Here is a 114159-nt window from a genome sequence, read left to right on the forward strand (position 1 = left end):
AGCCAGACCTTCTGAGACTCAGGGGAGGCCTGGGAGACGAAAGCAAAAGCCTTTTACTTCAAAGGACAGGGACACAGGGGCTGGCATGCTGTTTCAGTCCCCCTTCTCTCTGATACCTCTCAGTCTTGAGAGGAACAGGTGTTGGACAAGAAAGGGAATCACGGTTTTTTTGTTTTTTCGTTTTGTTTTGGTTTTTTGGGCCACACTGCGCAGCACGTGGGATCTTAGCTCCCTGACCAGGGATCGAACCCATGCCCCCTGCAGTGGAAGCGCGGAGTCCTAACCACTGCACTGCCAGGGAAGTCCCTGGGAACCACGTTTTGAATAGAGAGGCTAATCACAAACTTGGCAGAGAAACTCGGTTTTAGGGGGACTTTGTTTCAGTGGTTCTCATTGAACCGTGTCCTCAGCCCCTGCCTCGCCCTCCCTGCCAGCTTCTCCTCAGGTGCTCCCTTCCCCCACCAGCCTAAGCTCGCCAGGTCTGTGCCCACAAGCCCAGACTGGCTCCCCTCTGTGCCCCCCACCTCTTCCCTGGGGAAAGCTTCTCTGCCCTGACTATCCAAACTTGACCCAACCTTTAAGACCCAACTTCCACCATTCACGTGTCTTTGAAAAAAAAAAAAAGTTACATTGAGATATAATTCACATATCATACAATTCATCCATTTAAAGTGTACAATTCTATAGTTTTTGGCACATTCGCAGTTATGCAGCCATCCCCACAGTTAATTTTAAAATATTTTTGTCACTTCAAAAAGAAACTATCTTCCTTTTGCCCCTCCCTCAGCCCTAAGCCTATTCTGAACATTTCATGTAAATGGAATCATATAATATGTGGCCTTTTGTGTCTGGCTTCTTTCACTGAGCATGTTTTTGAAGTTCTGATGTAGCATGTGTTAGCGCTTCATTCTTTCTGATGCCAAAATCCTAATCCATTGCCCAGAGGCAGCATATTTTGTTTATTCAGTCATCACTCGATGGACATTTGAGTGGTTTCCACCTTTTGCCCTGATGAATCCACCATTCACTTTTAAACTTTTTCCAAGCACCTGGTCTGTGCATTGTAATCTCCCCCTCCTCTGCACAAATCCTGCCACTACTAATATTAATTACCCTCTACCAAGCACCTACTATATGCCAGACTCCAAATTAGGCTCTTCTTATGTCAACAGACTGAATTCACACCATACCCCGAAGAATGTGGTATTATTTCCACTCTACGGATGAGAAAGCTCAAGCCCAGAGGAGTAAAGAGATTGGCCAACGTCATGGTGGAAATGGGACTTGAACCCAAGTCTGTCCTGCCACAAAATCCTCCTGTTGTGTTTATCTCATTTTTGGCATGTAACCTTTCTTTAATTGGTTTTGCGTATTTGGGGGGGTCTCCCTCAAATTGTAAGCCTCTTCAGGGTAAGGACCATGTCTCACAGTTCTTTAGTCTTAGACCCAGTACCTTGTTGGACAGTCCTTGCACGCGTATTTGTGGAGCTCCTGTTGGCTTGCAGTCTGGGGGGGATCTATGCTTCTCGTCTGTTTAGCATCCCTCCTCTCAGCCTCCTCCTGGCTACAGGATGGGCATGTGCCTCAGGCCTAACCAATCAAAGCCCTCAATCCCGCTGGCCACAGAGATTGGCTCAAGGACGGCCCTAGGATCCAAGCCTGGCCAATCAGAGCCTTCCTCAAGTATCTTGCCATAGTAACGGCTGAGGACACCTGCTTACTCTTTGGGACTGGGAGCTATAGGGACCATCAAGCCTGGCATTGCCATTGGCAACTTCATCCTGCCTTCTGGGCAGAGCCTACATCAGAATGCCATGCAGATGTTTAAAATAGTATTGCAGGAAAATATTTAAGCACATAGAAGGATGTTCATGATACCTTCCTGGGTTTAAAATAAGGCAGCCACAAAATAGAACATACAATATTACTTGCTACGTAAGTGTTCATATATACCTGCAAATAAAAAATGGGTAATAGATGCCAAAATACTAACATTGGTTCTCTCTGTATGAGTATTGATTATATATTTTTTCTTTGTTTAGTTGAACTTTCAAAACTCAGGCTGAATTCTGCACTTTTTAGAAGGTTTTTTTGTTTGTTTTCCTGTTTGTTTATTTTAGGCTAGAGCCCTTCAGTTCATCTCATTTGCCCTTTTAGAGCACACACTTTTCTAACAACCCCATCATCTGCCCTGGTCCTGGGCCTTCCCCACCCTTGGCCACTCTGCTCACCTGGGCCCCTCCTGGCCACCAAGGACCTGCCATCCCAGCTGTGCCTGAGTAATGCCATCCCCAGGTGTCTTCCTGATCCTCGGAGAAAGTCAGGCCTCCCTCCCCCACTCATCCTGCTGGGTGTTGCGTTTCCATTCTCAGCTCACGAGGAACCTGCAAAAAATATTTTCTCTGGCAGTCAGAGAGTAGCAGCCCCAGACATGCCTTCCAGGCGACGTCCGAGCCTGGAGCGGCTGCTGTCCTCCACCGCTGCCAGGAGACACGGTCAAAGACAAGGCCAGGGTTCTGACCTCATAGCCTTGAATAGGGCTCTTTGCGCCATCAAGGTGTGAGCAATAACAAGGCCTGGGAGGTGCAGCCCCACAGGAATCTTCTGCTGGACCCAACCTCTCCCAAGCCGATGGCACAGAGCCATCATCCTGGGCCCAGACCCTGACTGCCTTCTCCAAATGCTGAAGGGTTCAAAGGGTATGAGAGTCTCATGGGTGGGCAGTCAAGGGCCCAAGTGTCTACCCACCCGAGTGTCTCTCTGTGGGGGCCCTGCCCTCACTCCGGAGAGGTGTCCCTTCCTGTTCCCCTCCTGGCCCAGCCTGTCCTTCAGACCCCAGGCTCTGACTACCCAGTTGGTACCAGCGGCCATAGCCATTGAGCCAGGAGTGGGTCGTCACCTGACCCCGGCTGGCCCATTGGATCTGCGCTCATAAGAATGCTCTGGATAAAAAGGCAGCCAGGCTGGGCTGTGAAAACGCAGAGAAATTCGGGGAGAGAAAGGAGACAGAGAGACAGGCAAGTAGTTGAGATGAGCCATTCGGAGGACTGAAAAGAACAAGAGGGATAAAGTAGGCCTGAGTGTTCTCCAGATTCCAGACATTCAGAGGCTACATCCTTTGAAGAAAGCCCACTTTAGCCAACCTGTCTCATCTGGGTATTTATTCCTTACAACCCATAGATTCAGGGTTACACTGAGAGTACCTGTTCCCAGGTGGGAAGATCTGAGCCTACCTCCAGGTGGAGGGAGACGCCCTCTTCTCATCCCTCTCCCCTCCCATTGGCTGGGAGGCCCCATTTGCTGCTCATTCCCAAGGGCCTTGAGTTCTTGAAGAAACTGCTTTGCTGCTACTGCACATCTTCCCCCAACCCTGTTCCAAGGGGAAGGAGTTTCAGGGCAGAGGGATCTTCCAGATCATGACCAAAAGTCACTGGCAACCTTGGTTCAGTGGACCCTAAAAAGCATGCTGATTGGGCATGCCGACCATGCCTAAGGTATGAAAAAGTAACAGGTTTTGGAGTCTGGCAGATTAGGGTTTGAATCCTGGCCCCAGCAGCCTCCTGGCTGTGGGATCTGCTTTGTTTCTTGGCACCTTCATCACCAATATCATCCGGGACCTGCCATGTGCTGGATGCCTTCCTGAGAGCTCCTGTAGAGGATACTATCAGTGGGATCCCATTTTCCAAATGAGGAAGCAGAGACAGGAGAGGTTAAGCCATGGGGCATGAGTCACACAGCTGGTGATGGAGGATAAACCCTGGTTTATCTGATTCTGGGGAGCAGGTTTAGCCCAAAGAGAAGAAAAAATCTTGTGAGAAACCCTCATAAAATGAAGTTAGTGTGTTTCTCTACCCGGAAAAAGAGAAAGTAGACCTTCAACAAAAATGTTCTTCCAATATTTACAGAGGAACTACATACAACATCTGGGATTTGCTTCCAAATCGTCCATTGGGGCACGTGTTGATGGAAGAAAACTGGATGAGTTGATCATTTTCGAAGCTGGGCATTGGGACATGGGTGAACATTACACTGCTCTCTCTCCTTGTGAATATGTCTGGAAGTTCTCATAATAAAAAGGTTTTTTTTTAACGTATCGAGTAGGAACTCAGCCAGAGTTGAGGCGCGTTCGGCAAAGGATGTCAAGGTGCAGACGGTGGGCACCGACCACGAGGGAGCCCGGAGCCCCTCCCTGGCCCTGCCGACCACTCTCCCTCCCCACCAGTCTCCCTCTTGACTCCCATGTTGTCCAAGAACCCTCGGCTGTGAGTAATGAATGCGCCTCTCGGCGGGACATGTGTTTCCAATCATTCTGTGCAGCAGTGAGTCACCTCGGACAGCTGCTGCCTGTCTCCGACTCCCACCCCTCACGTCCAGATCCGCCCTGCCCCCACCCAACTCTGCGCTCAGCTGACAGGACCCTCCTGCAGCTCCTGCGTCCTCCCACCTCTGGGTCCTTCTACCTAGAACAGTGCTCCCACCTTATCTGAATCATTCTGACCAACCTCCAGGTCTCTACCCCAGGCCATCCAGACCTCGCTGGTGCCTTTGCTCCTCCGTCTGGCCCCCAACACACTTTGCCATCATCTCTATCTGTATTTCTACTAAAAGGTGGATCATGCTGTAGCAGGAAAGGGACTGTTTTTGTTCCATCCACATCCCCGGCACCTGCACATGCCTGACACACAGCTGGGGCCCAAAAACTTGTCGAATGAATGAATGAGTGAATGAATAAACAAATGAGCTATAACCTTAAGAAGTCGGGAGTCTTGGGGAAGGCAGACATGAAGACAAGTAACCCGTGTGAGAAAACGCAAGGGGTCTGAGAATTCCAGGTAAACGGGCCACAGAAGGGCAGTTTCCATCTCTACCCCTCCCTAGGGCGGCCCGCTCTCCACACGACCCCAGCCGGGCACCTCCCTGGGATGGAAATCAATCACGAGCCCCCTTTGGCTGGCTGGGCTGGCTCCTGGGTCATGGCGAGGAAGGCTCTGAGGTCACGTCCGGGCTCGGCGGGGAAGGAGCGCTGGAGGGCGATGTGCCTGGGGGGGGACAGGGGGCTACTTGCCAGCCAGGAGGCCACACCTGCGACATCCCTCTACCTGCCCTGACGAGTCAGACCACAGTCCAACTCGATGGGGAGCGCTGAGGGGGACCCAGGGCACCCTCTGTGTCTTCAGGAAGCCCAGCCTGCCTGGGTGCTGAGAGACGCAGCCCACCCAGCCCCTGTTGCCTTCCCTGTGGGCATCTAGGCGACCCGGCTCTGTGGTCAGATGACACCTGTCAGGGGAGGCTGTGCTAGAGAATGCAAGTCACCTCCAGCAGTGACTTGGTGTTGGCCTTGTTCCCGGGCCAGGGAACGCCTGGGCAGAACTGGGGCTGTGCAGGAGGAGGAGAGAAGCAGTGGGATTTGGGGCAGGACTGCACACGTGATCCCACTTCTACCAGGGGCTGGGCAGGCCCAGGGGACATGGGGTCCCAGAGGGCGAGCCACTGCCTTTTGGCCCCTCTCGCCTGTGGGGCTGGGCTGCTGTCTCGTAGCTGAGGAGAGAGTGGGAGTGCCAAAAACAGACAGTCAACGAGCCAGGCCCACAACTCCAGAGAGCAGCTGGAAATGGCGGTGAGGACCTGATGAATCACTTTTCAGGGAGCCAGGCCTCTCCTCGCCTTCCTCCTGGCTCCGTTCGTTGCCTTCTGATCTCTTTGTTGGGGACCAGAGCCACCCATGTCCTGCTCTCCATCTTCTCTGGCAGTTCAGCTCAAGATTGAACGAGGGCCTTTAGGCATTGTCCCCTCGCCCTCACCCCGGACTCCAGTGGATGACCTCTAGGGGCTGGGACCTCCTCCGTTTGCTCCAAAGCTCGTCACAGAGGGAGGGAGTGAGACAGGTTGGAATCTGAAGGTGACAAGAAACTGGACTGGGGATGGAAGGAGGTTGGATGCTGACCACAGGCTGACCTCGCGGAGAACCTGAGGCATCCCCGGAGAAGAGAGACCGGGGTGGGGCGGGGGCGGGGTGGGGCAAGGGGGAGAGAAGGCAAGGCAGCAGCACAGAAAGAAAAATAGGATTGGGGAGAGGAAGGAGAGAGAGAGGAAATTCTTGGGCATAGTCCTAATCATAGCCTTGAAATGAAATTTACTGCTGCACTCAGCATGGGAAGCCAGCCAGCGCCGCCAAACCAGCCCCCCTTCTGTTTGGATTAGGCGATGACATCATGGCCATGGGCCGTCACTCCCAACACCAAAGGAAGAGCAGGATGGTGGGTGGGAAACCTGAGCCCCCTGCCTCTGGCTTCCAGGGAGGCGAACCTGAAACCAGGAAAACTCAACCCCAACCATCCCCTGCTGAGCTGGGCAGCCAGTCCCCCAGCTGTCCCGCCCCTCGCTCCTGGCCAGTCCCTGGTCCCCAGAATGCCAGCTGTGGCTGCTTCCGGGAGAAAGCCAGGGATGGAGAAGCACTGGTCCCATCCCTGCTCGCTGACCCTGCTCCCTAACCCGCCCATGAGGGGAAGCACATGACCGCATGCCCAGGGCCAGAAGGAAATGGCCTGGGCACGAGAAAATGCAGAGCCGCCTCCCTGGAGGAAGTGTTTACGTGCTGCCGGTCTAGGCTGTCTGCTCCGGATACTTCAGATGCGGCAGTGTCTTCAAGCCAACAACTTACTTCATGGGCTTTCTGTTCACCCCCAGGACAGCCTCCCTCTCTCCCTCCCTCCTTTCTTTCTGGAGTCACTCTAGAATGGATCAGAGCAGCAGGGGTGGTGTGGGTACTGCTGCCGGGTTTGTGAAGGCTGTGCTCTGCATAGTGGGGAGCGGGGAATTAAGATACAGGCAGGTTTGCAAGGTGTGTGCCCTGGCTCAAGGCTGCCTTTGCCCAGAGGGGGACCTGCCTGGGAGGGGAGGAAGGGGGATTGACAGGTGCAGAGGCAGGGAGTGAAGGAGAGAGGCCAGGTCCCGCCTTCTTAAAGATGCTCTATGGGATGGCGTAAAGTATAGCCACAGGCGCAGCCAAAGAAACCCCAATGGGAGGCGTGAGCCAAAAGCAGTGTAGAGGACAGAGCGGGAGCATTGGAAAGTAAATGCCTAGAGGAGCTGCAGCCAGGGCAGGCTTTAGTAGTGATGTGCTGAAAATGTAGAAAAATAGCCATATTTCTGCCCCAAGTGCTGTCCATTTTAGGGTTGGACCATCATCTGAAAATTGCTTTCCCCACACGAGGAGCAGGATATGACATCTATCTCATCACCTAAGTCCCCGTCACCCGGAGATATGCAATGAACTTTTTGGTGAACACCTGTTCATACATCCGTCTGCATCCCTGCATATGTGTAATTTCCCATAAATGGACTATCACGCATGCTCTATGCTCATGGACACTTTATTATTATTATTATTATTATTATTATTATTATTATTATTATTTTGGCCGTGTGGCTTGTGGGATCTTAGTTCCCCGACCAGGGATGGAACCCAGGCCCTTGGCAGTAAGAACGTGGAGTCCTAACCACTGGACTTGCCAGGGAATTTCCATGGGCACTTTTTAAACAACAGTCTTTATACTATTTCTTGCCTTCCCTCTCTCCCCTGAGAACCAGTGTGGACAGAGCACCATCTCCCAGCCTGTTCTCTGGGTGACACGTGGGTACAGGGACCCTCCCTACGCATTACTATTTGCCCTACAGAAACAGAACCTTGTTGTTTATGTCTCTGCATTTGGTCTCAAGACCAGAGATTTTTATCAGTTTCCCTAGTTAGGGGTTATCAACTAGGGAGGTTTTGCCACCCGGGGGACATTAGGCAAAGTCTGAGGACTTCGGTTGTGACAACTTGGGGGGAAGATGCTATCGGCATCTAGAGGGTAGATATCAGGGTTATTGCTCAATACCCCCGCCACGCACAGGACAGCCCCGCTGTGCAGAGGACGGCCCCACCAGAGAAAGGTCTGGCCCCAAGGTCAGCGGGGCCGAGGCTGAGAAGCCGGCCCAGCGGAAGAGGGTTCATAATGAAATTAATGAAGTGAAACAAAAATCAAAATGTCCTTTAGAGTGTCCACAGCTAATCACGAAGATGCTCATGTTGACTGTGCAGTGACCCGTGGCCCATCTTCACGCCACACACGGCCCGGTCATTCCTACTCACCTTCCTGTCACCTTTGGGAGGTCCTATGGTAAACAGCCCCGCCAAGGAACTTTGGGGACAGATGTCTGGGCTGCGTGTGGCACCGCCACCTACTGTGGCCCCGAATCTGATGCCCGGTTGGTCGACCCGGGGGGGAGGGTGGGCATCGTGCCCCCAATGCCAGCTGCCCATTCCTCTCTGGGGGCCACACATCACAAACTGCCAGGCACAGGGACGCATCCCTCACCCTCACCAGCCACCAGCTCCCGCGCCCCCGGACCTGCCCGAGACACGCCCACTCTTTTGGGGCCAGATTCCTGAGCCTGTGGGGCCGATTTTCACACTATATACTGTAGAGCGTCTGGCTCTCTGGAACCTGCTGGAAGGGATGTGAGGCCTTCAGCTCTGCTCCAGCTGTCTCGAGGGAGAAAACACTCCAAGCTCAGGAGGAAATGGATCTTCGGTAAACTGGGAGAGCGAATCGAATGAGAAGAGGCGCCTCTGACGTCCATCCTTGTGCTGGCTGGGCAGGGCCTCCTCTCTGAGGCTGGTGAGGCCACTCTGACTCGGTTAACCTGAGAGGAGCAGGAAGGAGGCAGAGCTGGCATTTTCCTTCTGACCCTGGACAGCGTTTACGCTGCCAAGCCCAGCCCAGGATGTGTTTGCTAGGTGCGCTCCCACAGGGGTGGGACCGGCTGACAGCTCTGCTGGGCTCTGCCTTGAGAAAGTCTCTTTGGGAAGGAGGCAGGGGCAAAGTGGGCATTCCTGGTGGGAAGTAGTGGCCCCAGGGGGTGCGGGTGGTGATCTGAGGGTCCTAGAAGCCCCCCTCCCCGGCCGGCCTGGCAGGTGCTGCCCCCTCCTGTCTGTCCTGAGTCCTGCCGGGAGTCACAGATACAAACCGAGGTCCAGCAGGCTGTGGTCAGAATGCACATGGGGGCTGGGAGGGGGTCTCCCGTATGGTTCCCCTGTTAGCCTGGCCCCTAAGATCAAGGTCGGGGAAGCTAGTTAGGAGAGAAGCCCATGGAGAGAGCTATCAGTCTTCGGGTCCTCCTTCTTCCTGGGCGTGGGGCGCCCTGACCCTGACCTCCCTCCTTGGGCAGAGGTCAGAGCTGCGGCCCCTTCCCTACATTCATCCCCAGTTGCTGAGCCCTCTTGGCGGTGGAGCAGAGGGCGTGTGAAAGGGCATCTGTTGACACCGCAGCCAGATCCTAATCTACTTCTTGTCTTCAGTAGATTCCGCACCTGAGGCCTCAGTTCCCGTGGTTTTGAGATGGGCAGATTCTAACTAGGAGCACAGGCAGAGGATGACGAGGAGGAATGGAGAGGCCACGGCAATGAAGCAGGGCGCCTAGGAGCCAAGGCCGCCACAGGCACCGTAAAATGGCTGGGCCGGTCAGGGTGGGGTGAGCTTTCGGGAGCTGCTCTGTCCCTTCACCTGCTGTGCCCTCGTGAAAGTCATTTAACATTCAATGCCTCCTGATGGCAGCCACCGAAGGCACCGAATTTTAGCGCCTCTGCTCAGCCATGCTCAGAAATCCACTAGGAAGGGGACTGTATCATCATTTTGTGGATGGGGAGACAGAGGCTTGGTAAGGTCAAGGTGAGGAGGCTGGGCTGCTGCATCTCTGAGTCACAGGTAAACCCTCTGCCCCCACTCCTGCCGATCCTACCACAGAGCTCCATCCTTTCAGAGGGGTCCGCTTTGCCCCTCTGCTCCAAACCCTCCAGAAGCTCTGAATAAAACATGGTCCCCTCCCAGACCCTCTAAAATCTCCTCCATGGCTCCTCTCCCCTCACTTCTCTTCTCCTTCACCAGCTCAGGAGTCCTTCTACCCACTGGCCCAGGGACCATTGTCTGTTCTGTGGAGGCCTGAATGCCCAGCTCTCAGGACAGTGCCTACTGCAGATGCTCAGGTAAGCGTTGTTGATGGAAGGAAGGAAGGAAGGCCAGCCCAGGCCCCTCATTTCCTGCCCTGTGCCTGGCATGGACCCCGATCCCCTTCTGCACCACCATCAACCTACCTGTAATGTATTTCTCACCCTCAGGTATACTTGATCATTTATGTGTCTATCTTGCCTGAAAGGCTGAGAGCCCCTAAGATAGATATTTGTTTCTTTCATAAACTGACAAATTGATTTCAGCTTCTGTAAAGTTCAAGAGCATTTCGTTCCACTTGCAATAACAAAGAAAGAAAGAAATGAAAAGGCTACAGGCAGCCAACTTGCGATAATTTTCCAAATTAACTGTACTTAAAAAATTAGCATCAAACATCATTTCACAAATGACACGACTTTATTTTACAGAAACAAAAGCCGAAAAAGTGACTTTGGAATTGTTAGAGTACTAAAAATAACTGCCCTGCCTATTTAACTTTTCTTCAAGTTGTCTGTTTCAAAGCGCGCATAAACAGAAAGAAGCTGTTTTTCCATTGTTTCAGTATTTCCCAGTTTCACATCTCAAGTCAGCAACACAGTTTAGCGGGCAATTATTCTTTAATTGTGTCATTTTTCTCAGTTTACAACTCCTCGGCTAGATTACAAACATCCTGCTGGCAAGAACGAGGCTTTATGTGTAACAGTGCCCACCACAGAGAGGGCTCAGAGACAGGTAGACAGGGACCCCAGGGGCCACACTTTGGCCATCCACACCTCTAAGACCCTCTGCCCTTCCTTGGAACACAGAACTGTTTTGGGAAAAGTCCTTCAGCTCCCACATTTGTGGGCTAAGGGAGCAGAGCCCGGAAAATGCCTTCATCCAATCCTACTGTCTCCTGGGCTCCTGCCCCCACCCCCCGCCCCGCTGGCTGGTCAAAAATATGGCCAGTTTATATAAAATCCTGTTTTGTTCATAGTAACCACTCTCCCCTCCCCCTCCAACTCTACTGGCCAAGCGCACTTAAAATTCTAAGGCCTCCATTTGAAAAAGGAATCCTCGGTAAATTTCAGGAGGCCACCCAGCCAAAGGGGGCTGGGAGAGGGGCGGCAGGGAACGACCCCTGCTCCAAAGCGCACATCCTTTTCCTCAATCCCTGGCTAGAATCTCAGGGACCCCAGGGGTGGAAGGGAATCAGGCAGTGTACATCTCCCGTACCAAGCTGGAGGGGAAGGGGTGGTGGGTGGGCCGCCTGTGCCCTGGAGGGGTGGGCTGAGAGTCCCAAGTGCTGAGTCAGGGTCCACTGGGCGCTGTCCTCCTGCAGCAACCCCCTCCCCCCAAGCTCTGGAGATTTGGGAGGCTGCGGGGTACGGTACCGGGCGGTGGGAAGCCAGGTGCGCAGCGGCAAGCCCGGGCCTTGCCAGGCTGGATACAACAAAAGCCGGGCCTGGGGGAGGGCCGGGAGGCGCGGGAGGCGAGCGGGGAGGGGGCGGCTGGGAGCTCCCGGAGCCGGCATTGGCCGCCCGCCACCGGGGGGCGGAGCCCAACAATCCTCGGAGAGTAATAAAAGGCCGGCTCGGCCCGCGCCCGCGGCGCACACATCCATAGAAGGCAGTGGAGCGTCAGCGATCCGGCCCGCGGCGCGCTCGTTCGCTCGCTCGCTCGCTCGTTCACTCGCTGCCCCCCGCCCGCTCTCGTCTCCGCGCTGCCGGCCGCGCCCCGCGCCCCCTCATCGCCCCCGCGACCAAGAGCCGAGAAAGTTTGTGTGGCGAGTGCGGGCCGGAGCGGAGGGCGCGCCCGCGGAGCGCCGCCCACACCCGCGCGGCCCTGGCCGGCGAGAGGGGAGCGCCCCGAGCCCAGGCGGCGGCGGCGAGCCCGAGCCCGCGCCCCCGCCTCCCGCCCGCCATGGGCGCCGCGGCCCGCAGCCTGCGGCTTGTGCTCGGCCTCCTGCTGCTGGGGACGTTGCTCCGCCCGGCCGACGCCTGCAGCTGCTCCCCGGTGCACCCGCAACAGGCGTTTTGCAATGCAGACGTAGGTAAGGACGGCGACCCCGCCCCGGCGCCCACCGCCCCTACGGGGAGCGCTGGACCCGGAGGTTTCGCCGGCGCCCGCCCGCCCGCATCTTGCAGAGGGACCCAGCGCCCGCCTCCGGGGCCTCGGTGCCTTCTAGAATCCTGCAAGTTGATGCCAAAATCGTACTTTCTTTCCCCCCTTCCTTCTCTTCCTTTCTTTTCCTCTCTGCCGAGATGCTTCTCAACCTCAAAATTCCACCGAAATTCCGCTGCAGCTCCAGCCCCAGAAAAGGGAGCCAGGGAACGGATTGGATTTTGGCAGGCGGAGGGCCCCGGGATGCCAGCGCGGGGGGGTGGGGGTGGGGGTGGGGAGGGGGGGCGGAGCGGGGAGAGTGCGGGACACAGCCTGGGGGGTGGGGGGACTCTCGACCTCGGTGGGTTGAAGGACCTGGGCCCCCAGGAAGAAACTTTCACAGGTGAGATGGGAGTTGGGCTCCTCTGGGCTTGGAGCTGGGTGGGGAAGAGCTGCTCTGCCTGGGCCTCTCCCACCAGGCCGCCCGTGGGGCTCACCAGATTAGGCTGGGGCTGGATGGAAGCTTCCCTCCCCTGGTCAGGTTCCCCACGGGCTCAGTGGAGCAGCTGGAAAGACGGGCAGAGCCCCATGGCTGGCTCCTCCCACGTCCTGCCCAGGAGGCACTGCACACAGGGACAGGCAGGAGGGTCCTTGAGTGGTGACTGCTTTTTCAGGACATCCACACGAGCTGGGGACTTTGGTGACTGCAGGTTGCAGGTAGGGTTGTGTGGCTGCTTAGAGTCCCCAGCGAGTATCTGTTCCCCCCAGGACCCCTTGCTCCCCACACATGGGAGCGAGCGAGGCAAGGAGGAGAGCCCAGTTATTTGTTCTCATCCACAGAGGGGCAGGAGACAGAAGTGGGGAGAATGCAGCAGAAATGGGAGGAACCAGCTGGGCCCTGGAGGTTTCCATCCAGTTCTGACACTTGCAGGCCTCTACTGCCCTGGTGACAGTCAGCCAGGTTTTCCTGGGGCAGGTTCAGTTGAACCAAAAGGACGGATGCACAGCAGGTGGGCCTCTGCAGCTCACTCTCACTTCCTGACAGGTTTGTTTTCTGCTTCTAAGTCTCAGCCGCCAGCCACGCATCCTCTTGCCAGCGGTGGTGAGGCTGGGCTGCCCTTACCTGTGCTGCCCTCACCTGTGCAGACTCAAGGTCAGGGTGTCTGGGTTTCTCCTCTTGTCAGCCGTGCCCCGCTGATCTCCCCACACTCCCCACGGCTCCTGGCCACACCTCAGTTGGCCCTTGGAGCTGCCGCTGTTGCCCGGCGCGGGAGGTCTTCAGGTCATTCTACCTGTGCGCATCACGTAGCTCAGGCCACCTGCACTTGGGGCACGGTGTGTGCTTGCAGAGTGGTTTCCACAAAACCCGAATTGGGGGAAGTTCTCCAATTTGGCTTCGCTGCTCAGCAAGACCGGTGGGGGGGGAGGAGAGACTCCTCCCAGTGGCGGAGCCAGGATTGGCCTTGCATGCGGTGTCCCCTGGGAGTCCAGGCCTGCCCAGGCCCCTTGCAGAGAGAGAGGCTGTGCTTCTAGGGCAGAATCAGGCCCAGGCTCAGAAGGAATCCGTGGCTCAGGAAACTCTAGGGCTTGGTTCACAGGGGCTGAGCAGGAAGGGGTCGGGCCTTGGGACCACCTCACACCCCTCAGCTGCACGGAGAGAATGCCCAGCCAGCCACTCCCATCCTTGCCCAGTGTCAGCTGAGGCAGCGCTGGGGCCGTTTCTGCTTTGGGTTTGGATCAAGGGCAGCAAAGGTCAGGGTGCAGCAGTGTCCGAATGCCTCAAGGCCCCTTCTTGCTTTGCACGTTACCCTCTCTTCCACCTGCATCTCCAGGCATTTGTGTCCAAGTCATCACATCAAAATCATCGTAGAGCCAAAACTTGTAACCCCAGCCCAGCTCAGAGGTTCCACAGGGCCTAATGATGCCAGGGTCGCGCCACAAAGCCCATTACGTTAGGTTCCCATGGCTGCTGTAACAAGTGACCGCAAACTGAGGGACGTCAAACAGCAAGAATTGTTTCTCTCACAGTTTAGGGGGCCTAACATCCAAAATGAAGGTGTTAGCAGTGTAGGTTCCTTCTGGAGGCTCTGAGGGGAAATCTGTTCCACCCCTGGTGGCTCCAGCAATCTTCAGTGTCCCTTGGCTTGTAGACACGTCACTCCAATCTCTGCTCTGTCTTCTGGTGGCCTTCTTCTCTGTGCTTGTGTCTCTGTGCCCTCTCCTCTTATTCGAATACCAGTCATTGGATTCAGGGCCCTCCCTAGTCCGCTATGACGTCATCTCAACTTGATCATATCTGCAAAGACCCTATTTCCAAATAAGGTCACATTCACAGGTTCTGGGTGGACGTGAATTTGGGGTGGGTGCTGCCCAGTATTGTTCCATGGGCAGCCCTTCTGTGCTTAGTCAACTCGGGGTACGTCCCAGAGGCATCCCAGGGTGTAGGCCCCAGATGGCCATGGAGTAAACCCCACAGTGAAAGCTATAGCCTTTCCACATCTGCTTCTCCTTTAGGTGGTGCATGGCTTCCTTGGTGATGATTCCCCACTCTGGCCGAGAGCATAATTGCCTTGGGTCTGGATCTCTTTGCAGACATCAAAAGTCTGGCTCAGACCTTGGCTTTTGTAGTTTTAAAGCCCTACAGGTGACTGTGCCACCAGGGCAGTGGCCCGGGGGTCCAGGAAGGGTGATGGTCTGCTGTACTTGGGGTCCCTAAAGACTGACCTTTAATGCAGTGTGCTGGCTCCTTTAATTGTTGGCTGGATGCAGGCTTGTGAAATGGCTTGGTGTCTACAAGAGGCAGTTGGCTTAGGAAACAGTCATTTTTCTGTCTGCCTGTGTAAGGATTTCTGGGAGGCATCTCCTTAGCTCTTGCAGCCGGTAGGATTGGAACTGGGGTCGGCAAAAGAGTTTGTTATGAGGTTATGAGATTGAGGATGAAGGGGTGGGAAGAGGTGACCGGGGCTCCTCCTGGAAGGCCCCGCTCCCCGTCCTTTCCAGAAAAGTGAGGATGAGCTTCCTTTCCAGGAAGTCTTTTCACGTCTCAGAGCCCTGCTCGGATGCGCCGCCGGCCTCGTTCCCTCTCATCTAATGGGGTCCTTCGCCATCTCCTACAGGCCTGCACGGCTCCAGTAACCTGGCTGGAAACCAGCTTTGGGCTTGCTCTTCAGGTAGTGCCACAGTGCGGGAGCCTGGAGTCCCTTAGCCAGCTGAGTGGCTTGGCAGACCTGGGCCGCTTGGGCCGGTTTCTGGAGTCGAGGGTGAATCCAGGAGCTCTCTGGGCCCAGACGATAAAGTCTCCCCCGCGGCGTGGGTGGCGAGGCCCAGGGCCACTGTCTCCCAGGAGGGCTGGTCTCTAGCACCAGGTGGAGCAGGGCCCACAGCCAAGGGCACGTGCTGGTTGCCGGGGCAAACAGGCTGGCCTTGGGCACACGCTGATGGGGGCCGGATGGCGGCCACTCGGGGAGAAACGCAGTAGGCACTGAGAAACGGCAGCATCTTCACCAAACGCGTGCTCGGGAAAAGCAAGGCAGATGAGCTTCCTGTGAGCTGAGTGAGGCCTTGAGTGCACGGGGGCTGGGATGGGGGTGGTGCTGTGTAAAGATACTCCTTTCGCAAAGTGTATAATCAGTCTGTGTTTCGTAATCCCGATTTTCCTATCGGGCTCACCTGTGTTGCAACACGCAGTTACAGAGTGCCCAGCTCTGCCCCAGGGGACATAAGGGAGAAGCAAGGCATGATCCCTGCCCTCAGGAAGGAGCGCTAGGACACTGGTGCCAGGCAGTGTGGAAGCAGGTTTAAGACTGCGTGGGTCAGGGTGGGCAGAAGGCATGTAGACTCCCCCGACCCCGACCGACCGCCAGGGGCGTAGCTTAAAGTAAGTCAGCCTCCATGTGCTTCGGGCAAATAATGAACCAAGTAACTGTCACAAGGTGAAAAGCATTTGGGCATCTGAAGAGAGATAACGGGTTCCGATGAGAGGATGGGGAGGGGGCCATGGGGGGCCCTCGAGTTCCTGGGCTTGGTCTTGGACAGTGTTGCTGGAAGGATGTATTCTCCAGGGGAGTGACTGGAACCTGGGTTGGGAGATGGGAAGAGGTGTGTGCAGCGCTTGGAGGCTGTGCTGCGGGCATGGCACGTGGCTGGGAGGGAGCTCTGCCCACCCCACGTGTTCCTCCCTCTCTGATCTGAGGACATGGGGCCAGCCTGCAGCCTGGGGCCTGCTGGGTCCCCTGGAATCGGTGGTCCTGGCCGCTAGTCCTTGTGCTGCAGATGGGCTCGGGTCCTGCCGCTCTTCTTTGTCATCTCAGCTGGGTTGCCCAGAGCATCCCATTGCTGCGGGTTTAGACGACTCCCAGGCTTGGGGGTCGGGGGGTGGACGCAGCCACCATCGCCTGATGCAGAGCTGCTGAGCCAGTGCCCAAGGGGCTGTGGGAGCAGGTGAACCCCTTGGGTTCCAAAACGGCTAAGAGGTATGCTTGGAGGACCCCCAGAGGTCTGAAGGATGGGAAAAAACAGCAGGAAAAAACAAAAGCATGTGTATAACTGAATCACTTTGCTGTACACCTGAAACTGTCACAACGTTGTTAATCAACTGTGACTCCAATATAAAATAAAAAGTTAAAAAAAATCAAAATCAAAAAACAATAAAATAAATAAGTACTAAGGATGTAATGTACAAAGTGATGAGTTTAGCTAACACTGCTGTATGATGTATAAGAAAGTTAAGAGAGCAAATCCTGAGTTCTCATCACAAGGAAAACGTTTTTTTTGTTTTTCTTTTATATCTATGAGATGATGGATGTTAGTTGAACATATTGTGATAATCATTTCATAATACATCTAAGTCAGATCATTATGCTGTACACCTTAAACTTATACAGTGCTGTATGCCAATTATATCAATAAAACTGGGGGAAAAAAGCATGAAAGGAGATAAAGAGAAGGGAGACTAGGGGCAAGGGTGTAAGTGCCACCGATTCTTCTCCCCAGCCCTGGAGCTCGACTCAGGTGCCTGCCCTGGACACCCCTTCACCCTGCAGTGTGTGTGAGAGTACACACACACCACACACACACAAACAAGGGGCTGAGGGCAAGTGGTCTTGTGGCCAGGATGGTCTTTCTGGAAAGAGAAAGGCAGACTTAGGAAATTAAGGTTGAAAGTGTAAAGAACCCTAAATTAGAGGATGGAGCTGGGGGAACATGTACCAGGCATGGTTAAGTGCATCATTTCACAGTGCCAAGGACAGGGACAGGCTGCCTGGGAAAGGTGCGAGAGAGTCTGGGTGCAGAGCAGGCTCGGGGGCAGGAGGGCCCGAGTGGCAGAGTGGGATTGGACATCTGGTTTATCACATAGTTTGCATTCCATCCCGGGGGCCTGAGGAGAGGCATCGAGAGTGTGTACCTGTGGGTGATAGCGGGCATCACCCAGGGAGTTTGCTGAAAGGCAGGTGTCTGAATTAGCGTCCCATATTAGACTGTTGGGGCTCAGGGCGTGGGCATGGGTATTTCTCAGACTCTCCAGGTGATTCTGACACCCACCAAAGTTTGCACAGAGCAGTCGTTTCCAGAGCGGGTACCCAAGACAATTTGGGTGTGAGAAGAGAACTTTATAGATACCTTACTGTACGGATTGACAGATGCACTTGTGCATAGTTTTAAACGAACAGGTAGATTTTGAGTGCTTGGCTAGGCTTCTGTTTAGTTGCTACAGCGTCCATAGACTGCGAGGACCATAGGGTGTCAGGGTGGGGGGAGGGGTATGTGAGATGCCCCAGAATGCTGGGAGGAAAGGCAACCAAGGGAAGTGGGGAGGGAGGAGGGCTTCCAGACTGAGGGGCAGTCTGGGTACCAGCGTCTCAGGAAGGGCAGGAATGAAGCTGGCTCCCCCAGCCCAGGCGCAGGCTCTCCCAGGGCCCACCTCCAGGACCGCTGAGGGCTGGCTGGAATCCTGGAGCCTTTGGCGCCTCCATCACTGTGTGCATGTGCAGCCCCCGTGGGAAAGTGATAGAGACCCAGGGGAATCCCATTTTGTAGCTGACAAAATTGGGGTCAGCCTCGTCCAATTAGCATCCTAGGTTAAGCTTCTGGAGACCCCAGCAAGGCAGACTGGGCGAGTGTTTGCTGTAAAAATCAGATTGAGATGTAATCTCTATAAAGAAGGGTCCTAACCTGGGGGGCATGGACGTCTGTTCAGAGATGGGCCTGGTGGGGGGCGGTGTTGAACCCTGAAACTGTAAGCAAAGCTGTGTGTGTGTGTGTGTGTGTCCATATTTTTCTGTGGACAGGGGCCATGGCTTCCACCAGGTTCTCAAAGGGGTATGTGACCCCTAAAAGGTTAATCACTGCCTGTAAAAGACTTATTTATGGCCTGTTGGGAGGGGTGAGAGACATGGGAGGAAGGGGCTTTGAAACCAAAGGGTGGGCAGCCTTGGGCCGGGCCCAGCAGCAGAGCCTGAAGCCCCAGCAGTGGGAACCAGGGGGGGTCTTTGTTGTCGCCCCACCTCCCCGAGAGGTGTTAGACGTGGGAGGGAGGGGAAGGAAGCTGCAGGCAGGAGAGCAATGTTAAGGGCTGGTAGTCAGTCACTCAGGTGAGCGGAGCAGGCACCTGCACGAGGGAGGGACTCAGGAAATGAAAGGCAGGCAGGGGGGTGATGGGCTGGGATGGGGGCTGCCTCTGGGGTTTGACCTCAGGGCCAGGGCCAGGCATCCCCTAACGTGGTCAGGTGGTCAGTGGGGTTCCCTGCTGAGTTCTGCTGAGAGACAGAGACAGTGGGGTCTCCGGCTGTAGTAGCTACAGCAGATTACGGAAGTATGTGAGGGGCCTCGGAGGGAAGAGGGGGTGGGAGCAGAGGCGGTGGGAAGTGGGGACATAGGTTTGGAGCGGCATGGTGAGGGCAGCTGCTCTGCAGCCCCACGACTCAGTCCAGAGGAGAGATCTTGGGCGAGTGCCCTTGGTTTCTCCATCACCAAAGAGGAGATAATAATTTACCTGCCTTTTAAGGTTGTGGGCAAAGATCACAAGAAAGGGCAGAGGTGCAGTGCCTAGGATGGTGCCCATGGAGGCTCTCGGGGTTGGGGCGGGGGGACTGTCTCTTTCTGTGCCAGATGCTGTGCTGGACGTGTAATCCTCACCCAGCCCTGAGGTCTGGCCATGGTTATCACACAGGTAGGGGGGCGCAGAGACACACAAGCTGGGCTCTGGTGCCTCCAGGAGGGTGGCCAGGGAACTAGGAGGGAAACCGTGGTAGTTCTGTGAAGGAAAAGTGACTGTGACAAATAACAGTAACAGCAGCTGTCATCATCCATGCTAAGTGCTTGGAACTGTGTTCCACACGTTCCTCGTGTTAGCGCGTCTATTTCACAATTATCCCCATTTTACAGATGATCAGACTGAGGCACGGGCTGATTAACTTGCTTGGGTCACATGACTATCAAATAGCAGAGTAAGAAGACAGAGGGTTTTAAAATGAAAGGAGGCTTAACAGTGAGGAGGCTGAACGTGGCGATTCTGGTCCACCTTGGCTTGGAGGGGGTAGTCTCTGGGGGGCATGAAGGAGGGAAACTCCTGACCTTGTTCGTGAGATTTGCTCATCAATTGGAGATGAGCTAAATTAAATTAAGCTCTATCCTGACAGCAGAATATTAAGCAGTCATTTTAAACAGTATTATAGATTCACGTTTTTGACCTAGAAAAATGTTCAGAGTGCATTAAATTTAAAAGCCCAGATACAGTCAGTATGCTTTCACATTTCAAACACTGTCTAATAATTTTTAAGTGCACCATGCGTAACTGTACATTGTAACAAAAAGTTATCAAGCAAATACTCAAATTAAGAGACGAGTCATTGCCACCCTGAAACCTCAGTTAATCCCTCCTGTTCCCAACCCCCTCCTTTCCCTTAGATAACCACTGTCCTGGTTTGTATGGTGAAAATTCCCTGGCATACAGAAGTTTTATTGCTTCTGTATGTATCTCTATCCTTTTTTTTTTTTTATTGTGCATGTACAGAAAATTGGAAGGGTGACTGTCAAAATTCTAGGCAGTGGGTGAGATCAAGGGTGATTTTTATTTCGTTTTGCTTATCTGTATGTTCTAAATTTTCTGTGATTAACGTGTGTGAGTTGTATAATTATTTTAAAGTTAAAAGGCAATGGGGAGACAGGGGTGGAGGTTTCTTCAGGATGGGGGAGGCAGAGGAGAAGGCTGCGGGCAAGAGGGTGAGAGCCCTGAGCCCGGAGGGAGGGGGAGCGCATCCAGGGCTGCCCACCTTTGCCTTCGTCCTCCAAGAAGCAGATTAGGGAAGGGTTTATTGCTTCTTAAGAAGACTGTTATTGTTTTTCTGCCTCAGAGACTTATGCTTTATTGAGGTGTAATTCACATACTGTTCACCCATTTAAAGTGTACAATTCAGTGGTTTTTAGTGCAGTCACCAGAGCTGTGCAGCCATCACTACTATCTGATTTTGCAGCATCCCGAGGACCCCTGAGCTGAGTACATCTGAGGTTTCCAAGGTGAGACTCAGGCGGTGTGTTTCCACCTGGTGCTGCCCCAGCAAGGCTGTGCCCTACAACAGGACGCACAGGATGCAGTCGGCCTCCTAAAACTCTGCTGGCCTTTCAGGGCTTGGCAAACTACACCCCTGCCCCGCGACTGCCTTTCGTGGTAAATACAGTTTTACTGGGATGCGGCCACACTCATTCCTAATACAAAGTCTGCAGCCGCTTTTGAGCTACAAGGCAGCATTGAGTAGTAGCGACAGAGCTACGTTAGTTATTGTACCATCTGGCCCTTTATGAAAACTTTCCCCCACCCCTGAGTGTGAGCTTCCTGGGGCTGGCTCACCTCTCACCTGGTGGCCCGATCCCTGCTTTCCAGAAGAAATGATGCTTGTGGATATCATTCTCTGAACTGACCCCGAAGATGCAGCAAATCTTGAACCTGTGGGCCTAAGAGAGGGAGGGATGAGTTTAAAGGCCATAACCCCTCTGTGGTGGAACGTTCCGGGGTGGAGAGTTCCTGGGGACAGAGCCTGGCTTGGGATGAGTCTTCATGTGGCCCTTTCTGGTCTGTGGTCTGGAGATCTTGGTTGGGCTTCCAGGAGACCCCATAGGGTCAGGGTATCCTCGCCGAGTTGGCTCAGCACCCCGGCTCTGCACCAGGCGTGGCCGAGGCCCCTCTGATGACAGTCAAAGGCCCTAGTTAGGAGGCACTTCAACAGCTGATTCTTAACCAAGGACAGAATGAGGAAATGGACCGACATTTTAGAGGAAAAAAGACGAAGTGGAACGTATTGGGAGAAGAAGCCTGGGCCTTTGGAGCCTGTTAGAGCTGGTTCTGAGTCCTGACTCTGTGCCTCTGTGAGCCTCGGTTTCTTCTTCTGTAAAAGCAGTAATTAACTCCTCAGGGCCGGGCCATAGCAGATGCTGAGTGAATTTCTGATGAATGAGTAAAGTGTGCAAAAGCATGGGAGGGACTCAATAGATGTCAGCCCCACCCACTCCACCTAGAATCCTGAGACCCTGGACGATGCTTCTGTGAAACCTTGTGGCCTCTGTCCCCAGAGCTCCTCAAGAAGAAAGTCATGTGGGTGCAACAGGGAAATAAACCTCCTCTGACATTCCTGGCCCCCTCTGCTTTCTCTGTTCTTCCTACAGCGTGTAAAACTCAGCCTGGCCTCTCTCTCTGTGGCCCAGCTCACTCCTGCCGCCCTTCCTTTGGTCCAGATCAAGAGTTCAGGGCCGGTGGATGGGTTTTCAGCTCAGGCCACATGATGTGAGGGAGACGCGCTCACGCCGGCTCCCAGCACTATATGGAAACTGTACCCCTGATGGTCCTCTGCTCTGCCTTCTCCGTGCCACCACTCCCTGGTCACCCCAGTGAAAATTCACTGTGCAGAGTTGGTTGACCCGCCCCAGGCCGCCTTGTCCTCACCTGGGTCCCATGACACGTGAGGGTGTGGAGAACAAGGACGGGGTGGGAAGGATGCCAGGAACGTGTTAGATGTGGAGATGCGCAGAAATGATCTTATTGGGCCGCGTGTCTAGAACGTTTGCAGGCATGCGATGAAGTCTGAGCTCACGGTGACCCCGGGTGCCCCAGCCTCTGGAGTCCAGGGTGCTGTCAACAGACAGCACTCCGTGTAGCCGGGAGAAAAGGCCAGAGGTCACTCGTGGGCTTCAGGTTCGTGTGGATTGTTCTGCTCCGAGGGGAACATCCCTTTTCAGAAGGACTGTTGACCCTGTGACAGGGTGGTTTCGGGGGCAGACACAGTTCTCTTCTGGGGGCTTTTCTCTGCAGCCCTCCAGCATTTGATCTTCAATCCTCAGAAGCCCCGGGGAGAAATGGCCCAGCCCAGCTATGCCCAGGCAGAAACCAGGTATCTCGGGAGGAATGGCGTTGGAGCAGAGCCGTGATGAGCGCTGTCAGTCCCCAATTCTTGGTTGTGACATCCTGGCCCCTTGGCCCCGTTGGATCCAGGGCAGGGAACAAAGGAATAAATCGAAGGTGGTGTTTGTTTCTTGTGCGCCGGTTCTGCGGGGGTGGAAAACCACCGGCAAATAGTCACCAATCATAAGTCTCTTTGATAAAAAAACATCGACTGTCTAGGGATTTTCAGTGCAAAAGGACTTCATCTCTTCCATTTCACAAGGACTCATGAGGTAGGTGGTAGGTCAGGCAGGTGTCCTCCCCTGTCTGGATGGGGAGAGGTCCATGATTTACCCAAGGTCACGCAGCCAAGGGCGGCACCAAGAATCTAAGGAGCCGGATCCTGGCTCAAGTCTCTGGAAATAGATCAGACGTCACAGCTTTGGCCTTTCCGTTGCTCTGTTCTGTGTGGCCAAGAGACTTCTTGTCCTTGGAAGGGCTGACTCTAAGTAGGTGTGTTTGGTCCTAACCTGAGCAATTTAGAAGCTTGGAAGGGCATTTTGACAATGCTGATTGAGGACTTAAAGTCTCCCCTTGAATGTAAATTGGTGCAGCCACTATGGACAACAATATGGAGGTTCCTTAAACTAAAAGTAAGACTTACCGTATGATCCAGCCATCCCACTCCTGGGCATGTATCTGGAGAAAACTCTTAATTCGTAAAGGTGCATGCACCCCAATGTTCACAGCAGCACTGTTTACAATAACCAAGACATGGAAACAACCCAAATGTCCATTGACAGATGAATGGATAAAGAAGATGTGGTATATTTATACAATGGGATATTGCTCAGCCAGAAAAAAGAGTAAAATAATGCCATTTGCCGCAACATGGATGGACCTAGAGATTATCATACTAAGTGAAGTAAGTCATATAGAGAAAGACAAATGTCATATGATATCACTTATATGTGGAATCTAAGAAAATAATATCATGAACTTATTTACAAAACAGAAGAGACTCACAGACATAGAAAACAAACATGGTTACCAAAGGGGAAAGCTGGTGGGGGCAGGGGGGAGGGATAAATTAGGAGTTTGGGATTAGCAGATACAAACCACTATATATAAAACAGATAAACAACAAGGTCTTACTGTAGAGCACAGGGAACTATATTCAGTATCCTGTAATAAGCCATAATGGCAACGGATACAAAAAAGAATATATGTATGTATAATTGAATCTCTTTGCTGTACACCAGAAACGAACACAACATTGTAAATCAACTATACGTTAATCTAAAAAAAAGAAAGAAAAAGTCTCCCCTTTGGTCAAGCAACTCTAAAGCTAGGAATTTTTTTGCGGGAAATAATGAAGTACATGTGCTGGCATCTCGTGACGCGGATGCTCACCTCCATCTTGTTTATCTCAGTGTTAGAAACACTTAGATACAGCAGCAGGGCAGTGGTCAAATAAATCACAGCCTCGGGTGCTCTGTGGGACCAAAGGTGGTAGAATTTTTTACTGAAATGTAAAATGTTCAGATAAAGGAGGGGAAATTAGACTTTCTTTTGCAAGTGTGTGTTTTCTAATTTTTCTCTGTTGAACTTGAATGATATGTGTCGTTCTTAAAGTCAGAGTTTGCTGAAGTATGGGTCTGACTGTGCTCAGCAGTAGGTTGGGCCCGCACTATTAAAGCTGGGTTGGTCCTAGTTCATTGATGGGCCCCATGGAGCAGAGACCGCCGAGCAGAGCAGGTTCATCCAGAGGATGGGAGCTGCATCCTAGGAATCACTAAGATGGTGTCAGGAGAGCCTGGGCTTGGGAGAAATATCTTCAGTGCAGGAACAACCTGGAGAGCACGGCAGTGGTGGCCATTCCGGAATGCGTCAAAGGTCCCACGAGCTGAAGTTTTTGGCCACCATGTTATCTGCACTCTCCCCAAGCCCCGCCCCAAACTTGTCCCATGCTGAAGGTGGGTGTACGTGACCTTGCTGAGAAGAGGCTAAGGGATTAGGGGCTGGGTATGCTCTGGGGAAGGAGAAATGGACATAAGACTTTGTGTCTATGGGGCCAAGAAGAGGGGCCCAAAAAGTGGGTGGGGAGCTGTGGTTGAGAAGTTCAGGGGCAGACTTCCTGCCCCACGCCGGGTCGGGGACCACATGACCTCCCCAGGGCCCTTCCAGCCCCACACAAAGGCTTTCATCCCTGGATCAGCTCTGCCTCCAAGGTTCCAAGTCCCTGCTGTTGACTTTCGCAAGAAACCAAACCCTGAGATCAGTTGCTTTGACATCTTGGGGACAATGTTCCCCAAACTAAATTTCTCAATTGTCAAATTTGTGGAGGGTGCCCTTAGCCCTAGAAACGAGGTCAGGCATGTCCTATTTCTTATTTTGGGTGGATGGGTGGGTGGGTGGGTGACATGGGGTCCCCAGGCCAGCATTCCTTCCCCCCACCTCCAGTCGGCTCAGCTCAACAGTGGATCCTGGAGGGGCAAATGTCCCCAGCCTGAGTGGGACCAGACGCCCTCCCTGTGGGAAGAGGGGTGGCCAGCGTTGTCGGGAAGCCCTGACCTTGAGGTGCAACAGCTCAGAAGAGTGACACCCCGATGAGGAACGTCACCGTGCTGCCAGGCTGGGACAGGAGGGATTTTCTCCCTGCCAGACCATCTTTAAGCACCGAAAGCACACACACGTCAGGCATCTTCACGGTGCCCCCGAGGTGGCCCTCCCTCTGCTCATCACCCCAGCTGTTTGAGCCAAATCTTTGTGTTCGGTGGACCCACAACAGGTGTGCTGACAGGTGCTCGCCCTCTGGCTGGCTCGTCACCGTCCCTGACTTCACCCCCGCTCTGATGTCAGAGCACAACAGCTCTGTCGTTCCCGTGGCAGCGGCTGCCAGAGTTCACCAGCTGGGGCGGATGCTGGGCTGCTGGCGGAGGTGGGGAGCTGCGATTCCAGCCAACTTTGGTCGGTGGGCCCCGGAGACCCCATGCAGAGCACCCAGGGCCGAGGTTCTTGTTGTGTCCCCGCCCCCTTATCCATTGTGAAGGTGGAGTTCTTTCTGTGCCCAGTGGTTTGGTGAGGGCGCCTTGGGAAGTGGGCCAATAAGTGTCCAGGCCACATGTCCAAAAGGCTAATTTGAAAGTCCTTGCACCACGGGGCTCTGCATATACAGTTGGATCGGGGAGGATGGGCAGTGGAAGCTGGTGGGATGGGGTTGGGGGTGAATGTGGTGGGTTTTTTGAGGGGGGAGATCACCATACAACAACAGTTGTTAGCACTGGGGACCCCTGACCTAGGCGGGGTAGCTGCAGTAGTAAGGTTGGAGGGAAAGCAGTTGACATCGTCAAGAGACATTTAGTAAGGCGCCAGTTGGATCAGCCGTAAGCAGCCCCCCAGCTAGCCTGGTGTCTCCTGTGAGTTTGGAAGAGCCTGTGCCTCATGTCTGTCTTAATGAAGCTGGTCGGGGAGGTGACAGAGACAGGATGACAAGGGCTTGTTCTCCTAGAGGCTGGCTGCCCAGCCATCTCAGCCTTCTAGAACTGTCCTTATCCTGAGTGTACATCAGGGAGATGGTTAAACATACAGATTCGCAAACCCCACCCCAGGATTTGGGTGGAAAAACCTGTGGTAGGGCCTGGCCAGGACTCATAGTCTACCATGATCACCTCCCCACCAGGTGATTCTGATGCAGCTGGTCTAACACCCAGCTGGCTTTATGAACCACTACTCTGGAACTTAACTGAGGGAGAGTCAGGAAGTGAGCAAAAGTGGAAGCTCTGGGCAGCACACTGGGTGTCACAAAGTGTATTTCTAGCGGCTAGAACTCAGAGAAATGGAGTTTAAAATGTTTCTGATGTTTGTTTTATCTGGGCTTGGCTTGGATGCCTCCAGTGATGGGTGTCTCACTACCTACCAAGTCAGCCCAGTGATTTCAAGACAGCCCTGTAGAAAGTGCTTCTTTCCATCCGGGCCAATTTCTGCCTCCCTGTAATGTGTTCTTGGTGGTCTGGTCCAGGCATCTGGAGACACACACAGTAAGTACCACCCTCTTCCCCAAGCAGCTTGCCAAGCATGTGGGTGTTTCTGATGGTGATGAGCGCTAGCATCTGTGTAGATGATGCGTGTTGCTGTTATTATCCCCGTTTTACAGATGAACAGAGACTGAGGCACCCAGAGTTAAGAAACCTGTGCTAGGTCACACAGTCAATACTCTGAACCACCAGAGTACACTGTTCTAGACTCTTCTACCACCTGCAAGCCTCCCACCAAACATTCTTGGTTCCTTAGGACTTTCCTTCCTATGACCTGTTTTTGTTTGTTTTTTCATTCTCCTCCTGAACTCTGAGGCCCTTCTTCCCACCCTTAACCACTCCCTGCCTTTCTGAACCATATCTGGGAAGACATACCTCTCCCTTACTCAGATTTTCTCCTTATTTAGTAAAAGTGTAGTTCTCATTTAGTGTATATTTCTCATTAGGTGAATTCCTAATAATTTATTTTCTTTCTTTTTTTTTTTTGCCACACTGCGTGGCATGTGGGATCTTAGTTCCCCGACCAGGGATTGGAAGCGTGGAGTCTTAACCACTGGACCATCAGGGAAGTCCCCCTAAAAATTTCGATGGTTATATTTTGATTTTAAAACTTGCAGGCCATCCCGTTTGATCTTCACGCGTCCCGTGGCGGGGGGAACAGGGTGGGTGAGGTCTGACTTGCGCAGGGGCTGGGCTGGACCATTACCCTGCTTGTTTTAGGCGTTTCTAGCAACACAGGTAATGATCACATTGGCTCTTTTGGTGACCACGGTCTCTGCCGACTCTGAGCTCACAGCCGGCTCAGACCCTCTCGTCTCCAGCTTTGCTCCTTCAGAGCTACATTCTCCCACTTGGCACTTGCAGGGTCGGATGTGGGGACCCACGTGTGGGTTGTAGATGTTTTCCCAGTATGCTTGGCCTTGTTAGATTTGACCAGGTGTTCAAGTCTGTGAAAAATCTGAGCTGAAGGCTTGCATTCCGGCAGCACGGCTGGTTTTCCATCTCCCTGTGGGTGATTGAGTGCCGGGGACATCGCATCCAGAGCTAATGGCCATGGATTCAGACGCTCGTGTACTTGACTCATGGAAAGCCCACCAGGGCCCCAGCCTCTACTCTTCTTGCTTTAGACACACTTTTTTTTTTTTTAATATATTTATTTATTTATTTATTTATTTATTTGTTTATTTATTTATGGGTGTGTTGGGTCTTCGTTTCTGTGCGAGGGCTTTCTCTAGTTGCGGCAAGCAGGGGCCACTCTTCATCGCGGTGTGTGGGCCTCTCACTGTCGCGGCCTCTCTTGTTGCGGAGCACAGGCTCCAGATGTGCAGGCTCAGTAGTTGTGGCTCACAGGCCTAGTTGCTCTGCGGTATGTGGGATCTTCCCAGACCAGGGCTCGAACCCGTGTCCCCTGCATTGGCAGGCAGATTCTCAACCACTGCGCCACCAGGGAAGCCCTAGACACACTTTTAAGACACTGCTTTGTGTGGGTCCCAGTCCATAGCAGTTTAGAAGCCGTATGAGAAAAGGGGGATAGGGTGCTGTCAGACACACAGACAGAAAGTTAAAACTAGGGAGGAAGCTATAAGAAGTCCACTTAAAAACTCCAAATTATATTCTGGGGTCATTTAGTTTAGAGGAACTCTGTCATATATATATATATATACATGGTTTTTTTGGTGGGGGTCCTATATATCTTAAAAGCCCTTGAGGGATTCTCTGTATTATAGTCCTAAAGATAATCCAGAGTTCTAAGAAGGTCAAATTATATCTATTCTGTGTACTCTCAGGAGACGGAGAAATGTTTAACTTTACACACGAAAGAGTAAGCTTTACTTATATGGAAATGTTCTCTCTGGCCATGCCAGCTAATTGGGAGCCCTTTTATATCTATTTTTAAATGTTTCAAAGAAAATGTGCTAAACCGTGTCCCCGGGGCGTTGAATCTGTGGACCCCGGAGAAAAACAGGAGTATTTTCCTGTTGCTGCGGAAATCAGGGGCTGCCTTGTCAGGGAGGAGGAACCAGAACAGGGCTGGGGAGAGGTGGGTGGGTAGGATGAGGGGGTTTCTGTTTGAGGAAGAAGGACGGACATGAGCACAGTGAAGGTGTTGGACCTGGGTCAGGGGCATTTGGGATGCCCGGCTGGGGAAGGGGGACCAGATCCTGAGCTGCTGGAATGTTCCCAAGCCTGTAGGCCAGGGACTGCCCGACCGACTTTGGTGAGATGGTTAACTGAGCGCATTTCTGGGCCCCTCCCCACTGAGGCAGAGGTGGGATCGGTCTGGGGCGGGGCCCCAAAATCTGTGTCTTAACTAGCAGTTCAGGCAACCCGTGAGGCAGGTGGCCTCTGGCTGTGCTTGGGGACTTGCTAGTGCCGACAGCACAGGGCCGGTTGCTGCAGATGCTCAAGTGACACAGGTGGCCGAGTTAGAACAGTGGCTGTAGCCATAGTGCTGGGAAGGAGGCGTCGGGTGGGGTGGAACGGGGGTGGTGGCAGGGAGCCTGGTTAGGAGGCTCAGGTGAGACCCTTCGACTGGAGTCCGGTCCACCTGGCATTGGAGCCCCTGGTTTGGGCGCCACACAGCCGCCTTCGTGGTCACCTTTCTTCCTCATCGGCCTGGGGTACCCTGGAGTCTCCATTGAGGGATCAGAAGGCAGGAGGGCTGCTGTGGGCCTGGCCCTTCCTGGGGGCCTGGGAGGGGGTCTGCCTCGGCTGAAAAGTCATCTGAGCCGCTACCCAGGTGACCGCCGCGGGCTGGCTCCACGCACCGGGGACGCAGAGGGTGAGAGGAGAATGGGCCCAGTGTCCTTCCCATCTGCCGCTCTGAGTGGAGCTTCTGTAAGGACAGGGCTGCGGCTTCCCGAGGGGTTGAAGGCAGCCAGCACAGGCCAGCCCGTCCCACTTCGGGAAGCAAGATCAGACGGCCCGAGAGAACCCGGACACTCAGAACACTCTGGTCCCAAGTCAGTGAGCAAGGAAGGGCTTGGAGGTGAGGGCATGGGGCAGCTGGGGACATGGGCAGAGGGCAAGGGTGCATCTGCCGGTTGGTACAGGGTTTTCAGTTCCTGAACGAGGGAGCTGACTCTAATTTCTGGGCTTTATCCCTAAGATCACCATCCAGATGTTTCAGGTTTTCATCCATTTGCGTGTCTCCAGGAAAACCACCTGGGCAGCATTGGGGCGCCCACCCCAACGGGCCTGGCTCAGGGTATAATGGGTGACCGAGTGGGTGGGGGCCCTCCAGAGTGGGAGAGGCTCGTGCAGGGTTTGCTCATTGTCACCAGTTAACATGGGGCGTGAACCAGTGGCTCCAGGCCCAAAAATAGACCTTGGATCTCGGGGTGCAGTTTTCCCCATTCTCTACAGATGAAGAGACATTCACAGCTCTCTCCCTCTCCTCACCTGTTTGGACACCCCTGTGGCCATTCCCAGGGGTGGGAAAAGCTCAACCTCTGACATTTGGGAGCCAGATTCAAACCCAGCTCCTCCCTGTGAGCTGGGACAGTTACTCAGTTTCTGCACTTCTATTTCTTGGTGTGGGGAGATGCTTTCATTTCTCTTGGGCGTATACTTAGGAGTACAGTTGCTGGGTCATATGGTAGATCTACATTTACCATCTTATAAAACTGCCAAACAGTTTTCCAGAGCGGCTGCACCTTTTCGCATCCCCACCAGCAGCATGTGAGGGTTCCGATGTCCCCACATCCTCACCAAGTCTTGTCATTGCCTGTCTTTTTCATTGTAGCCATCCTAGTGGGTATGAAGTAGTATCTTCATTTTGCATTTCCCTGATGAGTGTTGGTGTTGAACATCTTTTTATGGGCTTTATTAGCCATACATAAATCTTCTTTGGTGATGTGTTTATTTCAACCTTTTGCCTATTTTTATAAATTTATTTATTCATTTATTTATTTTTGGCTGCATTGGGTCTTCGTTGCTGTGCATGGGCTTTTTCTAGATTCTGTTGAGCGGGGGCTACTCTTCATTGTGGTGCGCGGGCTTCTCATTGCGGTGGCTTCTCTTGCTGTGGAGCACGGGCTCTAGGCGCATGGGCTTCAGTAAATGCGGCATGAGGGCTCAGTAGTTGTGGCACACGGGCTTTGTTGCTCTGCAGCATGTGAGATCTTCCCAGACCAGGGCTCGAACCGGTGTCCCCTGCATTGGCAGGCGGATTCTTAACCACTGCGCCACCAGGGAAGTCCCTGCCCATTTTTAAGTTGGATTGTTTGTCTTCTTCTTATTGTAAGAGCTGTTTATACAAACTGATTCAAGTCTTTTGTTGGATATGTGGTTTGCAGGTATTTCCTTCCAGTCCTTATGTTTTCACTTATTAACGATGTCTTTTGAAGTGCAGAGGTTTTTAACACTGATGATGCCACACTTATCAATTTCTTGTATTGCTTGTGCTTTTGGTGTTGTATCTAAGAATCTTTGCCTAACCTGAAGTCATGAAGATACAGTTCTGTTTCCTTCCAAGCGTCTATAGCTTTAGACCTTACCTTAAGGTCTATGATCACTTTAATTTCTGTATATGGTATATAATTTTGTATATGATGAGATAACGGTGTAAATTAATCTTTTTTGCATGTGGATATCCAACTGTCCCAGGAACATTTGTTGAAAACGAACAAAAAAATGACTCTTTCCCCCATTGAATTGCTGTGGCACTTTTGTTGAAAATCTCAACCATTGTGTTTAATGCCCCAGCTTTCTCTTTCTCTCTCCTCTTACTCATCATGGTGGTTGGCAGACTGGTAGAATATGATGTTAACCGCATTTCCACGTGTATAACTGCACCATCATAGTTACCAAGAGCCAGCGGCTATGTGACCATTGGTCAAAGACAAGATGGTCTACCCGAGGGGCAGCTGCCACCTGCCAGCTGTGTGATTTGGGTCAAGTTTCTTAATTGCTCCCTGCCCCAGTTTCCCCACCCGTGAACCAGGGGTGCTAATAACTCCTTACCTCAATGGTTACTGTAAAAAAGATAAGCGGAGGGCAGCCCACACAGTTAACATTAGTTGTTCCGTTGATGCAGTGGTGTTTCTGATGACCAGCATTAATTTTGGCTAAAATTGCTCACCCTGGCTCCGCACATCCTAAAATAAAAAAAGGGATGGGATACCCACACAGTTGAGGGGCGCTCCGTACAGACTGCAGTGCCTAGGAAGCAGCTCCCATAGCCCACAAATAGGCCGTTTTTGACATCAGCTGCAAGTGATATTCTTTTTTGGGGTGAATGCACCTTCTTTAGGAAGGCCTGGTGGAGCATGTGTCCCTGACTAATGGCAAAGAGATGTGAAAAAAGAAATACCACTAGCTTAACCTCTTCTCTGGTTTGCACTGAATTCTAGTACAAACCTGCACGTCAGCACACTCACCCACACACACCTCCCCCTACACACACACACACACACACACACACACACACACACACACACACACACACACACACACACACACACCTTTCCTGGCAGGCTCCTCCTCCTTCACCGCTTCCTCCTTTCATTTGTAAGTAGCTCCCTCCAGAGGGCCAGACATTTGCATCACCCCCACCTGAACCCTAACTTGTCTCCTAAGGTGGGGTCTTAACCCCGGCACTGTTGACGTTTGGAGCCTGGTCCCTGTTTGTCGTGGGGCCGTCCTGTGCATCTCAGGATGTTTTGCAGCACCCCCCCCTCCTTCCAGTTGTGACAACCAAAACTGTCTCCAGACATGGCCACATGTCCCCCTGGGAAGCAAAACCACACCCCACTGAGAACAGCTGCCCTGCCGGGTCTCATTAAAGGCGTGTGAGACAGAGATCGGGAGCCGGAGAACAGGCCCTCGTGGGCGGGTGTCAGGAGAGTGATCCGGAGGGACACGTCCCCCAGCCTGTCCTGCACTCAGAGCCCCTTGTGCCTTGGCTCCAGGGCCTCACTGTCCTCGGAACGCTCCGGGCAACGCTGTGCATCTTCCTGCCCTGTGGGCTTGCCGTGAAACGGCCGTAGCACCTGTGACTCCTCGGCCCTGGTGCCCTTGAACCTCCACTCTTGGTTCACACCACCTTCTCTCCGAAGCCGTGTCTGCAAAGGCCCCCGACACGAAAGGAAACGCGGAGAGAGCCCCTCGGCGGAGCCCCAGTCCCGACGACGAAGCCTTGCTTTTGAGGCAGAAGCACAAATGGCTACACGTCCGAGAGAAAGGAGACATGCCCCTGCGGAGAAGACAGGCCCTCCGGCGGTGGAAGAGCTGGCTGCCCCGGCGCTTGGCCGAGGAGCTGGAGGCGGAGCAGCAGAAGGCCCCAGACCAGCGAGTCCGAGCCTGGAGAGGCTGTACTCAGCACATCTGTTGCGGGGGAGGCGGTGGCGGGCCGACTGGCCGAGGACCATGAACCTGACTCAGAGGGCTCGACCCAGCAAGGGGCCGCCAGGTCGCCCAGGGCCGAGGGGAAGCACACAATGGCCATGCGGCAAGAGAAAGGACACAGGGAAGAGCTGGTCCGACGGCAGCCCTGGTGCACCACGTCGCGGAGAATAGCGGTGACCCAGGAGAGGCAGGGAGCCTCCAGAACCACGGGCCTGAGTCCTCGCCCCCTGAGCCCAGCAGAGAGGAGTGAAGGAAAACACGCGCCTTCAGCGAAGACCGGCGGGGGCCACCGTCCCGTTGACCCTGGGCTGAGAAGAGGGACAGAACTTGGGAAAGCTCTTGGCTGCTGTAGGGGAGATCAAATGCCTGGAGGAACGGGAGACAGAAACAGCCCAGGACAGCAGGAGGCAGCTGGGGAAGCAAACGGCTTGTCTTCAAGGCCTGAAAAACCACTGTTTGGATCAGAGCCCCGAGGGCAAAGCCGACGACCTGGAACAGCTGTGGCCAGTCGGCTCGACCTGCAGAAGGGGGGCCTGACCGCCGGCAAAGCTCTGTGACAAGAGCAGGTGGCAGGGAGAGCTGGAGTTTGCCTCTGAAGGGTTGTTCGATACCAACCGGAAGCTGAAAAAAACACCTGAACTTGCACCTGGATCTCAAGCCCGGGATGGATGAGAGCCCCAGTGAAGAACAGGGCTTTGAGGAGACGCAGGCATGGAGAAGGGAGAGCCAGAGAAAGAGGAATGGAAGAGATGCAGAGATGGACATGGTGCCCACTGGGGAGCCCACGGGTCCAGCGGGGGTGGACGCCCGCCTGACGCCGTCCAGAACCAGCTTGAAAAAGTTACTAAGCAAGCTCAAGAACCAAAAATCCCATAGGATGGCCAAGTGCGTGGTTAAGGATGACAGTCAACCGTGGTCTCCCGAGGCAGGGACATCTGTCGATGAAGAGAACCTGCTCTCGTGCAGCCCCGAATCCAGACAGGAGCCGCCCCGGCCGGACGCGCTGGCGCAGGGCTCCCTTCAGCTTCACCCGCGAGAACAGGCAGACAGAGGTGGCTTGACGGCATCAAGGCAGAAGCAGAAAATGCAGGAGGAGCAGAGAAGACCAAAGCAGCTGGGCTCACTCAAGCAAGTCAGACACCCCAAGATGAGCTTGGAGGCCGACCTCCAGACGGAGCTGGAAGATGGGAGGAGGGCACAGAGGCCAGCTTCTCTGGCTCGTCGGAAGCCTGACTCCCCTCCAGACCAGGAGAAGAAAGGAGGGTATGACCGCAGCCCCACTTCCCCCTCGGCCAGCATCGTCGATGATGACAGGCACAGTCAGATGATCCGTGACCTTCAACAGCAAATTCTAGAGCAAAACAAGTTGCACAAGCAGTTTCTTGAAGAAACCAGGAAACGCTTGTGAGAGTTTCAGAAAATATGTTAAAAACGAGAGTCCCACCCCTGGTAAATACATCACTGGTAACTGAGCGTTCTGCCAGAACTGGCACCCAAGTCTGTGCGATTGTATTTGCGTCATCTGCTCAGAAACCTGTAGCCTCTTTAAAATGGGCCATCAGTCATCCTTCCATCCTTTGGAGCGAATTCCTCTGCAGGAATCGTACTTATTGCCAATCTTGCCTTTAAAACGAAGTCCAGTTCAGGAAGACTCCTTAGCACGAACGTGTGGGGCGCGCTAGGAGGGTCTGGCCATTGTAGCACGAAGGTGTGTCCCGGAGCTGAGGCTGTTTTCACGTGCCACAGCACAGGTGGAAACACCAGGTACATTTAAGTGCTTCAGATGTTTTGGCGAAATAAACAGTGGACTTTGAGGGGCATCCAAGGTCAGACGGGCACAGTTACAAAAGATACATCATTTGTTGCTTAGCCAGTGGCTGAGACGTTAATGGAGAGATTTAACAAAAATCTTTTAGTCTTTCAAACCAACATCATTTAATAGGACATCAGTAACATTCTTATAACTTTAATATTAGAAAGTAGGAGGGAGGGAGAAAGGAGGGGGAGAGGGAGGGAAAGAAGGGGGTGGAAGCAAGAGGAAGAAAGAGGAAAGAGAGAAAGAAAGGGGAAGTGGTTCCCAGCAACTCAGCCCTATAGACTCCTTCTGGGGCTGGCAGTGGTGGGGGAACCAGGGTGTCTGGTAGGTTCCCTACCCTCCAGCTTTACCTCTGACCCAAAAGCCTTGGCAGTCGTGGAGACCCTACACTGGGTGGGGTTTTATCTGCCTGTTGCATACTTAGGGGTTGGAATGGGGGTGGACAAACCTTTTCTGCAAAGAGCCGATAGTAAACATTTTAGGCTTTGCTGGCTATACGGTCTCTGGCAACCACTCTACGCCTGCCTTTGCAGCTGGAACGCAGCCACAGACAACACATAAATGAATGGGTGTGACGGAGTTCCAATAAGACTTTATTTACAAAAATAGGTGGTAGGCAGGCTTTGGCCCTTGGGCCAGAGCTAACTGACCCCTGGACTTAGCATATGAAGGAGAGGTTCCCTCCCTCCCTCCCTCCCTCCCAAGGACCTCAGATGCACTGGATGGGATAAATCCTCTTCATTCATGATATGTTGGCATCATTGGGCCACCAATGGCCTTTTTTATCTTTTGTATGTTTGGCAACATAGCCCAGCCATGTCAAAGTGACCAGCAGAGTTGAAGGCAGGGTCTGCCACGACCCCAGCCCGTCCACATATAGACAATATAATGAACAACTGTGAGCCCACCACCCAAACCCAAGATCTGGAATATTTGCTGAAAACCAGCTTTATCTGTGTGCTACTTCCCTCTTCTCTACGCTGTTCCTCCTTAGCTGTATCGTACACCCGCTGAACTTGGGAGTTGTCCCTTGCACTTCACTACAACCCGAACACAACCTGTAGTGTTTAGTTTTACTCCTGCTTGAACCCTATAAAAAGGATATTATATCATGTGTGGTCTTTTGGAAGCGTTTTTGGACCCAGCGTAGTTAGTTCATTCGTGTCACACGTAGGTGTCATTTTTGCCACAGCGTCATAGCATGTGACCCTCTGAGCCTTCTTTCCATAGCTGCTTCTGTTTTGTGCCAGTTCCCAAAAAGTGAACTACATCCCTAATGCATTTGGATCAAAAGGCCTGGCATCAAAAAGTGCTTTGGGAATGTTTGAACACCACAGCTGGAATGTAGGTGTGGGAAAGGTCCCATCCCTCCTTTTCTTCCCATTTTCACCTTTTTTTTTTTTTGTCCCTGGAAAATGTTGACCTGATATTATACTGTTTTTCCTTTGCAAGTACTGAGTGACAGACACTGCCCCACTTAACTGGAGCTGAACACTGAACAACACACACACAGGACATGTTCTAGTGGAGGATATAGGTAACAAGTGACCACAATGACAGATGGTGATAGAGGGATACTCAGAGAGGTGGGGTGACTGACCGGATATGTGTCTCTGAGCCTCCAGCCCACAACCCCTGAATGCGACCATTGTGTGGAGCAGTAATGGCATCCCACAAGGTGTGATTTGTTTGTTTGTTTGTTTGTTTTTCAGTTTTGTTTTAAAATCAATAGCTTGAGTGAGGAACCTTCCACCATCTCACGTCTCCATCACGTGAGTCTCCATTGTCTGTGGCTTTTCCATTTTAGGTGGAGAAAATGTTTGATCCCAGCCCGGTTTCTCTCACCTGCTTCTGGAATACCATGGGTCAGGGCTGCAGAGCTGCTCAACAATTTGGTCTGAGCCCAACGTGAATAAGAAAAAAGTCCTGGGGCCAAGAGAGCTTTGTCACTCCGAGGCCAAATGAGGATTCCCTGCGGGGAGGGGCGCTGGCCTTTAGTGGGTGCTCAGCTGGAACTCTCATCTGTCGCTATGGGATCATCTCGGTCTGAGGGTGGAGGGGTTGCCATGGGATCACTGGGTTTAAAGCCGTGGCCACGATGGGACCCAAACACTGAGTAATGAGATCCTCGTGACTCGGGCTGGAAGCCGCAGTCTAATGAAGGGGCAAGCCTGCCTTTAAGTGCCTTATTTTTGTTTCCACTTTCAAAGGTCATGTTTGTGGCCCGTGTGTTCTAGGTGAGGAATTGTCCCTTCTTGGCCACACTTGAGCTAAAAGTAGGTGTGGGGGATGGGCAGCGAGACATGGCGGAGGGTGACTCAACTCTGCCTGGACGGTCACTCCCACACTGTCCCCTGGCAGCTGGATGAGACACCCTGCCCTTTCCCACCTGTCCTACAGAAGGCTGAAGGGGGGCGGGCCAGGGTACCCCCTTCCCCAGGTCAGTGACATGGGTAATGAAACAGCCCTCCAGGACTGCCCCCGCCTGCCCGCCCGCAAAAAGAGCTGACCCTCCAGTGATTCCCGATGGAGATGTCACCAGTAACTTCCATCTCTCAGTGGTATCCAGTGGGTGGGCTGGGATCCCAGAAGACACTGCCTTCACTCCCTGTCGGTCACTTTGATATGACTGGACCCTGGTGCCCAGGGCCCTGGGACAGCGCCACCTGGAAGGGTTCTGCCCAGTACTGCCAGGGGCCACTGGGGACCCTGACACGGTGGCTCCTCCTAAAGGGTCCTCCCCCAGCAGCCTTCCCCACGCGTCCTCCCTCCCTCCCTCATGGGCTCTTCCTCTCTGAAACTGCATCTTCTAGAACTTTCCCCTGGTTTTGTGATTCCTCCCCCCACTTTCGGGGGCAGCTACCGTGTTCCTGTTTCACTCTGTGTTGTCAGGTCCCTTCCTTGCAGCCCAGCCAGTGAGTCCTCCCCAAACGGCAGCCGCTAGGGAAGGCCTCCGTGGCCGGCCTGCTGGTGGACAGGCCCTCCGTTTGCCCAAGGGATCCACAGGTGGAAGACGGCGCCGGTGGTGCCTGCTGCGAGGTCCGCTGTCCACAGGCAGGTGCTGGCCAGCAGTGACCGACAAGGACCAGGACACTTCGGAAGCAGGGACAGAAGTTCTCCCTCGACAATGTGACTGCTCCCGCCCTGGAGGGGCCGGTGGGCACCCTCGGCTTGGATGTGACCCCGCGTTCCACGTGTGCTGCTCTGAGGGTCCTTATGCCTGTCCCCTCCCCTGCCCAGCCAGGTGCGAGGTTGCAGTGTGTATGAGAACATCCAGAATCTCAGAAATGTAAAACAATGGGAAAATAGGTTTTTCAAGTTGGGGTGGAGGGCAGGGGACCCTCTTTCAGGCCATGAGATGCGGGCAGCTTCTTGCCTCCACGTGATGGAGACGTGATGGAGAGCTGATGGCGGAGCGCAGCCCACCCTCGTCCTGGCTGGAGACGGGAGGCTGGGTGGACTGCACACCCCACACCACCCGCTCCAAGGGGCAGCTGGGCTGCCACCTGGGCTCTTACTTGCTAAGCTAACGAGGACTAGCCGACGAGAGGGGGCATGAACCACCCAGCCTGCGCACCCAGCTTCCCTCCACACTGGCAGCTGGGAGGGTGGCTCTGGGATTCCAGCCTTTCCATCGCTGCTCCTGGCTCCTGGGAAATGCCGTGGATTGGAGTCGGCCCACAGACCACATGCCTCAACGTCCCACGCCAGGGCCACTGCTGCTGCTCTGTCCATGCGGATGGGGGCCTGAGCCACAGGCCCGGCACTCGAGTGTTCAGTCCCCAAAATGAGGCAGCCTGGAAGGGGAGACCTGCCCGAGGTCACGGCCCACCAGCAGCAACGTGAGGACAGGACCCTTGTCTGCTGCCCCTCGCTTCTTAGCTGTCCGTCCAGCCCCTTCCTAAGCCTGTGGGTGGGGAGGGGTCCTCTCAGCATCTCTCCCTGCACCGCCCCCCCCCCGCCCCCTGCCCCGCCTGGTCCTGCTCCTGCCCCCGCTCCGGGCTCCAGGCTTGGGCTTGCAGGACTGAGCTTGGCTCCTTCTCGGGGTCTTGGCGGAGAAAGTGCAGAGCAGCAGTTCCCTCCACAAAGCCGCACTGTTCTCAGCAAATCCTCCCAGGAGCGGGATGCATTTTTTTCAAATGATTCAGCAGCACGTGAATGGGAAGGGCCCGGGCCCAAGGCTTCGGAGACCGTGACCAAGGCCTCTGGCATGAGATCCTGCTGGGCCCGCAGGGAAAAGGGAGGAAAGGTGGCGGGGCTTGAGTCAGGGGTCCTATCTGGGTCCTGGGGGGTCGGGAGGGCAGCTTGGAAGCTGGGCGGTGAGTGCTGCAGCTTCTCTCTGCATCACCAGGGCGCTTTTAGAGATGTTTCCCTCCTGCTCCCAAGGGGAGCCAAAGCAAAGGGACAGGAAATGGAGATGGGAGAGCTGGTCTCCATGGAGACGGGGCATCCAGTGGACAACGGCTCACGTGTATGTACTAGAATCTTGAACAGCACTGGGCAGGCCTGGCAGATCCCCAGGTACTGGGCTCATGGGCAGCGTGGACCAGGGCTGGGGCTGTACTGCTGTTTCCTGTTGTCTGTCCTGCACCCGTCACTCTCCCTGCCCCACCCTCAACTCCTGAAAAAACACATCTGCTCTGAGCAGTTGTCATTCCAGGCGTTTTTGACCCTGGCCTGAGTCACGCTGGCCAAGTCTTGCCCTCACACTGGACACCACAGCCCTGCCGTGGACATCTGTTGGCTCCTGGGGTTGGGGAGGTTTGGGGGACCTGGGGGTGGGTCTGGTCTCTCACAGCTGCTACAGGGATGGAAGAAGCCCTTGGTTCCCTGCAGCATCACAGGGCTGTTTTTAATTACTTCATTTCCCTGAAAGCAGGGAATTTGGAGGAGGTCTGCTCCACCCCTGGCTGAACAGGGCCTGGCATTGAGGCCAGGGAAGGCAGAGCTGAGTGCTTGGGGAGAGCCCCCAGGGCCATGTCCACCATGGGGCAGCTGGAAAGGTGAGGGCTGGGTGCACACTGAGGTCAGAGGGGCAGGTGGGGCTGGATGCTCCCATGGCCTTCTGGGCACCAGGCCAGCACTGACGCCATGCATTCCTTGTGACATCTCCCAGGCTGCTCGGCCACATCCCGTTTCCACATGCCTGTTCTGTAGGGAGGGGCGTGGCCCCGAAACCTGGGGAGTCCAAGCGGTCTGCAGTCCATGTGAACACGACCCTCTTTCTAAATCATCATCCACCCGCCCCCCTGCCCCTGTAGCTGGTGCGGTCTGCCCCCCACCCCAAAGAAGCAGATGCAGCCCATTGCAAAGGCTCACAGTGTCTTTACCATGCTCCCCACAGCCCACTGAGATGGTTTAGTTACTTGTAAGCAGTTAGGGATCCCTCGGTAATCCAGAGCAGGGCTCTGAAAAATACAATCACTTCATTACAGCTTTCATGGGGCAGAGCAGCAGGCTGTGTGTCTGGGGTGTAGACGCAGGAAGCGGGGCACCCCTCATTTTCTGACTCTACCCTTAAGGGTTAGTGGTGGCTGGGATGGAGTTACCCCAGTCCACCCTCCACTGGGACTTGGGGCAAGTTCATCAAAATTCAAAGGTCAAGGGGCCTCTGCCAGGTCAACTGTGTCACTGTGTCCACCCTAAAGGGACAAGAGACCCTCTTCCCAAGAGGCAGCCTCGGGATGTAGCTGCAGGCATTAAGCGAGGACTTTGGTAGCTCTGCGATTTGAGGGTGTAGATGTCTACCCTCACGGCGCCCCTTCTCTGGAGAGTGTAGACAAGAGTGTGGAACCCTCTAGCCCTCCCCAAGTACCCCAGCAGTGCAGAGCACACCTGGAGAGCTGGGGGTCCGAAGCCTGGCCTGGAGTAAGTGGGGGCTGGATCTCGTCTGGGACAAAATCGTTGCTTTCTGAATTCCTCTGAAATGGTTGGCGTGTAGTTTTTCCCAGAGACAAGGAAACGGACCAAGTGACCCTCTAACTCTCAAACCAGGGCTCGCATTCCAGGCACAGCAGCAGAGGGGCCCCCACCCGCTCTTGATTGGGGCCAGTAGGGTCTTTGGCAAATGTGCCGGCCACTCGACAGCCCCTGACCTCTCCCGCACAGCGGATGGCTTTGAGACCGTGTGCCCCTCACCAGAGGGACCACTGGGCATTTTCCATGAGGCCGTGAGCAGGGCTGCGAGGTCCGTGTTAGTGCCTGTCTCGCTGGGCGCCCCTTCCAGATCGGAGCTGGAGGCTGCGGTAGGCGGGCGGGGAGGTGACGGTGGCCTCTGCTGATGCTGAGCCCCCCTCGCCACCCTGAGTCAGCGCATACACGTAAGGCTCAGACGGTTCAGGGTTTTGACCTTGTATTTAGACGGATGTTTTTCCGAATCCTGGAGATTCCCGCACTTGTTGCAGGCAGACCCGTGATTTTTCCCTGAGCCGGAAGCTCTGCCTGGGCAGGCTTTGGGATCTGGGGATTCTGGGGTGTTGAGTGTGTTGGTGCAAGGCCGTGAATGTCTAAAAGTCAGAGTCCTGACATCCCCAGTTTTACCGTGCTCTGGGGTCGGGAGCCCATGCCGAGCAGCGTAGCCCCGTTGGGAAAGGTCCTACAGGATACATTCGTACGTGTAGCATATGGCATTCCTCTGGAGAGAAGTTGGGCCCGTGGTAAGACAGTCAAGATAATTCAGTTTATTTCAGTGTGAAATAAATGAACTTGTGACAAGCAGTTCTCTTTCAGGGCCCGGCTCCCCCGTAGACTATGTCCTTGGCTTGTTGTTAATCTCCATGGCTTCCTCGATAAGGTCTGCAGACACATGAGGACTGAGATGTTGGTGGGGTGTGGGCGAGACCTGAATCGGCCTGGGCTGGTCGAGTGTGCTGCTTCTCTGGACTGGCCCTGGCCACAGGGTGTGCTGGGGACACCCAAGGTTTCCTGCCAGCCTCCTCCCCGTCCCCTCCCCCCAGGGCAGTGGCACAGTCTGGCCTCCATTGGTTTTGCCTGGGCTGTCGTCATCTCTCGGAGTCTGAACATAGCCTGTGTTCTTTGGATCGTCGTCCGCAACCTTGACTTTCCACCCACCCCGTTCTTTTCCATCCCAAATCTGGCTGGGCGGACTAGGGATTGTTTTTGCAGGCTCCTAGCGGGGGGAAGTGACGTCATGTGGTGTCCACAGCCCGAGGGGTGGGGGCGGGGACTCTGCGGTTGCTTGTGCTTTGAATTAAGTCCACGGCTGTGCATTCCAGTAGCCAACATCTGGCAGTGAATTCATCAGCCAGTGTATCACCCTTGATCTCAAACCCAGATGTTGTGTTAACGGCAGAAGAGAAGAAAAAATCCGAGCAGCCCAGGGAGAGGCCATCATTTTTGCGTCCAAAGCAGTTAGAACAGGAATCTTCATGAAGACTCTCCCTCCTACTGCTGCCTCTCGTTCCCCAGGGGCAGGATGGGGGAGCAGAGCTGCTCACTCACGGGGTGGGGACAGGACCTAGGCTGACCCCCACCCCAGGGCCAAACACCAGGCCCAGCATGCAGTAGGTGTTTGGTAAACATGAGTCCATCCCTCCATTTTAACTTCTTCCCAGATTCTTTGGGTCTCTTTGCTTCTCCCCAGCCCTGTCCTTTAAATGGCCTGGGACTCAGAGAGGCCCATCCCTCACTTGGAGTGGCCTCCAGTCTGGAGCTCAGGGTTATGCCCATTGCGCTAGGTGCAGGAAACACATTTCTGGAAAGCTCTTCTTGCCTCCTTCTCTGTCCGCCACTGGCAGTTGGAAAGAGTGTGCTTCTTGGTTTTCCTATCCATCATCTATCTTCCTGCCCGGGTTGGATCTCCTCGAAGGCAGGGACTGTTACTGAAGACCTTACCACACCTTACCCCTTTTGCCCTTTGGGCAGCAGGAGAGGGCCCATGCTTTTCGGATTTATACTTAAAAGGCAGTCCAACTCGGAACTCTGAGCTTGGCATGGAAGACAGTCCCCACTCTGGCTCATGCCGGGGGCAGAAAGCTGAGGGTCGGGATGTCCGCAGCCGAGTTGGCCGGGGTCCACTGTGCTGCTGCCCTGCCTGCCCTCCCTCCCTTGTGGGGCCCCTCCGGTCTCCTATCTGTAACTTGCCTGTGGGAGCCTCTGGCTGTGATCAATTCAGCTGCCAATGCTTTGCCTGTGTCCCCCCACCCCACCCCATGCAGAGTGGTACTGAGCCCAGATGGTACCTGCTGCCCTGAGCATCTCAGCGCCGTGGATCCCTCGCACCTACGCGGACGGGTGTGCGCCCAGCATCTCTCTTTCATGGTTGGAGGGTGTTGACACTTCGGGGAAGGTTTCCATAGAACTGGCCTTTCTTTTCTCTCTTGCTTCACTTTCTTTCCTTCCATTTCTCTCTCTCTTTTTTTTAAAATTTTTATTTGTTTATTCATTTGTTTTTGGCTGCGTTAGGTCTTCGTTGCTGCGCACGGGCTTCCTCTATTTACGGTGAGCAGGGGCTGCTCTTTGATGCGGTGCACGGGCTTACCATTGTGGTGGCTTCTCTTGTTGCGGAGCACGGGCTCTAGGCGTGTGGGCTTCAGCAGTTGTGGCACATGGGCTTAGTTGCTCTGCAGCATGTGGGATCTTCCCAGACAAGGGATCAAACCTGTGTCCCCTGCATTGGCAGGTGGATTCTTAACCACTGCGCCACCAGGGAAGTCCCCCCATTCTCTTTCATTTTGTAAAACGTTGAGATTCCCACCCAGAATTCAAAGACCCTGAAGAATCTGAATTCCTGTGCTGCGTGGACGAGCCCAGTTGGAGCTCCTCCCCACCCCACCCACCACCTCCCTGCAGGCAGCTGACAGCCCAGGGGCCAGTGAACATTCTAGTCTTAACTCTGGACCCTGGATTCAACCAATCTCTTCTTTTCTGACAAATTTTAAAAGGCAAGTGTGTGGTCTGTAACCCCAAAGCAGGTGCATCAGGAAGCTGCATCAGACCCAGACCCAGGATCCTCACTGCCCAGAGTGGGCTTCCCAGGCCTGAACGTGGCGCAGCTCTCCTTACCCCTCACCCCCCGAATGCAAGAATTCGCACCATTCTTCTCCGAGGTGCTGTTTTTGTTCTGTCCTGAGCTACACGTGCATCGTGTGTCAGGCACCGCGTCACGTGCCCCCCATCTCTTAGTCTTCCCACACCTTGATGGTGTGCAGATACTGGCAGCGGTGTCTCCGTTTCCAATGTGAGCAGCTGAGTCCCAGGGAGGCCAGGGAACTTCCCTGAGGCTACACAGCAGGGAGGGGCTACAGCAGGTTGGAGCCCCTCTGCTGCCCCCTTTCAATTAAGAACTCAGACTGCCTGGGAGCCTTAGGAGCTTTTATAAGAGAAAAATGCATGGACCTTGATGTGTGGAATGGAATGGAGTCTCTTGGCTGTTTGGGAGTAGTTTTTGCTTGTTTTCTTTTTTTTTTTTTTAATTTTATTGAAGTATAGTTGATTTACAATGTTGTTAATTTCTGCTGTACAGCAAAGTGATTCAGTTATACATATATATATATTCTTTTTCATATTCTTTTCCATTATGATTTATCACAGGATATGGAATATACTTCCCTGTGCTCTACAGTAGGACCTTGTTGTTTATCCATCCTGTATATAATAGTTTGCATCTGCTAATCCCAACCTCACAATCCCTCCCCACCTCCCCCTTGGCAACCGCAAGTCTGTTCTCTAAGTCTGTGAGTCTGTTTCTGTTTCATAGATAAGTTCATTTGTGTCATATTTTAGATTCCACATATAAGTGATATCATATGGTATTTGTCTTTCTCTTTCTGACTTACTTCGCTTAGTATGATCATCTCTAGGTCTATCCATGTTGCTGCCAATGGCATTACTTCATTCTTTTTTATGGCTGAATAGTACTCCGTTGTATATATGTACCACATCTTCTTTATCCATTCATCTGTCGATGGACATTCAGATTGTTTCCACGTCTTGGCTGTTGTGAATAGTGCTGCTATGAACATAAGGGTGCTTTTATCATTTTTTTTTTTTTTTTGGCTGCGTTGGGTCTTTGTTGCCACACGTGGCCTTTTCTCTAGTTGCAGCTAGTGGGGGCTTCTCTTCGTTGTGGTGCGTGGGCTTCTCATTGGGTGGCTTCTCTTGTTGCAGAGCATGGGCTCTAGGCACGCGGGCTTCAGTAGTTGTGGCACTCGGGCTCAGTAGTTGTGGCTTACGGGCTCTAGAGCACAGGCTCAGTAGTTGTGACACATGGGTTTAGTTGCTCCACGGCATGTGGGATCTTCCCAGACCAGGGCTCGAACCCGTGTCCCTTGCATTGACAGGCGGATTCTTAACCACTGTGCCACCAGGGAAGCCCAGGGGTGCTTGTATCTTTTTGAATTATAGTTTTCTCCAGATATATGCTCAGGAGTGGGATGGCTCGATCATATGGCAACTCTATTTTTAGTTTTGTTTTTTTTTTTTTAATATTTTATTTATTTATTTATTTATTTACGGCTGTGTTGGGTCTTCGTTTCTGTGCGAGGGCTTTCTCCAGTTGCGGCAAGTGGAGGCCACTCTTCATCGCGGCGCGCGGGCCTCTCACTTTCGCGGCCTCTCTTGTTGCGGAGCACAGGCTCCAGACGCGCAGGCTCAGTAATTGTGGCTCACGGGCCCAGTTGCTCCGCGGCATGTGGGATCTTCCCAGACCAGGGCTCGAACCCGTGTCCCCTGCATTGGCAGGCAGATTCTCAACCACTGCGCCACCAGGGAAGCCCTATTTTTAGTTTTTTGAGGAACCTCCATACTGTTTTCCATAGTGGCTGCACCAATTTACATTCCGACCAACAGTGTAGGGGCGTTCCCTTTTCTCCACACCCTCTCCAGCATTTGTTATTTGTAGACTTTTTTTTTTTAACATCTTTATTGAAGTATAATTGCTTTACAATGGTGTGTTAGTTTCTGCTTTATAACAAAGTGAATCAGTTATACATATACATATGTTCCCATATCTCTTCCCTCTTGCATCTCCCTCCCTCCTACCCTCCCTATTTGTAGACTTTTTAATGATGGCTGTTCTGACTGATGTGCAGTGGTACCTCATTGTTGTTTTGACTTTTTGCTTATTTTCTAATGGCCAGCAGTGTGTTTATTGAACACCTATAATGCAATAAGCATTGTGCAGGGTGCTGGACCTCTGAAAAGCAGTGCCAAAAAGTTCCAAAAAGCATGCAGAATTAGGTGTACCATAGTAAAATCTGGCAGCATTGCTCCTTTTAGAACTGTTATCTCCTTTGGATGTTCCTGGTTCATTTGATATCATGAGCTGAGGACGACGCTGCGGAAGAGCAGACTTATGACAGGACTAATCTGATGTTTACTGATTCGCATAAACACTTTTTTGTGCAGCACTGCAATAAGGTATAGATGAGGCAGGTCGTAAGAGGGACCAAGACAAACCTAACCTGTGCTGCCCTCCAAGTATCTCAGGGTCAGCTCAGCAAATAGTGAGCCCTAACTGTTCTGTGGTTAGAACGTAGCTTCTGTCTGTTAGAAGCTCCCAGGGCCCTGAGCAGACGGGTACAGATGTTTACAGCAGAGTGGATGAGAGATGTGGAATATACCAGGTGCTACGGGCGGACAGGATTTCCCAGAGGGAAGATGGGGAAGGGCTATTTCAGCTGGGTCTTGAAGGATGAATGGAAGTTCTCCAGGCAGAGAGAGAGGGAGATGGCATTCAAGGCAGAAGAAGCTTGCCTGTCTAGAGGTATGGACACCCCTGGGCAGGTTCAGATTCAGGGAGTATTATGGACTGGTGGGAGAGCAAGAGCGGGAGGCCACCACGGCAGCCGAAAGAGTCCCTGGCTGGCACCAGATTGCAAAGGGTCTTCTGTTTTAGATGAGGGCAGTGGGCGGCCGAAAAAGATGTTTGAACTGGACGGGACGTGACTGAGAAAAGATAACACGTGCTGGGGAGGGAGGATGGGTGGGGGTTGGGAGGAGACGCTGGGATCAGGTTGACCAGCTACCAAGGGCAAGGCCCTCTGTTCTACGGTGGCATTTCCTAGATGTGGCTTTGTAGGTTGGGGCCTGGCTCAGCCTGGGAAACAGGAACCTGTGGCCTCGGCCAGTCATGACTCAGCGCCGACAGAAGAAAAAATAAGGATGGGTTTGGGCCTGGGTGGGGCGCTGGGGCTGTGGCGTGGGGCTCTGGTGCCAGGCTGGGATCCAGAGAGCATTTCAGGGGTCCAGGGAGATGGGGCACAGATGGGGATCCGCGTGCCTGGGCCTCCCTGCTCTACGGGAGAAGACAGCCCTGCCTGGGGGCTCTGAGATTCCAGCCGCCCACTGGGGAGTGGAGGTGGGAGGCTCCTCTGAGCCTGTCTGCTCCTTGTTTCTTTATTTTGCTCACACCCACACTCACGTGACCCTCATCCAGCGTGACCCTGAACAGCCGAATCTTGGAGGACAAAGCTTTTAAAGCCATTAAAACAGGCCGTGCCACCAGCGGATAAGCCTCGAAATGAAAAAAGGGAGGGCTCTGCCCAAGCGACAGGGTGAACTGATCCGCGCCCCGTCAGGTTATGGGTTGGAGCAGAGTCCAATTGCTAGTAGGAAGCCCTGGGGTGCATGGCCCTCGAGCAGCCTCAGGCCCCAGGGAACATTCCGGAACCTTCCCAGCCTGACCTCTTCCCCTCTCCTTCATCTCGTGTCACGTTGCAGGATCATCCTTCTTTCTGTTCGGCCTTTGTCCTCGGCATCTGTCCCTCATGTCTGCTAGAGATGCTCCTGAATGTCTCCTTCCCCCATTCAACGGTTAAAATGTTCAACCTTCCTCTGCTGTGCCTCTGATAGAATATGTGTTATTACAGAGAATCATCCCTGCGACATCTCTCAGGGACACGTTGAGGACAGATTAGGAGGCTGACAAGATAGACCTTTTAGATGGAAGACCCCCAACCTAAATATGATGGGGCCCCTCGTAGGTAGGTAACGCCCCCTCTGCCTTCAGCCCAAGAGAGCCTGATTGCCAGTAGGCTATGGGGGGCGGGGACTCTCACCATCCTTCACTGTGTGATGAGGATTGCAGAGCAGTCAGCGTGCTTATCTGCTTCCCCAGCCACAGACACATACACGTGGGGGAGAAGGAAGAAAAGCCCCAGAGCACTCAAGCATGACATCAACAGCGAGCTGTTGTTCAAATCAGTGACGGCCCCAGCAGCCCCCTGTCGTGAGGGACGAGAGCTTCTGCTCTGGGGCCCTGTCGACCGAGGGCTCTAGCTTCACTCCTGGTCTTCCCCCTCGGGATGGAGTCCGATGCTGTACCCAGGGCTGGGATCATCTTGCCCCTCACCTCCCACCTCCCTGCTGCCCCTTGTCCCCTCCTTAGAGCCAGGACAGTCTTTCGGGGACTCTGCTCACCTCTCTGTCTTTGTTTTGCAGTGATCAGGGCCAAAGCCGTCAGTGAGAAGGAGGTGGACTCCGGGAATGACATCTACGGCAACCCCATCAAGCGGATTCAGTACGAGATCAAGCAAATAAAGGTAACGGCGACTGTCCCTGGGTTGCTCCATCGGGCAGAGCTGGGGGAGGTTTGGGAGCAGGGCCGGGGACCAGGCGGGACTGTCCCACCATCTCAGTGCACCACTGGGTCCCTAGAACTCGGTCCAGCCACCTGTGAGGCAGACAGCTAGGAGCAAGGGCATCAAGCCACAAGTGGATCTGATTTTCCTTAATCTGTAAATGCTGAGAAGTCGTGTGGGCATGGTATGTTCCCATCAGCTAGGTTATTTCAGAAATGTGTTATCTTCATTTTGATGAATAAAAATCAGTGGCAGAGCCTCAGCCTTAAGTTACCAAGTTCACAGCATCCGTGGAACGTTCTGTGAGTGCCTCTTCACCTCTCCATGGCGGGTTCAGAGGCAGCGGGAACTTGGCTGTTGCCTCTGGGAGCCCACGACCAATGTGAGAGCAGATGACCTAATTCCCCCAAACTGCGGGTGGACTCTAGTCTTGCCTGGTTAGCTTTATGTTCTAAGAGGAGGGGGGATTTGGAGAGAGGAGGACTCCTGTGGACAGGTGTGCTGGGACAGCTTCCTGAGAGAGGGGAGTTGAGGAAGAAACAGACATGGCAGCCTGGCCGGTGATGGAGAAGATGCTTTGCTGGGGGAAGGGAGGGACGGGAGGCACTGGGGGCTGCAGACTGAGAGGGCAGTGGCATTTGTTAGGTTTTCAGGATGGTGGTTGTGTTCAAGGTCATATGGCAAGGAGCCCGTATTTGGGAGGGAGGGAGGGAGGGGAGGACGTGGGGAGGAGGTTGGGAAGACAGGACCAGTGCTGATGGAAGGTTATTGTTGTTGACAATAACTAACTTGGTCTATAAGAGGGAGGAAGATTCTAGGCTCCAGCTGGAGGGACAGCTTTTCGACCTGGTTAGTAGTTGTGGCCATCCATATTTAATTTTGTTACAAAAATAAAAAATAGAACATAAATGTTACCAGAAGGTCAAAGAAATGCTTAATCATTGTGTCTATGTCATTTAAAGAGGTGACCCAGTGTCTCAGTGCCTACATCTCTATTTATGAAGCAGGAAGGACAGTTATCTCTGCTCTCACCACTCATTGAGGGGTCGTGAAAAGGCAGGTGTTGACAGCAAGGAAGCACTTTCAGCCCTTTGGTGACAGACGTCATTTATAACCTTTCTTGGCATGGGTTGGGGTGTAGCTCTTGCAAAGCCGGTGCATCGTGACATTGGGATGACCAGGTTCCATTTGAGTTTGCTTGTTGAAACTCTTCCCCCCAAAACCAAACAACGCTATTAATCTCGGTTGAGCCACAGCAAGAGTCCTGATGCGGTTCGTGTGGAATCGTGGAGCCCGCGTGTCTGTGATCTACAGCCGTGTTTAGCCTCCTCTGTTGTGTGGTCCTGGCGCATGCGTGCGCTCCCCTTTCCATTACCCCCACCCCCGCTCACCCGGCTTCCAGCAGCCTGCACCCCCAAAACTGGGGTGGAGGGCAGTTCTCAGTCCACACTCAGGCCCCCGCCTGCCACTGTCCCCGATGGGGCCGCAGGAGCTCCCTGGCTGTGGCTTTCTCACTTCCTGCCCGGGCACTGGAACAACACACCCCTTCACCTGGGCAGCAGGTCTGTTCCCAAGAGGCTGTAAGAAAATCACAAGTTGAAAAGTCAAACTCCACTTGCCCAGGGAGTTGCATCCTAATTGAGAGGTGCCTCTCCGCTCTGGTCCCCGTCAAATAGCCAGTGCTTAAAATTCCTGAAAATACACAAAAGTGGTGATCCTCCGTGATGGGTCAGAATCACCTGGAGATACATAAGCCCCTCCCAAGGGGTTCTGAGATGACCTCACAGGTGGTAGGGAGAGCAGGTGTATTATCTGAGGCGGGTCCCTCTGGATGACATTCTCATGCCCAGCCTGGTGACAACTGCCACACTAAGCAGTAAATCAGAGTGACTCCAGGGAATCCTGCGCATTAGGAATGCTCGTCTTCTAATCTGTCTCACTGGTACATCTCCATCCCCTTTTCCATGTTGGCAGTACCACGGGTGCAGGTTGGGGCGCCCCGCCGTGTTCGGGATGGGAACGTGGCTGTGCCGCCCAATTCGTTGACATTCCTCATCCTCCTCTTTCCAGATGTTCAAGGGACCTGACAAGGACATAGAGTTTATCTACACGGCCCCCTCCTCTGCAGTGTGCGGGGTCTCGCTGGACATTGGAGGAAAGAAGGAGTATCTCATTGCAGGTGTGTATGTGGATATGGGCATGGAACGTTCTTAGAGACCGTCCAGGGGCGGGGAGGCGGGGCGGCTCGAAGTGGAACAGAGCCCTGACGTACGCACAGTGCTATTCAGAAGTCTCAGGGATTCCCTGCCTAATTCCCGTCGAGAATTAGTGAATTTTCTCCTGTCCTCGGCATTCCCCTTGTTAGAATAGTGGAACCAATGTGACTTGATGGGAAGGAACAAAGTAAACCGGTATTCATAGGAAATTTGAGGTCAGGTGGACTCAAAGAGGTGAGATGCCCGAAGTGCTCAAGCCTGGACAGGAGGCGGGGAAGGAGAGTTGAAACCTCATTTTAAATCTCTTGATATTATTATGCTGTCTACTCACCTGCTGCTTTGTTCATCGTATCCCTCTTTTTTTACTGTGATAAAATATATATAACATAAAATTTACCATTTTAGCCATTTTTAGGTGTACAGTTCAGTGGCATGAAGCACATTCACATTGTTTTACAACCATCACCACCATCCGTCTCCAGAACTTTCATCTTCCCAAACTGAAACTCCATGCCTGTTAAACTCCCCCTCGCCCCAGCCCTGGCGATCTCCATTCTGCTTTCTGTCTCGGTGAACCTGACTCCTCTAGGGGCCTCATAGAAGTGGAATCCTACAGCGTTTGCCCTTTTGTGATGGGCTGATTTCACTGAGCATCATGTTCTCAAGGGTCAGCCATGTTGCAGCAAATGTCAGAATTTCCTCCTTTTTTAAGGCTGAATAATACTCCGTTGTATGGATAGACCACGTTTTGTTTATCATTGCATCTCTTTTTAAAATTACATTCTTTTATTCTTACATAAAATGATTTCCCTTTACTTCTTTCTACTGCCTCCTCTGCCTACCCACCTAGGCTTCACCCCCAGAGTCCAGAGCAGGTGTCCTCACAATCAGCACTATTGACATTTGAGACCAGATCATTCTTTGTTGGGGGGCTTTTCCTATGCATGTAGGATATTTAGCTACATCCCTGGCTTCTACCCACTAATTGCTGTGACATCCTCCCCCCAGTCGTGGGGTCTCCGACATCACCAAATGTTCCCGGGGCGGGGGCAGAATCACCCCGAGATGAGACCCCCCCCGCTCTAACAGAACCTCCAGTGATGCCGTAAATGCTGTATGCCCGTGCTGTCCGGTATGGCCGCCATGTACCACACGTGGCTGCTGAGCACTTGAGCTGTGGCTGGTGCAACTGAGGGGCTGGGGCTTTCATTTTACTTCATTGCAATTGATTTAAGTGTAAATGTGAACAGCCATCTGCAGCTGGTGGCCCCTATTCTGGCCGGTGCTGTCTGGGTCAGCTAAGGAACCTCACTGTCCGATTCTAGGGAAAGTAGGAGTCAGATCACAAACTTAAGAAAAAAGAAGAGACAGGACACCTCCCCGAGACCGACATCCTATTTTGTTCCCAAAATCCCAATTTAATCATAAAATTAATTCCAAATCCAAATCTCCATGATTTGGGGGATTTTCTTCCATCCAGGTTATTTCACATATTTCAACACATGTTTAGCAGGTGCCCACTAGGTGCCTAGCTCTGTGCTCGGCATGGCAGGAGGTTCAGGAGGAGAGATCCTGGGGCCCTGCTGTCAGGAAGCCCATGTTACCCACCCGGGGGGGACAGGAGAAGAAGTTAAAGAAAGTAAGATAAGTTTCACATGTGGGAAAATGTGAATAGTGAGTGAATGCTTAAAAGGTACAAAGAGGCAGAGACCCTAGCAGATGCCAGGACCCAGAAGATGTAGTGTCGGGAGAAGGTGCTGACCTTGGCCATGCAAGGGCGGTGCTGCAGGGAAGGAGGTGCAGCGGGGCCAAGGAGGCTTCTGGAATCTCTCCTTGGACAAGTACCTCCATCCCTTCCACAAAATGCTCACATCCAGCACCTGCTTCCGTGAGTTTCTTTGTCATTACCTCAAGACTTTTGTCCCTCTCCTTGGGGATAATGGGAGATTTTTTTCCTTCCTTTATAGGCCCTTCTGAACTTCCTAAATGTTTTATTTTGAGCACCTATTATTTTTTAACATCTTTCTTGAGATATAATTCACACAGCATACAATTCACCCATTTAAAGTGTATAATTTAAGGGTCTGGGTGTATTTACAGAGGTGTGCAACCATCAGCACAGTCAAAAAGAAACCCTATACCTTTTAGCTATTACCTTCCTAACCCCCATTCTCCCCTGACCCCAGCTCTCAGCAACCACTAATCTTTCTTTGTAGATTTCTTTACTCTGGACTTTCTTATGAATGGAATCATGTAACATATGGTCCTTTGTGTCTAGCTTCTTTCAGCATAATGTTTTTTAAAGTTTTTAATGTTTTTAATGTTTTGTTCATGTTGTAACCTGTATCAGAACTTCACTCCTTTTTATGGCCAAATAATATTCCACTGGATGGATGTACTGCATTTTGCCTATCCATTCAGCATTTCTCCTATCCATTCAGCATTTCACTGGGGTTGTTTCTGCCTTTTGTCTATTATGAGCAATGCTGCTCTGAACATGTGTGTGCAAGTTTTTGCCTGGACGTGTGTTTTCATTTCTCTTGGGTAGATACTTAGGAGTGGAACTGCCGGACCTATGGTGACTCTGTGTTTCACCATTTGAGGAACTGACAGACTGTTTTACAAAACAGCTGCACCATTTCACATTTGCAGTATCTACTGGTTTTACAATAGGAAAGATGATATCAAATGGAGAGAAGCAGATGAGGACAAAATCACAATGCAGAGAGCTGACAACCTGACTGTGACATCACAGTAGCACAGGAAATGGCACTGGCGGAGACACACCTGGTTCAGGGACCTTATCGCCCTAGCAAATCAAAGGCTTCTAATTTTCTGCGTCCTTTTTTTGTCCTTGTCTCTAACACCCTTTAAAATGAGAGCCTCAGCCGTCCTGCTGGGTCTCCACACTGCCCTCTAAGGGCTGTCTGGCCAAACTGCAGAGCTGCTGAAGCCCTTATTCAAGGAGGGAGAGCCTGCATCCTGTCGTGGGCGGCTCCTGGTGGAAAAGCGACCTCAGTGTGGGCTAGGACCTGCTTCCAGACATGCCCAGCTGAATCCTTACCCACTCTGAGGCTCTGTCTTAAAGGCCTCTACATCAGGCTTCACCAGCTCCCTGTTAATAGAAATAGCTCCCTTTTCCTGGAGCTGACGTTCTCCAAATGCTTTCCATGTGGGTTCCATTTAATCCTCACTACCCCCTATTATGATCCCCATTTTACAGATGAGGAAAACTGAGGAGTAGAGGATGGAGCCGTGTTCCCAGGTCCCGTGGTGTGTGCCTGAACCCACTTTCGCTTTCAAGCCGATTGTTAAACTTTGGTTGATGTCATGGTGGTAGCTTGAAATTGGCCAGAGGGGGAGTATTTACACCACAGAATTAGGGCAAATGCTACACACCAGAGCTTTTCCTCCCAGGAGAGCTGCTGGTCAGGCGTTTCTCAGCACACCCCTGACAGCGTCACACTGCTGGGGAGTGGTGCAATGGTGTATCCAGAATTTAGACCCTGGTCCGCCTGACCCCTGGGTCTGTTACACTCTGCTTCTTCCATCATTGGTCCAGGTTTAGAAGTCTCACTCCCCCAACGCCTAACCCAGCAGTCCTCCACACGCACTGCTCGTTGGAATTCCACAGGGAGTCTGCAAAAATCCTGATGCCCAGGCGGCACCCCAGACCAATTCAAGCAGAATCTCCAGGGGTGGGGCCCCAGCATCAGCATTTGTAAAGCTCCCTAGGAGAGTCCAGTGTGCAGCCAGGACTGAGAACCTGCCCTCCTCTGGGTCAAGGCAGACCTTTTGTTCCAGAGGTGCCAAATAGCCAGTCTGCACACACTCAGGAGAGCTGAGCCCCAGCAGCCATGGTTGGTCACCTCCCTCAAGGTCAGTAGCCTCTGGACATTATTTCATCTCCTGGGGCCCTTCTCAGTCAGTCAGACCTGCCTCTTGCCCCGAGAGTCTGAGGAGCGGGGCACCGCCCTTTATTCCACGAGATGGGTGGTCCAGACCATGGGGCCCTTTGGCCGGATCTTGGGGCAGGACGGGGAGATGGCTTATGTCCAGCAGTCAGGACCCCCAGCAGTGTCTCCGCGGAGCGCGGGGCTTGGGTCCTGTCCCGTTCCGCTTACCCCGAGAGTGCAAGGAAACCGCAGGGCTGCTTAGCAGGTGGGTCCAGGACAAGAGTGGAGGTCCACGTGGTGGCCGCGTGGTGATCGTTTTGCTGGTGGTTGCTTTTATTTCTTTTGGGGGACGTGGAGGGAAAATCAGCTGTGCTCAGACCCTTTTCGGAAAGGGAAAGACTTCATGTCCAAAGGGAGCATTGTGAGTCAAATGCAGAAAGCCTCAGAATTTCAAGTCACTCGTGATAACATTGATATTTTTCCCACGCGGAAGCTCAGCCGTTCATATGTGCTATTTAACATGTAACATGTAGTGACCTGTGCTGCTCCTACCACAGGCCCTTTCCATTGTCCCCAGGCTGAATGAGAAGACAGTTATACGAGTAATTGCCACACACATTTCAGAAGCTTGCTACACATGAAACCATCCAAATTGTAGCTCCACTTATAATAAAAATTAAAAACACTTGAAGAGGAATTCACGTGGTAACTGTGTGCCTATCATCTTGACTACCTCACATTTAGTATTGGAAGGAAGCAAGTGACATGGGACACATTTTAGTTCCCTAACTGGCCGTGGAACATAAGATTAATAAAAGGCACTTCCACTGGCGGCTGACTCACCCCATTACAGAGGGACCTCTCTAATCTGACTTCCTTCCCTGGCTCAGCGAGACAGCTCTGGAACAAATCTGGTGTTTAATTTCTAAAGAACAGACTCTAGATCTTGTTTTCCTGAAGTCGGAATGGGCTAACCAAGAATCACGGGGCACAGTAAACCACTCAGCCAGCGCTGGCTGCAGCCCCACGAGTGACCACATAGCCTGGGGCAGCCCACCTCCTCCTGGGCTGATGAGTCAAATTCACATGTTGAGTTGGCTCCTTGAGACGCTTGTGTTCAGGAACTGTTATGGAATCGGCCCTGTAATTTTCTTCTACAGTCCTCTCCTCCGGAAGGAAAAATAAACATACAACCCTCAGTTACAAATTTTAATTAATTCCTGTTTTTCTGTAGCCAAGAAAGACTTTGCTTTTTTTCCAAGGCAGACAGATGCTCACGTGCCCAACCAAGTCTTAATTACCTCTGCTGAAAGGGATCGCCTTTTAATATTCTGAGATGCTACACCATTTACACGTGACAGTTAAAGCTCATGTGAGCCCAGTAACTGGGACCACTGAAACTATACAATTTCCATTTCATCTCCATGCCCTGCCTTTGTCCGTTCTCTGTGGAAGTTTGAATTGGTGGTGAAAAGATTAAAGAGGAAGAGAGCAAGAAAAAGATAATGAAGCACATTGTTAGAACAGATACCCACATCATTGTCAGCAGACATTTATTGAGCCGTTACTATGTGCAAGGAACTATGGATAAAAATGGATTAAGACACAACCCTTACCCTTCATGTTTATGAGTTGGTTAAGGAACAAGATACGTAAGAAAGGCAAAGAACAATGTGAAGTGGGATATTGGTGCCAGTCACGTGACGAGTGGAAGTTGCTACGGAAGTCTGGAGGGAGGGGCTAGAATGAGTACTCAGCCTGCCTCTGATGAATGACCAGGCTGGGCAAGGTAGTAAATGCCAGAAGAAACCAGGCTGTGGGAAGGAGTTACTTGCCATCTGTCCATTTTGCTCCTCATCTATTCTGAACTCATAGAAAATAGCTACAGGCCTAGAAAAAAAAAATAGCTATTTTTGAAGTTTAAGGCCACCCAGACGTATATTTTTTTAGTTATTAGGATCAGAATGAATGCTACAGTAGTCATTCTGCTCCTTGATCCTTTTCTTTACCTGGAATGTCATACAACTCTAAACAGATAACAAGGAAAAATAGAGCTCCTGAGGGTAAGAGGAGTGTTTAAAGAAGAAGTAAGAGCATGAGAATTCATATCTGGGGACTGCTTCCTGCCACCTGCCCAGCAAAGGGTGGGCAGGTGGCAAAGGATGTCACTGGTGCCACTCACAGCCTCAGGCAGCCCATCTTATCTTTCCCCTGGCAATAGATTTCTGTTTCACTTCCTCCCGACGGGGTGCAGTTGACGACAAGCTGCATCAGCGCTTCGCTGAGCTATGTTTCTATTAGCAGATTGTTCGTGGCCAGGGCTATGCCTGAGATCATTAAGTCGGATGCACTGCAGCTTTGTCAAGCCGAGGTGCTCAGGGTGCAGCCCGGGGCTCCTGTCTGCTTCTGAGGGAATTGCGTGTCGCTCTCTGCCAGGCTCTGGTGTCATCACTGGGCATCTGTGCCTCTTGACAAGGTGCCATTGTAGCAGGAGGGACAAGATTTTAGACGACCTCCCTGGCCCTTGTTAGGATCTGTCAGTCACCAGAATACACTGGCTTGTCTTTTTCTCCTGCTCAGCTAATGCCCGGGCTGTCACCAACGAGAACTCTTCACAAAAGGAGGAAGGGGGCTGAGTCAGGAGCCTAAGGTACCAACAGCGTCTCATCATCCCCAATAAAAGGAATTCAGGGCAGATTTCTGATTTTATAAAATTCTGTTTTTACTGTTCATAACGGAACAACCCAGAATTACAAATTCAACATCAAATGGAGGAAATGCTTAGGAATAAATATTTGGTGGAAAAAAACCAGGAAACAATACAATCTACGTACAACATGACCTTTTGTGTGTGAATACGTGTGCATAAAAGAATATTGGAAGGAAATGCATCACAATTTAGCTCTAGGCAATGAAAAGAGAAAAGTTTTTAAAAATTATTTCCTACCTTTTCTAAGTTTTCTACAGTGAGCTTGCATTCTTTTTATACTCAGAATAAATATTCCACGGTGTATGAGTGTGCTTGGGTTGCTACAACAAAAACCACAGACTGGTTAAACAACAGAAATTTATTTTCTCACAATTCTGGAGTCTGGAAGTCCAAGATCAAGGTGTTGGCAGGGTTGGTTTCTTCTGAGGCCTCTCTCCATGGCTTGTGGACGGCCACTTTCTCCCTGTGTCCCCACATGGTCGTCCCTCTGTGTCTGTCTGTGTCTAATCTCTTCCTCTTATAAGGGCACCAGTCCTATTGGATTAGGATTCACCCTAATGACCTCATTTTAATCAATTCTTTAAAGACCTTCTTTCCTAATTCAGTCACATCCTGACGTGCTAGGTGTAAGGGCTTCAACATCTGAATTTTGGAGGGGACACAACTGAGCCCACAGCACACGGTACCGTCAGAACTGACCCTCCCCATGCCCAAGCCGCATTCAAATGCAGAAGGATGAGAACCCATAACTTGTCCTGAGCTTGGTGACCCCTGTCTACTCAGGAAAGGCCGAGGGGAATGGCAAGATGCACATCACCCTCTGTGACTTCATCGTGCCCTGGGACACCCTGAGCACCACCCAGAAGAAGAGCCTGAACCACAGGTACCAGATGGGCTGTGAGTGCAAGGTAAGCCACCACTACCTCCTCCCAGGCTTCGCCTCATCACCACCTCCTTCAGGTGGGTGGACTGCTGGGATTTGATCCCTGGCTTTCCTGGGCCTCTCAATCCACGGGGTCCCAACTTAGGCCAGGGCTCTGGGGAGGTGTGGCCTACCCACAAGTGAGGATGTCCAGCCAGGGACATTTGGGAGGTAAGGGGAATCTGGCCATGTGGCCTATAGCTTCTAGGAAGGAAGCCTTCTAGGAGGAGGAGTTTTGTGGGGAGAACATGGTCCTAGGGGTATCTTTCTACAAATGTGCAAGTGCAGAGACTTGTGTGCCTTGTGAAAGAGTGTCCCGGGTGCTATGCTTTTGCCAACATACCAGCCATTTCCATGCATGGGTCCGTGTAAATGTGGGGTCTGTGTGCTGAAGCCCCAGCCCCTCTTCTTAAAAGCGGCCCAGAGGTTGCACCAAACACAGTTACAGCGGCGCTAATGCTTAGAAGCAGCCATAGAAAGTGAGACCTCCTCCACGGCCCGCAGGCTCCCATCCTGTTGTCTCCTAACATATCAGCACTGCCCTTCCCCCAGCCCCAGCACAGGATGCGAGTCTGGGTCCAGAAGATGCTGGCCCAGCGCGGCCCTGTGCGAGGCTGCAGGGATTGGCCTATGCCGGTTGGCGCTGCTTGTGCAGCCCTCCTGCCCATCCTGGTAGGTGGGCCCTCCTGTCCTTCGCTCATTCAGAACGTGAATTCTGACCTACAGCTACACGTAAGTCCAGCAAACTCCTCTGTGCCTAACATGAAGTTAAGAAACAAGTTCCTCCTTTTTCTTTGCTTGGCCTGAAGGTTTTCACCTTCCTGTGAACTCAGGTTCTTTTGCCAAAATGCTACTTGCCAATCCCCTCTAAACCCATGTGTGCTTGGGAGCAAGACAACGTCCTTTTAATTTGATTTGAACCTATCCAGTAGATTCAAGACCCTTTATTGTTATTATTGTTGTACTCCCAGGAGGGCAGGGCTGAGCTGAAGCCAGTTTGTCATGCTCAGAGAAGGTAGACCAGATGGCCCAAAATGGAGGCACGTTTACAGTAGCTGGGGGTGCAGAGACAGTGTACTGTCTCACCCTGGGCAGGCTGCCTACTACCATTTGGAGAGTATGGGGCTCAGGAAAGGCTACTGATGGAGCAGGTTGGACTCCAGTCCCAGCTACCTCCCTTCCTGGTGCACTCGCTTGGTCATTCATTCTGCAAACTGCCCTTGAGCACCTTCGCCAGGTGCATTGCCAGGTTCTGGAGATGCCCCCATGAGTGGCCTTGGTCCTTGACTGAATCCACCTCTGCGTCCCCCTTCCTAGATCACGCGCTGCCCCATGATCCCGTGCTACATCTCCTCTCCGGACGAGTGCCTCTGGATGGACTGGGTCACGGAGAAGAACATCAACGGGCACCAGGCCAAGTTCTTCGCCTGCATCAAGAGAAGCGACGGCTCCTGTGCATGGTACCGTGGAGCGGCACCCCCCAAGCAGGAGTTTCTGGACATCGAGGACCCGTAAGCAGGCCACCAGCACCCCTGTGGCCAATTGAAAGCCTCCAAGAGTTCAGACTGGTCCAGCTCCGACATCCCTTCCTGGAAACAGCATGAATAAAACAGTCATCCAAGTGGGTCTAAATTAGTGTGATTCTCCTCCCCACCCCCGTTTTCCTTTTCAACATCGTTGTGGGTCTGGAGGCAGAGGTGGGTCCCATACCCCACCCGCCAGCCTGGACACTGCGCAACTTGGTCTCCCATCCTTGAGCGCGGGCAGGGGCAGGATGCTCGGGCTTCCCTCCCAGGCCCAGCCTTGGCACTGTCACAAACGCCGAGCAGGCAGCACTTAAGGGTCCCCCAGCCTGGTCAGGGCAGAGCCTGGAAGTGTGCATTTTGCAGAAACTTTTGAGGGTCGTTGCCAGACTGTGTAGCAGGCCTACCAGGTCCCTTTCCTCTTGAGAGGGGCATGTCCCTCAGTTCCTGCAGCTTCCACCTCTGGCCCTAGGGTGGCAGCCCCTGCCCCTTGTAAGTGCCCTGTACCCCCGCAGACTCCCCCATGCCCACCACGGACTCCCAGTACCTGTGACTTTTGTGTGTCTGGGAGCAGCCCTGGATCGGTGGCTTGCTCTTGACGGAGCCCCAGTTAATCGTATTAATCTGCAGAATTCCATCGGGAGCCTCCCTCCCAGGCCCCGTAGCGATGCTGGGACAACGAGCTTCAGCTCCAGCCAAGTCCTTTGATTCCCATCCCTGGCCCCCAACACACACCCCAGCCCTTGGCGGAACCTGCCACGTTCTGCCCTGGGGCAGACATTTGCGGGCGCGGGGCTTGGCTGCCCTTGTAGTTCCTTCTTGAGCTGCTGAGGCCCCTCACTCCCTGCTTCTCTTTCTGGCCTCTGGCATCCAGGTGGAGAGGCACGAATTTGCTTGGCGAGGGGTTGTGTGTGGCTGGTGGCATGAGCTGGCTGTGCCGTCTGCACATCCTGAGGACATCAAAAGCTGGGTCCCGCTCTGTCCCCCAACATGCCTCAGAGGCCCCCAAGCAGGTGCCAGAGGTTTAGAGTATGACCTCCCTCAAACACTGACCGTCACTGTGCCACGCGGGGGTTCCCGAGAGTGAAGTTAACGAAGCGTAGAATGAAGTCTTCCCCAGGGAAGGACGGATTTTGGAGGGAGGTGGCGTCAGTAAAATTCTCATTGCTTTCTGGGCCTCCAGGACTCTGTGGCCAGCTTTAAGAGACATTCTTCTAAAGATGAATTTTTAGAGAATATGTGAACCCAAATTACAGGTGTACCCACCTCTGTTATATTTCTTGTATTACGAAGATCTCTCAGTTAAGAAAGTTCATAGGGAACTAGGGAACCTATCTGTTCCCTAAAGGTGATTTCCTGATGCCAGTAAAATGGGAGTTAGCAGAGGCAGAAATTTCTCAGTAACAGTAAAGATAATCTCCTTTTTCTTCCCACTTGTGTTCTAAAGATAAACTGTTCTGAGTTTATCATGCACACTATGCAAACACACACAGTGAAACTGAAGTCTGTCAGCCTGGGAGTGGTCCTTCTGCAGAATTCTTCCAAAGTCATCCTCTAAGCCTGCTCTATTCTGCGGTGACCCCAAAGCACCTGTAAGACTCCTGACCCCCCCCCCACCAGTGGCATGCAGCCCCCATGCCTACCTGGGACCTGGTCAGCACAGATTTTGATGACTCCCTTTCTAGGGCAGACTAGGGGACTCTCCAGGAATCCGGCCCGCTCCAAGGGCGTCTTCATGCTGTACAGTGATAGAAAGTTTGTAAGATGTCATAATGGACCAGTCCTTGTGATTTCAGTATATACGAGAACACCAGACCCTCCAATCAGTATAACACCCCACCCCCGTCTGCTTCCTGTACGGTGTTATCATATGTAACATTTACTCCTGTTTCTGCTGATTTTTTTTAATGTGTTGGTTTGTTTCTGACATCAGTTGTAATCATTCCTGTGCTGTGTTTTTTATTACCCTTGGTAGGGGTTAGACTCGCACCTTTTTTTTTCAAAGGTTTCTGCATCGTGGGAGCATTGGACCCAGAGTGGAAATGGCGCGGTAGCTAGCCTATGATGGTGATTCCTTCAGACCTTTTCTTCAGTTCCTTGAGTATCGTTGATTTTCCGTCTCCCATTTTTGTTCTCCAGTTCCAATTATTACAAAGCAAAGAATCTTTGAGTAGGTTGGTTCTAAAAGATGGCCTTTATATTCAGTCTACGCACATCAGTCTTGTAGCCATGCTGAGCAGAAAAAAAAAAGTCAAGATGAAGTACCTGGTGGTGGCCGAGAGAAGCCACTCAAATACCCTCAACAGTAAATAATTGCCATATATATATAGTTTAAGAAGGCTCTCCATTCAGCATTGTTTAATTTATATGTTATGTTCTAAGCACTGCTCTTTCCTCCCTCTATTCTTGTCTTCTGCAAGCAACTCAAAATATTTAAAATAAAGTTTACATTGTAGTTATTTCCAAATCTTTGCTTGATAAGTATTAAGAAATATCGGACTTGCCGCCGTAATTTAAAGCTTTGTTGATCTTGTTCGTTTTTGTTTGGATTTTTTCGTTTGTTTGTTTTGTTTTTTTTTTACTTTTGGGGCAATGTGATTTTGCTGGAATATGAAGTCTGAGACCTTCCTATGCTGGGAACACGTGAGAGTTGTTGAAAGTCGACAAGCAGACAGCGCATGTCTCCGATGCCTTGTGTCATTCTCGAGTGACCGCTCGGTCCGTGGACAGTAAACAGTATTATCAACGAGAACGCTGGCTCTCTGTGTGGTCTTGTCCGACGTTCCGAGCTGCCGCTTTCTAGGTTAGGAACAGGGGAGGGTGCGGCTTGGTTTATCCCCTGAGAAGCAGGCTTGGGTGCTTAGAGGCCTATGTGGGATGTGGCAGAGAGTGGGGCAGACGACAGTGAATATGGTTTCTTAAACTGGCCAAGAGGCAGGACGGGACCCCTTCATTCAGCACATACTTCTCCCTTTCTGTTATGGAGCACTTCACACACACACACACACACACACACACACACACACACACTCACACATGAAAGCAGAGCCCTGCAACCATCTTGCATCTTCCACAATGAACCCACCGTCTTTCTCCTCTGCCTGCACCCACTCCCCCAACCACCCTGCCTGAGATTATCAGGAAGGGAAGATTCCAGATGCCAAACAGTTTTATCTGTAAATGTTTCAGTACATATCTCTAAAAAAACAAGAACTATCTTTTTAATATTTATTTTTTGATTTGGCTGCGCCGGGTCTTAGTTGCGGCACATGGGATCTTTAGTTGTGGCGTGTGGGATCTAGTTCCCTGACCAGGGATTGAACCCGGGCCCCCTGCATTGGGAGCATGGAGTCTTAGCCACTGGACCACCAGGGAAGTCCCAAAACAAAAACTATTTTAAAAACATTTCCGAAATACTTTTATCACACCTTGAAAACATAATTAGAATCCATGAATGTCATGGAAGATCTAGTCAGTGTTCAGACATCTCTGATGGTCTCGTAAATGCTTTTTTATAGTTTGTTGTTTTGAATCAGGATCCAAATAAGGTCCATACATTGCAGTCGCTCCCTCAAGTCCCCTCCCCTGCCCCCCTGCCCTGCCTCCCTTCTCTCCCCCTCAAGCTGGGAAAAATGGTCCCATCATCATTCTTTTTTTAAACTAATTAATTAATTTATTTATTTATTTATTTATTTATTTATTTATGGCTGCGTTGGGTCTTCGTTGCTGCACATGGGCTTTCTCTAGTTGCTGCGAGTGGGGGCTACTCTTCATTGCTGTGCGCGGGCTTCTCATTGCGGTGGCTTCTCGTGTTGCGGAGCATGGGCTCTAGGCACACGGGCTTCAGTAGTTGTGGCACGCAGGCTCAGTAGTTGTGGCGCATGGGCTTAGTTGCTCTGCAGCATGTGGAATCTTCCTGGACCAGGGATCGAACCCGTGTCCCCTGCATTGGCAGGCAGATTCTTAACCACTGCGCCGCCAGGGAAGTCCCCCCATCATCATTTAAACTTTAACCGAGTCTCATATCACTGTGAGTCACCATATGAAAGTCCGTTCATGGTATGTTCGAACACGTGACCACCCTCTGGCCCACTTGTAGAATTTGTTATTCCAGGGACAAGCTGGAAGATTCATGTTTGCCATTTTCTGTAGCAGATCCCTAATCAGCAAGAACAAACTCATGGCTGCCTCATGAGGCAGTAAAGAGTTAGTGAGACAAAGCATTAAATGCCATCCACTGCAGAAATATCTGGATTGTTTTTTCCATATGATGAGATCTATGGGGGAAATGGTTCAGAGGCATATTAGAATAATATTGAATAATACAAACACTTTCTGTGTCATACAAATGACCTTACTTGGCATTGGTGCCCGTCCCAACCTGCAGACCACATTTGGGGTCTTAACACAAACGTTTCATTCATTTTATGTATTTAGGTCAAATGTGACTTTTTAAAAACACTTCTTGTGGAAATTTTCAAACATAGAAACACAGAGAATGATAAAACGAAATCCATGCACTCATGATCCGGTTTCAACAATTTTCCCAGTTTTCTTGATCTTTGCAGGCAGTTTTAAATCAGTCTGAAGACCCACATATGGGGTAACCAGATTGTTAGGGATTCTACCAGACACCACTGTTTCCCCCTCAGCCTTGCTCATTCTGTGAAAGAAGAGCAATGTGGGCAACTGAGGACAACCTGCTCTCTGGTCGGAACCCCCAACAGACACATGTAGGTTCAAAGTGGAAACACAGCAGCAGCCTCTGCAGGATCCAGTTCGCGAGACCACGATCGGGGGGCTGGGGGTCAGGGTGGCAGTGGAAGAACCATCAGGGCTGGTGAAAATCCTTCAGACGTGTGAGGGGCACTATCTTTTCCCTCCTAATTATTCCTGGATCTGTTTATCTGATCTAACTTAAAATCAAACCAAGATGCTGGAGCTGCAATATTTCAGTAGGGTCAGCTTTATCCTAACAGCGACGTGCTGTTGCCATGGTTTTACATTAAGACTTTCAAGTTCACGGACCGGTCTATCTCTGGCCTTGGGTTCAAGCTTCAAGCCGACCCACAGCTCACCCTGTCACAGGCAGTTGCCTTGAATCATCTCGCGGTGAAAGGCAGTGCTTTGATTTGGGGAATCATTTAGCTCTAATAGCAGCTTTTTTCCTCCAAGAAACAAATTGTGGGGAAAAGAAAAAAAAGACATTCAGAAACAGGAGATAATTCTGCATGTTTTCATTCTGTAACAACTTGGAGGAATGTTTCTTTCTAATTAAATGAAACAGTAGCGTGGACCAAATCCAAGTCGGAGTCTGCAGAATGGTGGAGTGTCACGTGGGGGTCAAAATCAGAGAAAGGGCGAGTATTACGGAGGATCTGAGGACAGGATCCAGGATGGGATGCAGGGGTAATGCTGCATACATGACCTAGAAAGAAAGCTGAAAGTTTCGTTTTTATTTTTAGGCCAATCAACATGTCCTTGCTTTGTCCTTTGAAGTGAAGTTGGGTGGTGGGGCTGGGGGGGTGGGCAGCAGGAACAAGATTCCAACCAGGGAGGCTCCCCAGAGACTTAGCCCCCAGCGTTTGTATTGGGTGCTGGTCAGGTTGGCGCCCTCTGCCCAGCGTGTAGCAAAACCCCAGACTCCCAGAGCAGAAGCAGGTTTCAACATCCACAAACAGTTGGGGCACGGGAGCCCCTCTTATGAGAAATCCACGCTCCCAGACCTCGGAAGCAGGCCTTCCGGGGGGAGAGAGGTCTCGGGCCTGCCATGATAACTCTTTTTCGCATATAAGTCCTTCCCGTCTTCTTCCATGATCTGTCTCCCGTTCAGGAGACTCCACTCCTAAACTCCCAGGGGCAACTGCTTAGGAAATCATTCTGATAAACCTAATAATTCCAGTCTTAGCTAACATTTATCCCACGCCAGGACTTGTGCTAAAGGTTTCACGTACATGACCTCATTTAACACCTGCCAACTCTGAGGGGTGGTCCTCTCACCTTCCCATTGGATAGACAGGGAAACCGAGGCCTAGGAAGCTTGAGTTACCGGTCACCCAGCCGTTCAGCACTAGAGCTGGGATTTGAACCCAGGCAGAGTCGGAATCCTGGGCCCGGCTCTTCAGTAGGACATGCACCTGCCCTACTTCCCCAGCCTCTCTAAGGACCATGGACGGAGACTCCAACAAGGACATGGCTCAGGTGGAAGCAGATTATCCTCTGCACATTGACGCCCACCCAGCAGCAGGTGGGGACCCTTTCCTTCCACTTGCAGGAAGAGCCTTGTAGTGGTTTGTTTTTATGTGTTTTTCCCCCCCCCCAGGACAAAGGCAAATTTCTCTCCCTTTTTCTGAATTTTGAAACAATGATAACAGCAAAATCCTAGTCTCAGTGAAGGCACTTGATCACACCACGATACCTTGTTCCAAGTTGTAATTTCTAAACTTAAAAAAAGAATAAAATTCAATTATCTGGGAAATTCATCCCTATGTGCTTTCTCTTCCAAACCAGGACACTTCTGAGAGAGAAAGCGGGTGCTGTTAACAATTAGTAGGAGCAAGAGGTGTAAAGCAGCACTGTCCTGGGCAAGCTGCTATGCAGTGTCACCCTGTCATTATGGGACACCTTCCAACCACACGAGGTATATCAAACCCCCTCTGCCGTATTCCCAGTTGCTAGGGCTCATCCTCAGATGCAGTACGCCCTCAACCCTGGGGCCCGAAAGCCTTATCCTACCTTCCTGTGATCTGAGAGCGAAGGTGTACCAGCTAAGGCAGCTCTGGATACCGTAGCAAATGAGCCCAGTATCCCAGGGACTAACACAAAGGAGTTTATTTCTTGCCAAGACCAATGGGGATGTTTGGTGGGCGCCCTCCATGGCTGATTCAGGACCTGCCTTCTGTCCCTCAATGTCCCTCACCACCTTCTGGAGCCTCGGATTCCTTGGTTTTCAGCCAGAAAGAGGAGGGAAGGAGGCACCATAGATTCTTAGCCTCTCTGGCTTGGGGGTGACATCTACCACCTCCACTCCCAGGTACTAGACAGATTGAGTTGCCGGTCAACCATTCAACACCATTCAACAGGCAGCTTCTGGCCATGGCCCCTCTGCCTCCACCCACCTGCTTCCCAGGCAGTCCCAGACATGGCTCAAGTGAGAGGCCTTGTGGGGGAGTTTGGGGGAGGCAGGCGGGTGTGCAGAGAGGTGTCATGAGAGCCGTGGGGATGGGGGATCTCACGGCTTCCGTAAGGATTCAAGCAGGATTTCAGTATTAGCAGGTGGGGAAAGCTGCCCTCAAATACACAGGGAAAATACACACCTGTGGCATTTACGCTGGGTGAGTTTTCTTAGCGAGGAAGCTTTGTCTGGGAGGGGAAGGAAGAGGCAGGCGAGTGGCCACAGCCAACACAGGGATTTAAGGCCAGCACAGGTTTTTAAGGTCCATTGGCTACTTTTTGGCCAAACCGCCAAACACAGGCCCAATTCCATTGCAGCCCATCTGCATGCAGGGGAAAGAAGGCCTAAAACAAAACTCTGGGAGCCCTGCCACATGGCTTTTCCTTGGTGAGTTCAACCAGACCCGGGTTTGGATCTAATTTGGCAGTTTCTAGAAACTGGAAATTGTCAGGGTTGTGTAGGCCCAGCAGGAGTGGCTCATAGGAACCAAAACTCACAATGACTGACGTAAAAGTCAGAAGAACAATGATTACTTTACAGTTAGAAATGTGACATATGTCTTTACAGAAATTAGCTTAAATCTTTGGTCATCTACAGGCTGTGAAACCAGGGGAGGGGTCTAGTCCCTTTTACCTCGACCTCCAAAGTAAGGAGCCCCCAGGTGTCTTCTGGGCAACAATACTGTTACTTTGTTAATGCACCTTTTTTTTTTTTTTTTTTTTTTTTTTTTTTTTTTTTTTGTTAATGCACCTTTTTTAAGGTAAGTTCTAATTTGATTCATTTTGGTTACAGCTTTATTTTTTTTTTAATTGAGAATACTTTATTCTTTCATCTTCAGTGTTTCTCCAGTTTCCTCTTTCAGGATTTAGAGATTATTCAATTGTCTCATCTCTAGCATTTTATTTGCCATTTAGTTGGATTTCACATTTATCCACAGTGCACCTCCAGCACACCGTGCTGGCCCAGGGACACACCAATGAAATGAGACATGGTGGGGGAGGGAGGAGAAGTCCAAAGAACATTCCAATTGAATGTATAAGTGGAATGTGCCGCCAGCCCAAGGCAACACCAACCTAATGGCAGGGATGGAGGGAATCCAGGAAGACCTCTTGGAGGAGGTGGCACCAGAGGAGGTGGTTGAAGGACAAGTGGGAAAGGGAATTTTAGGCCAAAGACCAACCTGAGCCTGGAGTAGAGACAGCCTGATTGGGGCCTGAGGGGCACTTAGATTTAGCTCTGCTGAAGGATGTAGGGCAGGGAATGGCTGGGGAGGAGGGGGAAAGGCAGGCAAAAGCCAGCCCCTGGGAGGCTATTAGAGACCATGCGAAGGAGCTTGGCTTTCCCATCAGCAGGAGGCAGGGGGCGGGGTGGACAGGAAAGGGTTTCAGACAGGAGTGAAATGGGTTCAGGTAGGCCTTTTAAATATATTATTCTGTTTGGCAGTTTGACCAACGGACTTGGCTCTATGCCAGTAACGCAGGAGAGAGCGGAGAGCGGCTTTACTTGGGCAATGGGACTGAGGGGAGGGAATGGCTTGAGGAATATTTGGAAAGTAAAATTAGCAAAATTTGTTGAGAATTTACACGGGCTGAGGGAGAGAGGGGGGTCCAGGATGCGGCCGGGCAGGTGATTGTTGGGGTTACTGTGTGCATCAGTCCAGGTCCAACCAGGAACTCCAAAACCACTCTGCACAGCCTTTAAAACAGCAGGGATTAAGGTAGGGATTGGTGACAGCCTGATGGAAGAAACTCCCTGGGAAGCCAGGAAGGGAACAGCAGGAAGCTGTCAGCACCTCGAGGGTGGAGGGGCAGAAGAAGGGGCAGCTCTCGTAGGCTGCCCTACCAGAGCCCAGGGAGAGGCCAGGTGGGAGGCTGCAACCACAGTGTGTCTCTCTGGATGGAGTTGAAGCCGCTGCTGGAAACTCCACTCAAAGCAGAGAGGGAGGGGAAGAAAAGGCCTGCTTCTCCTTTCCTCTGCCCACCAGTCTCAGCAGTGCCCCCAAGTGGCCGGACCCACTGGGAAACCAGCTGAAAAGGGCAAGGATTTGGTCTGAGCTCCAGCACAGCAGCCCAAGTAGGCAACAGGGCAGAAAGGAGAGGCAGCTTGGTGTGGGGCAGGGAGGTGGGGGGGCGCGTTTCTGGGCATGGTGAATTGCGAGGTGCTTGTGGGACACCTCGAAAGGACACCCCCTTCTGGGGAGGGGGTGTCCAGGAGGCACTGGACCCACCTTTCCAAAGATGAGGAGGAGAGAGGTCTGTGTTGGCACATTTGGAATTTACCAGCCTACAGGCAGTAGTTAGTTGCAGTGGTGACAGCAATGGATGTGCTCATAGGGTAAGTATGTTACATAAAAGAAACATTCAAATTATTTTCCCAAATGGTTGCATCATTTACATTCCCTGCAGTTTTACAATCTATTTGCTTCCACATTGTTTCCAATGTGTAGTCTTTTAGCTTCTAGCAGTTCCATGAGTGTGGAATGTTAAACTCATTGTGGTATTAATTTGCATTTCTCTGGTGACATTTGAGCTGGAGCATGTTTTAAAATTTTATTTATTTTATTTATTTTTGGCTGCGTTGGGTCTTCGTTGCTGCACGCGGGCTTTCTCTAGTTGTGTCAACGGGCTTCTCATTGCGGTCGCTTCTCTTGTTGTGGAGCACGGGCTCTAGGCACGCAGGCTTCAGTAGTTGTGGTGCATGGGTTCAGTAGCTGTGGCTTGCGGCCCTAGAGGGCAGGCTCAGTAGTTGTAGCTCCCGGGCTTAGTTGCTCTGCAGCATGTGGGATCTTCCTGGACCAGGGCTCGAACCCATGTCCCCTGCATTGGCAGGGGGATTCTTAACCGCTGTGCCACCAGGGAAGCCCAAGATGAAGCATTTTAGAAAAGACTTCCCTATGGGCCATGTGAACACACCTCTAGGAGATTCCACTTGGAAGCCTTCTAGGAGGGAATTTGAAAGGGGAGTAGGATGGGAGTGTGGGTGGCCAAAGGCTCCTCTCGACATCCAGGTCTCAGATCACATTCTCAAGCAGCATGCGGGCCTTTTCAGGCAATAGCTTTGTCATCTAAGAAAAATTTCAGTGTTACCTCTGAGGGCCTGAGCTAAAGATGTGAACTTGGAGCCTGAGAAACCTGGGTTTAAACCACCACTTGCTTGCTGGGATCTTGCACACTCAGTTTTATCATCTGTAAAATGGAAACTATCTTTTTGTAGGGTTGCCATGAGGATTAAATCAGATAGTGTGGGCAAGTGGCCAGCTTGGTATCTGGCACATAATATGAACTCAGCAACAGGAACAAATGTCATCAGTATTGTTATTAGAATCAAAGATCTGCTGGAGATCATCTTTATTTCACAGATGATCACATGGAGGCCCAAAAGAAGTGTCCAAAGCAACTTGCTAACTAGGGCAGAGCTGGGATAAAACTGAGGTCGCCTCATTCCTGGGCTAGTTGCCAGCCCTCCGCCTCCCACCTGCTCCCACACTTTTAATCACTCATTTATACATTGTATCAGACCTGGAAGAGTGAGAAGGTCTTTGTCTGAATCATTGCTTTAGGGCTCAGAGTGGATTCCGGGACAAATCCCAATCTGAATATCTGTAGTTGAGGATTCTCACAGGCAGGGCAGAGCTCAACCTCAGGCTCCTTCGGGTCTGTTTATACTTGTTTGCTTTTTCAAAAACCAGCACTCCCCAAGTGATAACTACAGGTGAATTTTGTTCCAATTACACCCATTCTCTCCATTGCCAGTCCCTGCTTGAAGGACTGTGCAGGGAAGGAACATAACGACTAGCTCCAGGTTTCTAGTTGCTTCACCCAGGATCGTCCAGCCTGCCCTTCACACTTGTCTGCCAAGGACACAGCAGATTGTGTTGTGTACTCCAAGTGTTCCCTTTTAGGAAAAGTTGTTTTCTGTGGAGTAACAATATTCCTTTGCTTATTTGAGAGTATCTGGAGGTCAAGCCTGGGACTGCACTCTCTCCACCTGCCCTGCGGAACGGGGCGGACGCAACCAAGCGGATTAGGTGAAAGGCATTTTAAAAAATATTGCAAAAGCAAAGCGCGTTTGCAAACATTCAACCAAAACTTTAACGTAGTCATCACGGGATGACGCTTTTGGAGGAAAGAAGTGGGGTCAAGGAATTGCACAGGGCCCGGGACACTGCAAAGGTCAAATACCATCGCTCCCGACCCCTTAATCCCAAGAGCACTTTGCTCCGCCCTCCGGGCTTCACTGGGCCCGCTGCCCTCTTCTCGCCGGGCCTGTGTCTTGGTCACTAAATGCCCTAGAGGGTGCGATCAAGCCTCCCGCGCCACCGCCCCTACTGCAGGTGAGAAAGACGCGCGTCCGGACGCCGCCCTAGGTGCGCCGGCTCGCCAGACCCGGAAGCAGGCACCTCACGTGCTCTGCGGGAACTTGTGGGGCGCCGGCCAAGGGGGCGGGGCGTCTCAGGCTCTGCGTGCTTGCGTCATCGCGTAGGCTGGTGGGGCCGCGGGATGGGGAGGTGACGTATCGGGCGCGTAAAGTGGCTGTGGGCGGGTCCAGGCAATAGGGCGGAAGCTAGCACCGCCTCTTAAAGTTGCCGGGGCCTTTCGGTGTGCCGCCTTGAGGGCTGCGGACCGCGGCTCCTTTAAGCGTCGCTGTGACACGTGTGTGAGGCGGCGGAGGCCCGGATGGTGCTTGTGCGGGGCCCGTGCCGAGCAGACGCCAGCGCTGCGGGCCTGCAGCCGGGCCAGCAGCCGAGCTAGCTAAGGGCCGGGTAGGCTGGGGCCGGGTTGGGGCGGCGCGAGGGCCGGGTGGAGAGCTTCCGCCCGGCGGGGCGTGGGAATGTGACTCCCGACGCGGGGCGCACCGGCGGACGCTCCGGGGAGACACGGGTGTTTGTTTGCGAGGGACTTGGGGGTCCACGGAGAGGCACCAGGGCTGCACCGTCCGCAAGGGGCTCCGGGGTCCACGGGGAGGCCCCGGGCTGCGCGTCCACGGGGGTCTCCGGGGTCCACGGGGAGGTACTAGGGCTGCGTCGTCCCCGAGGGCTCGGGGGTGCACGGGGAGGCCCTGGAAATGTGTCCTCCGTCCGGGCTGCCTCGGGTCTGCTCTCTGCTCTTCTCCACGCACCGGGAGCGACCCGCGGTGCAGGGAAGAGCTGCCCCGTCCAGGAGCCCAGGCAGGGGAGGAGGCAGCAGCCTATGGCGGTGTTACGCACAGAAGCATCATGTATGCAGAATTCAGACTTTCTTTGGAATGGCTTAATTACAAATAAAGGGGAGGGCGTTCAGTTTGGCAGCAGAGTTGATATCTTGTTTGTTCTCTTTTAGTAAGAGATGTGGGAAAGCTCACCCCTGGAGAGGGTAACATTCCTTATGGTCTTGGTCGTGGTCATGGTCCTGGTGAGGGGATGGGTACAAGATGTGAGTTTTTTATTTTTTTTTTATTTTTATTTTTTTTTATTTTTTTTTTTAAATTTTATTTTATTTATTTATTTATTTTTGGCTGTGCTGGGTCCTCGGTTCGTGCGAGGGCTTTCTCTAGTTGCGGCAAGTGGGGGCCACTCTTCATCGCGGTGCGGGGACCGCTCTTCATCGCGGTGCGCGGGCCTTTCACTATCGCGGCCCCTCCCGTTGCGGGGCACAGGCTCCAGACGCGCAGGCTCAGCAGCTGTGGCTCACGGGCCCAGCCGCTCCGCGGCATGTGGGATCCTCCCAGACCAGGGCTCGAACCCGCGTCCCCTGCATTAGCAGGCAGACCCTCAACCACTGCGCCACCAGGGAAGCCCAAGATGTGAGTTTTTTAAATACCTATTTCTTTGGGCGGGTAGTATTGGGTCTCCCCTGGGGTTCTAGGAGCTAGAGCAGCGTCCTAAAACAGAGACGGATGAGAGAGGAAAACATCCTGGCTCTGACACAGTCCACTGTCTGTAAGGGATGCGGAGAATCAGGCCTCCAAGGAGAGGGGCGCTCAGTTTGCTCTTTTCTGGCTGGGGAGCGATGTTTGCTCTGCAGAAGAGCCCCCTCTAAAAGCGCCCCAGGGAGGCCCCAGCCCTGTGCTGTCTGGGGCTCCTCCCCGCCAGCACGTGGTTGACCCTGTGAGTCTCCAGTGCATTTTATGCTGGAAAAATGCATTTAAAGGGAGGAAGGAGAGAAAATGTTCTTGAATGGTGATTGATTTAAAGAAGCTTTATTTGAGTAGAGGTAGAAACGTGCACAGATAAGCGTGAGCTGGTCCTGGCCCGTGAGGAACGTGCACTGGAGAGAGCATCCTTCCTGAGTTTTGAAGCAAGTGTGTACATCAGAGGGCTTGTGATGATTACAGGGACATTTTTCTCTGGGTTGCTGCACCTCAGAAATAAATCATTTTTAGGTTGTTGCTTAATGTTTCGGGTGGAATGGGTGATGTAGAGGTTTGATCTTCCTGTTGAAACTTGAAAAATTCTATTTGTTCAAAATCTCTTGACTCCACATTGAGGAGTGGGCTATGTGGGATGGGTGGGTGTTCTTTAAGTTATTTATCTCGAATTAAACTGGGTTCAGTCTCCCAAGTTCTGTTTATCCTCTATCTTCAAGGGGTTCCCAAACCCATATCCGCCCATGACAAGAGTCCTTAGCAACGTGTGATCTTGACAGGAAGAGGGACATTGTAGGGAGTTTTCATGAAACAGAAATCTTTACAGATTGACTTCATTCTGAGATCATGTTTATTATGATCTTTAGTTTTTCTTTCTTTTTTTTTTTTGCTGTTAATATGCTTTTACTTATGGACATCAGACATGGTATATCTGGAACTTGCTGTAAAGTAATGTGGGCTCAGGAGAGGAATCGACTGGTCCTACACAATAATTATTGACGCTGAATGAGGGGAGCATGGCGGTTCCCTGTGATGTTCTCTACATTGCGAATGAACGTTTTCACAGTAAAAAGTTTTTAAGTACCTTAATTGTCTGTAATCACAGTGATTGTGGTTGGTAATTAAAAAAAAAGAGTGAAAATTTGGCAACTCTCATTGCGCCATTTTTTTGGGAAATCTTACTGGCTCATGTCATCTGAAAGTTGGAGATGATTATCTGTTATCTCTTAATCTTTGCAAATGTGATGGAGTCTGGAGTTGACCGGCGTGTGGGGAGATTTTTGTTCACTGGGCTTGTCACTGGCGTGAAGGTTAAGGTATGGAACAAAGGGTAGTGTTTTCATATCATGTCCATCGAAATTGTTTGTAGTTAGTTAGCTCAGCTTTTCACTCTTTCTAAGTCCCGCACTATCCATATTCCTTCCGCCTTAGTGCTGACTGTTCCCGGTAGATGGTTGACCTTCCTGCTCCGCGTCCAGGGAGTGGGGCTGATGAGACAGCGGGAAGAGAACTGGCCTCATGTGATGCTGTGTTCATCCCACAGACTCTGACACCCATTCTGGACGACACGCTTGTGGCTCTGGTGATTGAACAGGCCAAAGCCTGGGAGCACGTGATTTTGAGGGCCCAGCACCACACCTGCCCAGTCCGGCCAAGCACCTGACCCCATGCTGCAGGAATAGCACGCCCAAGTTCAGACACCCCAGGTAAGCCCACATGTGGTCCAGCAGCCATTGTTCAGTTGGTGAGAGCTCTTAGATAATTCCCCTTAGGAAAGCTTCTTTTATTTTTTTCATGTCAAAGAACTTGTGCTTGCTTTTTTTAAAATAATGGTCTTACATTTCTGTTCTTTACAGAAATTTTTATAGAAAAAGAAATTGGATCCACATACAGAATTAGGTGCCCCATAACCATAAATCTGGATGGTTTACCAAGAGGTGCTGGACGGGGTCCTTTCACTCGAGCAGAGTTTTGGATCCACCTGACTAGTTGGGTCTCCTGGCTCAGGCCAGCGACCACATACCCGGGGGAAGTCATCATTTTTCTGATGGGAGTAAGCTGTGTAAGGAACTATTTTTCTAACTGTGACTCAAATAGTCCTTGAGCTTTGGCCGGGGTGGTTGAGTTGACAGGTAGTGTGTGCAGTTAGAGGTGATGGGGATTTCCGGTTTGTTACAGTTTCTACACTGCGGCTTTAGGGACTGTTCCGCAGCCAGCAGTCAGCTCTCACCCAGTGTGTGTCTCCCCATTAAGCTCACAGGCACCTTTGACACTGTTTTTTTTCCTATTTTACAAAGAACGGTCTCCCGCAGTCACAGTGATTGTCCCTGGAGTCTATAGCTAATCCACGCTGGAATAACCCAGGCCTGCCGCCTTCCGGAGCCTGAGTTGCCGCCACGGCCCCTGCCTGCTCTGCCCCCCACCCCCCCCCTTAAGTTTAGGCGTTTTGTGTACACCATTCTAGTCCTATTACTATCTTTTCTCTTCTCCCTCACTTTTTTTTTTTTTTTTATAAATTTATTTATTTTTAACTGTGTCGGGTCTTCGTTTCTGTGCGAGGGCTTTCTCTGCTTGCGGCGAGCAGGGGCCACTCTTCATTGCAGTGCGCGGGCCTCTCACTATTGCGACCTCTATTGTTGCGGAGCACAGGCTCCAGACGCGCAGGCTCAGTAGTTGTGGCTCACGGGCCTAGTTGCTCCGCGGCAGGTGGGATCTTCCCAGACCAGGGATCGAACCTGTGTCCCCTGCACTGGCAGGCAGATTCTCAACCACTGCGCCACCAGGGAAGCCCTCCCTCACTTTTAAAAAGATAATCTGAACTGGTTCACTTTGTTATAAAGCAGAAACTAACACACCATTGTAAAGCAATTATACTCCAATAAAGATGTTTAAAAAAAAAAAAAAAAAGATAATCTGTACAAGCACTATCCAGTAACACAAGTCACAAGTATAACTGAGTTTTACAGTGGCCACATTAAAAAATAAAAAGAAGCAGATGAAATGAATTGTCACAATATAACTTATTTAACCCAGTATATGTAAAATATGATCATTTTGGGGACTTCCCTGGTGGCGCCGTGGTTAAGAATCCGCCTGCCAATGCAGGGGATACGGGTTTGAGCCCTGGTCCGGGAAGATCCCACATGCTGTGGAGCAACTAAGGCCAAGAGCCACAACTACTAAGCCTATGCTCTGGAGCCCGTGTGCCACAACTGCTGAGCCCATGCACCGCAACTACTGAGGCCAGTGCGCCTAGAGCCTGTACTCTGCAACAAGAGAAGCGAGTGCTTGCTGCAACTAGAGAAAGCCTGCGTGCAGCAACAAAGACCCAACTCAGCCAAAAATATATATGTATATATATGATCATTTCGGCATATAACTAGTCTTAACATTACTGAGATGTTCTACATTTGCAAACTGAGTCTTCGAAATCCAGTGTGTGTTCTACACTTACAGCACATCCCAGTTTGGACCAGCCTCACTTCTTTTGTTCAGTGGCCCAATGAGGCTCGTGGCCTTTGTTTTGAAGAGTACGGGTCTGAGCAGACGAGTGTGCCCACTTCACTCTCCGTGCGAATTCCTTTATTACATGGATTTGTGTGTGCAACCAGAGTGTCTTGTGAGAATTAGTGTTTTCCTGGTTTTGAGCAGACGTTAGGACCACATGGTCGCCTCTTGAGGGAAATTGCACCAAGTATGACGTCCAAAGTCACTTGATGGTACTTGTTGAAGAGAAGATGCCGAGAAGGTAGTCTCGCCTCCTCCGGGCCGTGTCAGTCCGTTTAGTGCTGTTTGCGGAGGCACTTTGTCTTTTTGAGAGGAGAAGCGTGGGCATCGCTGTGTCCAAGTGGTCAGTACTACGTCTCGTGTCACTCTTCCTTTGTAAGGTTGGCAGCTGATCCAGAGCCACTTTCATGGTGGGTCACATCCATAAGGCCCAGGAGGGGGTTGTCAGGGAAGGGATGCTCTGTTCCTGGGACCTGCTTACCCGCCGCTCCGTGTTCTTCCTTATCCCCGCAGTGATGCACCATGCCCATAGTCGACAAGTTGAAGGAAGCCCTCAAGCCTGGCCGCAGGGATTCGGCTGACGATGGGGAGCTGGGGAAGCTTCTGGCCTCCTCCGCCAGGAAGGTCCTTCTGCAGAAGCTGGAGTTTGAGCCGGCCAGCAAGAGTTTCTCCTACCAGCTGGAGTCACTGAAGAGCAAATACGTGCTGCTGAACCCCAGGACAGAGGGAGCCGGCTGCCACAGGAGCGGGGATGAGCCACAGGCCAGGACACAGGGTACTGTGAGAGGGCCTCGCTCTGTGCTGACCAAGTGGAGGGACGAAACGTTGACTGATGAGTAGGACCAGAAACAGAGTGTGGTCACTTGTGAATGTCGTGCGTGGGGTCAGTAGATTTTAGTTACGGAAGAAACGGTTCGGGGTTGGTCAGAAAGAGATCTGTGTCCTTAGAGGTTCAAGAGCAGGCCTTGGACACCGGATGGAGAAGGGGGGTGGGCTCAGTGCCAGTGCCCGGTTCTTCCAGCTGCTGGTTCTCGGGACCTCGTCCTCTCATCCACAGAGGGGTCTTTGGGCGCTAGACCGACGCCGTCAGGGAGAGCCGTGGGGTGACAGGTGTTCTCCTGGGCTTCTGCAGCGGGAACCCAGTCGCCCCTGGATGCCGTGTTCTGAGCCCGTGCCCACTGAGTGTGCCACGGCACTTGCTCTCGGTGGTCTGCCTGGGCACGGAGTCAGATGGCCTCCTCTCTCCCATCCCTCCCCCTCCAGGCAGCGAGCACGCGTACGAGAGCTGCGGTGACGGCGTCCCCGCGCCCCAGAAGGTGCTCTTCCCCATGGAGCGGCTGTCGCTGCGCTGGGGGCGCGTCTACCGTGTGGGCGCGGGGCTGCACAACCTCGGCAACACCTGCTTCCTCAACTCCACCGTGCAGTGCTTGACCTACACGCCGCCCCTGGCCAACTACCTGCTCTCCAAGGAGCACACGCGAGGCTGTGAGTGAGCGCTGGGGAGGGGGAGCTGTGCACACGCATGGCGGCGAGTGTGCACGTGCAGTGGGGTGACCCTGGGTCCTCGGGGCCAGATGGTCTCCTAAGTGGACAAACCCGTGTGCTCAGCGGTGCTGCCAGTTCAGCCCGGGTCCAATTCAGGAGTGAAGTAGTAACTGATAAATAGTAACGCTTTATAGTAACTGGTAAATCCTACATTTGAATTGTGCCAGCTGCAGGATGGGCCGTGAAAGAGAATCAGGTAGAGTAATGGTCTCTAAACTGGTCTGAAAGTAATTACCTAAAGAGAGAAAAGGGTTTTCAAAAGATACCTCCGAAATACGTGTATTCGGTTGTTTTATACACCTGTTTGTAGCAGTGTTTTATGTACATCATAAAACATCCTCCAAAGTGGAAATTGAATGTGGGTAAAATAAAGATGAAAGAAAATATAACTTACCCAAACTGAAGAAAACAGAAAGTCTGAATAGCCTTTCAACCATTAACAAAATTAAGTCAGTGGTTAAAATTTTTCCCATGAAGAAAACACCAGGCTGAGACAATTTATGGGTAAGTTTTATGAAACTTTTAAGAAACAGATCATTTCAATGCTTCCTGAACTCTTTCAGAGAAAAGAAAAAGAGAGAAAGCTCCCTAGCTCGTTCAATGAGGTTCTCTTAACTTGGATAACAAAATTAAAAAGCACAATATGAGAAAGAAAAATTACAGTTCCCTCTTGTTCATGAATATGCATGTAAAAATTCTAGATAAAATACTAGCAAATTCAGTAGTCTTAAACACTGTGAGCAACTTGTGTTCATCCTAGTAACACAAGGATGTTCTAATATCAGAAAACCTCCAAATGTAATTGTGGAGCCAGTATAGCACAGCAGTTACAAGCACCACTCTGGAGGCTGGCCTGCTGGGTTTACATCCTGGTTCTGCCACCTGGCAACTGAGTCCTTGAGAATTACCTGACCTGTTCCTCATCTGCAAAGTAATAATAATATTTCCTTCACAGCGTTTTTGTAAAGCTTAAATGAATTGTGTAGAGTGCTTAGATAGTACTTGGCACTCAGTAAGTTCTACATCCGTGACTGCTAATCTTGCTACCTTAGTTGCCGTCACTTTATTAACAGATTAAGAGAGAAAGGTCACCTGAAAATAGATGCCCCCAAAAATTATGATAAAGAAAACTCTTAGCAAAGTAGCAACAGAAGGGATTTTTTTACTAATATTGATAAAAGGTATCTAGCAAAAACTACAAAAAAGCATTCCAATTAGGAAAATAGTAGAAGCACACCTTTTAAAATACGGAGAGAAGCAAGGGTGGCCACTCTCTGTACTTGTGTTTGATATGCTGGTCCTGGCCAGAGCAGTGACACAGGAGACAAGAGGAGGGAGTAACACTTGTTGGTTGAAAATGATACTCCTGCGTAGAAAAACAAAGGAATCCATAGACAAATCAGAAATTCGGGGGAATAAAAAAGAAATTTGGCACTATGACTAGATATAACATCAATATACAAAAAGTTACTTGAATTTGTCTACACCAAACAAGAAATTGTTAAAAAAAAAAAAAATTTGGGCTTCCCTGGTGGCGCAGTGGTTGAGAATCTGCCTGCCAATGCAGGGGACACAGGTTCGAGCCCTAGTCTGGTAAGATCCCACCTGCCGCGGAGCAACTAGGCCTGTGAGCCACAACTACTGAGCCTGCGCGTCTGGAGCCTATGCTCCGCAACAAGAGAGGCCGCGACAGTGAGAGGCCCGCACACCGCGATGAAGAGTGGCCCCCACTTGCCGCAACTAGAGAAAGCCCTCGCACAGAAACGAAGACCCAACACAGCCAAAATAAATAAATTAATTAATTAATTTAAAAAAATTTGCTATTATAAAAAATTGTATAACAGCAACAAAAATGATAAGTGTCGAGACCCAGATTACCAAGATATATGTGGAAAACCTTTCTTGGGAATTTAAGGGCATTATATGATAACCTACACACATGGAGATCGCTGCCTTCACAGAGGGAAGCCTCAATATTATAAAAATGTTGGTTCTCGGGCTTCCCTGGTGGCGCAGTGGTTGAGAATCTGCCTGCCAATGCAGCGGACATGGGTTCGAGCCCTGGTCTGGGAAGATCCCACATGCCGCGGAGCAAATGGGCCCGTGAGCCACAACTACTGAGCCTGCGCGTCTGGAGCCCGTGCTCCACAACAGGAGAGGCCGCGACAGTGAGAGGCCCGCGCACCGCGATGAAGAGTGGCCCCCGCTCGCCGCAACTAGAGAAAGCCCTCGTGCAGAAACGAAGACCCAACACAGCCATAAATAAATAAATAAATAAATAAATCCTTCCTTTAAAAAAAAAAAAAAAAAAAATGTTGGTTCTCTCCCAAATTAATATAGAGATTATTGTAGCTCCAGCTGATTCTAAAATTTATGTGGAAAAGAAAGGCAAAGGACCAAAATCACCAAGACACCTGTAAAGAATATGAGAAGAGGTATACTCTAGCAACTGTAAAGTCTTCTTGTAAAGTTAGAGAAGTTAAAATGGCATAGAATTGAGTCAGGGAGGGAAGTACTGACCGATGGAGAGACAGCCCAGAAACAGAGCCACGAATGCATGGACATGTGGCATTACACACCATTTTTTCACATATACATGTGTCTCCTGTTTTAAATAAATGGAACTTAAAAATAATTAGGGTTTACATACGGAAAAAATGAAATAGAATCCCCATTTCACAGCATACTCACACCAAAAAATGGATTTAAAACTTCTCAAAAGGGCTTCCCTGGTGGCACAGTGGTTGAGAATCCTCCGGCCAATGCAGGGGACACGGGTTCAAGCTCTGATCCGGGAAAGTCCCACATACCGCGGAGCAACTAAGCCCATGCGCCACAACTACCGAGCCTGCGCTCTAGAGCCTGGGAGCCAGAACTACTGAGCCCACGTGCCACAGCTACTGAAGCTCACATGCCTAGAGCCCGTGCTCTGCAACAAGAGAAGCCACCGCAATGAGAAGCCCGCGCACTGCCACAAAGAGTAGGCCCCACTTAGCGCAACTAGAGAAAGCCTGCGCACAGCAACGAAGACCCAACGCAGCCAAAAATTAAAATAAATAAATTTATTTTTTAAAAAACTTCTCAAAAGTAAAAACAATGCTTTTATAACAGACGTGAGCAAGTATCTTTCTGACCTTGGGTTGGGAGAAAGCACTAACCATTAAAAAAATTGATGAATTCGGCTGCATTAAAATTAAGAACTTTTGTTCATGAAAAAACAAAAGACAAACAGGGAGCTATAGACAAGGAGATGACACCTGGGATGCATAAACAATGAAGGATTGGTACCAAGAATATATACAAAACCACAAATCAACAAGGAAAAGAGAATAACATATTAAGAAATAGATAAACATTAGGAGCAGGCATTTTATAGGAGAGGAAACTCATGGTCATGGAGCAGAGGAGGAGATTGCTAGTAACCTCGTAATCTGGGAGACGCTTTACACCTTTGTGGTCGATGAGGATTCGGAAGTCGAACGGTACCGAAGGCCACGGGATGGAGGTCAATGAGATTCTTTGTAAACTCCTGGTCTGAGTTGGCATAACTGCTTTGGAAAACAATCTGGTGTTCTCTGTCATATAATCTACACTTAACAATTCTACAGAAAAGCTCTGATATCTGCACCAGGAAACCTACAGCAAAAAACTGTAAGCAACGCAGGTGCCCATCAACACAGTGGGTACTTGAATTATATAGGCACGTGGTAGAATATTATACGGCAGTGCAGAAGAATGGATTTGCTCCATGAATGAGTCTCAATAGCATAGTGTCAAGTGAAGAAAAAGTCCCAGAAGACTGCATGCAGCATGAATTCCTATTTATAAAATTGAAAAGCAGACAATTTGTTGTTTAGGTGTACATATATGTGATAAAACTTAAAGTGATTTTTATAAGTAGGTAAATAATTAGAAATCAGGGCAGAACCAGAGGCAGGGACATGGGAGCGTGGGAGGAACATCGTTATGATAAAAGTTTGAGATTGCATGACATGTTCAGGGATATTAGTTATATTATTAAAAAAGAATGAAAGAAGGCCAGGCTATGGGAACGACTGTAGTATTTTAAATGTCTTGTAATGGTTCACAGCAGCACTAGCTACTGTATCAAGGCACAGTGCACACTTCTAAGATGAAGTTGATTCTAAATCTCTGTTTCCAGTAGTTACCTTGGTGATGGCTGAGGTTGTTTTGGGTGGACTTTACTAAGGTTTGACTGGGTTGTCTTTGTTTTTATCTCATGACGTTGGCGGTGAGAGCCTCTCTCCTGAGCCTGTAGGTCGCTCTGCCGTTTTCTTGTTCCCTGTGCTTCCGCTGTTGGTTTCTCTGCAGGAATCTTTGAGCTGTTTGCAACTTTGCAAAGGTTAATACAGTTAAAAGTAGGGAACATCTGTAAGTCCGTGTAACCTGGCACAAGTAAACTGTAGTATGTGGGGGCAAGGGCTTGAGTTGGGAGCAGCCCCTCCTCTTGTGAGCAACGCAGGCAGACCTGGGGAGGGTGCCAGTGTCCCTCCATGTCACTCTGTGAAATGTCAGTAAGCCTTAATTTCTTGGCTTTTTTAGAGTAAAATGTATTAAGAGAAGTTTTAGTATTTTTTTCCTGGAACCTGACTGGATCCCCAAGTGACCCCTAAGTGGGCTTGGGCTGTCCTTTCTTCCTCGAATTCACTGAAGATTCTCAAGGGTCCAGGGAAGTATGGCTTGAACATGACAAGGGGCTGCTTACACAGAGCCCCAGTCCTGCAGCGTGCCTGGACCACTTCAGGATCTATCCACAGAATAAACACTGTGTAAAATATCCAGGAGGATTAAATCCTATTCTTCCGTACATTCTTCCGCAAATTCAAGTAGCAGTGTCCCCAAAGTCATGGATACAACTTTTATGATACATTTTCCTAAATTACCTGAAGAAAGTGTCCACAGGCTGTTTAAATTAAACTTGCATATTACCAGGGATTTGGGAAATCCTGTTTCAGGTATTTCTGGGTGAAATTGTTACTTGCCCTATTTTTTTTTTTTTTTTTTTTTTGTGCCGAGTCACACGGCTTGCGGGATCTTAGTTCCCAGACCAGGGATTGAACCCTTGGTGGTGAAAGTGCCGAGTCCTAACCACTGGACCACCAGGGAGTTCCCAGTTGCCCTATTTAAGAGTGATGATTTATTAGTCTAAAAGTCTCAGTGTTTTAGATAATGATTAGAGGCTTAATTTCCACATGACTTTCATAGGAGTATCTTAACATGAATTAGATTTTGTAAATGGGAGCTCTTTTTGTTAGCTTAACATTTGTTATGTTTGTTATCTTAAATAACGTTAGGTTTTTTGCCTAAATTTGAGCCTTCTCCACAATTATTGCCATTTAAAAAATAAAAGTAATGAATGGATATAGTTAGAGTTGAGAAAACTCTAAAATGAAAAATAAAAGCCTCTCCTTCATGTAAAGGCATTAATCACATGAATGGTTTTTTGATTTCCCTCCAAGAAGAATTTTTTGTATAAATACTAGCATTTTTTAAAAAATAAAACTTTTTTGCATTATGGTAAGTGCATATAACAAAATTTACCGTTTTAAGTGTACAGTTCAGTAGCATTAAGTGCATTCACACTGTCATGCAACCATCACCACCATCCATCTCCAGAACGTTTTCAAACTGGAAGTCCGGCCCCATTAAAAACAAACCACCCCCCAGCCCCCATCCTTGGTACCCTCCATCCTACTTTTTTAAAATTATTATTTAATTATTAGCACCTTTAATTAATTATTTATTTATTTTTTGGCTGTGTTGGGTCTTCATTTCTGTGCGAGGGCTTTCTCTAGTTGCGGCAAGCGGGGGCCACTCTTCATCGCAGTGCGCGGGCCTCTCACTATCGCGGCCACTCTTGTTGCGGAGCATGGGCTCCAGACGCGCAGGCTCAGTAGTTGTGGCTCACGGGCCTAGTTGTTCCGCGGCATGTGGGATCCTCCCAGACCAGGGCTCGAACCCGTGTCCCCTGCATTGGCAGGCAGATTCTCAACCACTGCGCCACCAGCGAAGCCCCCATCCTACTTTTTGTCTCGGTGACTCTCACTGCTCCAGGTACTTCATGTAAGTGGAATTACACAGTGTTTGTCCTTTTAGGACTGGCTTACTTCACTTAGCATAATGTCCTCAAGGTTTCTCTGTTGTAGCAGGTGTCAGAATTCCTTTTCTTTTTAAGGCTGAGTAATATTCCACTTTATTTATAGACCACATTCGTTATCCATTCGTCTGTCAATGGTCGCTCAGATTGCTTCTACATTTTGGTTCTTGTGAATAATACTATAAATGTGGGTGTACGAGTATCTCTTTGAGACTCTGCTTTCTCTTCTTTTGGGTAAATACCTGGAAGAGGAATTACTGGATTATATGGGAATTCTATTTTTAATTTTTTGAGGAACTACCGTACTCTTTTCCACAGTGGCTGCACCATTTGACATTCCCACGAACAGTGTACAGGGGTTCCAGTTTCTCAACATCTTTACCAACATGGGCCCTTTTCGTTTGTAGATACTAGGATTTTTTGTGTGTATGTGGTAAACAGGCTGCATGCTGTTTCCTTTTTTAATTTGAGATAGGTCTAAGTAACTGGGTGATTGGAGGTGTTCAGGGGGAGAATAATGGATTGGTGTGAATTTTGTGTTAGGCGCTGGGTCTGTTTAGGAAGGTCGTGTACTACATACACGACTACAATATCTTGTAGAACTAAAGATGTGCTTGCCCTTGGACCCAGAAATGTATCTTGTAGGTATATGCCTTAGAGAAACTGACATGCGCACAAGGACCATTCACCACAGCATTTGTGGTAGCAGGAAAAGGGGGGAGGTTGACATGCAGGAGCAGGGGGGCCGTGTGGATGAACTGTGGTCTGGAGCAGGGATTAAAGAGCGGTTTGTTACAGTTGATGGAAAGTGAGCTTAAACATGAAGCTGAGTGTCCTGGTAAGTGAGAGCCACGTGTGGAATACAGTGAATGCATGAATGGGAACAGTGGTGACCTGGTTGGGGAGAAGGATGAAGCACGTGGGGAACAGGGTTGTGAGAGGTTGAGAGGGAGTTCAACTATCACACCAGTACTTGACTTAAAAATCACCTAAAATGGGGTGTAGTCTTTGCTCTTCTCTATGTATTTAAGATCATAATTGTAAGTAGAGGTAGAAGCATAACGCTATCTTGCCTAATTCCTGGGGGACAAATAGTTTATCCAGAGCACGGGGACTGGCCGCAGCCTGGGGGCCCCATCACAGCCTGGGGGCTCTGTGTGGCCCACTGCCGGTCTTTATGGACCCGTCCCTACTGTGTAGGTGTCGCCTGGGGCCGCTTGGGGCGCCAGAGCTGCAGAGTCGGGCCATTAGGCTGGGGGAGCACGTGCCCGGGGTCTCCCCAGAGCTGGCCGAGCCCCTATGTCTCCTGGAAACCAGAGCAGAGGTTCCTATGCTGAAGAGCACATGAAGGGGGTGTCGGGGAGCCCAAAATGTTCTAGCCTGTTGACCATGTGATGCAGTTTGGAAGTCAGAGAAAACATTATTCTAAACGGTGCTTGAAAACTCAGACTCCTTGGGCTGGGTTGCAGCCGAGCCCGCAACTGTGGAGAGACCGGGTCCCGGGTGCTGCAGGCGGCGCGGGGGCTTGGGCCGGGCTGTCAGGCTCCTGCTGTCTCTGCTGGGCGGGAGGCCATGTTGTCAGGTCTCCTGGGAGCTCTCGCCTTACCACGACCGCCTGTCCGTGCCCGCAGGTCACCAGGGAAGCTTCTGCATGCTGTGTGTCATGCAGAACCACATCATCCAGGCCTTCGCCAACAGTGGCAACGCCATCAAGCCCGTGTCCTTCATCCGAGACCTCAGAAGTAAGAGCGGCTTCCTTCTTGGGGTGGAGGGGCCGGAGGGAGGGCTCGGGAGGCTGCACGCACAGAGTGTAGCAGACTAAGCGAGCCCTGGGGCTGGATGTGGGGCGGTCCACGCCAGGTGGTGGTGATCCCCGCCCCGAAGATCAGGCGGGTTTGGCCAGGCTGGGAGCTGTGTGTCATGGGCCTGGAGGTGGGGAGCAGGTAAGGAAGGGCTGCGGGGCCTTTTCTCAACGTCAGAGAAACCAGTGTCCATGTGCTGTGACAGTCAGATATCTCCCGTAGCAGAAAAGATGGGCTCATTGGTTTTTGAAGCCCGTGTAAGTTGTATTGCAATGACATGGTGATAATCTGCCATGGTCTGTATTGGCTCCTGGAAAACCTGCTTTAGTTCATCAGTGGATCTCATATCCTTAATGCTTGGTGTTCATTCGTGCTTTCTGTTAAGTGTAGAGGGTTTAAGCCCTTAGGTCTCACTGAGAAGATAACTGCCATGAGGGTGGTACCTGGGATGTAGGAAGCCAGGCAGGCTCCTTTTCCTCGCTTGGGTTTAGTCCTGGGTCCGCTAGGAGTTGGTGATGAGACCGACAGGAGTGGGACATTTGGAGAGCAGGCAGGAACTCTTCCCTTCCGGCCTGATGCTTCTTCCTTTCCTCCTTAGAGATCGCCCGGCATTTCCGCTTCGGGAACCAAGAGGACGCACACGAGTTTCTGCGGTACACCATTGATGCCATGCAGAAGGCCTGCTTGAGCGGCTGTGCCAAGTACGCGCTCCTCCCCCCGCCCCAGACTGCCTCTGTGGACCTTAGCCCCGTGGCCCTGAGCTGAAGCTCCAGCAAGGGGTCGCACTCTGCTTCCCGGGAAAGGGCTCCTCCTGCTGCAGGGCAGGTGGTGGCCATCTCTGTCCCAGCAACTCATGGAGGGAAATGCCTTCTTTTTTTTTAATGTTTATTTATTTATTTTTGGCTGTGTTGGGTCTTCATTGCTGTGCGCGGGCTTTTCTCTAGTTGCGTCAAGTGGGGGCTACTCTTCGTTGTGGTGCACGGGCTTCTCATTGTGGTGGCTTCTCTTTGTTGTGGAGCACGGGCTCTAGGCGTGCGGGCTTCAGTAGTTGTGGCCCGCGGGCTCAGTAGTTGTGGCTCGCAGGCTTAGTTGCTCTGCGGCATGTGGGATCTTCCCGGACCAGGGCTCGAACCCATGTCCCCTGCATTGGCAGGCGGATTCTTAACCACTGCGCCACCAGGGAAGTCCTAGGAAATGCTTTAATAGATCTCTTCGAGAATCTTACGCTACTGACAGGGACTTTTGCCATCTTTTAAAAATCACCTCATTATTTTGGTTCTGAGGATGGGGATGGTAGGAATTATAATGTCTTTATGGAAGAACTTGAAAGGCTGCAGGAAAACTTGAGGGTAAGGAGATTATGATTTTTGAGGTTTTGCTCTGCCCAAATTTGAGAGCATAGACAAATGCACATGACTGATTGATGGTTGGTTGCTTAGTCTTCCCTTTTGTAAAACAGCTACTGTCAACAGTGTTTTTGTATCATTCCTGGGTTTTTGGGTTCAGAGAGAAGAAAGGAGGCAGGAAATGCTGCCTAGGCCTGGAATAGAACTGAGTCCTGGACTCTGGAAATACAACTCAGGAGTCATATCTGGAACATCCTTTGGCAAAGTTAGTTGAGTTGTAGCCACGAGGATGGGAAACCTCTGTTTCAGCGGGTGAAACTCTGATGTAATTAAACCTGACCCGTAGCCCTGTAAAGTGGTCTGTCTTTGGTGACCCCGCACTGGTTGGGAAGTGACTCTTCCCTTGGGAACACACGCTGGCATTGCTTTTGCTTGGGTTAAAGGCCCTTTTTTCCCCTTAACGCCTGCGAATGTTTCTCGTGTTCTGCTTTATGTATTTGATGGTACGGTGCCCTTTCGGGTGCCGGGTTGTTGGTGTTCTCATGTCTCAGCCGCCCCCTCCCCGCGGCCGCCCTGCACACCCCCCACCCCCGCTTCCTGTGCCCCTCACTCCATCTCCTTTGAGTCCCGCCTCCACGTGCCCCTCGAAGTTCAGTCTTTGTTTCTTTCCTGAGTTCAGTGAACTTTCCCTCCTTTTGGTCGTTTTATCTTAGTTTGAAGGCTTGTTCACGGTGGTCTTCCGTCTCCCCACATGCTTGTTTGGGGTCTTCATTTCAGCCTGGAGTTTGTGTCGCTGTCTTCGCCTGCTTCATGTTGCTTCCGGGGGGCTGATTCTCATCAGGTAGGGTGTCAAGTCTCCACCGTTTTCTACTGGAACCACCTTTGCTTCCGTATCACGAAGATTTGGCGATTCGCTTGGCTCTTGCTTCGGGCGCCCCCTTCTGGCCACACAGCGAAGCACATGCTGGAGTGGGCAGCTTTTCCTCTCGGGGCGGAAGGGGCGTGTGGCCTCAGTGTTTTTATGTTTCTCGTTCAGGACCCTGGTTTTCCCCTTTGTTCTCCTGCCCTGCACCCCCTGCTCCCCAAGGAGCCTGCCTGCCTCCTCCCGCCGAGTCGCTGCCTTGGGGGCTGCTTCCCAGCCACATCCTGTTGCCAGGACGCTTGGGAGCCTCACCTTATAGGAGGTGCCGCACCGGCCTCAGGTCCCCTCGGCCCTTCTCCTTTCCCTCCCTTCCTCTGGGACGCTCAGTGGCAGCGTCTGGGATAGCTTTTTGATCTGGCTTTATTTTCCTACTTCTGGGTGATTGAATGTCTGCGCTGTCCTTGCTTCCGGCTGAACCGAGGGTGGGTCCTATATGGTCCTCTGGGCTCCTGTCCTGACGGGCTTCCGGTGACCTGGGGGGTGACCTGGAGTTCAGCAGCTGCATCACACCCAGAGGCTTTCAGTCTGCTCTGAGGTTATGTCCTTGCTAGTTTTGGGACCTAAAATGTCCCTTCTTTGATGAGTGGTGGTGACAGTATAGATGGTGGCAGCTGATTTTTCTTTTCCCAACTTGCAGAATAAAAATCTGCTGACCCTGTGTTTGTCCCCCACGTGTTTTGGAGCTGTACTCCTCAGTGCGTCTGGGCAGCGCGGCCATGAATAGTCGTGTGGCCTGAGCAGGAGGCTGAGACCAGGGCGCCTGGCTCGCTCTGCCGGTGGTGGGAGGTGGCCGCCTGCGGAGGGAGGTGCGGGGTTAGCAACACTCACGCCGCCCCCCACCCCCGCCCAGGAGGCAGAAGCATCTGCAGGAGGTGGTGGGCAGGAGAGTGGGGCCTGGGTGGACACGGGGAAGCTCTTCCCGGCAGGAAGTGGGCCTTGCCACGTAGTGCTTTTGTGGCCAAAAAGACCAAAAGGTCAGCTGTGTTTGTGTCCCGGAGGTCTCGGGGACTCAGGACAGTTGCAGAGGAGTGGGTCAGATTCGGTGGGTTGCAAGCGAAACCAGGAGCAGAGGCTAGATGTAGGGTATTGTTTCCAGAATCTTCATTACATGAGTCGCTGTGGGTGCAGGCGCTGCGCTAGGTGCTCTCTGGAGCTCTGCTTCGCGGCTCTGGGGCTGGGGGTTTGAATGTAGGTCTGCCGGACCCTAAAGCCCACGCCCGTGCCCACTGCTGTCCTGCTGAGAGGGTTCAGAGGGGGAGTTTGTCCCCGCTCACTCTGCGCTCCCCTTCCCCAGAGGTGAGCGTGTGCGGTGCCCACGAGGGACGGCGGGGCTGCGCTGGAGCGGGGAGGGGTGGGCCGGGGGTGGGGTGACGTACAGGTCCATCCGGCCCCTTGCTCCCTGTGCCGTGGGAGGTGAGGCTGCCTGCTGAGAGGGCAGCTGAGGCGGCTGCTGTGGGGAGCAGGCCGCGCGGGTCAGCGCGTGGGGAGGCCTCCGGGCGGAGCTGCCGCTGACCAGGTGGGACCTTTCCCATCCTTGCACTGAGTGGGTAATGGCACAGGGGCTGGCGGGGCTGCCGGCCTGCTTCTTGGCCCCTGTCCTCCCCCTGAAGGTCATGGCCTTTCTGCAGGTTGGATCGTCAGACGCAGGCTACGACTTTGGTCCATCAGATTTTTGGAGGCTATCTCCGATCGCGAGGTAAGTGGAGAAACGTTCTCTGCCCCTTCTTGTTGGGGATTAGAGTATTAACCAGAAATGCTTGGTATTGGCACCCAGGCTGACCCTCCAGGCCCAGGAGGCCTACAGCCTGGTTTGTGCACCGCAGCCCTGCCGGCTGCTTTGCTGGGGGCCCCGTTCCTGGGAGGGGGTTTGGAGCAAAGCATCAGGAGCCTGCAGATGCGGGTGGTGTTCCTTTTCCTCAGACGCCATGGCTGCTCAGATGTGGCCGCTGCCCTTGGGGTGGGAGTGAGCACCCCTGGGGCAGCTGGCCAGGCTGGGAAGGCACCTCGGGGTTTGCCCTCCTCTCCTCCTGAGCACTTCCCATTCCAAGGTTTCAGGGGGCTGGTGAGCTGGTGGTCTGCCTCCAGTTCTCAGACTTGGAAACGGGGGTGGTGCCCTGGAGGCCCTGCACCCACCCCACTGCCCCCCTTGTTCTCTCGCAGTGAAGTGCTCCGTGTGCAAGAGCGTCTCAGACACCTACGATCCCTACTTGGACGTGGCGCTGGAGATTCGGGTATAGACCCTGTCATGCTGGTTCGTTTGCATTAGGACAGGGAGGCCAGGGGGCAAAGAACCCAAAGAACAAAAACCTATGAGAGCATGTGATCCAGATAGATCAGGAAAGCAGTACTTGGAGTCCTACATTTTCGTGTATTTCTTCCTAGCCATTTCCCTCTGCGTGTTCTATTTTTTTCAAAAAGAAGGGGGAAAATAATGCAGTTTTGTGCCCCGAGGCATGAATAGCGGCCACACTGAGTGCAGGGCTTGAGCAGGGAGGTCTGTCCGGTGTGCTGCGGGCAGCTTTCACACAGAGGCTGCACGTTTCGGAGCGACCTTCCTGTCTCCCTGCTCTGACTCTGCAGGAGGTGAGCTCACCTCAGCCTGAGGTCTGGACCGGACCCTCTGAGGCTTGATAAACCCCCGGGGCTGTGATCCTCGCAAACAGAGGAGGGGTGAGAGCCTGGCTCCCTGTTCCTTTGCCGAGTTCGGACTCCCAGAAGGTGGCAGCTAGCAGGCCAGTTCTCACGCAAATGAGATGCTGTGATTTGCTGCGTCAGCCTGAAAAAAGACCTTACATTTGGCATTTCTGGAGAGTCAGCCTTTTTCTTCCGCTCTTTGTTCTATTCCGTTTTTGTCGTTCTCAGCAAGCTGCAAATATCGTGCGTGCCCTGGAACTTTTTGTGAAACCAGATGTCCTGAGTGGAGAGAACGCCTATATGTGTGCGAAGTAAGTTTCGTTTTGCTCGTGGCAAAAAGATCAAGCCGGCCAGAAAGAAAATATGTCACCTAACCTGACATGGCTGCCATCCCCTCCCTCCCCCTCGCCCTCAGAGGTGACCACTGTCCACATTTCTTTTTTTTGGCCGCGCCCCACGGCTTGCGGGATCTTAGTTACTCGACCAGGGATTGAACCCAGGCCACGGCAGTGAAAGCGCCGAGTCCTAACACTGGACCAGGGAACTCCCAACCGCTGTCCACATTCTTGAGTGGCGCAGATGTGTCTTAAAACTGAAAACCTCTAAACAATACAGGTGGAGGGATAGCCGTGGTTGTCATAGCTGCTGTTTATTATGCGGCACTTACTCCGTGCTGGTCACTGTTCTGAGGGCCTCGCGTGCACTCACTCGTGAGGCACGGACTGTTATTACCCCCATTTCACAGGAGGAGAAAACTGAGGCACAGAAGTGGAGTAACTGGACACGGCCGTCTGCTCCGGAGGCCGTCCTGCCTCCTCGAAAAGCCGTGTTCTGTGGATTCCGTTCTTGACTTGAGTTGTCCTCGGCATTTTTCCATTTCAGCAGTTGTGACTGACCTCGTCCTCTTTAGGGTTGTGCAGTCTCAGTGTGTGGGTGTGTTACTTTATATCCAGGTCATTTAAAAGCTGTAATCACTAATGAAAGTTTTTCTCACTATGCTTTTCAGGTGGATGATTCTGTGCCTAAACCCTGCTTTTTATCCCTCTCAATTCACCTCCTTTAGCTCTAGAAGCTGTTCACTTTTGCCTCTGTCTTCTCCCCCTTCATTTCCTTGTCTTCTGGCTTTGCTTTCGGTGATTTCCTGCCTGCCTGTTTATCTCTTGACCACATCTGCTCGAATTTGCTTTTCCTGTGTTAGCCCAAAGTTGCTTTTCCACGCATCTTCTTTAGTCTCCTCGTTGGGAAAGTATTTTGTTTTTGCTTTAGAATCTCCACCTTTCCTCTAGTCCTGGTTGCCCTGCCGTAGCTTTCCTTTCCTTAAGTGGTGTTGATTGGTTTTTAGGGGTGCAGAGGGCACAGTCTCATTTAAGAAGACCCCTTATTTAAAGTGCAGTTCCTGATGTTCTGATACTAACCTAGTGTGAGGACAGCAGTCCTCAGAGCACGAGCTGATAGCTCTTCTCTCCCCTTCCTCGCAGGTGCAAGAAGAAGGTTCCAGCCAGCAAGCGGTTCACCATCCACAGGACGTCCAACGTCCTGACACTCTCACTCAAGCGCTTTGCCAACTTCACTGGGGGGAAGATCACCAAGGTGAGCACTCACAGTGCCCAGGCTGCTTGGTCAGTGCTTTTTGAAAGATTCCAGGCTCTACTCCAGGTTGAGTGGATTCAAATCCCTGGAAGACAGGGCCCAGGAGTCCACATTTTTGCACCATCCCTAAATGATCATTATGCAGTCAAGTTCAAGAACATTTTTTTTTCCTAGCATCTTCCTGTGCTTGGGGTGTTCCTGCTATAGAAGGTCTGGGTGGCCCAAGAATCAGTGTGGTGAACACTGCGCCCTGCAGCTCTCTTCTCCCATGTCCTGTTTGTCTCTAAAGCAGGTGCAGCTGCATGCTGTGCCTTTTTGTGGAGTGTAATAATTTACTTTTTTGCACAGTGGTGTTTTAATAGAAGATGCCTTGTCTCATAAGGGCCTGGAGATGTGTTCTCGGTTGGTAGAGCCTAGCTGTGTGGTTTGGGGCAAGGCACTTGTCTGAGCTTTCAGTCTCCTCCCTGGCAGTGGTAGTGGTTAGGTCAGCATTTCCCAAACTGGTGTTCTGCAGAACGGTAGTATGGTACCCTGAAAAAAAGTGTTCCGTGTTCTCTGTTCAGCTGAGTTTGGGAAATGCCAAGCCGAAGTTAAAATAGTTCTTTTTAATTACAGACCTTCTCAGAGCCTTTATTTTTTTTTTTTTTTTTTTTTTTTTTTTTAAAGTTTATGTTTTTATTTATTTATTTATTTATTTATTTTTGGCTGTGCTGGGTCTTCGGTTCGTGCAAGGGCTTTCTCTAGTTGCGGCAAGTGGGGGCCACTCCTCATCGCGGTGCGGGGACCGCTCTTCATCGCGGTGCGCGGGCCTTTCACTATCGCGGCCCCTCCCGTTGCGGGGCACAGGCTCCAGACGCGCAGGCTCAGCAGCCGTGGCTCACGGGCCCAGCCGCTCCGCGGCATGTGGGATCTTCCCAGACCAGGGCTCGAACCCGTGTCTCCTGCATTAGCAGGCAGATTCTCAACCACTGCGCCACCAGGGAAGCCCTCAGAGCCTTTATTAAGCTGAGTTGTATTTTGAATCTCCAAGGGGAATTTACTATGAGGAATTTTCTAAACTCAGTTACTGAGGGAGTCACTCATTCCTCCGTTCTAACACTTGGGCTTACATTGCACCATGCCATGCGAGGCACTGGGAAATCAGTGGGAGATAATCAGTGCTGAATGAGGTCGTGTTGCTTCTGCCCTGAGGAGCTCATGTTCTGCCATAAAATCTCCTGGAACTAGTTTTCCATTAGGACACAGTTTGAGAAACATTGGTCTGTTTAATTTCGGCCCCATGTCTAGCAAGATTGGACTGGGGCTCCTGAGCCTATTGGGTGTGTTGGCTTTTGAGATTTTGAAATTGTCAATAGACAGGAAAGGATATGTCGGTGAATATCATGACATTCTGTTGATCCAGACAAACAGGTACCAACTGTATGAAGCCGAAGAACAGGCAGAAGTAACCACTGGCCGTGGGACTCGGAACAGTGGGTACTTGACATGGGGGCACTTACTGGACAGAAAGGGGTTTTCTGGGTCTGTGTCTGTCTCTTGAATGGAGTGTAGGTTACCATCAGTGTACACTGGTCAGAACTCACCAAACTGTGCTCCTATTTTCACTCTGTGTAAACCGTACTTCATTTTTTTTTTTTTTTTTTTTGGCCACACTGTGCGGCATGGGGGATCTTAGTTCCCAGACCAGGGATTGAACCCGTGCCCCCTGCAGTGGAAGTGCAGAGTGTTATCCACTGGACTGCCAGGGAAGTCGCTGTACTTCATTTTTTTAAAAGTCTGTATGTGCACAGGCAGAAATGCAAGTATGTTATATCTGTATCATTCAAAGATCATGTTTGATAATATTTTCTTATGAAAAATTGTTGATTTCTAAAATAAATTATGGCATGACCTTCATCCTGAGCCACTCCATTAAAATTTTAACCTGCTGTTTCAGTTGGCCGTGTGGAGTCAGCACCTGTTTTCCTGAATCCCTGACTCCCCCTGCAGTGTTCCTGCATGGTGGCAGGGAGGAGAATGAACAACTCTTCTCCTTTCACACGTGGGACCCAGGTAGTGAGAGAACTAATTTGGATGCACAGCCAAGACGGGGGACCATAAACCACTTGTCAGGACAATAAAGAGTTTCTCATAGAAACTCCCATAGAAAGATTGCACTTTTCTGCTTTCTTTTTTAATCACTGACTAAGGGAGGCCCCCGCCTCAGCCTTGCTGTGTGCCCGTTGCCCCACATTGTTAAAGACCAGCTGATGGAGAGGGCAAGGTGACCCTTACTCCCAATGATGAATTGTAATTGTCTTTTCCTTGGGTTTTCAAACAGGATGTGGGATATCCGGAATTCCTGAACATCCGTCCGTATATGTCCCAGAGTAATGGTGAGCCTGTCATGTATGGGCTGTATGCTGTCCTGGTCCATTCGGGCTATAGCTGCCACGCCGGGCACTATTACTGCTACGTGAAGGTCAGTGGCTCCTGTGTTCACGTCAGGCTGTCTTAGGTGGTGGTACGCGTGCTACCTCCGGGGGGCAGGTTTGTGGTGCCTGTTTGCACAAGTCCAGATGTGATCTCTGCAGAATGTTTATTCTGTGGAAAGTGGCCGTGTTTTGTGGTTGTGTCCAGGTCCTGTTGTTGTTTCTTCGTGGAGTGCAAAGACGTGTTTTAAACCTGTCCCACTAGGATCTGTCCCACCCTTGGCCTTGCGATGAGACACTGGAGGGGGGCTGCTGCCAGTGCCCTGCCCTTAGACCCCTGGAGAAGACTCAGAAGGCCAGATATTGGTGGGAGAGGCTGTGCTGAGCAGACCTGCCAAAATAGCCTTCCACAAGGAAAGCTCGCATCTTTCGGGGTGTCAGGAAGGAAGGGAGACTCCAGCACACTTGGGGGCACGTTCAGAGTTAGAGAGATACTTGACATTTTATGAAATCATTGCTAGTTAGTTCATCAGCACTGGGATACATGTGGCAGCTGAAAGGTTTTTTCCTTCCCTTGTTAAAAGTAAGGATCGCGGAAGTGTTGATCGTTGTGTTTTGTTTCGTCCACACCCTGCGCTGCTCAGGCAAGCAATGGACAGTGGTACCAGATGAACGACTCCTTTGTCCACTCCAGCAACATCAAGGTGGTTCTGAACCAGCAGGCCTACGTCCTCTTCTACCTGCGGTAACCGGCTCCCCACCCCCACCCCCCAGAGCGCTCGCCTTCACTCTGCTCTCTCCCCGACCGACCTCCCTGGCCTTTCTCTGCGTGAAAGTGACTGGAATTCTGCAGGAGGGAAGCTCTTGGAGCAGCTCTCTTCCTGCCAGTCAGGTGTAGTGGAGAGCGGCCGCTGGGAAGGACACTTAGATCACGTCCACTTGGCTGTTGAGTCAAAGCCAGAGCCTGTGGGAAGGTCAGAGCAGGAGTCCATCTGCCCCACAGTGAGGTGACTTTGAATGTAAATTGGAAGGTTGTCTATTACATTATTGCCCCAAATTAGATGCGTTCCATCTGGCTATCGGCTGGCGTACAGACCTTCCTTTGTGGGGAAAGTGATCACGGTGGGCAGTGAGGTAGGTTGTCAGAGGGTAGAGGCTTAGTTGTCAGAGGGTGTAGGCCTTTGGAAGGTGCCTTTTCTTGGGACTGATTGTCACCGACCTGGAGGATGAGGATGTGGAGAAGGGAGGTGTTTTGCTGCTCCAGGATGGCTTTCTGATAAACTGAGAATCTAATCTCGGAAGAACTGAGTAATTTGCTCTCTGCTTACATTGAGTAGAATCTGAGGCTGCGTAGTAAGTTCTCATGGTTTAAGGGCAAAGTCAGCTTCAGAGAAGCACGTTGGGACAGTCATGGTTCCCTCTGGCTGTTTTTCTGCCTTTGCTGCCCTTTTTTATTTATCCGTGCAGCATGGCTTGCGGGATCTCAGTCCCCAGACCAGGGATTGAACCCGGGCCACTGCAGTGAAAGCCTGGAATCCTAACCACCAGGCCACCAGGGAACTCCCTGCCTGCTCTTTTTTTTTTGGAATGGAATTGTAACCTTGACTTCTGTATTCTGATTCCGTCTCACACTCAGTTTCGGTAAAGCCTCTGCAGCTTTAGTAAGACACTCCCTGACTTTGTTCTATTCCTTTGACAGGATTCCAGGCTCTAAGAAGAGTCCTGAGGGCTCCATCTGCAGGACAGCGTCCTCCCTTCCCGGCCACCCCAGGGTGGTTCCAGGCCACGCCAGGAAGAATATCAGCAATGGGACCACATCCCCATCAGTGACCGCAAAGGTACTTGTTTAAGAGGATCGATGTAATCATTGCCGTTCTTCGTGCCTGTGCCTCTCAGGGGATCGTGGAGCCCCCAGACCTCTTCATGCTGGGGAGCTCGGCCCAATGGAAGGAGAGTGCAGACAGCAGTCCTGCTGTATTCCACGTTCTTTCTGAAGTGGGTCACGGAGCCAACAATGGTGAGGAGGAAGAGGGGACAAGTGATGAGAAAACCTGACTCAGCAAATCAAGACTTAGAGCTCCCAGTGTGTCCCCGCCTTAGAGCAGCTGCTACGCAGAAGTGCAGTGACAGGTTCCCCGAGCAAACCTCTAGCCTTAAGCATCTGGGAAAAAAATATTTTATCCCCACATTTTAATACTAAAAATGTGAGTAGTTTGTACCAGTGTTAATTTTCTGATTTTGATAATTATACTCCAGTTATGCTAAGAGAACGTCCTTTGTTTTTAGGAATACTCGTGGGTGTATATGGAGGTAAAAGGACGTCGTGTCTAAAATTTAACTCCTATAGTTAGGAAAATATATATGTACATACATACACACACATATATACAGAAGGAGAGAGAGCAAGAAAACTAATGTGGTGAAGTGTTAACAATTAAGGAATACCCTTGAAGTTATTTTTGTATGTATTTGAAATTTTGTACTAAAAAAAGTAAAGAACTCAGTTTTATTAACAAGATAATAGCAGTTTCCTTATAACATAATTCATAATTCAAAAATAGAACGGCCCTCTCTTTTGACTATTTCTGTGATCCTTTCCCTTCAGTCTGAAGATCAAATCCAAACGCAGGCTGCCAGGGCCTTCATATGTCTACAGGGGTTTTAGTCATTTACGCAAATCTGTTTCCTTTCCAACATTCAAGAAAATAGAAGCTGAAATAGAAGTATTGGAGTTGACATAGCAATGACAAGCCATGACCTGGTTGCAAAGGTGATGGTCACTGTGGCCAGAGCCGGAAAGCCGGAAGCCTCGGGTGCTGCCCAGAGGAACAGCGACGGGCATGGGGGTGCCTGAGGGCGAGCCCGGCCCCCACCCCCCCAACCCCCTGGTCAGGCCACTGCAAGGCCTCTTCACTGACCCTGCGTGTTTTCATCATGAAAATAACTTTCCAAATACACTGCAGCTGTACAAAAGTTATTTTACTCTAAGTAACATTGTATAAGTTCCATGTACTTAAATGCTCAACAAGTGAACAGGTTTTGCAGCGCAGTGGGAAGATGTATTCCTTTTAGGAAGAATGCTAATAAAGAAATAATGACCTAAGTGACTTAAAATCACTCTGTTGCCTGTGCAGAGGATATGGATGTTTAAGTGATTCAAAATAGTATCAAATTAGCAAGATTTGGGGAAAAAATTGTGGCCAGCAAGAGTACAGTAAATGCAGTGTGGCAGTATGCATCCTAATTTATGAAAATATTAACAGCCTAGTAATTCCATTTCTAAAAAATTAGCGTGGAGTACTAAGTACAGAAGAAGATTCAGTCTTTTGACCATTCCTTCAGCACATAGTCTCTAAGACCCTGACCTGGTTGGGGGTGGAGGTGGCGTGTCATGGTAAACAGCAGCGACGCAGGCCTCGGGGAGCATTTCGGTGAGTGAGTGGCGTAGACCCAGTTGTAATGGTGCTGTGGAGAAGGATGGGGCACTTAGCACCTTAGTGGTATGTCAAGGAGACCTGGAGCCAGTCTAGTTGATAAACTCTTCATGCAATGAGATGGTCGCTAGTCAAACATTAAAGACCTTTGTTGATGGGCCAGAGTATGAAGGTGATAATGGCATATGGTGAAACTGAGATACTCCTGTGCACCTGTGTCAGAAGAAAAGACCAAAGGGAGAAGACACCAGCCTATTAATGGAGGGTTATGTTTAGGTGATGGAACTTGGTAAATGTTTTCCCTTTATACTTTTTTGTATTTCTCAAATCTTGATGAAAATGTATTGCTTTCATAGTAAAGTTAATTATAAAGAGGCACACCCATACGTGCACAACTCAAAAGATGCTGAAAAGAATAGCAGTATCTGTATCGTGTGTCCGTATAAATAATTTGTCTGGAGTTGCTCCTCAGAGCCCCTGCCTGCTGCCTCCCTGTGGGGGCCCGGCCAGCCGGCTATGCTCCCTCTGACTTTGACCGCCTCCTCTGCTTTGCTCCCCTTTAGAGACCAGACCCTGTGACAATGAAGAAGCCTCAGACCCCTGAAGAGCTCGGGGTGCCCGTTGCCAGGAATGGCTCTGTGTCGGGCCTGAAGTCTCAGAATGGATACACTCCTCCCAAGCCACCCCTGGGGTCCCCTTCCCCCAAACTCTGCAAAACGCCTACCCACGCGCCAACCGTTCTGGATGAGCCTGGAAAGAAAGTCAAGAAACCAGCTCCCCTGCAGCACTTCTCCCCACCGCTCAAAACCTCCCCGGGGACCCCCGGCACTGGCGAGCCAGGCGGCAGCAGGTGTGAGGGCCGCAGGCCCAGCTCCTGGGACGGCAGGGCCACCCTCTCTACCTCACCTCGGCCCCCGGCCGCCAGGACCGCCAACGGGCTCGGGCCCAAGGTGGGTGATGAGGGCCCCGCCGCCGAGAGGAGGGGCTCCAGCCCTGAGCACCCTGCTGGCGGTGGCCCCTCCAGGCGCCCCCAGGCCCCCCAGAGTGGAGCCGCCCCTCTTAGCGATTCTCAGGGAACCCACTCTGCCGGCCCCGCCAAGGTGCTGCTGGCCCGAGAGGACGCCGAGCTGGTGAAGGCCAAGTGCCCCGACCTGAGCAGCACCGCCCCCGAGCCTGCCAACGCCATGTCTCCTCCGCCGGCCAAAAAGCTGGCCCTTTCTGCCAGGAAGGTGGGTGTGTGGGAGGGTGTCGGGCTTGAGGAGCGGATTCGATTTTAGTTTGGGGGGTGGGACGGCAGCACAGGGGCATTTGGCCGCCCGAGGAGCCGAGACATTGGGCTTCCCTAGGTGGCGGAGGGCTGTCCAGGCTTGGGCAGGTTGTGGCATCTCTGTCATTGGGTGAGGCCGGTGGCCAATGGAGGGTCAGGGCCACACAGCCATCCTCTGTCTCCATCTGTGGACAGATGTCCTAAGGGAGCCTTGGGGAATGGTCCCCGGCAGGGAGCTCTGAGCACGGGGACGCACGGGACACGGGCTAGCTGGCACCTCTGTGTGCACCTCGAAGCTCCGTGATATAATTGTCGTACTGAGATTTTTGTTTAAACTTCCTTCGTTTTTTCCTTTTTGTTTCTAACCAAAAACACTTCTGATTCTTCTTCTACCATTCTCTCACCCCTCACGCCCCCTTTTTTGTTCTTCTGTCCTCTCATCCTTCTTTCTGGGCTCTTTTATTTTTTATTTTATTTTTATTTTATTTTTACTTTTTCTCTTCACTCACGGCAACCTTTTTTAGAGCACCAAGTTTTTATTTATGTCAATAACTGCAGGCCAGCACCCTGCGGAGGGCAACCGGCAATGACCTCCGTCCACCTCCCCTCTCTCCATCCTCCGACCTCACCTCCCCCCGGAAACCCACTCACCCCGTCGTCGCCTCCACCTGGCCTGTCAGTACAATCCGGTAAGCGGGGCGGCCGCTCCTCCCCCGTGGGGACAGCACACAGGTCTGCCCGGTGTCTCCTCTGTCCTCCTGCCAAAGGGGCTTCGGCAGGGCAGAGGCGGCTTGGTCTCTCAGGCCCTGGCTTTTTTACTCTGTCTTCATCTTCCGTCGTCTGCCACGTGCTCGTGGTGATGGGTGTGCTGTGAGCTGATCTGCCTATGGCCCCCCAGCCCCGTGACGGGACCCTGAAGTGGAAGAGAGGGGGGGGCGTTTGAACAGACCCTGCGTGAGCTCAGGGTCCTGTGCGCTGGTTGTGTCTCCCAGCCGCACTCCCTGGCTTATCTCGGGTGGGGTGGGGTCTGTCACCCTGGCCCTGAGGGCCTCCCGAGTGGGCTCAGGTGCCCCCCGTGCGCTGCGGAGGCTGCTGCAGGAGGCGAGGTTCTTTGGGAGCTTTTCAGGCTCCTGCGGAGATGCCCCTCCGGAGGTTTGGGCTGTCGCCTCCTGGCCCGCTCCGTACAGGGATGCTCGTGTTCCTTTGTGAGTCCAGGGCCAAAGGCCCAGAATTACCGATAAACGGCTTGTTTGAGGGCTGAGGGGCTATCAAGGCCTTTGGCAGCTGGGGAGGGAGGGAGGAAGGAAGGAAGGAAGATGGGGCAAGGCCATGGAGTGGTTTGGGCGGGCTTGGCGTTGCCGCGGCGCTGACGTGCCCTCCCTGCCCTCCTCGTTCGGGGCCCCGCTGTTCCCTTCGTCCAGCCCCCCTCCCGCTCTCAGTCCTGGCACGGGGATTTTGCACGTGCTAGATCCTTAAATGTCCGAGATATTTATTGGGTATTTTTTCTTTGTTTCTGTGACATGTCACTTTTTTTTTAATTCCAGAAAACGCAGAGTAGTAGTGCAGTTTGTATGTTGCCATCAGAGTTTGTTCTAGTTTAGACGATGTTGAGACAGTCCTGTTTAATTAACAACCCTTGGAGACGGGTATTATTGTCACTCATTCACAGATGAGAAAATTGTGGCCCAGAGTGGAAAGTTGACCTTTCCAAGGTCGCATAGCTGGCAGGAGGAGATCCCAGAGTCTCACTTGATTTGCTCTAAATCCTGCCCTTTACTTGTCGTGCTGTATCATCTGACTGGAAAGTCATTTCCCTGATTTTCCTGAACCCCAAGTTTCAGAGGAAAATCCTCGAAGGGTAATAGTGGAAGATGCGTAGGCTTATAGCCGCCTTTCTTACAAGACTCACCGCCTGTGCTCAGACACCTGATACTTGCGGAGGCTGGACATTTATTGCTTAGTGGAGGTTTCCTCCCAACATTTGTATTGAGAATCTGAAACATTAGGGTTTGCAAAAGTACTTTGAACTGCTTGGTGACAAGAAACTAAGAGATATGTAACGATTTTTATTAACTTTGATCTTAAGATTTGAATTTGTTAGCGTGTATTTTCTAACGTTCGCTGAAATGTACATATATCTGAGGTTTACAGGCGAAAGTCTTATAAAATCCTGACCTGAGAGGGAAGGGGCTGAGGGAGGGCAGGCAGGGAGAGCTCAGCCTGTCCTCACTACCTGACTGTCCCTACAGGGCTGTGTCACCTGCTCCCAGACCATCCAGCCATCTGAAGCCCCCCCTTGGCCCCCACGCCCCATCACTGTCCAGTAGCCCCCCGCCTCTCCGGACATCAGACCCACAGAGCCACTCGCCCGCCTCTGCGCCCCTGCCTCAGGTCAACGGGGGCTTCCGGGCCCCCTCACACCAGCTGCCAGAGGCCAGCGAGCCCCCCCAGGGTCTCTGTAAGAAGAGGAAGAAGACCCGCGTGGGAGAGACCCAGGGCCAGGGCTCAGAGACCTGCATGGCTGTGGCGGCCCCTCCAGGGCCTCCTAGGAAGAGGAGGAGGAGGAAGAGGAAGCACACGGGGGACACGGACACCTCCCCTCTGCAGGCGGGGCGCACGGCAGGGCCGCCCTGGAGCCCTGCGCACAGGAAGGAGGGTCAGGCGGAGCCGTCGGTGGGCAGACCGGAGGAAGAGGGCGGACAGCAGCCGGGGAACGGCTGGCCCGTGGGATGCGGGAGCGACGGCCACCGCGTGAGCCGCAGGAAGAGGAGGAGGAAGGGAGCTGAGGGCCTTGGCGGAGAAGACTGCCTCCGCCAGGACCCACCTCGGCATGGGTGAGAGCAAGGAGCCCTGCACCGCCGCTCACACACAGTCCACTCCCAGTGGGTGCTGTCTGGAAATACAGGCGCTGCCCGGCCCTCTGGGACGTGACTGTATTGTCAGGTGTCCCAGGCGGGTGGTGAGTGGAAACAGCATTCTGGACCTGGCCAGCCCCGTAGGTGCTGGGAGGTCACGTGACCCGGGCCGGGCTGCACTGGGGTCCTGTCGTCCACTTTGTAGGACTTGCCTTGGATTAAAAACGCACTTGTGTGCTTTTCTGGACTGTGGCCGTGGGCAGGTCCTGGTCAGGTTCGGGTGGAGTCTCCTGGGGCTCTTCTGCGGGGCTGAGGCACATGCACCAAAGTTCACGGGGTATCTGGGCCTCAGTTTGCTAGGAGCTGACTGTCAACTCTGACTTCCTAGGAGCTGCTCTTCTTCAGATGTCGTCCAGCCAGAGACCATTGCAGCATCACCAAGGAAAAAGAAAAAGAAAAAAAGGAAGCAGGAGTCACAGCAGGAAGTAGAAGAGAATGAGCCTGAGGGCCAGAGGGGCTCTGTAGTCCCTGGGAGCAGGCCAGGGACAGCTGTGAATGGCCAGGCTCCCGGAGACCCCACAGGTGGGCACTGGGCCGGGAGGGGACGCCAGGGGAGCAGGGGGTGGGAGCCAGCCTGCCCTGTGCGTCTAGAGGCAGGTGCGGTACATTGGGAGGGGCCCGCTGGAAGACCTCTTACCTCTGCCCTCGTGCCAGCTGTCTGCCCACTTGGGCCTCCGCACCTGGCAGATCGTTCAGCCCGAACTACCCCGTAGGAAAAGATGGGGTACATGTAAACTTTACACGTTCTGTGAGCGCAGGGTTTCTTCTGGTTCAGGGCTGTTCCCGTCTAAACCTTCCCACTGGAATTACTCCTGGGCCGCCCAGCCTGGCGTTTTTCTTTGCCAGTTGAACTTGCAGCATTGGGTTCAGAAGCTCACCTCCCTCTGCCTCTCTTTGTAGCCGGCCTTCCTGAAGATTGTGTGGCCTTTTGCTGTTGGGGTTCTGTGTGCTTTGGCCGTGCCCAGGCTGAGGCCTCCACCAAGCGCCTCGTTCATGTTTCGTTTTCTCTTTTTCCTTAGTGGGCTGGCTCGTTTCACCAGGCTCTCCTGGTGGAATGTGTCTGTTAAATGAGGGGAGAGAAGGTCCTCAGCACTTCAGGAAGGGACCCCCAGGTGGTGGATCATCTGGGGTCTGCTGTTTGTGCTTTGGGGGCACACTGGTTCCCGGGGATGGGTTTGTAGTTTTTCAAACTCCGGAGAAACAAATTCATGAATAAACACGGAATTCCATTAATTACACGGCAAAAGCACTAACTGCTAGGCAGTGAGGAATGGCCACTTCAGGCAGCCCGTGTGTCATTGGAGAAAAGGCTGCAGAGACCGGCTGTCATCAGACGGGGTCACTTTGTGAGCACGTCAGCCAAGCGGGAGGTGCTGCCAGGCCCCAAGGCTCTCTGCCCAGTGCAGAGCAGGAAGTGCACGGCGGGCAGGTGCTGGGGCTGCAGGGACGCCCAGCGCCCCGTGTGTTTGCTCATGATCCCAAAATGGGGGCGGGCATTTGTGACCCTAAAGAGGCCAGAGCCCGGGTTGCAGGTGGCTCCGCGTGACCACCGGGCCCGAGCTGTGCTGAGGAGCGGCTGGAGAGGGCGTGCGGGGGACAGGCTGGGGGCAGACAGTGGACGCTGTCCTGCTCAGAGCACTGAGCCTGAAGGGCACCAGGTCATTGCCAAATTGGCGGACCAGAGAGATGAGGTCAGGCTTGTGTTTAGGGAGGTGAGTCTATTCTGACAGTTGTGGGTGGTTAGGGGGACTGGGCAGAGGCCAGGAGCAGCTCAGACGTCATTTCTACAGCCCTGATGAGGGGCGGTCAGTGCTGTCTGTGCAGATGTCCTTGCTGGCCAGGCTCCCTGGGGGCAGGGAGGTGGGAGCTGCCGTGCTGCTGCGGTGGTGGTGGTGGTGGCGGCGGCACCTTGTCCCTCCAGTTCGCGCTGCTCCGGGTTTCTGCCCCTTCCCTGCAGGCGAGGAGCCTGCATCGGGAGCTCCCCTCCCTTGCTCCTTCAGACCGAGGGCTCACTGCTGCCTGTAGGTTTTTTGCTTTGTTTTCGGTGTTCAGGTTTTCATCTTTTGCAGAGTTGATTTGGACCAATAACCTCTTCTCTTGAGAAAGAATAATCGTTAACTCCCTTGTCACAGGCAGGCAGGCAGGAAGAGCTTGCTTTTACACATTCTTTAAAGAATTTGTCATTAGTAAGTTCTGCAATTCTGTTGTAAGTAAAAGGTGTGCGAGCGTTTCCTCGGTGGTTTATTTTTAATGTATGTAAATGTTATTCTGATTGCAGGGCTGGGACAGGCTCCTCTTGTATCCTGGGACAGAGAGAGAGAATCCGATGTGGTCCAGGAATTGCTCAAATATTCATCTGATAAAGCTTACGGGAGAAGAGGTACTGGTTTTGAGACTTGACTTCTGTCTTCTGCAGTTGGCTTACGAGGAGGTAGGGAGGCCTGAAACAGACCTCCTGTGTTGAGCCTTGTGCCTAGGAATTGCTTGGCTCCGAAGACAAGATTTACTTCATGAAGGGAAGAGGAATGTACATGTCTGTTGTACCCTCTCTGACCCTGCTGCCATTGCATGCAGATCAAGAACCCTGCAGGCGGGTTTTGTCTGCGGTGGGGATCCAGAGCAGCTTCCCCCTGGGCTCTGGGAGCCGGGGAGAGGGCAGGGTGGGCGCGTTTGGGCAGGGCAGGGCAGCGCAGCCAGGGAGAGGGCAGGGTGGGCGCGTTTGGGCAGGGCAGGGCAGCCAGGGAGAGCGTTAGAATCCCAGAGTCGGGGTAGGCAACAGACCGAAAAACTCATCCAGCACTCATGCTGTAAGTTTTTATTTAGAACGTTATTTTTCTAATTCGGACTCTGAGAAAGAACGCAAGATCTTTGTTTCTCAGATGAGGGCATGGGCTTAAAAAGAACTAAATATTTGGGGTTAACAGTGTTTGCTTTTAAGTGACGGGATCACTGACTGGCCTACACACCGGAGACCACTCTGTTCCTCCCCTTTTCCTTCTCTGTGTATCCATTTTCACCAAAAGGTGGCACTCAAAACTTTTTGAATAATTAGGAGTAGACCAGCCTAGTTTGTAAACTTCACCCTTGAAGTAAATCCACAGGGCAGCTGGGGACCCACACAGGTCGCAATGCCAGTGTCTGTCTTGCAGTTTTGACGTGGGACGGCGAGGTGTCAGCTGTCAGTCAGGACGCCATTCAGGACAGCAGGCTGGCCTGCATGGCCACAGTCATTGACGACTGGGACGAAGAGTTCGACCGAGGGAAGGTATGATGTGTGGTGGCGCCTGGCGGGGGCGGAGCGCCGCGGAGTAGCTCAGCTCGGGGGGCGCTGGGGAGGACTTGGACTTTCAGGGCTGTTTGAAGGGGCAGCAGCCTTGCAGAGTGGCCGAGGGCGAGACTGGAGCCATGCTGCCCGGGTTCAGGAAGCCTCTGTCCTCCAGTTGCTCCTGCTCCTCCATCAGTGAAGTGGGGGTCATGGGGACACCTTCCGTGGGTCACGTGGAGAGTAAATCTGTTCGTTTAGGTCGCACGTTGAGACTCGTGCTGGCACGTAGTAAGCACTTGGAAAGGAGCCACCGGGACCTGGGGGAGCCCTGTTTGGGAATTGTGACACTGTGATTCTTGACATAGGAAAAGAAATTGAAAAAATTCAAGAGAGAAAAGAAAAGAAACTTCAACGCCTTCCAGAAACTTCAGAGTAGACGGAACTTTTGGTCTGTGACTCATCCAGCTAAGGCTTCCAGTCTCAGCTATCGCCGCTGAATTTGCAGCTGTCAAGATGGGTCAGTTTGTGCGTGTGTGTGTGTGTGTGTGCAGTCGTGCATGGGCTGTGGTGTGTACGGCGTGGAGTGTGGTGTGCACACACCGGTCACTCGCAGATTGAGGACCAGGCTGTTTCCAGGCTCCATCTCGTGTCAGTGTCGTTGCCTGTGTGGGACACGCTCTCCAGGGCTGGTGGTGGGACTCCTAGGGTCTCGTTTCTCTCCCTCAAGAATGATGTTCTTTGCCTCACAGCCTCCAGAGACGCGGTCCCTTCCCGGGGACCGTCTATCTGGACTGAAGAGCCACTTGCCGAGGACTTGCTGGCTCTGTCGGCTCCAGGCCTGCCATGGGGGACGGCCCGCAGAGGCCCCGGGCTTCTGTGGATCAGAACCTCTGGTGACACAACATGCACTGTGATGGACACGGGGACTCTTAGAGCAGGGGGCAGCACAGCAACTGGGACCCGGGATGGGCCTGAGCGCCCTGTGCTGCTGGCCGGCGGCGTCTGGCCTGGGTCTGCGGGGGACAGCGGGGAGGACGGCGGCTGCGCCTTCCCAGTGTGACCTCGAGCTCCAGAGATGACGGCGTGCAGCCAGTTGCCCTTCTCGACGGGCCCTCCGTCCCCCACTCCTGGCGGCTGGCGCTGCCAACTCATCCTGCGCCTCCCGCTTCCTCAGGTGGGGGCTCTGTATGCCTTACCTGTCCAGCCTCAGAGAGTCGGCGGCGCCCCGGGCCGGCCCCACGCCGCTGCCTCTCCCTTTTGTGGAATTGCGGGGCGGGCAGCCCTGCCAGTGCATCTCTCTCTTGCAAGAAACTCTAGACCCTCTCTGGAGAGCAGGTGGCTGTAGTGGGGCAGGTTGGGGGCCGAAAAGGTGTGCCGACACATCTGCTTCTCAGGCTGCTACTTGTTCCGAGGTGGCTTTGCTGGACCCTCCCTTGCAGCTGCAGTAACCCGGCGGTCCTTACTGAGGTGGTGGTCTTGGGGTAGATTCTCCATTTATTTTACTACTTGATATAAAACATTTATTTTTCACCAGGCCTGTGGCTTCCATCAGCAATATGTTTCCTCTCCCTAATATGCAAATACTGGCTTCGTTTGCTCAATTTTGTGAGTGCTTTTTGAATTTAGATGATTGTATTACTCGAGAAGATCACAATCACTTTTTTATCTTGTTCAAGCTGTGCCTGCGAACTTATAATTTAATAAATATGGGAAATCCTCAGTGAGGTGGTACTGTCCAGAAAAAGGATGCATGTCCCAGTGGTAGAAGGTATGGAAGTAAATCTGAAGATTATCCCTCAGCGCATGTCCACGCTTCCTCTCCTCTTGGTATCACTTCGTGTGGGAGTGGACCAATGCCTGGTCCTGTCCTTCGAGTGGTCTCCTCGGCCTGAGGCCTGATGCACTTGTCTGGCCCCCACTTTCTTCCTCACGGAGCCTTGCCCTTTGCTCTGCTGCTTGTTCTGGGGCCTGGGGGATCCTGGTGGTATCGAAAAAGCGTTACATTTTTTATACGGGGAGCTATGTTAATTTTTTCATGTGGGTCGTTCTTTATGTTTTTTTCTTCCTGTTTTTGTATTTCTCTTTAAAAAGTTGGGGAGAATAATACCAGTGGCCTGCGCTGGGGCTGCTCTGGTCCCAGCAGATGGGAACCGGGCTCTGCCTGGACTGGCCCGGGAGCCTTTTTGTCTTTTTCAGAGGACTGATTCCTGCATGTCAACCACACCTTGCTCAAAGCTGAGGGGCCCACCCCAGTGCCCTGTCGCTCTGTCATTTGTCATCTCAGGAGGGAAGGCAGGTGCCTCCGTGGGCAGGGTTTTTTTCTCTCTTGAGATGTTGACATCCATTCCTGCGTGAACTATTTCCCCGACCATATTTTTATCATGTTCTGTAGCTGAAAAAAGAAAAATTCAGTTGTTTGCTAGCACAGAATTGATCTCCTTTCTCTCTCTCCCTCTTCTCCAAACAAGTCTCTTCCTTTCTCCACTATATAATTATAAAGCCTTTTCCTGAGGAAAACGTACCCGTTTTCTCCTGGGCAGGGGTGAGCACTGGCCTGACCCTGCAGCATTTAAGTATTGCTGTTAAGTAGACAAGTCCTCCCATCCCACGGAGAATCATCGGCCAAACTGGGAGGGAAAGGATAGGCCCAGAAATCGAGTCCAGATCCTAAGTGTACGTGTATAAAGAACTAAAGCTTCTATAGTGGCGGTCTTAGACTTTGTTGACTTAGAACATGGGTCTAATTTAACTTCGTGTTTGGGGGGTCACCCCTCCCAGTGGTCCTCGGCCCTCTCACTCCCTGACCCTTGGCTGGGGCCCTGCTCACACCTCGGCCCCGTGTGCGCGTCGAGCCCACGGCACGTGACCTGCACCTCCGCTCCAGGGGCTGAGGGGCCCCAGATGTTGCCAAGATCTTGGTGCAATAAAACAACGAGTTTTTGTGAGTCCTGCCTGTGTCTTTGTTTTTTTTTTCCCTTTGACTTTTAAAAGGTTCACCCTGACCCCAGTCTGCTGTCCCAGTTCGCATGTGAGGTTGACCCCAGTCTGCTGTCCCAGTTCCCATGGGAGCTTGACCCCAGTCTGCTGTCCCAGTTCCCATGGGAGGTTGACCCCAGTCTGCTGTCCCAGTTCCCATGGGAGGTTGACCCCAGTCTGCTGTCCCAGTTCCCATGGGAGGTTGACCCCAGTCTGCTGTCCCAGTTCCCATGGGAGGTTGACCCCAGTCTGCTGTCCCAGTTCCCATGGGAGGTTGACCCCAGTCTGCTGTCCCAGTTCCCATGGGAGGTTGACCCCAGTCTGCTGTCCCTGTTCCCATGGGAGGTTGACCCCAGTCTGCTGTCCCAGTTCCCATGGGAGGTTGACCCCAGTCTGCTGTCCCAGTTCCCATGGGAGGTTGACCCCAGTCTGCTGTCCCAGTTCCCATGGGAGGTTGACCCCAGTCTGCTGTCCCAGTTCCCATGGGAGGTTGACCCCAGTCTGCTGTCCCAGTTCCCATGGGAGGTTGACCCCAGTCTGCTGTCCCAGTTCCCATGGGAGGTTGACCCCAGTCTGCTGTCCCTGTTCCCATGGGAGGTTGACCCCAGTCTGCTGTCCCAGTTCCCATGGGAGGTTGACCCCAGTCTGCTGTCCCAGTTCCCATGGGAGGTTGACCCCAGTCTGCTGTCCCAGTTCCCATGGGAGGTTGACCCCAGTCTGCTGTCCCAGTTCCCATGGGAGGTTGACCCCAGTCTGCTGTCCCAGTTCCCATGGGAGGTTGACCCCAGTCTGCTGTCCCAGTTCCCATGGGAGGTTGACCCCAGTCTGCTGTCCCAGTTCCCATGGGAGGTTGACCCCAGTCTGCTGTCCCAGTTCCCATGGGAGGTTGACCCCAGTCTGCTGTCCCAGTTCCCATGGGAGGTTGACCCCAGTCTGCTGTCCCAGTTCCCATGGGAGGTTGACCCCAGTCTGCTGTCCCAGTTCCCATGGGAGGTTGACCCCAGTCTGCTGTCCCAGTTCCCATGGGAGGTTGACCCCAGTCTGCTGTCCCAGTTCCCATGGGAGGTTGACCCCAGTCTGCTGTCCCTGTTCCCATGGGAGGTTGACCCCAGTCTGCTGTCCCAGTTCCCATGGGAGGTTGACCCCAGTCTGCTGTCCCAGTTCCCATGGGAGGTTGACCCCAGTCTGCTGTCCCAGTTCCCATGGGAGGTTGACCCCAGTCTGCTGTCCCAGTTCCCATGGGAGGTTGACCCCAGTCTGCTGTCCCAGTTCCCATGGGAGGTTGACCCCAGTCTGCTGTCCCAGTTCCCATGGGAGGTTGACCCCAGTCTGCTGTCCCAGTTCCCATGGGAGGTTGACCCCAGTCTGCTGTCCCAGTTCCCATGGGAGGTTGACCCCAGTCTGCTGTCCCAGTTCCCATGGGAGGTTGACCCCAGTCTGCTGTCCCTGTTCCCATGGGAGGTTGACCCCAGTCTGCTGTCCCAGTTCCCATGGGAGGTTGACCCCAGTCTGCTGTCCCAGTTCCCATGGGAGGTTGACCCCAGTCTGCTGTCCCAGTTCCCATGGGAGGTTGACCCCAGTCTGCTGTCCCAGTTCCCATGGGAGGTTGACCCCAGTCTGCTGTCCCAGTTCCCATGGGAGGTTGACCCCAGTCTGCTGTCCCAGTTCCCATGGGAGGTTGACCCCAGTCTGCTGTCCCAGTTCCCATGGGAGGTTGACCCCAGTCTGCTGTCCCAGTTCCCATGGGAGGTTGACCCCAGTCTGCTGTCCCAGTTCCCATGGGAGGTTGACCCCAGTCTGCTGTCCCAGTTCCCATGGGAGGTTGACCCCAGTCTGCTGTCCCAGTTCCCATGGGAGGTTGACCCCAGTCTGCTGTCCCAGTTCCCATGGGAGGTTGACCCCAGTCTGCTGTCCCAGTTCCCATGGGAGCTTGACCCCAGTCTGCTGTCCCAGTTCCCATGGGAGGTTGACCCCAGTCTGCTGTCCCAGTTCCCATGGGAGGTTGACCCCAGTCTGCTGTCCCAGTTCCCATGGGAGGTTGACCCCAGTCTGCTGTCCCAGTTCCCATGGGAGGTTGACCCCAGTCTGCTGTCCCAGTTCCCATGGGAGGTTGACCCCAGTCTGCTGTCCCAGTTCCCATGGGAGGTTGACCCCAGTCTGCTGTCCCAGTTCCCATGGGAGCTTGACCCCAGTCTGCTGTCCCAGTTCCCATGGGAGGTTGACCTCAGGCACTTTCTGGTCACCTGTCTGTGAGTGGGAGCCAGGTGCCTTTAGCAGTCTGTGCAGCAAAGCTTAGAACAGGTCTTTGTTAAGAATAAAGGGGAAATAAAGAGGTTTATTTGAATGTCTTAATACATACATTTATTTGAATTTAAGAAGGGAGAAATCCTTTGAAGTGACTCCCTGAGCTTTGAGAGTGATTTTCAATGAGCACCAGATTGAAACTTGGAAACAGTATCATTCCACTGAGGTTTGTTTGAAAATTTGTTGAACCAAATGGTTGGATTTCTGCAGGGAAAGATGAGGGAGAAATCATAGGTTTTGCTAAACTGAGTTTTCCTCACGGTTGGCAGGGACGACCCAGGCTTCTGGTTTGGGGACCCCCTCCTGAGCCTGGCTTGTGCGCAGCGGTGGGTAGGGCACGGGGACGTGGTCAGTGCCCGTTCAGTCTCCCCTGACCCGAGCGGGCACGCCCAGCTGCTGCTTCAGCCACGTGCTGGAGGCCGTGGTGAGGAAAACTCGTTTCCTGTGTGGACTGGAATTCAGTGTTGATACAGAATGTAATTTGGACTCACGTGGACATCGCTGCTCTTGTCAGGCTTGACAGGAGCAGGAGGGGCAGGGTCTGGCTGATAGCACATGTCCTGGAAGCGGGGTAAGGCCAGGAGGGGGCACAGGTCCCTGCAGAGCGCTCCGTGATCGGGAGGTTACAGGTGGCAGGAGCAGTGCCTGTGAGTGGGTGACAGGAGCTAGTGTAGTCCCAGGCGAAGGCAGGTTTCCGTTGAGTGGGTTCTGGTGCCCAAGCCCCGCGGCTCCTTACCCCTTCCTTCCCTTCAGTGACACCCCACAGTGCCCCACCCAAACATGCCCCTCTGACACCGGGACTCTCTATTCTAGTCACTGTGGCGGGGGTGGGGGGTGGGGGGTGGCCAGACAGCTCAAAATGAGGACAGCAGAGTAAGAACAGGTGAGGTGAGACATCTGGACCCAAACCAGAGGGGGTGCTCGGCAGGTGGGAGAGAGTTTGGGGTGACTGATGCAGTTCATGGGCCTGTCTCACCAGCCAAACTTGTGTCCAAAGGTTCTGCATCACAGGCTGGGAGGCAGCTGGAGTTGACCCACTACAGATCTGGGCACAGGGGTCATACAAGCAAGACCATAGCTTTTCCATGTTGTTACTGTTTCCCAACAGTAGCAACATGGTTCAGGGTGTGTAGAAGATGAATAAGGCCAAGTTTCCCACTGGCAGCCCGTGGTCTCAAGCACAGAGCTGCCGGCTCCAGTGGGAACCAGGAGGAGGGCGTGCCAGCTCTGCCTGGTGTGGCCTCGGGGACGAGGGGAGGCTGTGAATGGAGGGTTGACAGGTGAGTAGGCTCCACTTGAACGACCCTGTCAGGTGACAAGGCAAAAGCACAGGATGCTTCTCCCTTGATAATTTCGGTAGGAACCTTTGATGCCAGCCTTTCTTTGTGTGTCTTTCGGGTTACAGTGAGTACCTGCGGTGTCGTCAGCAAGGGTCTACAAGGTCTGATTCGCTCTTTACACACCCAAGGCTGATGGCAGTGTGCGTGCAGGCCAGGGGCGGGGGTGGAGAAGACAGGTGAAGATGACCAGTCCAACAGGCTGGCCGAGAAGTGCTCATGTCTGGAACTATGACATGGTAGTAACAGAAGAGGTGGGGCCACTTGGGTATTTGGAGGTGGAATCAAGAGCCAAGGTAACAGATAAGGTGGAAGGTTCAGGGTTGGGGGAAGCCCTCTGGCTTGGGAAGTCAGTTGAGTGGTAGGGCACGTCGTACCAGAGAGGCAGGTGGGTGACAGATTCCAAGGCTGTGATGCAGCCAAGCCTGCGTTATCAGAACAGAATGGGGAGAACCACAGGTGTGAGAAGGAGGTGACCAGGGAGCATGGAGTCTCCCGATTAAAAAGTGCAGGACACCTGGGGAACCAGGTGAACATCCATTAGAAGCTCGGCCGACCTCGGGAGTCAGGAGTGAGCAGTGAAAGGCTGGCTGGTACGATGGAGTGAGGAAGGCCAGGGTACGAGTCCTGCCCAGCCTGGTGGTGTGGACAGCCTCCATGTAGATGGGACCTAGGTGAAACTAGGTTCTGGTAATCCCAGGCAGCTTGAGGATGTGTCATGGGACACCTGGTGGGAGCTCAGCGGTGTGGTTCTCCCTTTGCCTTCGGGGCCTCATGGCCGGTCACCTGCACTGGCTCCTCCCTTTAGCCCACGCTCGTGCCTGGAGGAGCCCCTGCTGCACAGACTCTGCTTAGCCCAGCTGCTTCGTGCTCCTTCCTTCCCCACTCCTGCATCAGGACCAGCTGGTACCGTCAGGGAGGACCATCCAGCTGCCCAAAGCTGGTTGCCATGCTTCATTAGGCTCTGTCGCAGGGGGCCCCTCTCTCCCATCCCATTAGTGGCTGTTGCACGTTTGTGCCCTCCCACCACCTGTGTGCCCCTTACTCTTGGCAAATGATTTTCATCCCACTGCAAGAGTTGCCTCCCACTCCGAAATAAACGGCGAAACACGAGGAAACCAAAACCATAAGCAACTTCTCTCCCTCTCCATGTGGTCTATTCTCCCTCTAACCTAGCGGTTCCAACACTCATGGAGCCCAGAATCACCTGGGAGAGTTAGTTAATACTAATTTAATTTAATACAAATGTGAAGGAAATGAGAATCTCGAGAGTGAGCCTTGGGCAAACCCTTCCCGAGTGATTCTACCGGGCGCCCAGCGTTGAGAACTGCTGTGCTAGTCCCGGGTTTGAGAGAGGGTCAGAATCACCAGGGGTTTGTTAAAACACAGGTTGCTGGGCCCCATCCCCCGACATTCTGATTCAGCAGGTCTGGGGTGAGGTCTGAGAATTTGCATTTCTAGCACCTTCCTAGGGGATGCTGAACCCGCTGCTGGGTGGGGACCACACTCACAGCTCTGATCTAATGGTTCTTACACGGGATGGTCTGTAGGACCCCCTGTGGGGACCTCAATGTGCTCTCCAGACCGACCTCTTCCACCCCTTGGGGACCTCACCTCAGTGATTATCCCATCTGCCTCCTGTGTCTCGCTCTTCCCCCTTCCTTCTCTCATGAACATGTTCAAGTGTCAGCCATCCTAAAAAAGGGCCATTGTTTCCGTGTCCCCTCCCAGCCACCCCCTCCCTCACCTAAGCTTCGATTTGCCCTCTGCTTCCTTCTCCACTCAGTGGACGTCCTTAGTCTGCTTTCTGCCCGTATCACTCCACTCAGTGACCCAATTCCCAAATCTGATGAGCCTTTGCCACAACTTCTTTTCGGGATTGGACACTATTCACCCCCGTCTCCCTGAAGAACTCTTCTTTTTCTGTCCCTTCAGTGTTAAATCTGTTGGATCTGGTGAGCCCTGGATACTTAGATGTAGCCAGAATCAATCCACTCCAATCAATATACCCCATTGTCTAATCAATATAGCCCGAGGAACATCTTTTCCTGGATATCCTACTGGCAAATCTGTGGCCCAGACAGAGTTCATTGTTTTGTCTGCCCTCCTCTTACCTGTGTCCTGCTCCTCCTGTGTCCCTCCCATGGCTGGGGGCCCACCATCCACCCTGATGCCAAAGCCAGAAACATGCCCGCCACGCTCGGCACCTCCTACACGTTACCCCCACGCATCAGTGACAGAATTCTGGCTGCCGGAAAGTCCTCTCTTTCGCGTCCCCACCGCCTGGCTCTCAGCTTGAGTCGCCACCACTTTTCTCTT

The 114159-nt window shown here is 52.1% G+C and overlaps 4 protein-coding genes across 7 annotated transcripts; all 4 read left to right on the top strand.

Moving 5' to 3' along the window:
* The first annotated feature begins 11630 nt into the window (after window positions 1-11630).
* TIMP2 (TIMP metallopeptidase inhibitor 2) lies at window positions 11631-62201 on the top strand. Its single transcript, XM_057535801.1, has 5 exons — window positions 11631-12021; window positions 48043-48143; window positions 50253-50361; window positions 57788-57912; window positions 59244-62201. Exons 1-5 carry the CDS (start codon window positions 11892-11894, stop codon window positions 59439-59441), a joined length of 663 nt encoding a protein of 220 aa, XP_057391784.1. The 5' UTR covers window positions 11631-11891; the 3' UTR covers window positions 59442-62201.
* On the top strand, window positions 12401-17796 carry LOC130705882 (uncharacterized). The gene is made up of 2 exons (XM_057535800.1): window positions 12401-12788; window positions 12912-17796. The coding sequence occupies exons 1-2, from the start codon at window positions 12480-12482 to the stop codon at window positions 13602-13604; spliced, it is 1002 nt and encodes a 333-aa protein (XP_057391783.1). The 5' UTR covers window positions 12401-12479; the 3' UTR covers window positions 13605-17796.
* Window positions 32500-34765, top strand: CEP295NL (CEP295 N-terminal like; the record flags this gene model as incomplete). Its single annotated transcript, XM_028167370.2, is given in 4 exon segments — window positions 32500-32826; window positions 32828-33159; window positions 33161-33449; window positions 33451-34765. Coding segments are annotated over 4 exon segments (1731 nt in total), but the record flags the coding sequence as incomplete, so codon positions are not given.
* An 8990-nt stretch (window positions 62202-71191) lies between the features above and the next one.
* Window positions 71192-108168, top strand: USP36 (ubiquitin specific peptidase 36). 4 transcript variants are annotated; one of them, XM_007185792.2, is made up of 22 exons: window positions 71192-71385; window positions 74011-74173; window positions 76488-76749; window positions 77238-77459; window positions 85269-85379; window positions 86038-86140; window positions 89336-89403; window positions 89868-89938; window positions 90570-90652; window positions 91820-91931; window positions 94252-94392; window positions 94987-95087; window positions 96042-96180; window positions 98340-98726; window positions 98877-99005; window positions 99602-99732; window positions 101293-101877; window positions 102287-102480; window positions 104237-104338; window positions 105108-105223; window positions 105589-105740; window positions 105973-108168. In XM_007185792.2, exons 3-21 carry the CDS (start codon window positions 76497-76499, stop codon window positions 105718-105720), a joined length of 3180 nt encoding a protein of 1059 aa, XP_007185854.2. In that variant the 5' UTR covers window positions 71192-71385; window positions 74011-74173; window positions 76488-76496; the 3' UTR covers window positions 105721-105740; window positions 105973-108168. The 4 variants fall into 4 exon arrangements, with proteins under 4 accessions (XP_007185854.2, XP_007185851.2, XP_007185852.2 ...); XM_007185789.2 differs by having other exon boundaries at window positions 71243-71385; window positions 98340-99005; XM_007185790.3 differs by lacking the exon at window positions 71192-71385 and adding an exon at window positions 71412-71840 and having other exon boundaries at window positions 98340-99005.
* The last annotated feature ends 5991 nt before the right edge of the window (window positions 108169-114159 follow it).

This window comes from Balaenoptera acutorostrata, chromosome 20 (assembly GCF_949987535.1).
Source record: "Balaenoptera acutorostrata chromosome 20, mBalAcu1.1, whole genome shotgun sequence".
Lineage (NCBI taxonomy): Eukaryota > Metazoa > Chordata > Mammalia > Artiodactyla > Balaenopteridae > Balaenoptera > Balaenoptera acutorostrata.

Bases quoted from the DNA above. Each gene is read 5' to 3' on its own strand.
- TIMP2 (XM_057535801.1), top strand. From the start codon at position 11,892: ATGGGCGCCGCGGCCCGCAGCCTGCGGCTTGTGCTCGGCCTCCTGCTG. The intron at 48,144-50,252 runs GTAACGGCGACT...TCCTCTTTCCAG, and splicing joins ACGAGATCAAGCAAATAAAG to ATGTTCAAGGGACCTGACAA. The intron at 57,913-59,243 runs GTAAGCCACCAC...CCCCCTTCCTAG, and splicing joins AGATGGGCTGTGAGTGCAAG to ATCACGCGCTGCCCCATGAT.
- USP36 (XM_007185789.2), top strand. From the start codon at position 76,497: ATGCCCATAGTCGACAAGTTGAAGGAAGCCCTCAAGCCTGGCCGCAGG. The intron at 76,750-77,237 runs GTACTGTGAGAG...CTCCCCCTCCAG, and splicing joins GCCACAGGCCAGGACACAGG to GCAGCGAGCACGCGTACGAG. The intron at 77,460-85,268 runs GTGAGTGAGCGC...CCGTGCCCGCAG, and splicing joins CAAGGAGCACACGCGAGGCT to GTCACCAGGGAAGCTTCTGC.
- LOC130705882 (XM_057535800.1), top strand. From the start codon at position 12,480: ATGGGAGTTGGGCTCCTCTGGGCTTGGAGCTGGGTGGGGAAGAGCTGC. The intron at 12,789-12,911 runs GTAGGGTTGTGT...TCTCATCCACAG, and splicing joins TTGGTGACTGCAGGTTGCAG to AGGGGCAGGAGACAGAAGTG.